Genomic DNA, 144,179 nt, shown 5'->3' with positions numbered 1-144,179 from the left:
TGCATGAAGGCCACCATTAAAACAAGAGCAATGCACCTGCCTGTGAGGCATGGCGGCCCTTGGACAGGGGACTCCAGGGCAGGCGAGGGCCAAGGCCTGTTCTCAGAAGCCACCTCGTGTTTTCCAAACAATAGGAACTGGTACTAAAAGGCAAAAACAAGCCTGAGCCCTCTCCCTTGACACCCACATCCACACTGAATGCCTCTCATTTTATTAATTGTGTATTGAAACTGATTGCAATTCCCTGGTCAAAGCAAAAACAGCAAGAAAGAGTTGTCTTTTTAAGCATTTAAATTGTTCTCTCTGCTCTCCTGGCTGTTCTAGGGCAGAAGGATGTCTCGGAGGTATTGGGGTCACCCTGGTAGTCAGGGGCAAGACCCATGAACCCATGCGGGTGGCAGGGGCGGGACTGCTCAGCAAGGCTGGAAGCAGGTGGGGCTGCCTGAGGGTGGGGCTGGAAGAGGGTGGGGCTTACTAAGAGATTCACTCTGGCTGGAAGAGGTGGGGCTGGCAGGGGGCAAAACTGAGGGCGGGGATGATCAGGGGTGGGGCTGGCAGGGGGCGGGACTGCCTGAGGGTGGGGCTTAGAAGGGCCAGAGCCAGCAGGGGGCGGGGCTTGCTGGGGGACTGGCTCTGGCTGGCAGAGGCAAGGCCGGCAGGGGGCAGGACTGAGGGCAAGGCTGGCGGTGGGGGTGGGCTGTTGGGGGTGTGGCTCTTAGGGGTGGGGCTTGCTGGGGGCGGGGCTGGCCATTGCGAGGCTGGCAGGTGGCAGGACTGTCAGGTCAGGGGACACCGGAGACAGGGCACCCTTGCATCTTGCAGGTGGGCAGAGCCCTGTGTAATTGGACATGCTGTCCCTATCCGGGCCTAAAACAGTGGTCCACGCTCTCCCATCCAGGGATAACACGTGGCAAACCTCCCACCAGCACCTCACAGGCACGCACATCCTCCTACCTCTGCACCACACCAAGCATCCCCAGTGTTCTCCATCCCCAGATTCTCTCAAGCTCATTCTGGGGCAAGTCACTGCCTGTGGGCTCCAGGGACTCGCCCCAGCTGTGAGCACCCCCCTTTCCCTCCCTGGACCGCAGCTGGAGTCCTGCTTCCCGCACACGTTGGCAAGGAAGCTGGAGTCCTGCTTCTGGCATACCTTGGCAAGGTGAAAACTCGCAGGGCGCCCTGGTGCCCTGCTCCCAGGACAGCGGACAGCCCAGGAGGACCTCCGAGCCCCTCCTCAAATGCCAAGAGCGGCCCTGTGTGCACACGTGTGTGTACACACAATCACACAACTCTCACTCCTCCCCACACTCACTCTCCCACACTCACACACTTGCACACTCACACAAATCTTACTCCCCACACTCACACACTTGCACACTCACACACTTGCACACTCACACTCACACAAATCTTACTCCCCACACTCACACACTTGCACACTCACGCACACATTCACCCACTTACTCTCCCACTCAGTGACACACACTGTGACACGCTCACACTTTCTCCCATTTTCACACCCACCCACTCACAGTGACACACACTGACACGCTCACACTTTCTCCCATTTTCACACCCACCCACTCACAGTGACACACACTGTGACACGCTCACACTTTCTCCCATTTTCACACCCACCCACTCACAGTGACACACACTGTGACACGCTCACACTTTCTCCCATTTTCACACCCACCCACTCACAGTGACACACACTGTGACACGCTCACACTTTCTCCCATTTTCACACCCACCCACTCACACTCACACCCTCTCCCGCACACTCACCCACACTCACACCCAGTGCTGCACACCAGAGCGCCGCCCTCCTCCACCCACAAGCCCAGCCACCCCAGCAGCACCTCGCGGGCGCTGTCCCTGGAGCTGGGCTCTCTGGGAAAGGGCAGGGGAAGGGCAGGCCAGGGAAAAGCTCATGAAATCCCCACCAGGTGAAAACGCTGATCCCTTTTTCTGCGCGGAGAAATCCCCGTGTAATGACCTGCGGAGCCCCTCTCCCACCACTCCCGGCGCGCTGGCCCGCCTCACTTCCATACATCACAGCTCTTCCAGCTTTCGCTGACTCCTCGTTTTTTAAGTCTTGGGAAAGCAATGCAATCTCCATAGTAATTTGGAGTTCACAGAAACTGCATTTCCGGGATTCATTTATTCCTCCGACTCACTGCTGGAGGCTAGATCATTCCTCATTTCCATGATTTCCTATCCACGCTGAGAAGCTCTTCAACTCCAGCCTGCCCACCCCGACGTGCCAGCGACCAGGAAGCACTGCTTGGAGCACCTCTTTCTCCGGGCTCCGCTCTGAGCTTCCTCAGTGGGAGCATCCCCCGATGCCCTCCTTGACTCTTGGGGCTGAGAACGGCCTCCTTCCTGGCCCCTCTCCCTCAAAAAAGGGTGGGTGAGGCCAGAACTTGGAAGACAAACAAACGTGCGAGCCTCCATAATTCTAATTCCAAATGAATAACGGTAACACTGTCCATCTCTTTGCCCTTTGCACACACACAGGCACACACACGTCACCACACCTTACCAGCACAGCAGGCAAACCAGAGGACACAGTGGTATCCACTTTCTGATGGGTCGCAACCAGGAGGGACATGGTGGCCATTGCCATCCACACACCCCTGGAGCATTCAGACCCCCGGAGCTCCGCGGACTGGTCCACTCCAGCACTGTCAGCCCTCCTGGCTGGGAAGTGGAGCAAAAGGCGCCAGCTTCTTGTCACCCTCGGTTTGATGCATCACCCTTGACGCCCTCCCTCCCTCCTCCATCAAGGGAAAAAAAGAAGGAGGAGAGCCACCCATCTAAGATTAAGTTCACTGAGGCAATCCCATCCCCTCTGGAATTCTCCAGGGACAAAGGGTAATTAGAGAGCAGTTGCTGAGCAGCTCTGGACGTTTAGGGACTGGCTTCCAGGGTTCAGGTCCTGGTGCCCCAATTTAGCTCCTCCTGGCATGCTGTCTTCTCTCAACTCTGCTCCCCCTCCTCCAAGCTGACCAATTCCATACTGGCCGGTGACAAAGCACCCCACGTATTTATGCTGCTGCCTCGCTCTCATAAATTAGATCAGTTTCCCAGATGAAGGCCCCTTGGCTCTGAAGGAGGATGCCATTTTATTTATGCTGCACTTACACACCTGCATACTGAACTCTATATTTAAATCAGAGAACAAATCAATGGTACCAAGGGGAAACAGATGGAGAAAGTCCTGTATGTCCTCTCCAGCTGCAGCACCCCAGAGCTCTCTGCTGGGTCCTCCGATGGTGACTGACCCTAGTTAAGGTCAGCATGCCACTCTACCTCACGCTGCTCCTACGTCAATTTCCCCGTCCAAAGGAAATGGAATGAGACTGACATTTAGTTTTCTGAGGGCAAAAATAATAATAATAATAATGGTTTGACTTCATTCCTTCCCACTTCTGTAAATTATATGTGTGAATTACCTAGAAGGCACTCATCTGCAGACCAGATTGAGAATCTCCCACTAACTCCTTCCCTGGTGAGGGGGAATAAGCTTCCAAGAGAAGTTTTGTTCTATGACTACACAAAACATGCATTCTTTAGGATGATTTTCTAAGCCTGTTCAGTTCACAAGGGGAGTCTGGGAGCTAGTGATTCAACGTAAGCAAATTGCATTGAAGCCCCAGGCATGGTACTAGAAGCCGTCTTAGTGGAGCAGTATATATGCTTAGTGGAGCACATTTACAAACAATGACACCAATTTATATTGCAATCTACTTCTCCTCATTGAGAGTTCTTTGGTTTAATCATGAATAAATTAGCAAGGGTGATGCCATAAAACTCAGGGGTGTAAAATCTTACATCTTGGTGCATTGCAACTTTTACCAAATAATAAATAACATCTCGACAAATTTTTAAATGCTTACTTTCTAAACAGTCTGTGCCTGGCTAAAAATGAAACAACTCAAACCAAACCAAACAAACCTTACTCTGGATAATGTGACCATACTTATAAATTTATTTTATAAGTAGCCTCTATTTTTTCCTTTTATCTCACAGCTTCATTCAAATTAAATGATTCAACTAGAACTTTCTCAGTATCTACTTCTGGGGCCATCTCGGTGCAAGGTGCTCTACAGGATAAAGAGATGGAGAAGACATCAACATTTCTTGCTTCAAGAGCTTACAAATCACTTGACTGGTTTTCCTCATAAGAAGTCAACAGTATTTCTTGCTGAAATTTAAATTATACATGTAATTTTTAGTATACATTTGTCTATGCCTGTAACAAGAAGCACTTGCGGAATTCCAAAGGAAAAGTTCACCAACGATTCCTGCTAAAACTTTCAGCATTCAATGTTGTGGCATCTCAGTGATCTCAGCAGAAATCCCAGCAGGATTTTCATGGTCCTCTGGTCCCTACTTGCGTGCATCCTCTAATGAGTCCTTCAAGTTTGGACTGAGACAAGGAGATTATATTATTTCTATTTGCTTAGTCTTTTCTTAAGGGCATTTTTTCCAGATCTGTAAGATCTAAGCAAATACCTCAATGGATCACATCTTAATTAAAAATTGTGTATCCAATTTGGGGCCTGAAGATGTGAGATGAACAGGTCTCGGTAGGAGTTCAGAAGAAGCCATTAAAAAAAATAGAAAGCTTCTCTACTTAGACAAACAGAAAAAAGGCACTGAAAATTTCTGAGGAAGACATGATTGCATGAAATGTGTTATAAAGCAATTTTTTTTACATGAAGATTTCTTTAAAGTGTGACAAATGAGTATCTATTTTCTGTTTCCAATGGGGACTGGGAAAGAAAAGGGTTTGGTTTGAATTTCATCAGAAGGGATGTAGGTCAGACATCAGAATGTGCAACCAGTGGAACCAAAGACATTTTTCTGTCTACAGCCATACCACCCTGAATGCACCCGATCTTATCAAAGACATTTTTTTCTTCCTTTCTCTCTCTGGGGGGTTTTAAAACAATGTGTGGGTGTTTGTGATTACCCAGATGCCTAGAAGTCAGAGAGGTCTACAGAGTACCCGTTAAGGTCTCTTATTCCTCCTGGCCCCAAACTGTTTCCCAATTATGGACTTGAAATGAAGAGTTTTCTTTTTCATAGTTAGATTTTTGTTCCAGAATGTCAATTTCACCTATTTCAGAGAGATACGGAAAGTTCATTTCTCCATCCATCCCAAATTGCCAAATCCCACATCTAGGAAATGTAGCTTATTTCCTAAAATGTTATTTAGTCATTTTCCTTTTTCTCTCTGTTATTCTGTTCAAATTACTCAATGTCTACTAGAGTATGGAGAGTTCATTTTTCCACTGGATTTACTCAATGCCTGTCAATATAATCTACTGAATACAAAGTAAAGAAATAATATGACAAACCCCAACTCTTTCTTTCCTTAGTCCCATCTACCAAGATAAAAAAGTAGATCATTTTCTCTCTGACCTGGAAGAATGGGAGTCTGGCTGGTCACATGATCAGCTGGGGATGCCTTGGGCCACACGGGGAGCAATGACATTAGTCCTTGACAGAATTTCTTCCTACTGTGATAGAACTGGTCCCACTATGAGTAAAGCTACAGAAGTTGTCATGCTAAAGCTGTGAGCTAGTGCTGTTGCTCTTAGGGGAGTGGTGAGTCTGGGGACCAGAAGATTGAGACACAACTTTATCCAGTCCCTCTTGATTCCTCTCCCTCCCCAGATTATTTCTGTACCCCTTCAAAGTGTCTCACCTCTCTCCCTAGCCCAATCAAAGATCTAATCCCAATCCTCAGTCAGTGGGAGGCAAAGTAGACTTGAAACGTGGACCTCCACTCTCATCGGAAAATAGAAAGACACATCACATGGGCAAATAGGTACAGTACTCAGTCAGCACTGCGAGCAGGGACCTGCCTGGATCTTAATCTCTATCTTTCCCTTGTACAGTGAATGGCAGGACCTGTGTGTTCAGCAAAGGCTGGCCGATAAATGAAGGACCATTCTAGCTTGGGGAATGAAGACACATTGGCCACTTTATCTCTAGTGCACTGAATGCGCATAGTGCAAAGGTTCTTTCCTCCTAGACACTGGAACAAATGGCAGAGATGAGACTGGAAGATGCACCACTCAAACTTCCTCGCCACAGGTCACAGCTTTGCTTTTAAGGGAAAAGTGTCGTGGAAGCCAAAAATGAGATCAGAGCACTCCACATATAAAAAGTTTTAAAAGAGCTTGAATTTTAAAAATTAAATTGAATTAAATGATGACAACCTCATGGGGGAATTCATGGAAGAAAGAACAAGTGGGGATATTTCAAATGGTATCAGTACACCGTACTGTCTGTATCTCCCTCTCCTAATTCAGCTATGTGAATGCAAAACTCAGCAGAACAGGAGTCTGTATTTCCATAGGATTCATTTTTTATGCAATAAAAATAAGAGAATTCCCCCTGAAGTTGCACCTGCTCCAAGGCAGTTTCATGCACAAATCATTCAGACTGCTTCTTAGGATACCAGAATTTGCAAGGGAAGAAACAAAGTTTGTCAAGTCTCTTTGTGCCCCCAGATGCCTTAATTTTGGGGGTTGATTTCTGGTAATATTGTCTTGTGTACATGTTTCTATGGAAGAGTTTTTCTTTAGGCCCTCCTGTGAAATGCAGAAGGAAGCATTTGCAATAAAGTTTTCTTGAACTTTTAAATTACTGCATAATTTATGAAATTCTTATATTAATATACACATTAGATAGAAATCACAGACATAAGGAGAAATAGCTCTGACCTAAGAATTGAGATAAATTGTTTCTAACCCTGGGATACCCACAAATTTGCTGTGTGAGTGATATTCAAAGACATCTAATGACTTGCCCAAAATTTCACCTGTGACACGTGTGTGCATGTGTGTGTGTGTGTTATGGACAGAATGGTTGTTAGAATAAACAGCATCTGTAAGGAGGATTCCTGGGCAAAATGGCCAAATAGGAACAGCTCCGGTCTGCAGCTCCCAGCGAGACCAATGCAGAAGGTGGGTGATTTCTGCATTTCCAACTGAGGTACACAGTCCATCTCACTGGGACTGGTTAGACAGTGGGTGCAGCCCATGGAGGGTGAGCAGAAGCAGGGTGGGGCATCACCTCACTCAGGAAGCACAAGGGGTCACGGAACACCCTCCCCTGGCCAAGGAAAGCCATGAGGGACTGTGCCATGAGGGACAATGCTATCCATCCCAATACTATGCTTTTCCCACAGTCTTCACAACCCACAGACCAGGAGATTCCCTTGGATGCCAATATCATCAGGGCCCTGGCTTTCAAGCACAAAACTGGGTGGCCATTTGGGCAGACACCAAGCTAGCTGGAGGAGTTTTTTTTATCATACCCCAGTGCTTCCTGGAACACCAGTGAGACAGAACCATTCACTCCCCTGGAAAGGAGGTGGAGGCCAGGGAGCCAAATGGTCTTGCTCAGTGGAGCCCATCTCCACAGAGCCCAAGCAGCTAAGATCTACTGGCTTAAAGTTCTCACTGCCAGCACAGCCATCTGAAGTCGACCTGGGATGCTCGAGCTTGGTGGGGGGAGGGGTGATCGTCATTACTGAGGTTTGAGTACATGGTTTTCCCCTCACAGGGTAAACAAAGCCACAGGGAAGTTCAGACTGGGCAGAGCCCATGGCAGCATGGCCAAGCCACTGTAGCCAGATTGCCTCCCTAGATTCCTTCTCCCTGGGCAGGGCATCTCTGAAAGAAAGGCAGCAGCCCCAGTCAGGGGCATATAGATAAAACTCCCATCTCCCTGAGACACAGCACCTTCGGGAAGAGGCAGCTGTGGGCGCAGCTTCAGTAGAATTAAACATTACTGCCTGCTGGCTCTGAAGAGAGCAGTGGATCTCCCAGCACAGTGCTCGAGCTCTGCTAAGGGACAGACTGCCTCCTCAAGTGGGTCCCTGACCCCCGTACCTCCTGATGGGGAGACACTTCCCAGCAGAGGTCGATAGACACCTCATACAAGAAAGCTCTGACTGGCATCCGGTGGGTGCCCCTCTGGGACCAAGCTTCCAGAAGAAGGAGCAGGCAGCAATCTTTGCTGTTCTGCAGCCTCCGCTGGTGATACCCAGGCAAACAGGGTCTGGAGTGGACCTCCGGCAAACTCCAGCAGACCTGCAGAAGAGGTGACTGACTGTTAGAAGAAAAGCTAACAAACAGAAAGGAATAGCATCGACTTAAACAAAAAGGACAACCACGCAAAAACCCCATCCGAAGGTCACCAACATCAAATACCAAAGGTAGAGAAATCCATGAGGAGGAGGAAAAACCAGCACAAAAAGGCTGAAAATTCCAAAAACCAGCACAAAAAGGCTGAAAATTCCAAAAACCAGAATTCCTCTTCTCCTCCAAAGGATCACAACTCCTCGCCAGCAAGGGTACAAAACTGGATGGAGAATGAGTTTGACAAATTGACAGTAGGCTTCAGAAGGTGGGTAATAACAAAATCCTCTGAGCTAAAGGGGCATGTTCTAACCCAATGCAAGGAAGCTAAGAACTTTGATAAAAGGTTATAGGAACTGCTAACTAGAGTAACCAGTTTAGAGAAGAACATAAATGACCTGATGGAGCTGAAAAACACAGCACGAAAACTTTGTGAAGCATATACAAGTATCAACAGTTGAATCAATCAAGCAGAAGAAGGGATATCAGAGATTGAAGATCAACTTAATGAAATAAAGAATGAAGACAAGATTAGAGAAAAAAGAATGAAAAGAAATGAACAAAGCCTCCAAGAAATATGGGACTATGTGGAAAGACCAAACCTACATTTGATTGGTGTACCTGAAAGTGACAGGAAGAATGGAACCAAGTTGGAAAACACACTTCAGGATATTATCCAGAAGAACTTCCCCAACCTAGCGAGGCGGGCCACCATTCAAATTCAGGAAATACAGAGAACACCACAAAGATAATCCTCGAGAAGGGCAACCCCAAGATACATAATCATCAGATTCACCAAGGTTGAAATGAAGGAAAAAATGTTAAGGGCAGCCAGAGAGAAAGGTCAGGTTACCTACAAAGGGAAGCCCATCAGACTAACAGTAGATCTCTCTGCAGAAACCCTACAAGCCAGAAGAGAGTGGGGGCCAATATTCAACATTCTTTAAAAAAAAAGAATTTCAACCCAGAATTTCATATCCTGCCAAACTAAGCTTTGTAAGCGAAGGAGAAATAAAATCCTTTACAGACAAGCAAATGCTGAGAGATTTTGTCACCACCAGGCCTTCCCTACAAGAGCTCCTCAAGGAAGCACTAAATATGGAAAGGGAAAACCAGTAACAGCCACTGCAAAAACATACCAAAATGTAAAGACCATCGACACTATGAAGAAACTGCATCAACTAATGGGCAAAATAACCAGCTACCATCATAATGACAGGATCAAATTCACACATGACAATATTAACCTTAAATGTAAATGCACTAAATGCCCCAATTAAAAGATACAAACTGGCAAATTGGATAAAGAGTCAAGACCCATTGGTATGCTGTATTCAGAAGACCCATCTCACATGCAAAGACACACATAGGCTTAAAATAAAGGGATGGAGGAAAATTTACCAAGCAAATGGAAAGCAAAAGAAGCAGGGCTTGCAGTAGTCTCTGATAAAACAGACTTTAAACCAATAAAAGTCAAAAAAGACAAGGAAGGGCATTACATAATGGTAAAGGGATCAATGCAACAAGAAAAGCTAACTATCCTAAATATATATGCACCCAATACAGGAGCAACCAGATTCATAAAGCAAGTTCTTAGAGAACTACAAAGAGACTTAGACTCCCACACAATAATAGTGGGATACTTCAACATCCCACTGTCAATATTAGACAGATCAAGGAGACAGAAAATTAACAAGGATATTCAGGACTTGAACTCAGCTCTGGACCAAGTGGACTTAATAGGCATCTACAGAACTGTCCACTCCGAATCAACAGAATATACATTCTTCTCAGCACTACATAGCACTTATTCTAAAATTGACCATATAATTGGAAGTAAAACACTCCTCAGCAAATGCAAAAGAACAGAGATTAAAGCGAACAGTCTCTCAGACCACAGTGCAATCAAATTAGAACTCAGGATTAAGACACTCACTCAAAACTGCACAACTACATGGAAACTGAACAACCTGCTCCTGAATGACTACTGGGTAAATAATGAAATTAAGACAGAAATAAGTAAGTTCTTTGAAACCAATGAGAACAAAGACACAATGTACCAGAATCCCGGGACAAAGCTAAAGCCATGTTCAAACGGACATTTATGGCACTAAACGCCCACATGAGAAAGCAAGAAAGGCCTAAGGTTGACACCCTAACTTCACAATCAAAAGAACCAGAGAAGAAAGAGCAAACAAATTCAAAAGCTAGCAGAAAACAATAAATAGGATCAGAGCAGAATTGAAGGCGATAGACACACAAAAAAACCTTCAAAAATCAATGAATCCAGGAGCGGTTTTTTTAAAAAGATTAACAAAATAGATAGACCACTAACCAAACTAATAAAGAAGAAAAGAGAAAAGAATCAAATAGACACAATAAAAAATGATAAAGGGGATATCAACACTGATCCCATGCAAAATACACACTACCATCAGAGAATATTATAAACACCTCTATGCAAATAAACTAGAAAATCTGGAAGAAATGGATAAATTCCTGGACACATACATTCTCCCAAGACTAAACCACGAAGAAGTCAAATCCCTGAATAGACTAATAACAAGTTCTGAAATTGAGACAGTAATTAATAGCCTACCAACCAAAAAAAAAGCCCAGGACCAGACAGATTCACAGCCAAATTCTACCAAAGGTACAAAGAGGAGCTGGTACCATTCCTTCTAAAACTATTCCAAACAATAGAAAAAGAGGGAATCCTCCCTAACTCATTTTTGAGGCCAGCATCATCCTGATACCAAAACCTGGCAGAGACACAACCAAAAAAGAAAATTTCAGGCCAATATCCCTGATGAACATTGATGCAAAAATCCTCAATAAAATACTGGCAAACTGAATACAGCAGCATATCAAAAAGCTTATCCACCATGATCAACTCGGCTTCAACCCTGGGATGTGAGGGTGGTTCAACATATGCAAATCAATAAACATAATACATCACATAAACAGAATTAGTGACAGAAACCACATGATTATCTCAATAGATGCAGAAAAGGCCTTTGATAAAATTCAACACCCCCTCATGCTAAAAACACTCAATAAACTAGGTATTGATGGGACGTATCTCAAAATAATAAGAGCTATTTATGACAAACCCACAGCCAATATCACACTGAATGGGCAAAAGCTGGAAACATTCCCTTTGAAAACTGGCACAAGACAAGGATGCCCTCTCTCACCACTCCTATTCAACATAGTATTGGGAGTTCTCACCAGGGCAATCAGGCAAGAGAAAGAAATAAAGCGCATTCAGTTAGGAAGAGAGGAAGTCAAATTATCTGTTTGCAGATGACATGATTGTATATTTAGAAAACCCCATTGCCTCAGCCCAAAAACTCCTTAAGCTGATAAGCAACTTCAGCAAAGTCTCAGGATACAAAAATCAATGTGCAAAAATCCACAAGCATTCCTATACACCAATAATAGACAAACAGAGAGCCAAATCATGAGTGAACTCCCATTCACAATTGCTACAAAGAGAATAAAATACCTAGGAATCCAACTGACAAGGGGTGTGAAGGACCTCTTCAAGGAGAACTACAAACCACTGCTCAAGGAAATAAGAGAGGACACAAACAAATGGAAAAACATTCCATGCTCATGGATAGGAAGAATCAATATTGTGAAAATGGCCATACTGCCCAAAGTAATTTATAGATTCAATGCCATCCCCATCAAGCTACCACTGACTTTCTTCACAGAATTAGAAAAAACTACTTTAAATTTCATATGGAACTGAAAAAAGAGCCCATATAGCCAAGACAATCCTAAGTAAAAAGAATAAAGCTGGAGGCATCATGCTACCTGACTTCAAACTATACTATAAGGCTACAGTAACCAAAACAGCACAGTACTGGTACCAAAACAGATATATCAACCAATGAAGCAGAACAGAGGCCTCAGAAGTAACACCGCACAACTACAACCATCTGATCTTTGACAAACCTAAGAAAAACAAGCAATAGGGAAAGGATTCCCTATTTAATAAACGGTGTTGGGAAAACTGGCTAGCCATATGCAGAAAACTGAAACTGGACCTTTTCCTTACACCTTATACAAAAATTAACTCAACATGGATTAAAGATTTAAATGTAAGACCTAAAACCATAAAAACCCTAGAAGAAAACCTAGGCAATGCCATTCACAACATAGGCATGGGCAAAGTCTTCATTACTAAAACGCCAAAAGCAATTGCAACAAAAGCCAAAATTGACAAATGGGATCTAATTAAAGAGCTTCTGCACAGCAGAAACAAAACAAAACAAAACAAAAAACAACTATCATCAGAGTGAACAGGGAGAAAATTTTTGCAATCTAGCCATCTGACAAAGGGCTAATATCCAGAATCTACAAGGAACTTAAACAAATTTACAAGAAAAAAACAACCCCATCAAAAAGTGGGCAAAGGATATGAACAGACACTTTTCAAAAGAAGACATTTATTCAGCCAACAAACATATGAAAAAAATCTCACCATCACTGGTCATTAGAGAAATACAAATCAAAACCACAATGAGATACCATCTCACGCCAGTTAGAATGGCGATCATTAAAAAGTCAGGAAACAACAGATGCTGGAGAGGATGTGGAGAAATAAGAACACTTTTACACGGTTGGTGGGAGTATAAATTAGTTCAACCATTGTGGAAGACAGTGTGGCGGTTCCTTAAGGATCTAGAATTAGAAATATCACTTGACCCAGCAATCCCATTACTGGGTATATACCCAAAGGATTATAAATCATTCCATTAAAAAGACACATGCACACATATATTTATTGTGGCACTATTCACAATAGCAAAGACTTGGAACCAACCCAAATGCCCATCAATGACAGACTGGATAAAGAAAATGTGGCACATATACACCATGGAATACCATGCAGCCATAAAAAGAATGAGTTCGTGTCCTTTTCAGGGACATAGATGAAGCTGGAAACCATCATTCTCAGCAAACAAACACAGGAACAGAAAACCAAACACCATGTGTTCTCAGTCATAGGTGGGAGTTGAACAATGAGAACAAATGGGCACAAGGAGGGGAACATCACGCACTGGGGTCTGTCGAGGGTGGGGGACAAGGGGAGGGATAGCATTAGGAGAAATACCTAATGTAGATGACAGGTTGATGGGTGCAGCAAACCACCATGGCACATGTATATCTACATAACAAACCTGTACATTCTGCACCATGTATCCCAGAACTTAAAGTATAATAAAAAAAGTAAAATCAAGACCAAAAAAAAAGAATGAGGCTGGGGCCTGGAGAAACAAAGATAAATAGCTCGGGTACTTCTCATGAGGAGCTGGTGACCTAGAGACAGATGCACATAAAGTTGTTATAATAAATGTGATATAATAGAGGGAGAAAGACCACTGAAGCCTAGTACTTTTTGTGGCAAAGGCCGCTGCTGTCAGCCACAACTGTGCACCTCCTCTTCCCTAGTGTAAATGTGCTGCTAGGTAGCAGCTTCCCAGCCTGGGACTGTACTTCCAGCGGCATCCCTTGCACACAAACGTAGTCATGATCAAATTTTGTAATAAAAGCTGATCAAAGCAAAGGTCAACTCACACACACACACACACACACACCCCTATTGGCACCTACTTAATGCAAGTGCCACCTACCATGTTAACCTTTGGGCCGTGAGGAGTCTAGGGACTCCTAGAGAGAAAAAAAAGAAAGAAAACATGAAGATTTCTGTATTTAAGGCGCTTTGGTGACATGAAAAAGAGCCAGAAGCTCCTGCAGCTTAGAAGAAGTGTGCAGAATGAAAAGTGGGGCTACCGTGCACAGCAGAGCAGAGGGTGCTATCCCCTGAGCAGGACCATGGCTCATCCCGACCCTGAGGTCCCAGGCCACAGAGCCATGTGGCAAGGCTGAGCTCTCCTGGTGGAGCATGAGGTGTGAGGGAGGGGCCCAGTGGCAGCCCCGATGTCCCTTCCATCTCTTCAGCATGCTTAGGATCATGCCTCCCCTGACTTAGAAATAAAGTCCAGCAACCAAGTCCCCATGGGCATCCTCTTGATGAATTACCCTCCATCCTTTTATGTCAGATGTTCCTTAATGCTTCATTGTGATTTCTCGGCAGCTGAGCTTTTGAAAATATTCATTTTTTTCCTTCTTCATGAAAATCATTTCTTGCCCTCCCAACCTGATTCAACATCAGATCTTTTACTTTCACTATAACACTATTTCTCAGTATGTTTCAATAGAAGTTGCAGTTCTTACTGTTTTTAGCAAAATACATTTTTCCATTATCAGTGTTTAAACGTATGAGTGCAGTTTTAGCGAAATATCTTCATAATGACTTCTGGATCCCTGGAGGGATAATAAGACTGAAACACCACAGGAAGCTTTACTTTAAACCAGGGCTGGCTCTTGATAGAGTGTTATGCAATTGATTCTTCATGTTTCTGTTGTTAGCTGGATCAGATTTCCACACTGTTGTCTGTTAGAGAAATGCGCCCAAGAAGATGTATAAAGCTGTCTCAGATGTTTCAATGTTTAAGACTAGAAAACACTGGGTTTGCTGGTTCCCTCACATTCTACACTCTCCCCTGTATCTCTGGGGATCCTGGCTTCTTTTTCTTTCAATACAGACTTCTTTTATTCCAGGTTTGCAGTACACCCTCTCCTTCACCCTTATTCCGGTTTACAGTTCACCCTCCCCTTCACCCTTTCCAGTTCATGTCCAAGCACAGCCTGAGACCTCACACACTGCAGGTAATAATAATAATAATAACAGTAGCAACAAGAACGATAGTAAATGAAATTTACTGAGCATTTTCTACATGCCGGGCACTTGTTAAAGAGCCTTTCAATTAACCACTCATTTAATTGTAATAATAACCACGTGAAATAGATATTATCGTCCCCGTCTTACACATGGAAAGACTGAGGCTAAGAGAGGTTTCATAAGTTGCCTCTGACCTCACATTGAGTAACGGCTAGAGCCATTATTTGATTTCAAGCTTTTTGACTTCAAAGTCTCTATTCAATGTCTATGCTATATTGCTTTTATCATATTTTCCTTTTTCTTGAAGGATTTGCAATTAAGATGTAAAGAAAACTATTATCTTGACTTCCAGTTCATGTTTTACCATTTTGATATTAAGCCAAATTACTTACAATAACATTCTTATTTTGACCAAGGTCTTACAGGGAAATTTTAGGTATGACTTACTCTACCAATTAAAAAAAAAAAATAGAACTCTCATTGCAGTATTTTTTTTTTAGAAAATATACCATAGTTTTCTCTCTTAGTTCAAGCTGCCTTAATTCCCTGTAGACCCTAACAAGGAGACTTGCTATGAAACTTGCAAGGCCTCTGGGTAAAATGATCCCCACTTTCCTGAAACGTAACTGTTTTGGTAAAATTTCTTTAATAGAGAGTCTAGAAAATCTTTGTAGGCTTAAGTTCCCAAGTACTCTGTGGGGCTCTGTGGCAGGGTGGGGGTGGGGTCCTATTTCTAATGATCTATCCCAAGGGCTTACACCTACGGGTGGTTTCACAGAAGACTCCTTTCATAAGCGAAATAATTTTTTTTTTGTAAAACTAAGGATTCTTGCTTTTTTTGCATTTGATATTTCTTCCACTACATTTTCTTTATTTGGCTATGCACCTGAATTCCCCAGTTCTAGCAAATTTAAGATTCCCACTACGTGCATAGATTTATGTCTCATGGGTACTCCAGTGCCTACTGTTCTGGCTGGCACATAGTAGGTATTTAGTATTTGCTAAGTAAAGAGAACATTGAATTAATTGAATTGGATTTCCTGAAACAGGATTTGAAGCCTTAGGCAAATGTGAGCCCTCGCTTGGACATGGTCGAAGAAGCCAGAGCATTAGGAAGGATTAGCTTCATTTCCAGCCAGAAAAATACTCCAGAGTGACAACTTAGTTGAGTCCTGCTGCAGGCTCGGTTCTGGTTTGCTACATGCAGGGCTGCTCTCTCTGGCTGAACTGGGCACGGAGATTATGCAGCAAAGTAAACAGCTGACAGCCTTACACCAGTGTCTCTCTGATGACAGAGCGCTTGACTTCAAGTGTCAACAAACGGACCCTGAAATGAGACTAGATGTGAAACAAAGGACAGAATGTTCAAGCACTTTGCAACCCTTAGGGCTCCATGCTGGAGTCACTGAGCCTTGGAGACAACAGGAGAGAGTCCAAAAGAAAAAGGAATTGTGGAAGATTTTCTCGTGTAAGTGAACTGGAATACTCTTGTGTTTGTATTTGACTTTTTCTGTTCCCCTCTTTTTCTTGCACATTGACACATACATTTATGATTCGGAATCAGGAAAGGGATTGTAGCCTCTGAAAGATGAAAGAGATCGTCTAACCCAAACCCTTCTTTTTGGGGGTCACAAATAAATAAGTGCATTTAAAATACTTTATTCGTTAGGAACTAAATCTCTGAAAATACGAAGCTCCATGGTCACAATTCCACATGGGAAACGAGAGAGTTGCCACTGCAGAGCAAGATGAAGCACACTTGCCAGGCATCTGCCACACACTGAATGAGCCTACTGTCTATGAGAAAGTTACTACAAAAGGTGCAAGTGGCTTACCTGAAACACCCCATCAAGGATGCAATCCTGCACTGCCTTTAATAGGCCCAACAAGCGCTTTGTGCTTTGCCTTGGACAGAAAAAGTCCATGGATTCTCATAAAGAAAGGCTTTTTTAAGATGGGTCAGGCTCCAATGTGCCCAACCCTTTGCAGATGATTGGACCTGCATAGGTAAGTCCCCCTTCTGAGCACCTTGTCTGTGGTATGTTCATGGTTGTCTGCAGGACTAACGAGGATAGCTAAGGGTTCATTGGGTAAAACTTTTAAAATTGCCAAAATGAAGCTACACTAGCCTTTCCCTAAGAACTCTTGCCTTCTAAAACCAGATGTAGATTAAGACAAGAGTTACAGCTTCTACATTAAAAATGAACAGTGCAAAATATTACAGGTACTCTTTCCTGAACACATTACACATTAAAGGTTCTGTAGTCCACACACTGTTCTGAACCACCAGCAAGAATCCTCAGAGGACTTGTGGGACCACAGCGCTCCCTCTGGAGCAATAAGAGAAGAGACTGAAACATCCTACCATTAGAGACACACACACACACACACACACACACACACACACACACACACACACACACAAGCAACGGTGAACACGTTACTCTAAGTGCCGGATTCCCCACCAGACTCCCATCCCTATTGCTTGACCCAGGACTAGAGATGGATTCATGGATTGACTTAAGCTTTGAGTTAGCTTAACATAATAGGAAAAAGAAAATGGATGAAGACTGCCCAGGAATTCCTCCCCAATCTTGCCCATGGGACCTCCACATAGTCCATTTTAGATTATGCCTACTTAGCTGCATTTTACTGAATGTTTGAAAAGAATTGCTTGATTTAGGTCGGAGCAACGGCTTAACCTTTCTAGACTTCCATCGGCTCTGAGTGTCTCATGCCACACCACAAAATTCCGCAGCAGCGTTTAATTCTGCACGTGACTAATGTCTGTTTATTTCAGAGAGGAAGAAAAACCACAGAGAGTGAGCCTTGTATAAAGAATGAATGCTTAAATAAAATACCAATAACTACAAAGCAGAAAAACATATCCATTTTATTGTACTGTTTTTTTCTTTCCACACTTTTCACTAAAAACTTTTTGTGACTTGTATTCATATGTTTTCAATTATTTATTAAAGTAAACCTACTTTCCTCTATGAACTAATTCAACCAAAACAATGCCTATTTACACAAGACCTAATTTCTAAAGGCACCATTACATCTAACCTACTTTTAGACTAAATTAAATTATTAAGACATAAAACATACTAAGTAGATTTATAGTCCTCCCTCTTTTTAAATAAATTCCTACATGTCTTCACGTGGTCTATTTTACGTGAGCTTCACAAAATCTTGGAAGATAACAGAAGTAGACTATTTTACACATGGCAATACTAATATAATACTGAGGCTCAGAGATAACAAATTACCTGATCAAATTCATACCAAAAAAAAAAAGGGTTGCAATTTACTAAGTTGCTACCATGTGCCTTGATTGGCAGTTCCCAGTATTAGTGCCTGTCCACAATTCTGACAGTTCTGAACATAGTCAGCACATGTCCACAGGCATTTCCCAAATGCCACTGAGATCAAACCCTCCTGCCCCTCAGCTCCTTAGAAGAATTGCAACCTGTCTGAAGATATTGGGAGTACTAGAGCATGCTGCCTAAATTGCTTCAGTTTGCAAATACTTCAATCTTGGTAGGCATCTCAGAGCCATCTCAGTGATGTCACATAAGACAGGTCAGAATCAGCTTAGAGGAGCTAGCCCCATGCTTCACACAAATAGGTTCACGTCAGTTTCCCAAGCGTAGCTTTCATAGAACACTGGTGCCTGGTATTTTGACTTAGTGTGTGTGAAGCAAAACAGCATCAGTGTTTTCCTAGACACTCCCCAGGTCAACCTAATGTGTGATGGAGAAACATGAACTCCAGAATGGTGGTCCCAGCCTCATGCTCTACCCAGGGCTTGCCATTTCTGACCTTCACTCCTCCTAGAGCACATCTGCCTCTGGGAGTTTCTCTCATGCACGCTTCCTTCATGAAATCAGAGACACAAGATCAGTGTGATAGTAAACCTATAGATTTCTGCTTCTAGGCATAAAGGAAGAACAGGGACTAGATTTACTCTCCTTTCTACAATGAGAACATTGGAAAAACATGTGAATGATGTGTTTTAGACTTTGGACAACAGGCAGTACAAGACAGTCATCTGTAAGAGACAGGAAACAAACAGTTGAGCTTACAAGGGCCCCAGCTCACTGCCTAGAGAAAACTTTCAGACCACAGCCTAAGAAAGGAGATTGAGATAAGACCTGGTGGCCTAATGAACTGAGGACACAAAGCCGAGAGTTCCAGGAGTTCGGTAAAGCTAGAAGTTATGGAGCAGGGTGTTGGAGAGGGGGTGTTTCACAGAAGACCTGAGCTCTGGAGACCTGCAGCAGAGTCCTATGGGACCTTTAGCTGAATACTTATCTGTAAAAATGTGAGCGTGAAATGAACAAAAATTAAATAATCACATATCAAAATTCATAGAATGCATGCAAGGAAGTGCTAAGAGGAAATTTATGGCATTTTCCATAACCCAGGAACTCTCATAACCTGCCAAAAGATATCTGCCAAATGATATCTATGAGAAACCGACAACTAACACACTGAATGGTTGAATACTGAAAACTTTTCCCCTTAGATCAAGAACCAGGCAGAGATTTAATCTCTCACACTTCTAGTCATCATTTTACTGGCAGTCCTAGCCAGTGTAATAAGGTAGGAAAAGGAAATAAAAGCAATAAAAATCAGAAATTAGTACGTAAAACTGGCTTGATTTGCAGATAAAATGAACAGCTATGTAGAAAACCCTAAGAAATGTATGGAAAAACTACAAAATCAATAAAACAGTTCAGCAAATTTGTAGGATAAAAAGTTAATTTACAAAAATAATATTTCTGTATACTAACAATTGGAAATAGTAAGTTAAAAATTCACAACACATTTTGAATAGTCTCAAAAATATAATCTAAGTGATAAACTTTAAAAAATGTGTAATACTGGTAAAAATTTAAAATACCTAAATAAAGAGATCTACATGCAAATACAATTAACATTACTAACACGCCCATTCTCACAAAATTGACGTATAGAGTTAATGCAAACTTAATATTCCAGGTGGATTTTCTGCAGAAGTCGGCAAGCTTATTCTAAAATTTATATTGAAATGTGAGTAATCTAGAAGAGCCAAAACAATTTTAAAGGGGAAGAAAATCTGAAGACTTAAACGACCTGATTTTAAGTCTTTTCAAAAGTTACAGTAATCAAGACAGTGTAATAATGTTACAAAGGTAGTCAAATAGATCAATGGAACAGAATAGAGTCCAGAAAGAGACCCATCCATCAGTAGCAAATTCATTTTCAATAAAAGTGCAAGTAAAAGCAACTCCATGGAGATAATCATCATTTCAGCATAATGTACTGAACAAACTGGACATCTACATACCAACAAAAATGATCCTTGATCTTTACTTCATACCACCTACAAAATTTAACATGAACGGCATTACAGAGCTAAATGTTCAAATTAAAACTACAAAATTTCTAGAAACAAACAAAATAAAGCTTAATGACCTTGGCTGAGACAAAACTTTCTTAAATAGAGTATGACAGTCAAAATCACAAAAGAAAAAAGTTGATAAATTAGACTTGGTGAAAATTAAAAGACTCGGCTCTTCAAAAGACACTATTAAGGCTGTTAAAGAAATGACAGCAAGCCACATTCTGGAATAAGCTATCTGCAAAACATTTATTCGACAGTATATATTTAGAGATCTTACAATTCAATAATATAAAGGCAATGTGCAATAATAAATTGGTCAAGGAGTTGCATGATCCTTTTGTCAGTGAAGTTACAGGTGGCAAATAAATACACAAAAAGATACTCATCATTTGTCACAATCTGCCAGTTTCTAATAACATTAAACATAAACTTATCATATGACCAGTAATTCTACTAAATATTTTGCTAAAAGAATAAAAATTTTCACAGAATTGCCTATGCATGAGTGTTCATAGCTTTATTCAAATTAGCTAAGAACAGAAAATAATCCAAATGTCCATCAACTGTTGAATGGATCAACACACTGAGTTATGTCCATATAACGAAATTCTTCATAATAACAAAGAATTGAACTACTGATAAGCATGCAACAACACGGATGAATCTTGAAGGTACTATACTGAGAAGGAGGCCAGACCCAAATGATATGTACTCCATGATTCCATTTATATGAAATTCTAGAAAGGGACTTAACCACATTGTTAGAAAGCAGACCACTGATTTCCAAGGGCTGGGATGGAAAGGAAGGGATTGACTGTAAAAAGATAGAGGGAAACTGTTTTTAAGGATGAAATTGTTTTGTATCATAATCGTGCTTACATGACTACACATTTTTTCAAAGCTCATTAAAATGCATTCTTAAATTAGAGAATGTAAATGAATGCATACTATATCTCAATAAAGACGATGCAAAAATGAATAGAAAAATTTAAGAAGGAGAGGGAGAGCAGTAGAATATGAACTTACTGTACAATGAAGGAAAACAATCTCAGGGGAAAGCCCAGTCACCAAGGTATCCTGACTTAGGTGACTTTCTGTCAAAGTTTTGGGGAATACGATGTAATTTAATGAGTTTATCTCTGAAATATGATGCATCTGTTAGAAGCAAAGTTCAAGTAACACTATTAAAGCTTAAAAGCAAAGAAAGTAATTTTAAAAATAAGCAATAGGATGAGAAATTTATCCCAAAAAGCTGCTCTTCTGTTAAAGCAGCTAGAACAAAACTGTCAAAATCACCCTCCTCAGAACTCTGCAAAATAACCAAAGGCTTACAAGAATCTGAGGAGTATTTATTCAAGAAAAAAAATGGCTGAATCTTAGCCAGGACAGGAGCTACACCACTTGGGAGCTATACTCACTACCTGGGAGAGATTTGTGTCATTCTAACATGGCAAGGTACCAACCTTCTCCCTCCAGTTCATCAGGTTAAACATGGAGTTACCACATGACCCAGGAATTCCACTCTTAGATATCTACCCGAGAGAAACAAAAACATGTCCACACAAAAGCAAGTACACAAATATTCATAGTAGCACTACTCATAATAGCCACAAAGTGGAAAGAACCCCAATGTCCACCATTGATCAATAGATAAATAAAATGTGGTAAATACACCTAATGGGATGGCTCGGTCATAAAAAGCAATGAAGTACTGACATGCTACCACATGAATGAACCTTAAAAACATCACACTGTGTGAAAGAAGCCAGCCATGAAAGATGACACCATGTACGATTCCACTTATATGGAATGATCGTTGTTTTTGGTTATACTACGGCGATGGCTATTGAGGAATACACAGAGGCATGAGGGTCAGGCATTGAAGTTTTAGGGAGTGTCCTAGTGGGCTTAGTAATGGAAGTGGCATTAGTTTGGTGGGTGGCAGAGTATGATGGAGTGGTGGTAGGAAATTCATAGAAACTAAAACAAGAGTGGTTTTCAGGAGCTAGGGGACAGAGTAGATGGGGAATAACTGCTAATAGGTTTGAAGTTTCTCTTTTGAGGTGATAAAAATATTCTAAGCTTAGGTCATGATATAGGTTGCATAACTCTCTGAATATACTAAAAACCAAAATATTGTATGCTTGACAGTTTGGTGGTTTCTTACGAAACTAGCACACTCTACCATAGGATCCAGCAATCATGCTCCTTACTATTTACTCAAAGGAGTTGAAAACATGTTCATACACATACACACAAAAACCTACACAGAGATAGCAGCTTTACAGCAGCTTTGTTCATACTTGCCAAAACTTGGAAGCAACAAAGACATCCTTCAGTAGGTAAATGGATGGATAAACCATGGTACATCCAGACAATGGAATATTATTCAGCACTAAAAAGAAATGAGCTAGCAATCTGTGAAAATATATGGAGGAACTTTAAATGCACATTACTAAATAAAATGAGCCAATCTGGAAAAAAAATGTCAATTTTTCACAAAAGGTCTCATATCCAGAATCTATAAGGAATTTAAAATAAACAAGCAAAAAGCAAGTAACCACATTAAAAAGTGGACAAAGAATATGAACAGACATGTCTCAAAAGAAGACATACAAGCAGCCAACAAACATATCAAAAAATGCTGAACATCACTCATCATCAGAGAAATGCAAATGAAAACCACAATGACATACCGTCTCATGCACAATGAGATACCATCTGGATGGTTTTTCTAAAAAGTCAAATAATAACAAATGCTGTCAAGGCTACAGAGCAAAGCTCACACACTGTCAGTGGGAATGTACGATAATCCCAGCCACTGTGAAGAGCAGGCTCAAAGAACTAAGAGTTGAAATACCATTTGACCCAGCAATCCCACTACTGGGTATATATCCAAAGGAAAATAAATAATTCTACCAAAAGATACATGTATGCATATGTTCCTTGCAGCACTACTCACAATAGCAAAAACATGGAATCAACCCAATGGTGAACTGGATAAAGAAAATGTGGTACATATACACCATGGAATACTACACAGCCATAAAAAAAGAATGAAATCATACCCTTTACAGAAAGGACTCACTAACTCAGCTGTTTTTCTCAGAGTCCTCTATCTATATCTTTAAATTAATTATTCCTCATCTGATTCCTGTTCCTAAACTCTAGCAACCCTAGACGTTGTTCTAGGGTTTAGTGAACTCATTAATAGTTTGTGAAAGAGAATTAAAACTATCTCGCATGCACACAGGACAAATTCCATGAAGCACCACCAACAGTGTATCACAGGCAGCTCTCATGCTCGCAACAGGAAATCAGAGAGAGAGACACTGATGTCAGGTTGGACGCGAGCTTTGTAACAGCTGAAGAACAGCCCTGTGTTCGATGAGCCAGAGAAACACTCCAGAGGTCAGCTAATGGACTAGTCACAGCAACGATGTGACAAGGAACCAACTCTCCTCTCCCCAATCACTACAAGGAAGGCTTGGTAATTCTATGGAGTTGTTGTAACTACTGCACTCCAAGCTGCTGTCCTGTCAAGCTGAAGTTAGATGCTCCTTGTTCATGCTCCACCCTCTTTTCCACAGTGACTCCTAGGAGATCCTGGAGTTCAAACTGCAAGGCCATCTCCTTCAGAGAAACTGAGAGCTAAGTCACATATCATGCTGAGCTTATCAGGGATGGGAAAATGCATTGGACCTGGAATATGAACCCAACTGCAAATCTAAATACAAGCCCAAAGCCACCAGCATCCCCAGCACAGGATGGGCAGTGTCATGCAGGCAGGATGAACCCTGACCACACTCTAACATTTCCCCTCACCTTTGACTACTGGATCTCTTTAGCATCTGCTTCTGACCTAGAGATTTTTTTTTTTTTAATATTTTGTGTTTGTTCGTTTGTTTGTGAGACAGGGTCTTGCTGTGTCACTCAGGCTGGAGTGCTGTGGCACCATCAGGGCTCAATGCAGCCTTGACCTCCACCAGCTCAGTGATCTTCCCACCTTAGCCTCCCAAGTAGCTGGGACTACAGGCAGACGACACTAAGCTCAGCTAATTTTTCTATTTTTGGTAGAGATGGGGCTTTTCCATGTTGCTCAGGCTGGACTTGAATTTGCGAGCTCAAGTGATCTGCCTGTCTCAGCCTCCCAAAGTGCTGGGATTACAGGCATGAGCCACCACCAAGCCTGGCCAAGAGATTTCTTATTTTAAGGTAAATGAGGCTTTTCATTTTGTTCCATACTTCTACTAATAGTATTTTGTTTTTACAAGTCTCACATGCTTAAAAAGCCAACACATGTATACACACGTAACAAACCTGCACATTGTGCACGTATACCGTAAAACTTAAAGTATAATAAAAAAAAAGGCTATATGCAGTAAAAAAACAAAAAAAAGAAGCCAACACAGGACAGCCTGTTGAATTATTTCCTTTTCTGGAGCTGGAGGAGAGGAAGATGCACGGGAGAAGGGGCCAAGGCGGGAGGTAAAGGGCTGGGGAGACAGCAGAGGGAAGAGGAGGGGAATGAAGACCCTTCTCTCTCTTTCACCACTGATAGCTGGTGCCTCCCCTGGAAGGGTGAGGATGCGTGTTTTCTCTTAGAAAAAGTTACTGCGTCACAAACACCAGGCCCATTTACACACATATGAACACGTGCACAAACATGAACACGCACACAAACACACAAAGCAATTGCTAACTTAGTCAGATATAGTTCAGGTCACAGCCCCATACATGTGTGTTTTTCAATCTAATCAGCTCACAACATGAAAGATTCTCCAACAACTGAGAAGCTTTCTGATGCCACCAGAGGGGTCGCTTTCATGATCCGTCTTTGATTCCACTCCGTCGCCCAGGCTAGAGTGCAGTGGTGCGATCTTGGCTCACTGCAACCTCCACCTCCCGGGTTCAAGAGATTCTCCTGCCTCAGCCTCCTGAGTAGCTGGGATTACAGACGCCCGCCACCACACCCAGCTAAGTTTTGTATTTTTAGTAGAGATGGGGTTTTGCTATGTTGGCCAGGCTGGTCTCGAACTCCTGACCTCAGGTGATCCACCCACTTCGGCCTCCCCAAGTGCTGGGATTACAGGCGTGAGCCACCGCACCAGGGCAATTTTTCTAGGGCAGCTAGTCTACACTAATGACAGTGAGTCATAGGTCCTCTCCACAATTATTAGCCAAAGGGCATGTAAACTTGTTGAGAAAGTTAACTAACACACTGCTTCAGATGAAAGAGGAATGAGAGCATTAATGAGGTAGTTCTGATTTTTTTATTTCTAAACATCGGAAAACAGACAGAGTGGAGAGTAGGATGAATAACCCCACCGGATTGGAGACCAGGAAATTTCAGTGTTGGTTGGTACTTCCATAAACTAGCGATGTGAAATAAAGCAAGTCCTTTCTCTTGCCCAGGCCTCCTTCTCGCCCTCACTTGCCATAACCTGAGGAGTTTGCATCTCATATGAAAAACAGTCCCATCAGCTTTACTGCTCCAACTTCTATGTGGCCGGGAAGTGGACTAACAGGTTTTTTCAAAAACTCTGAAAGCCTGAGTCTGAGAGGCTGGAGAAGGCTCATTTCACCTCCCCCAAGCCTATGCTCTCTCATCTATACAACGGGCACCACAGTGCCTTGTTTTCTGTTTGTAGACAAATTCAGCACAGTCTGTGGACTTGCTAGTGAGTGGGGAGGGTTCAGAGTGCAAGAGCAGGTGGCATCCTTGGACTCTTCACACCTTCTCCCTCACATTCTGTACTGATTTTTCTGACATCTCAGTACCCTGAACACCACACCCTTGCCATTTACTGTTTTTCTCCCTCTTACCCTTAGGTTATTTTACTTCAGCTTTCCATGTTTTGCTTGTCTCTCTGATAGAATGTCACCAGTGGCAGGAACTCATCTCTCCTCAGGTAATTGATCCCATTTAGAAACAATATAAAGAAGAATTTACAAACACACTTTTCCAAAGTCTTCTTTCTTATAACTTGCTATTAGTCAGAATTTAGAACTAAGAACATATCTGGGTTTTGGGAATTTTTTAACACTCTAAAAATCCTAAGAGCCTTGCTACCAAAGGCAGTTTATAAGGAGCTGGTTAGAACTGATTCCAGATAATGACCCTTCCAGACAGCAATGGTGTTGCATAATGAAGTTGCTTCTAGAAGTAGTGAAAGATAATTACATACACAAGACCACTGAAAATGTTGCAGTGTGTGCTGAGGCTGGGATTAGCTGAGACACAAGAAAGATTGCTGCCAGGACTGGGTTCCGCTTAAGAAATCTGCCCAATGACAGGCTGAAAGTAAGAAAGACTCGCAAAAGACTGGTCCTCTTAGCAGCTGAAGACAGCCCGATCCTTTGGGTCCTGCTGAAAAATGTGCCAGAATGAGCATCTTGGAATCCTGAAGTCACACGGCCTGGGACACAGAGGCCCACCTGGGGAAGCTATTTGAGACTGTGGCCGCCCCCTCAGTCATCACACCATGAACTTGCTGCAGAGGTAAGAGGAAGACCTATCGCCTGGGCTTTCTATGCTCCGTAAGCTGAGATGCTATTATTATGCTCATCCATCTCCTATCCCCAGCCCTGAGTTTCGTTGTCTCTTTCCTGGAGCAAACACTACCAGTTCTTTCAGGCCTTCCTCAAACCGCACTACTGTCCATCCTCCACGTCCTGCCTTGTCTCCTGCCTTTCCCTGGTCAGCCCAGTCTCCCTTCTGAATGGTGATTCTACACTGAGCACCCCTGCAGGTGCGGTCTATGCAGCACGGACTGGACCAGGCTCCCACCTGCCCACATCTAAGTCTTGCTTCCCTGATGATACAGCCAAAGTGTTTGTCGTCAACTTCTCTGCCTCCCACACCAGGTCATATTGGGTCTACCCTTGGCTCGGTCACAGGGCTCTTGGTCAATGTCTGCTCCATCCTGTACTTTTGCAGATGTGAACTGGGCCCAGGGGCGGTACTGAACATCCATCTGCTTCTCACGCACCTTTACAGGACCACAATCCAAAGGAATCCTGGTGGGATGGGATGAAGGGCCACATCTGTCACTTCACATAATCACTACTTCCTCCTTCTTTATATCGTCCTCTGATTCAGTAGCTATATCTGAGAGTGCACATGGGTTAAGAGTGTAGACTCTGAAATCAGACTTACTGAGTTCAAATCCCTGCTCTCCCATTTACCACTGTGTGACCTTTCCCAAGTTAACATCTTCTGTGTTTCAAATTCTTAATTCTAAAATAACAACAACGGGCTGGGCGCAGTGACTCAGGCCTGTAATCCCAGCACTTGGGGAGGCCGAGGTGGGTGGATCACCTGAGCTAAGGAGTTCAAGACCAGCCTGACCAACATGGCAAAATCTCATCTCTACTAAAAATACAAAAATTAACCAGGCATGGTGGTGGGTGCCTGTAATCCCAGCTACTCAGGAGGCTGAGGCAGGAGAATTGCTTGAACCTGGGAGGGAGAGGTTGCAGTGAGCCGAGATTGCGCCACTGCACTCCAGCCTGGGTGACAGAGCAAGACTCCATCTCAAAATAAATACATAAATAAATAACAACAATAATGCCTATTCTAACAATTATTAGTATTATAAAAATTAAATAAGGTAACACATATAAAGCACAAAATAGGCCATGTTAAGTACTCATACCCATTAATGATGACGGTGATAATGATGATGACTTCTTTATCCACGAAGATTTTATTTCTCCGTGAAGCCATCTAGACAAATATTCACTAGGACACAATAAAGAACAGCGGTCCCTAAAAACCTACTAGGACTTTCCCTCTAGGTTTACATTAATCTACCCCTTGTTTTCTTACCTCCCAGAAGATTTTCCTCCATCTTATCTACAACAACATTATGACAGAACTTGATGATGCTCTGTTAAAATTCAGAGATGCCACATTCTGGCAGTCTGAAGACTGAAGAAGGTTGGCTAGCCGAACAGAGTTTAATTTTTAAATATCAGTTTGCCCCAATGCTACACACCCACCAACTATCACTTCTGACACCTTGCATTCATTTTTCTTACCTTCCCGACCCTAGTAAGGATTGACTTTTCAGCCTTGTTTATGCACGAATCAGCATTCTCCCAAGAACAGAACCAAGAGGATATATGTATTTAGAAAGATGAAGAAATTTCTTTTAAGGTATTGGTTCACATGATCGTGGAGGCTTGGCTAGTCCAAAATTGCATGGGAGAGACCAACACGTTGGAGTCACAGGAAAGAGGTTCATCAAGTCCAAAGGCCGTCTGCTGGAGAATTCCGTCTTAACCGGGGCGGTCAGTCTTTTGCTCTATTTGGGCCTTCAACTGATTGGATGAGGCCCACCCACATGATGGAGGGTAACCTGCTTTATTTGAAGTTCACTGATGTAAATTTAATCTCTTTTCCAAAAATACTCACACAAAACACCCAGGATAATGTTTGAACAAACATCAAGGCACCATGGCCTAGCCAAGTGGACACATAAAATTAACCATCACAGTTTGATTCAATTTTCATGATGTGCCTATCTGGTAAACTTTCTCCAAAAATTACGAATATCTGTACTATATGCAGGAGCTTAGAGTCCTTCAAATGTAAAGTATGAGAATCAGCAGATAATTATGGGTAGACACACACAAAATTTAGTAGAAATTTAAATTTTAGTTCTGCAGTTTGACTATTAAGAAAGTTATTTAATACTAAACATCTTTGGTCAGAGTTTACTATTCAACAAATGTATATTTTGTCCAAAGAAACACACATAATAGTTGTGACAGTGACACTTTACAGACAAACATTATAGTCCAAAGAGACATTTTCTTGTAAGGGCTAATTGTAGATGTCAACTTGGCTGGGCGATGGCGCCCAGCTGTTTGGTCAAACACTTGTCTGGGTGTTCCAGTGAAGGCATTTTATAGAAGCGATGGAGATCTGTGATTAGCTGACATTTAAGTGAAGGAGATTTACTCTCTAGAATATGGGTAGACTTCCCCTGATTTGTAGAAGGCCTTAAGAGCAAAAACTGAGGACTTCTGGGAAGGAAGGAATGCTGTCTCAAGACTGTAACACAGAAGACCTGCCTGGATTTCCCTCCTGCCAGGCTGCCCTCCAGATTTCAGACTTGCCAGCACCATAATCAGGTGAGCAAATTCCTTGAAATAAATGTCTTTGTATGTGTGCCTGTAGATGCACACACACTCATCTATCCTGTTTCTTTGTGTGTATGTGTGTGTGTCTACATGCACACACATATACACACACATGCATCCTATTGGTTCCTTTTCTCTGGAGAATGCTGACTAATAGTATAGCCAAAAACCTCCAAGTCAGAGTTTAATCCAGGTGATCAGGTGATATTTACCATTTCCTTCCCAGCTGTATCATTTTATGGAGAGGAAAGTGGGATACTGACACATCACCGACTTGCCCAGGCCATGAAGTGAGGGCACAGATGAGGCAGGTCTGGTCCCTCTTTATCCCCTATGTCCTGGGCATGATCTTTCCCTGAACCACAGCAATCTGTGCATGAATTCCACGGAGAGCACACGGAATTTTGAGGGTTGGTGGGAAAAGAAGGAAACATCTTTTACTTAGAAAAAATTTACAGAAATGCTTGGAGATCTGTGTCATTTCCTTAGTTCCATCTCTAAATAGCTGTGTGATCTTAGGCAAATTACCCAACTTCTTTGGCTTCCGTTTCCTTATCTATAAATGGCAATGATAATACCAACCCTTATTTAATTCTTGTGGTGTTAAGGATAAAATGAAAACTAGATATGAGGACACTCTGGAAATTTAAAGGAAGATTTTTAAAAAGTGCTTTGACAAGTGGGAAAGACTACTGAATTTTTAAAAAAGATATTGGTAGTATTGATATTTATCTTCAGTGGTTTTCAAGGAATACATGGTGAACTATCTCATTTCACTGCTGCAGGCTGGAGATAAACATAGGTATTTATCTTCCTTCCTCCCACCTTCCCTCTGCCACATTATAAGATTGTAACACAGGACATAAAATTCTTCTAGGAAAGGTTTACAAAAATAATTTTCTCCTGGATTAAGATATGCTTGACTATGCAAAGATTTAGAGCTTTCTATGGTAAGCCTTTTAAAATTGTATCTGACTGACTCCTGTATTTGACAGGGCTTTGAAAGATTGTGGGTATACCAATTTTAAGCATTTGCTATAAAATGTTATAACTGAATGCTTGTTTCATCTCAAGTTCTCATAGTGAAGGATGTGATTTATTATGACCTAGAGATTTAGCTGAGACTTATAAACTATTAATAAGATAAGAATGGAATGTAGTAAAGGAATAAGTAAACGTTTCAAAAAGTCCTTTCTCTGCTGGAAGGACTCAAGATTTTCATTCAAAGGTGCTCATAAAACCTTGGTTCTCCACATTTCACCCCATGTGGGGGTGGATGCTCCATAATAAACTGTGCTCATCACAGTCTGAATTTGGAAAATGAAATTTCCCTTCTTCCTGGAATCCCTTCCAGGAAAAAAATAATAAAACACTTTCTTTAATTTGCATATACTTGATAGAATTAAAATCTGGATTTGAATCTGAGTGAGATTTACCAAGTGATGTATCAGCAGCCTATGTAGCTTTGAAACAGTTTCTTAATCTTTCTGGCCTTAGTTTAATCCTCTGTGAAATGGGAATGAAAATGTCTATTTCACAATGTGGTTGCAGGGTGCACATGAATGGCAGCTACGCTGAAATAACACAAATCGTAGAAAATTGCTTTTGATGTTGCATTAATTGAGCACATACTAAGTGTTAAAACACTATTCTCGACACAAAGGCTAACAGGAGCTGGGTCTTGTATTTAAGAGGTCTACATTCTACCACAATCCACAAAGACAAACTTCCCACAGTGACAGGATTGTTCAAAAGGTTAATCAGATGCATTCAGTAGTTTTTCTTTTTTTTTTTTTTTTTTTGAGATGGAATCTAGCTCTGTCACGGAGGCTGGAGTGCAGTGGCGCGATCTCGGCTCACTGCAACCTTCGCTTCCCGGGTTCATGCAATTCTCCTGCCTCAGCCTCCTGAGTAGCTGGGACTACAGGCATGCACCACCATGCCCAAGTAATTTTTGTATTTTTAGTAGAGACGGGATTTCGCCATGTTTACCAGGCTGGTCTTGAACTCCTAACCTTAGGTGATCCCCCTGCCTCAGCCTCCCAAAGTGCCGGGATTAGAGGCATAAGCCACCGCACCCGGTCAGTTTTTCTTGATTATCATGTTCCAAGGCAGGGAATGGGGGAAGAAAGCAAGGAAAAATTTCTTATGCTTGGTGTGGGAATGTTTAGGATAGTATCCAAAAATAAAATATAAAATAAAATAAAATAAAATAATCGCACCACGCCTGATAATTCCTTGACAGCAAGGCTGATCAGTTATTTGCACATCCAGCAGCGGCAGCACATCAGTGGCGACTGCCAGGGAGAGGGATCCAGACTGAGACAGAGTCCCTGACATCTGGGTCACTCCAATTGAGGAGGGTGACACATTAGGTGACAAAGTGGAAAAGAGTGAAGCTCAGTCCTCAGCCTCGTAGCGTTTCCTTCCCCCCATACCTGTATCTCACCAGCTCCTGCCTGACCGACTTCAGAGCACTTCTAACCCATTAGAATCTCACCTAAAACAGGAGCAGGTCAGATCTTCTCCCTCGTTCTCCCCCTTGCTTTGCATCCAGCTGCACCTGTGCTAGGGTGAGCAACTGTGCGTGCTAGCGAGTATTCCACGCTCACTCCCCCAGGTGTTTTTAACCTCCAATGTGCTGCTCAGCCCCAGGGCTCTGATTTTCACTTCTCACTTCTCTGCAGAGTAACTCTCGCCAGGGCCACCAAAGTGCAGTGCATAGACAATGGGCAACTCTGGCCTATCTTTGACCTCCAGTTTTTTTATTTCTTCCCTCTTACTTGAAACGTTCCCCTCACTGCATTCCCTTCTATTGCTTCTCAAGTCTCATGGTTTCTCTCCCTGCTGTGAGCTGTCCTAGGGAAGCCTATCTGCTCACCAAGGTGTTGGCCACTCCCTGTGCTCCATCCTGTCTTCTCTCCCTAGGGCACCGCACGCACACCTACGGGGCTTGCATTCCACGAGACATGTTGACCCCCAGCTTGATCTTCAGGTTCGACCTCTATGTTCCAGACCTAGAGAGCCAACTCTTTACTGCATCCACCACCGATACGTTCCTTGCCATTGTACATGTCCATGTCTGCATTTCCATCTTCTCTGCCCTCTGCTCCTTCTTATTTTCCTTGAATGAGGTCAGCATCCACCCAACTGGCAAAGTAAGAAATAGGACGCTTACTTTCTCACAACTCCTCTCTCTGTAAGCAATGCTACAGTCCATCTGAGTCCACCGCCTAAGGGGCTGCCAATCTTTTCCTTATTTCCACTTCAGGCATTCCTTCCCGGGCTATGGTATTACCTCTCAATACCGCTTCTTTCTCCACCCTCACTTCTCACCAGTCTCTTCTCCACCTGCAAACATATTTCTAACAAGCAAATGTGATCGTGGCAGTCCCCTGCTGAGATTTACTTCATGGCTCCCCATCACCTACAAAATCCCGGTGCACAACGTATAAGGATCTTCAAAACCAGGCTTCCAATTCCTAGTCCAGCTCTACCTCCTCTTGTCTGACACATAACATCCAATTAAGTTTCAGCGGCTCTCTTGGGCCTTGTTATTTTTCTGCATGCCGCCATCTCTGCCGGGACTCCCTTCATACCATGTCTACCTGACAAACTCCTCTTCAACCCATAAGCCTCAGTGTGTAATTTTAATTCTTAAATGCCTCCTGTCCCTTGAAACCTTTCCTACCCTGTCCCCGGGTAAACCGAGGTGCTCCTTCCAGTAGGCACCTGTTCCACCTGAGGCTGAGCCTAATGATCCCTCTGTATGCTAATTTTTATAATAAGTGCTCTTGCCCTGTCTGTCATCTCCCCACAGGATATGTTTCCTTTCATTCTTATACCAAATCAACTCAGTGCTGACTCGAGCTAGGAAAACATTAGAGATGTGTTGACTAGATTAATCCAGCTTGGCCTCTAACCCAGTTCTGGATCCCCCTAGTAGCCACTCACCCTCCAGACCCTGTTTCAACCTTTCAAGGGGCGCTAGTTTATTCACACCAGCTGGTTCCCACTAGCTTTAGATAGCAACAATTGCTACAGAGAAGTCAGCTTCCCTTTCATGCAAGGAGGAATTTTCTACCTTCTACTCACCAATGTCTCTTTGCCTCTTGTAGTTACACACAGTAAACTCGGTTCTTCCAAGTGATTAGAGGAAAATAAAGTTTATCAGGGACATATGCAGTTTGGGGTGTTACAGTCCAGAGCTTAGTTACAAAATGGTTTCATGTTTAGGTGAGTGAGAATCAGCTTGCTCAGTTTTTTTGAAGAGACACAAAACAAGTTCATGATTCCCTTTGAACGTCTACCCTACCCACCTTTTCCTTCACCTGCAAATACCTTCCCTAAGATGCATGAGGCATGAAAAAGTAGCAGAAGGATCTCGGAATCATCTTTCTCAGGCAGCCTCTGGAAGCAGTGCCAGCACCACACACCATGCAAGCCCTTGATTGAGTCATAAGAAAAGCATCTCCAAGACTGGAAAGAAATGGATTGAGCTGCAAGGAAATGAGGGCTGGGCTCTGTGAGGTCTGTTACGGAAGAAGCTTCAGGGACAATGGGCCATGGGGCCTGTGCTACCAGGCGCTACTGCCACATCTCCTTCTCAGAGTAAAGGATCCAGTGCTCTTATAGTGAATCTCTGTGGCTGCACTTAGCTGCGCTTCCAGACATCCATCAGTGTGGGCAACAGCAGGCAACGCTCACTCCACTGCAGTGCAGCTCATGCCGATGTTCCGGGCGGAGACCACCCCAGCTACCTGCAGGAGGGGTCTCACAACAACATTGTGTCCTAAACAAATGAATGATTTTGGAGCACATTCAATCGTCTATTATTGTTTTATATATATGCATTTTGCTTTTATCTTAAAAATACAGCAAAATTAACTGTGAGCTTTTAAAGAGTAGAGACCACACGTCTTTTGTTTCATGTCCTTTCCCAATTTTGCTTGAAGTAATATCAATCCTTAAATGTGAATCAGAATAACTTCAGTCATCTTTAACTGTGCCTGTTTATTTCACACCTGTTTAATATCTCATATGGGCCAGGCTTGATTACTGCTTGAAGGAAATAAAGTTCCTCCTCTTTCAAGTTAAAGCAGTTATTGTTCTCGGGAGGGTGTTTTGAAGGGCAGGTAGTCTATATTATAGAGGACAGGTAAGTGGGACCTTTGTTTAAGTTGCATTATATTTTGTTCATTTTTTAATAAGTCTACATATTTTATCTCATCTGATCCTAAAAAAAATAAAAATAAAAAACAGTGAGGAAGGTAGAGAAGAAAATCTCTCTAGGCCACATTTATCTATCTCAGTATTAACATTCCTATTTCAAAGTGTTTTTCTCGGAGCCTGGAAGCTGGTTATTGATAGGGTCAAGGCCAGAAGCCAGTGTGATTCCTGACTTCCATGGGAACTAGTGTGGGCTTGGTGGTTTTCCTGTAATATGTCTAGAATTTATGGCAAAAGTCTCCATGCATCATCATGTACCACTGACTATCATTTCCGAAGTTTAGTCTGTGCTCTCTCTCTCACCTGTACATAACAATGCTTCATTTTCCAAATAAAACCACAGGAAAGCACTCGGCTCTTCCTTTACCATCCCTGGACTATAGAAATGCCACCTGCTGGTGACAGAAAGCAATATGGCCACAGTATTGGACTTTATTTTTTAAAAGTAAATAGCAGCTTATTTGAGAAAAAATCATGGCAATTTTATGAGTTGAATTGTATCCCTTCAAATTCATATGCTGAAGTCCCAATGCCCAATACCTCAGAATACGAGCTTATTTGAAGACAAGGTCTTTCCAAAGGCAACTAGGTTACCATGAGGTCACCAGTATGGCTCTAATCCAACATGCCAGTGTCTTTATGAGAAAGGGAAATGTGGACACAGACTGGCACAGAGGCTGGTGTGATTCAGGACACACTACCATAAAGATGCTACCTTGGCATAATGAATATTATAAGCTGGAAGAATTTGAGAAGTGTCAGGTGCAGGAAGGACCGTCTGACTTCCCCGCCTCCCCAAAAGAAGGTCCTAGGACCCACCTGTGAGTGGCACCCTCCAAATGCCCCACTGGAGGGAACATCCCCATCTCCAAAGGCGGAGGCAGCCAGGAGGAGGCTGAGCACACAGACCTTGCTGCGGTTCCCACCGACCACCCTCAGCTCACTCCCTTTGTCCTGTCACGCTTCCCCATGACCTCTGTGTCCTCATCCAGCCTACTATAGAAAGCCCTCAGGCATCACTGTCTCTTCGGGTCTCCACTGTCCCTTCAGGTCTTCACTGCCTCTTCAGGTCTCCACTGCCTCTTCAGGTCTCCACTGCCTTAGGAAGGCTTCCACATCACATGGGACTTATTAAGTAAATCTGTGTAATTTTCTCTTGTTATTATTATTATTTTTTGCCAGTCTAGTTTATAGGGCCTGGCTGGAGAACTTAAGAAGATAGAGATAAATTTTATTTTTCCTCCTCTACAAAGCAGAATGCTGGGTGAACACAAAGACAACCAGCTACAAGCCGAGAAGAGAGGCCTGAGACAGACCCTCCCTCGCAGCCCTGGAATGAGCCCAGCTGATGCCCTGACTTCAGACCTACAGGCTCCAGGGCTGTGAGCCAGTAGGTTCGTGCTGTTAAAATTGCCAGGTCTAGGTCCCTGGTTACGGCAGCTCTGGGAAGGAATGCAGTAAGTGATCCTGGTTTGAAAGGCATCATCCACCAAATGGGACACTTCTACTGCTAGCAAAGTACACTGGTGGCTTTCAATGGATTCCTTTGGCTAAGAGGGAGTGCAAGAGATTTTATTTTTAAACTGCTTCTGTGAAAGGGAATCACCGCACACCCTTGTGAATCATCCCCAGTGGCCTCAGGAATATCACACCATCAGCAAAGACGGGACTGAAACTAGCTTACGGTGGCGTTAGCTGCCTTGGGCTCTAGATCCGCTCCTCTTCAGCTTGGAAATTTGCATTTTGTGTCAGGAAAAATTAAACTGCTCCATGGTCAGCTCTGTCTTCACACTTGACCAAATTGCTCCCTCTCTCTGCCTAAAATTCTCCATCTTTTTGGCATAGCCAAATCGTATTTACCGTCAATGTATCACTATTTCCAGAAAGTTCTCCCCACCTGGTGTGCCCATCCATATCAATTACTTCCTACTTATCCAAACTGCTATGGTACTTAATGCTCAACTATGTCAGAGGCGTTTGAAACAAAGTGACTCCATCTTGAATAGGGACTGGGTAAAACAAGGCTGAGACCTACTGGGCTGCATTCCCAAGAGGTTAGGTGCTCTTACTCACAGGATGAGATAGGAGGTCAGCAGAAGATACAAGTCACAAAGGTCCTGCTGATAAAATGAGATATAGTAAAGAAGCCGTCTAAAACCCATCAAAACCAAGATGTCAATGAAAGTGACCCCTCACTGCTTGCTGTACTCCAATTATAATGCATTCACATGCTGAAAGACACTCCCACCAGCGCCATGACAGTTTACAAATACGAGGCCAACATCCAGAAGTTACCCTATATGCTCTAAGATGGGGAGGAACTCTCAGTTCCATGAAATCTCTGCCCCATCCTGGAAAACTCATGAATGATCCAGCCTTGTTTAGCACATGATCCAGAAATAACTAACTCAGTTGAGCAGCCTATGCCGCTGCTCTGCCTACGGAGTAGCCATTCTTTTGTTTCTTTATTTCTCTAATCAAGTTTCACTTTACTCTATGGACTTGCCCTGAATTCTTTCTTGCATGAGGTCCAAGAACCTTCTCTTCAGGTCTGGACTGGACCCCTTTCCGGTAACAGCTATATTCTGTGTTTTCTGCTCTGAGCTACTTTTCTTGTGTCCGTGCCTCTGACGGACGAGTCTGCAGCTTTGATGAAGGTGAAAGCCTGGCTGCTCTTGGAATCCTTCCACTTCTTTTTCATGAACCCTCAGAAGGTGGCCACACAAATTCCGATGTGCTCCACTTAGGTATTTGATCAACTGATTGAAAATCAATCGAGTTCTATGTCAATAAAAACAAAGATTTTGGGAAAATTCTATACTCAATCAACACGGCATGCAGGTTGGACGAGGACAAGGACAACCCAAGGCCACAAAGCCCCTGGAAGCTGCTCGGCCCAGACCTTTCCAGATTCCTCCCTTTAATACCTGGGCTATTTCCTTCACACTTACTGATACACAAAACTGCTTCTGAGAAACATAAAATTTGGCAATTTTATCCGCATGAATAAGACCTTTACTTGTATCCTCAGAGGAGAATTACGATGAATAAGAAAAAAGTAGCAAGAGCACCTTTCTGTGCCTCCAAGCGCCTCCACCGCCAATCCTGTGCCTCTTATTCTTATAGGAGGTGCTTTCTAGAGACCCTTTCCTCTATCTTTCTAACTTCCCAAATTTCTAGTCTCACGAGTCATCCATTTTCTCTCAAAACATACCCATCCTCTTCACTCCATCTCCACTGCCTCTATGTAGTCCAAGCAGCCATTCTTCCTGCTCTGTGATACCTCAATTCACCTTCTGATCAGACTCCCAGCTTCTGGCTTCCATTAGAAATATATTAATTGGCAGCATGCTCTGTACCAAGGCATGGCTGGGAACTTTGGTAGAGGGAAAAACTAGGGAGATGGACCTGTCTTCTCACAAAAAATACAAAAAGAGAAGAAAGCAGATGCACAATCAACAAGTAAACAGAAACAAGATCATTCCAAGCCAGGCAGCATTCTAAAAGAAGACACAGAGCAGCAGTTGTTGGTGCCAGCAGGGTCAAAACTCATTTACAACATGAGTGTACGCAAGGGTGGGTGACCCTTCAGAGCCTGCCATCTGCTGGGAAGACCCTCCTGGGTCAGTTACCCTAAGCCAACACCTGTGGGAAAGAACACATCTTGGGCAGGGCAAGGCACAGCACTGCTCCCAGCAGCAGGAACAGAGAGCACAAAGAGCTTGAGACAAAAAACAGCTTGGTTTGTTCAAAGAAGAGAAAGACAGTTACTGTGTCTGCAGCCTCATCCTGAGTATCTTTCAAAAACAAGAAACTGAGGTCAGGAGTTCGAGACCAGCCTGGTTAACATGGTGAAACCCCGTCTCTACTAAAAATACAAAAATTAGCCAGGCGTGGTGGTGTGTGCCTGTAATCCCAGCTACTTGAGAGGCTGAGGTGGGAGAACTGCTTGAACATGGGAGGCAGAGGTTGCAGTGAGCCGAGATGGTGCCACTGCACTCCAGCCTGGGCAACAGAGTGAGATTCTGTCTCAAAAAAAAAAAAAAAAACACACAAAAATAAGAAACTGATGGTCCCTCCTAGTTATGGCCCCATGTGTTGTGAGGCCTCCCACCACACCCGCCTCCTCCTTGTGTGCTGTCACTACCCTCCCAGTCCACGTCACAGCAAGACTGGCCATTCCTCTGAGGAGAAGGCCACCCCTTCGAGGAAGGTGGCTGAGAAGTCACCACCGCAGTCCCCAACAGGCTCTTCTCGCTGCCCTCCCATCCCTCCTGGTGTCCTCCAGAACACCGCTGCAACATCACATGACCTGGCAAGGCCCTGCTGCCTTCCTCCTTTGTCCAACTACAGGTCCAAGCACACACCTTGGGTGAGTATATGTTCAAACAAACTGCCAAAAAAGAACTCACTCTAGTGGTGGATAACACACATGCACAAACGCACACCCATGCACACACCCATTAGTTGAGGGTGGGCCGGAGCACACACTGGTTGCCAAATACATGGCCAGACAGACCCGAGCCCTGGCTGTACTGGAACAAGCGTGCTAACGGCTCGTGCTCCAGGGCTTTACGATGCAATCTTCCTTCAATTGATAATTCGGGGGATGATTTCACACACCAGGAGCAGCAGCCTCTATTGTGTTACTTGGACCGATTTCCATGAACAGAGCAGATGCTCATTTGCCTAAGTGGGGAAACCGTGGAACAGCTATCTGAGGAGAGAGGGAAGGAGAAAGAGTGAACCCTGCAGACTCCACTGGAACTGCCTTTGTTTCAGGCCGGGGCTGGATCTCATCATTCTTTTAAATTCCTTTTTGCGGAAAGAATGTAGCAGAGCATCACTCAGACTCGGGGCATAGAGATGCTTAAATATTAAACCTACATTCTCTATTACATATTTATTAAACACTGCTAGCTTAGGGGGAGGCAAAATTGCTTTTTATAAACACTGAAGCTGGCAGACACATTTTTCTGGCAATAAGCAATGAAAAACTCTTCTCACTTCCTTGTTCATTCACACCACGGCTGGAGCTGAATGGAGCCGAGTGTGTGGCTTCCTGGGGGTGTTCGCAACTGAGATTGACACTGGAAAGGGAATGAAAACAGAGGCACGTCATTAGAAAGTAAATCACTATCTGAAGGCAGAGCGTGTCAAAGGAAATCTTGATGAAGCTTCCCAGCCCTGCCCTCCCTACTTGGGAGGAAAAACAGCTGAGCAAATGGAGAAGGACAAAAAAGAGGGCTCTACATGATTTGATAGAATTTGGACTGGAAGTCCTTTAGGGGCCCTGGTATGGGACTCAAGTACCCAATTGATCTGATGTCTGAAATTTCCAAGACAAGTCACTCTCTTGGACATATAATACATTTTGTTGATTACAAAATCAACAGATGTTTACTTCTAGAATCTGAGAGGCAAGGGAAGACCTCTTTGCCCAAAAATATCTCCCTAGCTGCCACATAGTGTCATGAGCTGGCCATTAGAGATTCATTCCTTTGGATCTTCAGACTTTTGTATTTCGTTCTCTAATTGATGAAATCATTGACTCTGGGTCCTTTTTAAACACCTTATTAATAAAACTATTTTAGGGGTATGTCGGTATTTCCTGAAAAACAAGGCTCTTACAAAATCAGAACGGTCAAAAAGGGGATGGAAAGGCAAATCTAGGGAAAGTGTAGAGGTGGTAAAATAATGCCAGAGTGTCGCTGGGGCCGGCTGACCATTTAGCGTCAAGCCAACCATGCATCAGAGAGAGGTCCTTGCTGAGAATTTGTGAAGGGCCTCCCTGAGCACGGGCATTCAACAGTCAGCACCACACTCACTGTGATTGCTGGACCGCATGTTGAAATAAGCAGGCAACAGGTAAAAGTGCTGATGAGGTGGCAGGGAAGAGCCAGAATGGTAGGCAACCACAGGCAGCCGTCTCATAACTAGGTCTCCTGAAGAGAGTGTGGGGCGGACTCATGAGCAGCCCAGGGATCCCACCTTCCTGTGCCCACTGCACAAGACACAGCCCGCTCTGTCAAGAGTGGTCACACAGACAGGCTTAGATGTACATCCGAGTAGCCTGGAGCACAGCTACCTCCTGACACTACATTTTCAGTTGGGAAAATTGATCTTAGAGGCCGGCCTCCTGCCTCCCTTCCTGCCCTCTGTCCTCCCCATCACTGACCTCCTCTCCACCTCGGGAAGCTCCTCCGTCCATTCCTAAAATATGCAGCATTCAGCAAAGGATCAAATTCCAGCCAGTGCCTCTGAGGGCCACCTGTCCACACCCCCAAGATCTCACAGGGAACCGGCATTTACGTGTTATCGAGGGTGCCATGAGGAGTCTTTCTTCCCTCTTAAGAAGGTTTTGGGCATCAACCAACAGGTGAAGTGTGCAGTTTAAATGCAAATTCTTGTAAGTTGCAAGGAGAGGAGAGGCAAAATCCAGCCCTGGGAAGGATGGCCATTGGCAGGATGCCAGGCGTGGGGTGGTGCCTGGCACACAGAAGATGCGTGATAAAAAGGCAGTGGTGAATTGAATGAGTACATAAATGTTTTATTCCTCTTTTTAATGGAAACATGCACAATGGCAGTGCTAAATTGAATAGAGGTAGGGAATAGCAATTCCTCAGGCACCATTCCACACTGGAGCAGCTCATCCAGTATTCTCTGTCCAGCATCTTTTCACAGAAGATTTAAGTTGCCATTGCAGAAATGCTTCAGAGGTGCTTGGCTTGCTACCCATTCCTTTTTTTCCCAGCCACAGGTAAAATATGCAGCTACAAGAGCCTATGGAAATCGAACTTTCCTGGGGAAGTGTGTAGGAAAGGAGAGAGAGAGAAACAGAAACAGAGAGAGGGAGAGAGGAATGCAAGAGAGATTGTTTCTTATCTAGCATGTTCTGAAAACTCCTCTGATTATCCATGCAGAAACTCCAGTGAAAAGATTGGGACTGCATTTCTTATCTTGCTGTGTACCTGATACGCCTTCAGCTCTATGGTCAATGGAGATTTAAAACCTTGTCCTTTGAATTCACGTTTCTGAAAAAGACTCAGAGCTGCAGCATGGACCCCAGAGGCCAAGAGACAGCTGAGGCTACTGTAGATAAATGCAGTCACCTCCTGTTTCCTCTTTCTTCCTCCTTTTATACCAAAGGTCACCCAAGTGATGGAGTCTGTGGGGCCCTCTCTCTCCAGCAGTGTCCTGCCAGCGACTCGTTCCATGGCTGTGGGATCCAGGCCTGGACTACTGGGATGAATTGTTAACCACCAAACCCCAGAGGGGCCCGGGAAGCTCTGCTTTATTACAGATGTCACCCAGCACCACCTCCCACCATGGACATCCATGGTCAGGGACCTGCTGAGTTCATGTGTTTGCTTTAGAGAAAATGCCACGGCTGTGTCCGTTTGTTCACATGGCATTCATGGGTCACAGGCAGCTCCAGCACCCCGAGGCTGTCTGGTGCCAACAGTGGCTGGTTTATAATGACAACACACTCCAACACGTCAAGGGCTCATTTTTTTGCTAGCCACTGCTGTGTGTTCCATGTCTACTATGCATGAACTCATTTAATCTTCATAAGAAACCCATTAAACAATGCACATTTCTCTAACCCTTCCGTTAGGGACAACACCTCACTTTAAACATTCACAGTATAAAATCAGTGTAGAACTGATTCTGTCCATGGTTAGTTTCCTGATCTATTGAAGGCAATCAGTCACTCCTGGAAAACAGACTGTGCCCTCTCCCATGTGCAGAGATGGGAACACCAATGTCTATGGAAGTTCCAGGTTTCGCTACAGGAGAGATTTCGGAGCCACAATCTGGTTGAAAGAAAAGGCCAGACACCTTGTCTTGAAGTTGCGCATATGCTTGGCGAACACACCGCTTTTATTCAGATCTTACATGAATTGGGGCTCAAAGAGTAGAGACAGGAAGATTACTCCAGGTGGCAGCTGGAGTGGTAACTAAGTCCTGCTTAGTCCCCAGGTGGGCTCTTTTCTCTAGAGGTCAAAGTCTTCACCTCTGGCATTTAACATGTGTCAACATGAATCATCAGAGTCCTACAGAGAGATGCAAGGGGAAATAGTTCCCATGGTGCAGTCACTGCAGCTGCGGTGGGTAGACCGTGGTCCCATCCCTGTTTCTGCGTGTCATGAAACATGGAGTAAATCAGCTCACCTCTCTGGGACCTTAGTTCCCCTAGCTATAAAATTAGGGCCCACCTAGTACAACCTCATAAAGACTATTTCAGTGCAAAACCACTCACAAGTAATTCTTAGTCTATTGTTGAGACAATATTGCCGCAGAGCAATGATTCACTTGACTTCAACACTTAAGTTGCGGCATGTTTTGTCCATATCAATCCCACCAAAGCCAAAACGGAGGGTTAATATATGGGAACTCCATGTCTGTGATCCTTGGCCAATACTCAAAAAGATCCTCTGGTTTGGAAAGAAGGGCTGTCATGGCTGGGTCAGCACCAGCTTTTCAGTGGACTGACAAAATGGGTGTTCCCTCTTTCCTTCTGGGTGCTTTCTGCATCCTACGTCCTGGAACTGTAAAAGCCTGTTCCCTGCAAACAGACTCAAAAGAGGGAGGAGGAAGCTAGAGGGCCACAGTGCATTGTTAGCATGATTTTACTTGTGAGAAGGAGCCATGCCATGTCTTGTCCTCGCTGGCCCACCATACAGTCAAAACACTAACCTCCCTTTACACCTTCTGCTACTTTGATGATGCTCCTTATGATCAGGCATGTTTCTCAACTTTAGCTTAGTAAGAGAAAACTTCATGTTGTATGAACTGCCATGTTATCAACTGATCTTCTAAGACCCAGCTGGTTTATCTAATCTATGTAGCTTCCATCTTGTTCCTCTTTCCAGGAGGCATGTCAGCATATTATCTTTCATAGCAAAGTGTAATAAAGTGATATGATGAAAGTCTGTGCAACTATTTGCTTTCATAGCTGTCTTTCATATGAGAGCATGGAGTTCCCTGAGAATCAGAATTTTGTCTTATTCACCTTCTTATCTTCTTAAATTCAGCACAAGACTTGACACATTCAAATAAATGCCAAGTAAATGAACGAAACCATTCAAAGAAACCAGTCTTTGGGAGGAATCCCTAACCCCAGCCTGAGTGAGGTCCTTTATTCAGACTCCTCACAGTGCCCCACACTCACCTTTGTGTCTCTGTCACAACTATAATTTAAGACTAATTTCAGTAATTGTTGGTTTAACGTCTGACTTTGTTGCTAGACTGGAAAGCTGTGCACTCTCTGAGCCCCGAGGCCATGTCTGTTTTGCTCCCAACTGTGGCACAGAGCAGGCACTTAACAAATATTTGTTGAATAAGAGATTAATTTTTGGCAGAAGAGAAATTGCACATGGCTGTGACTTAACGCTTGTACTTTATAGACTCTGTGTGGTATCTAGAACACTTTGAGCACTAAGTCAATATTAACTGATAATAATGAATTTGTGCTAAAGTATGGGACTAATAATACTATCACTAAGGTAATGGATGATCTTAATGCACCTTCTTCGAGGCATTGAAAAATGAAAATAATATGTAAAAAATTACATCATTCTACCCTTTACTATTTTTCTGATTGTAGCAAATTGCAGTGACCACCCAGGAAAAAAATGCATTTTATTTGGGGAGGTGTGTTGTATTAGAAGTACACACAAATGAATTACAACCTACTTCTGTATTGCCACTGATGTATTTGAAAAAGTACTTTTGTGTCTACAGCTTAAGAATTTTCAATGAAAGGATTTGGTCAGGCAAAATAAGCGTAACCACTCACCACACTGATGAGACTCAACCGGCCATTCCATGCACTCTGCAATCTGACAACTCAGGCAGCTTAGCAAGGCTCCCTGGCCTTAGAAACCCTTTTATGGATGTGAATTTTTCCACCATTCTTTGCTTTCCTTCTTCAAGGGATAGGTCTTGAGGAATAGGAAACTAAAATGAAGTTGCAGGGAAGGCGAGAGGAGGCCGTGTGAGAGAAGTCAGGCTAAATGGGACAGTAATGGTCTCATGGGGTTGGACGTCGATAACTTTCTACAGCAAAGCATACACTTGCATGTAATGAACCCATTAGCAACTTTGACTCACGCTGTTTTCTTTCTCAACTCATCCATTAGGCTCTTTCTAGCATCTAGTCACCTATGGGCAGAGAATCTTCATGGTTTGCTGAAAGATCTAAATGTCAACTTCTTTGCTTTGCTCTCTTTAAGACTTAGAGGTTTGGTCTCTACCCTGGAAACTCATTTTTCCTAAAAGGATTTCAATGCCTGCCCTAGACTTCTATGTGATAAATCTGACAGATTCCTTATGGACCTTTTTAGCCAACCCAATGGCAGGACTTCTATCTAAAATGGGAAGTCCCTAATCCCCAGATCTGAAAAGCTTACCTGCTCATCTGGGGCAAATGCATGAGTAGAACGAAGATGAAAGGCAGAGGAAAGAAAAGGTAATAGATCAGATTCCGGGGACAATAAAAATGCCACACTTTTCAGGTTCCACTCACTCCTTCCAACCAGGGAGGAGATCAGATTTTGCAGGGAGCTCATCATATTCTTCAGAGAGAAAGGGACTCTGAATAGGATGTAATACGCTGGAGGATGGACCTTCTTGCCCCTGTCTCAGAGGTTCTCATTACTAAGAGAGAACTAGGACAGCCCTCGTAGCACCTGTCATATTTTTTTTGAACCTATGTCATCCTCTTAGTTGAATGGGATCTGGCATGTGTAATTCCATCAGGCTTAACCAAAGGGTGCATTCTTGCTTCACCTGATGCAGTGGGCCACTCTGAGGGGCAGCTCCAGGAACTGTCCTAGGGCCATCCCTGGGCAGGAATCTCCTGGTGTGCTTTCCCCAACACCAAGCTGAACCTGATGAAAATGGGCATCAAAGGTAGCTCTGGGCTGGGCACAGTGGCTCATGCCTGTAATGCCAGCACTCTGGGAGGCCGAGGCAGATGGTCACTTGAGGTCAGGAGCTTGAGACCAGCCTGGCCAACATGGTGAAACCCCATCTCTATTAAAAATACAAAAATTAGCTAGGCATGGTGGCAGGCGCCTGTTATCCCAGCTACTTGGGAGGCTGAGGCAGGAGAATCACTTGAACCCGGGAGGGAGAGGTTGCAGTGGGCGAGATCACGCCATTGTGCTCCAGCCTGGGCAACCAAGTGAGACTCTGTCTCAAAAAAAAAAAAAAAAAAAAAAAAAAAGTAGCTCTGAAGAGGGAAGAAAACACAAAAGAACACATTGAAGAAAGGAGGTGTTCTGTAAGAACTGGACACCACAACTCCTTTGTTTTGGTGATAGTTAGGAGGGAATTGAGGCTTTTATGTAATAAATACTGTTTTGCGACAGCCATCAGCCAGCGTAATCTTACAACCCCGCCCCCTCACTTTTGGAAGGCTGGAAGCAGGAGGCCCACAGGGCTTTATAGCCTTCCTCTGGCTATCCTAAGGGTGGCCCTAGAACTTGAGACCAGACTACTTTCCCGAGTCAGGGGGTTCTCCTCATAGCCGCCCTGGTTCCCCAGCTGCTTTCCTGGGATCTGAGCCTCCCCAAGGTCCTCCATGGGACCCTAAGTCCACCAGCGACCACACCTGCCTAGTGGCCAATTGCAAGTCAGTCCATTGATCAAGATTTCTGAGTCCTGACCTTGAGTTTTTCTCTCCCGGTGGAATTCTGGTTGTGGGTGAGTCCACTCTGGCTGCCATAGCAAAGTCCCACAAACACTGTTGGCATAAACGACAGAAGCGTACCATCCCTGGCTCTGGAGGCAGTACTGAAGGGTCACGCATCACTTCCTCTCACATTTCTTTTTTTTCTTTTTTTGAGACAGAGTCTCAACTCTGTTGCCCAGGCTGGAGTGCAGTGGCACAATCTCGGCTCACTGCAAGCTCTGCCTCCTGGGTTCACGCCATTCTCTTGCCTCAGCCTCCCGAGTAGCTGGGACTACAGGCGCCCACCACCACGCCCGGCTAATTTTTTTTTGTATTTTTAGTAGAGACGGGGTTTCACTGTGTTAGCCAGGATGGTCTCGATCTCCTGACCTCGTGATCCGCCTGTCTCAGCCTCCCAAAGTGCTGGGATTACAGGCGTGAGCCACCGCGCCCAGCTATTCCTCTCACATTTCAGTGGCATTAACTCAGTCCCAGGCTCTGTCTACCTGTGGGAAGATGGGAACAACGTCTATCTATGCACTGAGAAGAGGTGGAGGCTGTGGGGTGACGAGCTCGCGGTCTCCCCAGAACAGCTGCAGGAGGTTCCCCACCCCAGCCCCATCCTGGCCGCTCCAGCCATCCTGCTGGCCTGTCTTCAGTTCCTCAGTTCCTGACAGGGATCATCTGACCTCGCAGAGAACATTTCATATACTGAGAGGTGTTTTTTTTCTGCATCACTGACCTGCTTGTCCCATCCAGATATTAATGTCGTCTCCACCGACCAGTTTATAAGCTTCTTAGGAGACAAAACTTGCATCCTATTGCACTTTGCTGTGATTACTACACATTTTCTAGGGAATATTAGAGCGCAGATGTCGGTACAGACAGAAGAGCTTTACATTCCCCCTTAAGAGAACTGCACCCAGCCCAGTGCTGGACTAAGGGCTTCACGTGACATTAGATTTCTTGGAAATAAAAGAAAATTAAATAACATTTCAGACTGCTGATTAGATCATCACATGCATGTTGATGATCATGAGCACAGCTCAGTGCCAGGCCTTTGGAGAGTGATGCAACATGTAACCCAGCCCCCAGGTCTTAGCTACAAGTGATAACTGCCCTTAGAATATCAGGGGGCACAGGTGTGGGCTGGGGAGCCCACCAAAGCCTTGTAAAACCGACTTTGACTGGAAGCTTGGAGTCAGGTGAATAGGAGAGCAGCGCATGGTGGTGGGGAAGTCTGCAGATTGGAGTCCGAGCCAGGCTGTGAGCCCAGGGGCTCCTGTGCCTCTGCAACAGAGCCTGAGTCTCCTCATTTGTAGAGGGGACCAAGGTTGCACACCTTCCAGGGCTGCTGTAAAGGATAAACAAAATGACATGTACCAAACATGATGCCACTGCTGTATGTGCCATACACTGTGCTGCCATCCACTAAGCCTGGATCATAACCGAGAGGGGCCAACGGGGCCTCGGAGGGCAGGGAGACCAGCTGAGCCAGGGGCAGGTTCCCCTCTGTGCGGCAGGTTAGGGAGAGAAGCCTGGGTGGGAGGTTAGGCTGGTGTATGTGGGATTTCAATGCTGGGATGTGCCATGCTGACATGAGAAGTTGTCTACTTTCCAGCTGAGGGCACGTGACTAACGCTAGGGTTAGAGGAGCCCGGTGTGGTGACCGGCTTCCTTCTCGGACAGGGCCCCTCATGACTCACTCCCCCTCCTACTGGGCACGTCCCTCCCCGTTCTCTGGCATGCACAGGACACTGGTCCCTCTCTGTCTGCTGACCTGCAGCTCCCCCTCACTGTCTGCCCCGCAGAGCCCAGCAAGTGAGGAGTTTGTTTGGCTATCACTGTGCCCAGAGTGAGCACTGCCGTTCAGCTTCCTCAGCACCCACTGGGATGGGCACAGCATTGTGTCAGGACATTCACCATCCCTGGGGCTGGTCCCTGAGCTCCTCCCCCGGAGCCTCCTGTCCCTGCACCTCCAGCCAGGATGGCACCCTGGGCTATGACGGACCCTCCGCTACCTCACTGTCGAAGCCTTGTTTTCATTTCCATCCAAACGTGCTGGCACCGAGCCTCCTCCTTGGCACTGGCAGTGTCGGCTCATGTGACCTGCAGACCAGGATCCATCCTGGTCACCATGGGCTGAGACTGGGCAGCTCACAGTCTCCCACTGCCCTAACTCAGCAAAGCATCTGGGCAGTGTTTTGCTTCCTCGTTTCCTGCAAGTGGGTTTTGTAGCAAAACGAGGTCTGCACTGCTGTTTCTGTGGTCCTAGAAACTCTCCTCTTCCAGATGACAGCTGTGAGTGTGTGCTCGTGTTTGTGTGTCTGTGAGTGTGTACCCACACAGGTGCAGTGATCCTTCAGATGAATATCTTGGGCATATCCCTATATTTTACAGAAATAGACACTCTAGAATTATAATAAGTTGGGAAAGAGCAGGTCAAATTTAGGGTAATGAACTTCCAGAAGTTATGCTTATATTGTATTTACATGAGTTACCCCAAAATGTGGAAGAGAACCTCAAATGCTGGCCTTAGAACCTCAACTATCTTCCTTTACACAACTGTTATTTTATTCCGCACTGTTATTTTATTATCTGGTCAAAATAAACAAGAACATCCTTGATGGAAAAAAAGGAGAAGGGGGGCTTTCACACCCCTGCAGAGTACATTCCCTCGAAGGCTACATGTGGCCACAGGGAGGCCTCCCAGCACCTGGCCGCAGCTCGCTCACCTGCCCGCTGCCTGCTGAGACACAGAAGTACCCTGTCGCCAGGTGCCACAGGGAAAAACAAAAGGTGCTTCAAATTAGATGAGGGGAGCCCCTGAATCCCCCACACTTCAGGAATGGTGTCCCTGAGAGCAGTCCTTAGAGATGATGATGGCGTCACCCTACAGCAGGGCTGTCCTCTTTCATCTGCAAAGGCCCAGAAAGTAAATAGCCTAGGCTCTGCAGGAAACACACGGTTGTCCCTCACAACTGAACTCTGCTGTTGTTGCACCAGCCACTGACAAAGCATGAACACAAACAGCATCTGTGTTCCCACGCGATCCATGATACGTGATTTATAAAAACACACTGGGGGCCTGCTCGGCCTGCAGGCTGTGGCTGGCCAATCCATGCTTTATGGGACTCTAAACAACCCAGGCTGTGGCACAGTGAAGGCTGCACAGAACACGGCTGGGTAGAGAAATCTGCCTGCTGGGAGGGAGCTAAAAGGGAAAGGGAGACAACCTGTGGTGTGTGTTTCTATGCAGGTGTGCGTGTGTGAGAGAGAGAGAATGTGGCAATGCAAAGGGCATTGCAAATATTTTAACAAAAGGTAAAGGATGGGGTGGTAGACAGAAATCATTGTCTGTATGATCTGAAAGCCTCATAGTCTTGTTTCCTCTATGCCTATTAAAGAGCCACACAGCATCTGGTGCAATGCCAGATAGTGAAGCATCCAGAGAAATTAATTATTTAAGATGGCAGAAGTGTTCGTGCTGTTGATAAAGACACAGAATATTCTTGTACTGTTTTTCCTTCTAGTTATTATAAATAAAATTATATTCTCAACACAGACAAAGGTTTACCCAAATTGGACAGAACAAAAGGGAGGCGTCCTTCCCTTCATCGGAGTGCCTGTACAATGTTTCTCTATTTTAGCCAGAGACAGCTTAGAGCTGTATGGAACATAAGGCAAATTTAATATAAATTTTCATGAAATCACACAATATTAAAGCCAAATGGAATTTTGGAGATCATTGGTCAGAAAAAAAATCTTGTTTACCGTTGAGGAAACTAACAGGTTACACAGTGTATTAGTCCATTTTCATACTGCTATGAAGAAATACTTGAGACTGGGTAACTCATAAAGAAAAAGAGGTTTTATGGACTCACAGTTTCATGTGGCTGAGGGGGCCTCAAAATCACGGCAGAAGGTGAAGGAAGAGCAAAGATACATCTTACATGGTGGCAGGCAAGAGAGCGTGTGCAGGGGAACTCCCCTTTATAAAACCATCAGATCTTGTGAGACTTATTTACTACCACAAGAATAGCATGGGAAAAATCCGCCCCCAGGATTCAAATACCTCCTACCATGTCCCTCCCACACTACGTGGGGATTATGGGAGCTACAATTCACGATGAGATTTGGGTGGGGACACAGCCAAACAATATCACGCGGGTTAAGATCATCAGCAGGTGGAAACAAAGAAAGTCATGGTAGGTCCTGGATCACAGCCAAGACTTCTGGGATCCCTGTGCAAAGTTCATTGAATTTTATGCATTCTGTATTTTCTGTGGAACAGATTATGTTCTCCCCCAGGTCTGGAGGAAGTTTAATGAACAATGCTTCTTCAATGCAATCAGATTCTCAATCTTGTTCGTTCTTGCCACATGTAAGAGGAGAGAAGACAATACAGCTCTTGTCCTTTGGCTGTTGTTACTTCTTAGCATTCGTTCAAAAAAGAAAAGGAAGCTCTGTCAATCAGAAGACATTTCCCCTTTGTGGATGCTGGTGGCTTATAGTTCATATAAACAAAATGATAGGCTGGGCACAATGGCTCACACCTGTAATCCCAGCACTTTGGGAGGCCGAGGAGTGGGTAGATCACCTGAGGTCAGGAGTTTGGGACCACCCTGGTCAACAGGGTGAAACCCCGTGTCTACTAAAAATACAAAAATTAGCCAGACGTGGTGGCACATGCCTATAATCCCAGCTACTCAGGAGGCCGAGGGAGGAGAATTGCTTGAACCCGGGAGGTGGAGGTTGCAGTGAGCCGAGATGGCACCATTGTACTCCAGCCTGGGTGACAGAGTGAGATTCTGTCAAAAAAAAAAAAAAAAAAAAAGGCACAAAATGATAAATCAAAGCCAAGTAGCAAACAATAAGATAGAAGATTTACTCTCACCTTTTACAAGTCTCACTTTCGTCATTTGTAAATGAGCAAGAGTTGTTGTGCAGCTCCGATCAGAAAACAAATGAGGAGAAGCAGTTTCCTTACAAGTTGTCTAGAAAGCAACTGTTCTGCCACGCTATAAATTAGCTGGCGCACGAAGATTGTTTCTGCACTCAGCAGATCCTCTGCTGATCAGGAGATGCAAATTAAGGCACCAAAAGCTGAAAAACAACTGGATGTGTGGCACTTTGATTTTCCACATCTATTATGGACACTTTTAAGAGGCCGTTGAAATACAATGCTTAGGCTACCAGCCATAATACAAGTTCAAGATAAACACATTAGAATTCAATTGTTGTTTGAGGAAAAGTCATTTGTAAAAGGAATTTGTGTACTCAGGGTATTGCAGAAATAAGTGCTCAAAGAAAGGGCTGTTTCTGGCAGCCTCGGAGGCCCTCCACAGAATCTGACAGAATAATGAATTTAAATAGTTTTTTTCCCATGAAATACTTTAACTAGTTTTTTTTTTTTTTTCTGTAAGGAACAATATTTTTCTTCCTAGGACATTCACCTGAAGAAAGAAAAGTTACATTTACAGCAATGAGCCTGAAATGATAGTAAAACTTGTCTCATTCACCATCGTGGTAAGACTGTCAAGCTTCCAGAAGGATGAGAGCTGCCTTAGTGCTAAGACTGTCTCTTGGCAAATGCTTTGATGAATGTTATCCTTTTTTTTTTCTTCTTAAAATGGCAAATCTTTGAAGCACCTCCACTGTGATTTGAAATGCTGAATTATACTTCCTTACAGAAAGTGGGTAACATGATCTTATAGTTCTAGCCTGACTCTTATCCACAGTGATTTTAAATGCAGAGTTTCCGGTAATTAGTCAGTGTTTTTAATTCCATGGGAAAGCTGCAAGTACACAAGTGTGACCATAATCTCCCGAGATTGCTTCTGAAAGGCCAAGAAAGACAGATACATCCCAGTGAGCGTCATTTCCTATACAGGAGTCACCTTGGGATAGAACACAGCTAATCTTAATAATGCTGCTGTTCAAAATATTTTTGGAATTCCTTTTTGAGAATTGCTTTCAGAACTGTATAAGAAAATTAGTCACATTGTTCTAAAACAAGCTGTGCCTATGAAACAGGGTTGGCACTGTTGGCTTAGTTGAGAGCCAAGCTCAAGAGATGTTTCCCCAAACCCAGTCCCCCCAGTTGCCACCACTGAATGATCCTCATTTTTTGCAGATTCCAGATATTCAAGAGACCATGTCCTTACAACATATCCCACGTCCTGAAAGCAATTCCCAAAGTCAAACTCTGCCTCCCTGAACTGTCTATTCCATGATTTTTGAGCCGATCGCATGAGAGGATTTAGTGAGAGCCAGCAGGTGAACCACTCATGTTTTATGCCTTTAAAAAGTCTTTCGGTAAGAACACAAAGTCTACTCTCTCAGAGATTTTCAAAATACAAAACATCGTTATTAACTGTAGTTGCCATGGTGTGCAGTATGTTAATTAGTTAGATGGAGCCATTACACAGTGTACGTATATTTCAAAACATCATGTTGTACATGAAAAAATACATACAATTTTGTCAATTGAAAAATATAATACAATACAATACAATAGGAGCCATATCCTGCTGAGAACATAAGAGGATGCTGGTTTCTAAGTATGGAAGTCACACCATCTTCCCTGAAGACAATGACCCACCAGTGACTACCCTGACTACATAATGAGAAAAGAAAGGTTGGATATGAATAATGCTAGTGCATCCCATTTCGTTGTAGGAAGGGGTGAAATAAAGGATTGAGCTGATAATTGGCTTTAAGAAGAAAGGCAAAGAAGAGGATGGAAATCTGTCTTCCTGTACTCTGTGTCTTGATTCAAGGCTGACTGATGACCCTAAGTGGTTGCTTCACATTGTAGCCAGCAAGAATGGCAGTGGTTTCATTCCATTAATACCCAGTTAACTCATTTGTACTTGACTAATAATTATCCAAAGATAGTTTTTCCAAACTTTTCAGAAAATTGAAGCTCTGGAGTCAGACTCACTGATGAATGAATAAAAGAGGATGCAAGGATAGGAACTTTCCTATTAATATTCCCAAATAGCCATCTGCATCATACTGTGCTCTTTAAAAATGTTCAGTGGCTTCCACGATGTCAGAATAAAACACAATCTCTTTGACTTAGAATTATGGAAAATGAACATAATTCACTTCACTACAAGTAATGCAAATGACTAATACCTTTATGAAAATTCACCCTGTCTGACAATCAAATAAATTACAATTCAAACAGTAATTTAGCAAGAAAAGCTTTTCTTTCAAGGTGGTCACGATTAAAAAATTAGTAATACAGAGAACAGACAAGTGTGCAGTACAGCACTCATTCCCACCCACTGCTGGTGGGAAAGTGCCCTGGGTCTTTCTACAAAGCCATTTGCAAATATGCTATCAATAGCTTCACAAGTCTGTACTTTCCCCAGGGCTCCTCTCTCCTCTATCTGTATTAACTCCCTTTCTCAGCTCGTCCATCTTAAGGCTGTAAACATCATCTAGTTGCTGATGACTCCTAAGAAGATAGTCCAACCTCTAGCCTGCTCTCAAACTCATTTATTCAGCTTCCCAGGACACCAAACCCAACACATGCAAGACAGAAAACTTCAACCCCAAACCTGCTTCTCCCACAGCTTTCCCAATCTCAACACAAAGCAACTGCATTCTTTCAGTTGCTCAGGCCCAGATCTTGGTCTCATCCTTGGCCCATCTTCATGTCTCATTCCTCACATCTTATCTGACCTGGAACGCTGTTTTTCATACCTGATCACCACCTCCCTAGTGTGCAGGAACATCAGCCACTTGTTGACTGAATTAGAGAAGCAGCCTCCTGAAGGGTGTCCCTGCTTCAGCCCTTGGTCACCTGTGGTCTCTTCCCAACACAGCAGACAGGGCAGTCCCATCAAACCTCAGTCAGGCCACCTCACTCCTCGACTCAAACCTTCCAGTCACGTCATCTCTCTGGAAGTAAAGCCCAAGTGTGTAGGATGCTGTAAGGCGCCAGGGTCTGGCCCTCCGTGTTCTCTCTGACCTCTCCCACCAGGATCTCCCATGTCTGTTCTGTTACCTTTCTCCGAGTTGACATGCGGGGAGACTTCCCATCCAGGGTCTCCGCACGAGTTGCTCCCTCGGCATGGACTCTTGTCCACTTGGCTATCCTGTCTCTCAACTATACCCTTCTAATCAGGTTTTGAAATATATAAGTTAAAGGCCTAGGAAAAAAATACAGCACAACATCAATGTAAGTCTGCTATGGTGCGAATGTCTGTGTCCCCCAAAATTTGTACCTTGAAATGTAATCACCAACGTGATGGTATTAAAAGGTGGGGCCTTCCAGGATGATCAGGTTGTGGAGTTGGAGATGTCATAACGGGATTGTTGCCCTGATAAAAGAGCCCAAAGGATCTTCTTTGTCTCCTGTACCATGTGAAGACATAGCAAGAAGTCACCCTCTTTGAATCAGAAAAGTGACCCTCACAGGCGCAATGGCTCCCACCTGTAATCCCAGCACTTTGGGAGGCTCAGGTGGGCAGATCACCTGAGGTTGGGAGTTTGAGACCAGCCTGGCCAACATGGTGAAACTCTGTCTCTACCAAAAAAAAAAAAAAAAAAAAAAAAAAAGAAAGAAAGAAAGAAAAGAAAAAAAATTAGTCAGGTATGGTGGTGCACGCCTGTAATCCCAGCTACTTGGGAGGCTAAGGCAGGAGAATCACTTGAACTTGGGAGGCGGAGGTTGAAGTGAGCCAAGATTGTGCCACTGAACTCCAGCCTGGGCAGCAGAGTGAAACTCCATCTCAAAAAAAAAAAAAAGAAAAAGAAAAAAAGAAAGGAAAACTGGCCCTCAGTAGACACCAAATCTATTGGCACCTTGATCTTGGACTTCCAGAACTATGAGAAATAAATTTTTGTTGTTTTCAAGCTACCCAGTCTGTGATCTCTTTTAGTTTAATTAATTGTTATTGTTAATGTTATACCTTTCAACTGGTTGTGGCAGCATCTGGGAGACAGCATAAGAGAAAGAGGGGCGGAGGGTCCCTTGAGTGATCTCCAAGTTTCAGACCTCTGAAGCCATGGTCTTCAGAAGCTATTTTTTTGGCGGTTATCATGCTTTTAAGTGTGCATTGATGTTTACTGTTTCTTATAAAGGATATTACAAAGGATACTGATGAACACCAAAGGAAGAGATGGGTAGGGCAAGGTATCCATGCCTTGTCTGGAAGCCCCACCTTCCAGGAGCCCCCATTGTTTGGCTATCCAGAAGATCTATGGCATTTTTATAGCAGCCCTGAGGGACTAAGACAAAGTCTTCCTAGGGTGGCTGGATTATACTCTTAGCACCTTGTCTATCTTCTCCATATTTTCTAACTCATCCACAATAAAAATGTATAAGAACACAATCACTTTTAAGATGACATGATGTGCTTCTTGTTCATACACTGAGTAATTTAGTTGGCCATATCTTCTGGGCATCCAACCTTCCCAGTAGATGTTACAATGGATGTAACTGAAGTAGAAGCCATGGTTTCATTTATGACACACACAATTCCATACAGTATATGTATATTGCAACAGGGATGAATTAAAGGGTATCCACCAAAATATTAAAGTTGATATATCACATTTTACAAAGTATACATGTATCATACCACCACATTGTACCCCACAGATATCTACAATTATTTTTATTTTTATGATTTATTTACTCATTGATTTTAGAGAATGGGTCTTGCTCTGTCGTCCAGGCTAGAGTGCAGTGGCACGACCATAGCTCATTGCAGGCTCGAACTCCTGCACTCAAGTGATCCTCCCACTTCAGCCTTCTGAGTAGTTAGAGCTACAGGAGTACAGCACCACGCCCAGCCAATTTGTTAATATTTTTTAGAGACACAGTCTAACTCTGTTTCCCATATTGGTCTCAAACTCCTGGCCTCAAGCAATCCTCCTGCCTTGGTCTTCCAAAGTGATTACAAGCATAAGCCACCATGCCCAGCCAATTATTACTTTTAGTAAAAAATAAAATAAAATTTAACTTAAAAAATAAATATCAGCATGACAGAATTTCAGGTAAACTTTTACTTTGGAATTTCTTACAATGAATGTGTAGGTGTGTGTATACATTTTCCACAGCAAGAATTTAAAATACATAAATGTTTTCTATAATATAAAAGAATATACTCAGAAAATATTTTGGTAACAAGTAGTATTTTTTTTTTACAAATCTGTATTTTTCTGGGGGAACCAGGAGCAGCTGTCTGTTTATTTCATGGAATGCTACATAGAGAGAAATTCTAAACAGCAAGTGATTTCTCTGATCACTGTCCATGTAACAACCAGTTTTTGTTACAAAGATACATTCTTGGGTTCTTTGCATCATAAGGAGATCAGGGAGATAAAATGTGTAGCTAACCTTTTATACTTCATTCCCCCTTCCATCAAGTAACAGTCACCTATCAACTTCCATCACACCTCTTACCTTTTGACACCTGCACCATCTAAATAAAACACACCCATCTTCCAAAAACACTCTCTACAAACCAAGTGGAGGAAAGTCCAGCCCCTTGAGAGACAAAGGCATGAGGGCTGACATCCTCTTTCCTCTAACGAATTCACAGCATCCCTGTCTCCTTGTAATATAGCAATTCTCTTAGGAGTTAGGCTTCCAAATTGTTTTCTCCTTTTTGCTTTCCTAATAGGATAGAAATGTGATTTCAAGAATTTTGTAATCACATTTCACAAATTAATGAGACAGTTTGAACTTTGATGTGATTTACTTGTATATATGTGCACAAGAGACTCAAAGATAGAAAGGTGTACATGATCAGTGACAGGTAACAGATGAGATGAGGATGGAGCAACCATGAATCAGGACTGGGAATGTCAACAACCTCAGAAGAATGACTCAGGTGCTCCATCAATTCTTGTTGAATGAACGGATCTCTGAGTTCACCTGGAGAGAGGATGTGGAACGATGCTGTGGTGAACCGTTCTCTAACGGGTGTGAGGAGTGTCCTGAGGAACTACAGGGACTGCAGGTACCTGCTGTGGTTGGCAGGAACCATCAAGAGATGCCATCACCCTCACCCTCATCATGCCGTCACAGGAGTTCCTAAGATGTAACTGGAAATATACCAGACACTCACATTGTGGAGCCAAAGTAAAAATCAAGTTACCCCTGGTGAGTGGGCACTTTACAGTTTGGAGAAACAGAGGCTCAGAAAGATCAGGGAAGCCACTTTGGGTCACACTGCCAGGCTGGACCTTCCACCATGCAGGATGATCTCCCTTCATCCAAACCTCGGGGACCCTCTACCATGTGGGATGATCTCCCTTCATCAGAACCTTGGGGACCCTCCACCATGCGTGATGATCTCCCTTTATCAGAACCTCAGGGACCTTCTACCATGCAGGATGATCTCCCTTTATCAGAACTGCAGAGACCCTCCACCATATGGGGTGGTCTCCCCTCATTAGAACCTTGGGGAGCCTCCACCACGTGGGATGGTCTCCCTTCATCAGAACCACAGGGACTCTCGACCATGCAGGATATCCCTTCATCAGAACCTTGGGGAGCCTCCACCATGCGGGATGGTCTCCCCTCATCAGAACCTCAGGGACCTTCGACCATGCAGGATGGTCTCCCTTCATCAGAACCTCAGGGACTCTCCACCATGCAGGATGGTCTCCCTTCATCACATCCTCAGGGACCCTCCACGATGTGGGATGATCTCCCTTCATCAGAACTTCAGGGACCCTCAACCATGCAGGATGATCTCTCTTCATCAGAACCTCGGGGACCCTCCACCATGCGGGATGATCTCCCTTCATCAGAACCTTGGGGACCTTCCACCATGCGGATAGTCTCCCTTCATCAGAATCTTGGGGACCTTCTACTATGCAGATGGTCTCCCTTCATCAGAACCTCAGACTTGACTCAGCAGGTCCTGGACCAGCCTTCTTAGGGAATCAGAGTATACTCTGAGCTTGTGGTTAATGGGCTCTTTCTCTCCTTACCCTGAGCCCTGCTCCACAGCTTCCATCATCCACACTTTGGGTCGATCAGCAGGCTTCTGACCTGGCCCTGGAAGACCCACAGCCCTGAAGTACAATGTCAATAACCAGACCAAGTGTAGCTAGGTAGGTGAAAATGACACCAGTGTCCTCGAGTCCAGATCTTTCTTGACTGCTGTGCAACAAGCTTACAGAAACCATGCTTCCAAACACTGATAGTCAGGACTCTGACTTCTCCATGGACCCTTGCTACCCCCTGAACCAACGGAGCACTTGGGCTGCTGCTCTAAGCCGTGTAGCCTGGCTTGTGGGCACACACAACGTCCTGCAACACCTGGGACTCAGGAACCCTCTGCTCTTTCAATCTGGCCCTCAATGACTCAGATCAACAACAAGGCAGATGGTCTGTTGCTCACTGGCATCAAAGACCAACCACCATGACCACAATTCTTCTCCTGCTTCTCAAAGCACTGATCTAAAAGCAGATCCACATGCCCAGTGCTGTGATCCAGAAAGCAGAAGGAAAGCTCTGAAAAGGGCACAGAGTTAAAAGATTGAATAAGATCTCCCAGAAGGAGGGAAGGCTGGCCACAGGGAGGAAGAGATGGTTTAATAACAACTTTCATCATCATTGTCATCATCAAACACCAATATCAATTCATTTAAATTTCCTCAAAACCCTCAATGAGGCCGGGCACAGTGGCTCATGCCTGTAATCCCAGCACTTTGGGGAGGCTGAGGCAGGCAGATCACGAGGTCAGGAGATCGAGACCATCCTGGCCAAAATGGTGAACCTCATCTCTACTAAAATACAAAAAATTAGTTGAGCATGGTGGCATGTGCCTGTAATCCCAGCTACTTGGGAGGCTGAGGTAGGAGAATTGCTTGAACTCAGGAGGTGGAGACCGCGGAGATCGAGCCATTGCACTCCAGCCTGGCGACAGAGCAAGACTCTGTCTCAAAAAAAAAAAAAAAAAAAAAAAAATCCTCAATGATACACACTACTGTTATTTTATGTTACACATATGAGGAAACTAACAGAGAGATTGCATAACGAGCTCAGGGTTACCCAGCTAGAAAATGACTGTAGACAACTATGTTCACAGATTTGAAAAGCAGTTCTTGAGTCTTGTGTGCCTGGTGATATTTAAACCATAGCATGGCCGAGTTAGTATTTATTTTCGAGTATTATCCTTTTGTATCCCATACTTGATATTTAAAGGGATCCACTGATGACTAAATGAGCATTGTGAGGGTGAGATACAAAGATGCAACCAGGGTGACTCCTTCAGATCCTCCCCGCTAAAATGAAGGAACCTTCTTTTTTTTTTTTTTTTGAGATGGAGTCTCGCTCTGTCGCCCAGGCTGGAGTGCAGTGGCACGATCTCAGCTCACTGCAAGCTCCACCTCCTGGGTTCACACCATTCTTCTGCCTCAGCCTCCCAAGTAGCTGGGACTACAAGTGCCAGCCACCATGCCTGGCTAATTTTGTGTATTTTTAGTAGAGACGAGGTTTCACCGTATTAGCCAGGATGGTCTCGATCTCCTGACCTCATGATCCACCCACCTCGTCCTCCCAAAGTGCTGGGACTACAGGCATGAGCCACCATGCCGGGACAAGATGAAGGAACCTTCTATTCATGAACACTGCCTCCTTGGACTTTTGAACTTCCTAAGAAAGGGGCAATTTAATCCGTCACTCCACGTGGTTGTCTGCAAGTTCCACTCCAAATACTTAGCAAGCAGGATAGAAAACACGTGCACATACATATACCATAATAAACCTGGCATTAGGCATTTTAATGCCATGGATGTTATGTTCACCTTGCCCTTTGCCTTAGGAAATAGGTCTTTCTAACAGGCGGTAATTTTCAACATAAAGAGATTGGGATTCTAACGATGGTCTCCTAGGTGTTCAGTGCCTGCTTAATCTCAAATCCTTCTATTCCCCTTTCCCACTAGGACACCCGCTACCTGGCTGTTTGGCTGCAGCTGGTTTCACCATTCCATCCTTGCTTTCTAGGGATTGAAGGACCAAGTATTGCACCTCCTTCTACAAATCACTCACTACATGGCCCTGGCCATTTTGAGCTGCAAACTTTGGGTTTAGTAAAAATGATAAAAGAGTCCCAACCCATTTGGAATCACTGATGTCAGGGACTGCAGGTGTCTGTGTTGCCTCCTCTGAAATGGACCAGCTTTGGATTTCCCATTTTTGATTGTTCTCCAAAGACTGGATGTCAGACACACCAGAGTGTTGGGGGCTTGCTAAGGCCTCTCCTTAAACCCGGCATGGGCTATTCAGGATAGAACCCTTTCTCTCCTGATGCAAGGTGGTATTTTTGCCATGGAAATGTTCTTTCACCATATTTCATCAAATCTAAGAGATCATTGATTGTAATATGCAACACTGGTTTATGGACCACTTTATAAAGAAAAATAACTCCCAATTAAAATATGGTATACCATTATTTGTAAGATATGCAATGATATCAGAGACATAAAAACATGTATACAATTTGTTTCTTAGACCTGGAGAAATGCAGTTAAGCTGGTGACAGGTGGCTGAGATTATTATTTTGTTTCATTTTGTTTTTAGAGACAAGGTCTCACTCTGTCACCCAGGCTGGAGTACAGTGGTGCTACCACAGCTCACTGCAGCCTTGACCTCCCAGGCTCAGGTGATCCACCTACCTTAGCCTCCCAAGCAGCTAGGAATACAAAAGCATGCCACCATGCCCAGCTAATCTGAATTTTTTTATAGAGACACGGTCTCACTGTGTTGCCCAGCCTGGTCTCAGACTCCTGGACTTAAGCAATCTGCCTGCCTCAGCCTCCCCAAGTGCTAGGATTACGGGCATCAGCCACCTCACCCAGCCAATTATTCTTTTTATTTTAAACAAAGAAAAGTACACCCACTTGGGTTTACAGTTTGTATGAGCGGGGGAAGTGTTTCCACCTTGCCATCGAGTCATCATCACTGACTCTACACACCATGTCCTTACCTCTAGACTCCCACTCAGGACCGTATCGGTTGAACCAGATCAATAGTGCCTTGGGTTGCTGGGCCTGACGTGCAAAGCCATTAGCTCTGATAGGCTTCCTGTTCCCATGCAGTAAGCAGAGAGGCAGGCCCTGGTGAGACTTCGCTTTGCAGCACTCTCCAAAATGCACAGCTGGGTGTGTCAGCTTGGCCAGAGCCTGCTCCTCAGACCCAGCTATCTTTCTCGCCTTGCAGATACTTTCAAGTTTGCTTGAATCAAAATTTAGACTTGGGGGTTGAGAAGAAACAGGGGAAGGTAAGACACCCTACTAAGTCTGGAGACCTAAGTGATGTGTCCTAATCCAGCATTTTATTTAAAGGGCCGTTATGTACCTGTTCAGCTACTGATAAAGTAGCACACTTTAATTCTCACTCTGCTATTACTCACTGTGTGCAGAGCTTGCTGGAGATGAAAACAGTCAGGTATATTTAGGCTGTGAACAATGTGTTCCCTCTTTACAATGGCACTGTGGCTGGCCTTGGGCAGACACTTCACACACTTTACTGGATCAAACGGTGTCAGCCTTGGCCTTGATTGATTTCTCTACCCTCATTTTCTTTTACTCAAAAATGTTATGAGTTATGTACTTTACGCATTTTAATTCCACTGAATTGGATGTATTTTGTAAGCAGCATTTAATCATTTTTGGAACAATGTGACAAGATAACATCATTTTAAATAAATATAAACTGGAGATCCTAGTACTTAAGGTGTCTGTTATCAGTCAGGCTGGGCTGAGTTATGCTGTGATAACAATCAATTCCAGAACCCTAGAGGCCTGAGGAACAGAGGTTTTCTCCTGGCTCTTGCCGAGCATCCACCAAGGGTACCCTGCTCTGTGTCTTCTTCCCTCTGGGATCCAGGCTGACAGCACAGCCTCTACCTAAAATACATGCTGATCTAACAGCAGAAAAAGAGAGACACAGCCACAAGTGGCTCCTAACACTCGTCGCTTTCTCCTACATATCATTGGCCAGGGAAAGTCATGTGGCCAGATCTTCTCGCTATAGAGCAAGGAATTCAATAATTGTGAAAGATAAATACAACCTCCCACAGGCCTTCAGGATCGTGTGGGTAGATGCCCTTATTTAAGCCTCCCGAGACTTAGTATTTTAATCTATGAAGTGACTTATTTGGTGCATCATGATAGTGAAATTGGTGACACATTTGTATTAATATTAATAACGTATAAGAAAGGGCCAGGCACAGTGGCTCACGCCTGTAATCCCAGCACTTTGGGAAGCTGAGGCGGGCAGATCACGAGGTCAGGAGTTCAAGACCAGCCTGGCCAACATGGTGAAACCCTGTCTCTGCTAAAAATACAAAAATTAGCCAGGCATGGTGGCACACGCCTGTAATCCCAGCTACTCAGGAGGCTAAGGTAGGAGAATAGCTTGAACCTGGGAGGCAGAGGTTGCAGTGAGCCGAGATCCCACCACTGCACTCCAGCCTGGGACAGAGCGAGACTCCATCTCAAAAAAAAAAAAAAAAAAGAAAAGAAAAGAAAAAGAAAGGTTGACTACCTACACTGGAAGTAAGTGAAGGGTCCACCAGCTGGGAGTTCTGGAACCCATTCTGGAACAGTACCTCCAGAACAGGAGGTGCTATTCAGAGAACACACATCCTTCCGTCCTCTCCTCTCTTTTCTTTCCTCTTCTTCTCTCCCTTTCTCGCTGCTTTCCGGCCTCTTGTCTTTCCCTCTTTCTTCCTTTTAGATCAGTTCTATTAATGACTGCAACATGACAGGATTGTTCCCACATGGCATTGCAAAAGATTCTTTAGCACTTTGGATAGCAAGCCAGTAGCTTGTCGGTTCTCTCAGCCAATTCGGGGAAGACCCGGACATAGGAAAGAACTTTGCTTCAAGGGAAGTTATAAAAACAAAAACAGAAACTATTAACTCAGTGGCATGTCTACAGGTGCTCACCCCCTCTTGACTTTCAGGGAAGCTAATTACCAGCGATCTAAAACGGCCTGTTGGCTAGATCCTGCCTGGCATGGAACAGTATTCTGTCAACAGCAGCAAGTATGTGGATTTCATGTTCTTTGCATCACCTCACTTGATTTCCAGAAGGTACATTTGAATCATTACTACTGCAGGACATTTTGGCATCAGGCAGAAGTAAAAATAAATCAATAAGCTCATGTTACCTCCAGGTACTATTACTATTAGTGATGTTACTTCCTGGACAGGTGTGTCTAGAGCCTGAAAAGTCAATCCATTCTCCAGCCAACTTTATAATAATCTCAGTGAACAAGCAACTCATATTTGTAATAAATACAATTACAACCACACCACTCCTATTTGATTTCCCCGATCTAAAATACATTAAACAATAGCTCATAAATCAGACTGAATAATTTCACTGAGAAATTCATGAAATAGAGGCTGAAGCTTTCATTTTTTAAAAGTATTTGACACAACATTACATGCATGTTGTTCTCTGTGCTTATAAAACAGATCAGTTGGGGGTAATTCTTATTTCCCCCTGACTCATGGCCTCTGCAATTCATCCACCTGAGTTTGTATTTCCTGGATTAACGTGGACTTTTTCTTGTCCTCTGCAAATTACCATTTCTGCTTTGCTACACGAGGAAGTCCTCATTTTTTTTCATCAAAGTAGACAACCATTCAACTTAGGCAGAGGTAGAGTTTGGTGTAGCAGTGAATATGTGCGAACTGGTGTTTAAGGACTCACATGCATGAGGCCAGGAATGAGCCTGGGTTCCTCGTGGAGCCAGCTTTCCTTCAGGCCCTCTGGTCTTCTCCCCAGCCAGGCATTCTGACAATGAACGTATCAGTGCCCCAGGAGGCTGCATGAGATTTTGCTAGGGGAAAAGCATAACCCAATCTTCCGCTGGTGCAAGGATGACATAGAGTCAAATCACCTAGCACCTGGATGACACCGAGTGTCCTCAGGTAGCAAATTCTCCATCTACTGGGCTCACTGCTTTCTCACCAATTACAAACAGTTCAAGAATAAGGCCAGGGAAATCCCACTGTGGTTTAGAACCCATTCTCAAGCCATGCATTCTGGCAACTGTTCTGAAATGGGGAACAGCATGAGGAACAGACATTCTTACTCCACTGTACCGAGGCACACAGGATAGTTCTGATTTTATTACTCAAAATTTCTTTCTTTTTTTTTGAGACAGAGTCTTACTCTGTCACCCAGGCTGGAGTGCAGTGGCACGATCTCACCTCACTGCAACCTCTGCCTCCCAGGTTCAAGCAATTCTCATGCCTCAGCCTCCCAAGTAGCTGGGATTACAGGCATGCACCACCATGCCCAGCTAATTTTTGTATTTTTAGTAGAGATGAGGTTTCACCATGTTGGCCAGATTGATCTTGAACTCCTGGCCTCAAGTGATCTGCCCGCCTGGGCCTCTCAAAGTGCTAGGATTACAGGCATGAGCCACCACACCCGGCTGTAATTTCTAAGGAAAGACAATGACCTGTAGTGGTCTGCTTGGCTACACAGAGATGACATCACCAGTAGAGAGAGAGAGAGTGTGTGTGTGTGTGTGTGTGTGTGTTTTAATTACCTCTTCATTTTGCCTTGGCAGAAACAGTCAAACTGACTAACATAGTCAATCATTTTAAAATAACAAAAGATATCCAACTGAAAAAGGTCTATAAACACACAATTTCTGCAGCTAATAAGGAATGGATAAGAAATCTTCAACGTGCAATTTTAAATTATATTTCACTCTATTTTAAGTGCCAGTTTCCACAGCAGTCAAAGTATCCTAGGGTCATGTTGTAGAAACCAATAAGACGCCATCATTTATGACTCGCTTATTTCCAGAAAATGGTATCTGACCCAACAGCTTTGGGAATCAATGTGCCATGCGGTAGTTAAAGTATCAGTTCAGCTCATGAGGTCTGTGTGGGTCACATATAGCATGTCCTTATTTGTTTAAAACTAACAATCACTGTATCAGACATACATTCTACATCCTCCAGGATGACAGAAAACATCCTAAATAATCAAATAAACCAATTATAAGCAAATCTGTAATTTTCTGAATTGTGTAGCTAAGGATATTAACACTGAGGAGATCAAACCTTTCTAGAAAAGTCTCTGAAACATTTTCTTTTATTTTCCCATCAATGGAAAGATAAAAGTAATGTATACTTTTGCTAGGACTTCAGTCTGATGCAATTTGAAATAATGGAAATAGGAAATGTCAAAACAAAAATACCTTTTAAAAACAGGTACCCATCAACCCTTCACATGTCACACTAGAATAACCACATATAATCCACAAAATTTGAATCTTTGAGAAGGTGCTGTAAACGTTTGTTTTTAAAGAAGGTCCTTCATTTCTGTCTTTCCAGAGCCTTCGGACCACTCTCAATTACTGAAAGGGAATCTTAGTGTCTGTAAGAGAGAGAAATGTGGCAGCAACTTCCTGAGAGCCTCCACGCCTTCCCAAGTTCATAAACCCTCAGTGGCCAGGGAGGAGGGAACAGCGGGAGGAGGTAAACTGCCACCAGCATGGGCCAGACCCAATCTGCTTCATGGAAGATATCCAGGTTTTAACACTGCCAAGGTCATCTGCATTTCTTGCTATCTGTACAGTCCCATGCTGGATCAATTTAAATGCTGGAAAAATGTAGCAAAGAGGACATTTTTTCTCCAAGCAGGCCTTTGCTCCCAGAATATATTCCCACAAGCCAAATGCGATAGGCAATGTGTCCTAATCCCCATGGACTGAGGGGCAGGAAGTGCTCATCTTTGGGGAAACCTGCATTGCTTGGCCCTGTCTGGTTCATCACACTGTAGGCCCTATAAGAACTTGCTACTTAAAGTACGGCTCATAGATGCAGCCTCCGCATCTCTCTGGAGTTTGTTAGAAATGCAGAATCCCAGGCCCCACCCCAGACCCACTGAATGGAATCTGCATTTTCACAAGATTTTCAGATGATCCATATGAGCGCGCGAGTGTGAAAAGCAAAGCTCTGGGACACACTCGCTCAGTTGTGACAACACTAGTCAGCAATGCTCTATTCACAAATTGCTTTTAGACACAACGATCATGTTGGAACAAGCCATTGAGGTAAGTAATAGATACAAATAAGAATAGAAAACTCACCAGAAATTCTTCTTTAAAACGCACACACACACAGTAATAAAATTTATAAAATAAACAGCAAGGAAATATATTAATTCCTGTTTATAGGTTTGAATGTAAGAGCCAGTGTGACCCAAATGTTTCCTAGTCCTTAAGGATATGTAAAAATAAAAAAGAAGGCCGGGTGCGGTGGCTCATGCTTGTAATCCCAGTACTTTGGGAGGTCGAGGCGGGCAGATCATGAGGTCAGGAGTTTGAGACCAGCCTAGCCAACACAGTGAAACCCCGTTTCTACTGAAAATACAAAAATTAGCTGGGCATGATGGTGGGCAACTGTAATCCCAGCTACTCGGGAGGCTGAGGCAGGAGAATTGCTTGAACCTGGGAGGCGGAGGTTGCAGTGAGCCGAGATCGTGCCACTGCACTCCAGCCTGGGTGACAGAGATAGACTTCGAAGAGGGGAGGGGAGGAGAGAGGAGGGGAGGGGAGGGGAGGAGAGGGGAGGAGAGGGAAGGGGAGGGGAGGAGAGAGGAGGGGAGAGGAGGGAAGGGGAGATAGGGGAAGAAAATGTGACTGACTGTTCAGGCCCCACTTTCTCCAAGAACATGTTATTTAAAAATCAGAGGGCCAGGCGCAGTGGCTCACACCTGTAATCCCAGCACTTTGAGAGGCCGAGGCGGGAGGATCAAGAGGTCAGGAGATCGAGACCATCCTGGCTAACATGGTAAAACCCCATCTCTACTAAAAATACAAAAAAAAAATTAGCCAGGTGCAGTGGCGGGCTCCTGTAGTCCCAGCTATGCGGGTGGCTGAGGCAGGAGAATGGCATGAACCGGGGAGGCAGAGCTTGCAGTGAGCCGAGATCATGCCACTGCACTCCAGCCTGGGCGACAGAGCGAGCGAGACTCTGTCTCAAAATAAATAAATAAATAAATAAATAAATAAAAATCAGAGGAGCTATTTATCTTAGTGTGTCCACTACTGGCCCAGGTTGGGTTTACTAATTTTGCTTCCTCAGATTCTGAAGTATTAATCCTTTAAGACATGTCTAAACATATTATTTATTTTGCCTGTAGCTTGAAATGCTGATTCATTGTCTCTCCACCAAAAATACAAAGAGTAGCATCGGAACCTTTCACACCCATGCAGCATGGGATCAGCAAGTCACAGGAGCAGGAGATGACTTTCTGTACCCCTGGTGCCATTCTAGCAACCGGCATCTCTGCCCCCAGTGGTAGGGGCCACTGCCAACCTTGGTTTGTTTTCACTTCACATGGGAGTGACTGTCCTCAAAGGCCTCCAGAGCTATCTCGTCTCTTTAATTCTGATCCTGATTCTCTCTGTTTCTACCAATTTCACTTTGGTGTTAGAAAGAAGCAAACTATTCTTAAAAAGATGATCTTGCCAAAACTATGGTCATTCAAACGAGAGTAGGACATGGCCCTAGGAAACCTCGTTCCACTTCATGAGCTTATTTGCATGTGGATCTTCTTGGAGTGGCAAGTTGCACCATGATCCAGAGGTGATGAGTGGGAGACAGCTTGGCATGGGGGTCGGAGCTGGGGACTGGGGGTGTCATCACTAGGTTCTTAGATATCCTTTAGGATGCCAGAAAATGGGTCACAAACTTGGTTTCTCTGATCTGCTACACAGTAGAGTCACTTTGGACAAGTTTATAGAATGTTTAGAAGGTTCTTTGTTGGGGGGGATGGATTTCTGCATATGGAACTGAAATCATAGGGCCCCAACTCAAGTTTTAAGCCTGATGTTCTGTGCTTTCCCCTTGACACTCACTTATAAGAAAGAATTCACTTCCTCCAAGAGAAATCACATGTACAGCAGAAAAGATTCTACTGCTGAACAGTTAAATCCCTTTAAGTAAAGCTTAAAAAGGGCATTAGCAATTTTAGCTAGACAATAACAAAATAGTTTGAAATTTTAAATAATAAATAAAAGCAAGAGTTCAGACGCAGTTATGGATGAGGCTGGGAGAGATGGGAGAGGCGAGCCCCACAGCATAGACAAAAACCATCTAACACTAGTTTAATATTCGTACACTGTTTTATACTTGACCATGCATGGTCAGAGAGCTTTCTCGGGTGATGCACTCTGGGCCCTGTGGAATAAAGAACAAAGGTAGTCTCAATTTCTCCAAACATTGATGTCTTTATCTGTAAAGAAGAGGAATCAGTTATTTTTCCAAGAAGTTCCACATTCAAAATAAGCTCAAGAAATGAGACGAAGTTTCCTTTCCAAGTGCAGTGAATGTTATAAAATTAGATTGTGGTGATGGTAGCACAACTCTGTAAATATGCTAAAATTTATTGAATTGTACTCCTAAATACGCTATGCAAACAACAACTCAATAAAGCTATTCCCTCAAAGATAGGGCTGTTGTCAGAAGAAAGCACTTTTGCAACTTAAAAGGGCTCCTCCTGAAGACAAAATTCTTATAAACATATAGCTCCAGGGAAGGTATGGAGAACTGGGGAATTCCTGGACTTAGGATCTGACTTAGCCAAATGTATTAGTCTGTTCTCACGTTACTGAAAAAGACATATTCAAGACTGGGGTAATTATACAGAAAAAGAGGTTTTATGAACTCACAGTTCCACATGGCTGGGGAGGGCTCACAATCACAGCAGAAGGCAAAAGGCACGTCTTCCATGGTGGCAGGGAAGACAGAACTTGTGCAGGGAAACTCCCCCTTATAAAATCATCAGACCTTGTGGGACTTATTCAGTATGACAAGAACAGCATGGGAAAGACCCACCCCCATGATCCCATGATTCAATTACCTCCTGCCAGGTCCCTCCCATGACACGTGGGAATTATGGGAGCTACAATTCAAGATGAGATTTGGGTGGGGATACAGCCAAATCATATCACCAAATAAGTCAGTTTTCAGTGAATAGTAAGTGCAAGTATTCTCTCTGGCTATTCAGACAATAGGAGAAGCAACCAGTTTCTTGGCACTCATAAGAAAGTCCATATTTCTACTATATAATTTTCAAATGTTAATATTTTGGTATTGCATTGCAAATGAGAACCATCCAGCACCAGCCAAGCCCTCTTCCCATCCTTACTCAGATGGAGACGTATATGGAACATCATCATGTTCTAGAGTTCTGGAGCACATCTAGTAACACAGTTATGCCAAGGGCTCCTTTGCAAGACTTTAACATGTTTCTAAGGTCTGAAAAAGCAAAGTTTAACAATGGTCCCCAAAACTGGATTCAGTAGTCTTTTACCTTGCCAAAAGAATGCTAAAGGGAGATGTGATGATTTCCTCAAATACTGAATATTTATCAGGGGAAAAAAGGTAAGACAGACTTAGTGCTGGTCCAAACTACAGCTCTAGAACCAAGTCCCAGGGAGGTAGAAATTAAGGTCAGTCATCATATTTTTATCCAATTTTTAGACTTTATGATACTTAAATGCAGCTTACAGAAACATGAAGAAACAATGAATCTCTGTTGTAAGAGTGATTTATAAGCTAGCTCAAACCAAATAATTGATATGTTGGCCGGGTGCGGTGGCTTACGCCTGTAATCCCAGCACTTTGGGAGGTCATGGTGGGTGATGACTTGAGGTCAGGAGTTTGAGACCTGCTGGCCAACATGGTGATACCCCGTCTCTACTAAAAGTACAAAAATCAGCTGGGCATGGTGGTGCTTGCCTGTAATCCCGGCTACTTAGGAGGCTGAGGCATGAGAATTGCTTGAACCTGGGAGGCGGAGATTGCAGTGAGTTGAGATCGTGCCACCGCACTCCAGTCTGTGCGACAGAGTGAGACTCCATCTCAAAACTAAAATAAATAAAATGTATCACAACTCCTAAACACAGTCCTAAGCATAAAAACCTTTACACACAGTTACTACTGGAGAAGAGACCTCCATCCTTGGTTACCAGCTAACATAATAGGGTTTTCAATAGACACCATGTTCAAAAGCTAGACTGAAGAGGTTTACACTCATCTTTTTTGGGGCTATTTCAGAGGTTTACTATTTTTATTAAGTTAGAATGGCTGCAAAGGGGCTGATTAGAGTGTTAATGAGGAGGCCAAAGAGATTACCTGCTGTGTGGGGCTCTAACAGCTCAGCTATTCCTCCCTGCAAAATATAGGTGTGTGTGTCTGTGTGCGTGTATGATTCGAAAACTTTAATTTTCTCCCCCTTAAGAAAAATTAGAGTGCAACTCCTTAGAGAATACTGAATTTGAGAAATTTCAATATGAGGAAGATTGCCCCTATTTTAATCCTCATCTTTTCCTCTTTCAAGTTCACCCTATTATTCTCAACAACCCACTTCTCTACCTCCATTGCTTTCCTCTTACAAATAGCTCTGTAGGAAATGCTGCAATTTTTAGTATCTCTAAATCCTTCTAAGCACCAAATTCAAAGAGCTATTTTGGCAGCTGAAATGTAATAGGAAAGAGAATTTGGATCCAGGCTGGGGAGGATTCAGCTTTTTGCAGAGGAGTCCTTCAACTAAAGTGCAACTCCAGCTGCATCTCTTTCATGAAGCTCTCCCTCCCTGGGTTCTCTCTGACCTCCCCTCTCAGCTGATGTCAGGCCACCTCCTCTGCATCCTTCGCAACGGTTCCTGTTCATTTTATTTGAGTGTGTATATGTTTCAATGTTTCAGTAATTTCATCCAATAAAGCTCCTTAAAAACTCATTTGGAGACAAAATCTTTTCTTCCCTGAACTTCTTCAGTGGCAAAAATTACAGGAACTGATATGAAGCCATTGGTAAATTTATTGATTCTACTTAGTGTACATATTTTTTTTTTTTGCAGAAATTACAATAGGTTTGTGGGATGATGCCTCAGACACCACTGGGGGTGTTACCTAATACATAATAAAGACAATTTGTGTTAGCTTCTTGAATTCTGAAAAGCTCTGAATTCCTAATTTAACCCGAAGTTTTCAGATAAGTACTTCGGGACTTAAACCAGCATAGGCTATACAGCATCTGATTTGGATTATCACCTTACTAAGATTTTAATGGACAGCCATTGCACCAACTATATTAAACTGGTGCCTCCTGCAAAAAGAAAAAGATGTAGCAGGAAAATTATTTAAAAATAGGTGTCAAAACCTAACAGCATTGTAACTGAATTGGTGACAGTAATGTAACACTATATGTATCTCTGTCCTCTCTGTCCTCCTATATTCTCTGCATGCAGAAGCAGTTTCTGTAGACCTCGATTTATTAATCTGCATGTGATAACATTGCCACTGTGAGTCACACTGACACAGTGGTTACCAAATTACCAATCCGTACTATCTTTGCCTTGCAATCACTTTCCATTGCAAACTGAGAGAGGAAGGGAGTGGGGAGCCAAAAGTTTTTTATGTCTTCAATCATATTCTGAACAACTCCTGCCCCACATTAATTCATTCATCTAAATTTGGGAGAGCACCTATTAGGGATACAAAAAGTGAACAAGACAAGACAAGATCCCTGAGAGTGAAGCCTACACCCTAGTTGTGGAGATAGATAATAGTCACACCAACCAGTAAACATTCACTACGATCTCAAGGAAAGGAAAGGGTGTGGACAGTGAGTGACTGAGCAGGGATCATGATACTGGGGAAGGGGCACAGAGTGTGGTCAATGATTTGAGCATGAAGGTCTACAGGAAGAGCACTCTGCAAAGAGCAAGCCAACACCTGGGTGAAGACAGTTCCAGGGAAGGATAAGCAGGTGCAAAGGAGCTGGGACTCAATAAGGCTCAATGTGACCCTGGGACCCCAGCAAGGCCAGGGGTCAGGCTGGAGGCCTCTACATCAGCCAGCCAGTGTCTCAGTAAGAAATATGGTTTTATCCTAGCAGAATGCAGAGCTAGTGAGGAAGTAATCCGACCTGTGTCTAAAACGATCACTCTGGACTCATGATTTGTCTCTGAGGACACATGAGCTGTCTCTGATCCAAAGTGGAAGCAGGGAAGCCAAGTAAGGGTCCACTTGCAGTCCAGGTAGGAGAGGATGATGGCACTGACTGAACTGGGACCCCTGAGGGAGGGCAGACGTGGTCAGATGTGAGGCATCTGAAACCCAAGCTGCTTGTTGATGCAGGGATTGGCTGTGAGCTATGAAGTAAGAACGAAACCAAAGGTCGCTGCAAGCTTCAGAGCCTGAATATTAGGATGAACAACAGTTCTGTGTACCAAGGTCAGGAAACCCTGGGAGAAAGGGGTGGAAGAGGTAAATCCGGTTCTGTTTTGGCTCTGCTGGTGTTTATGACCCATTAGGCATGTGAGAGGTGAAGTCTGGGGGAAATTTGGTGTAAAAGCCTGAAGCTCAGAGGCTGAGATGCAAATCTGGAAGTCTTCAGAACATAGATTCTGCTTAAAGCTATGAAGATGAATGAGGCCATCTAGGAAAAGGCAGAAGAATGATGTTTGAGCCCTGGGCTGGAGAGGCAGCCAGGACAAAGGAAATAAGCAGCCCCTGAGATGGAGAGAAGGGTGACCTGGAAGCTAAGTAAAGAAAGTGGTCAAAATTAGCTGGGTGTCGGCTTGTGCCTATGGTCCCAGCTACTCAGGGGTCTGAGGCAGAAGAAGTGCTGGAACCCAGGAGGCAGAGGTTGCAGTGAGCCGAGATTGCACCACTGCACTCCAGCCTGTGTGACAGAGCGAGACTCCGTCTCCAAAAAAAAAAAAAAAAAGAAAGAAAGCAAGAAAGTGGTTAAAAAAAAGTGCTGCCAGGCCCTGGAAGGGTGAAAATGGCCTCCTTCCACTCTTGGAAGTTCCTTGGCTGGGCTACAAATTAAATTGACTTAAGACAGATTAACAAGAGAAAAAGTATACACGTGTATTACATTCACGGAGCATCACATGAAAGAAAAATGAATACTTGAAACCCAGAGACATCCAGAAGCTTATATACCCTCTCCATAGGAGAGAGAGGGTGGATGTAGGCAACTTAGGGGAGAGTAAATGATTTCTGGGGTGAGTGAATGGTCCCTTAGCAGGACAGAAGACAGCCTGAGACAAAACCTGTCTGGGTGCAGTGTCAGCTCCAATAATCCTCTCCTGTGATATCAGCCAGCAGTCCCTGGTTGATGAGGTTCTAGGGAGGGGATTCACGACAATTGTGTCCCCTCTGGAGGATCCGTCTTGTAGGTAAGAGGTACTCACAAAGCTCCTCTCAGAATTTGCTGTTCCCCAAGTGACTGGAGAAGTTTGAAGTCCAAAGCGGTCTATTTTGGGGTGTCATTTCCTGAGCTCCTTCAGAGACTTAAGTGGGAACTGACCACTGAATATGGTGGGAAGGAGGTCATCTGCGATGTGGACAGGTAATTCTTCCATGCAGTGGTAAGAACCAAAGTCAGATGGGAGATTTTTAAGAGGAAATGAGGAGGAGTTAAAAATAGCAGCATTATACTATTGAGTTATTCAAGGGAAAGACTGGTAGCTGGAGGGGTACAGGGCACATCAGGGAAGTTGTCTTGTGAGTTTTTAAGTTTTTTTAAGATAGATAAATGTAAAAGCATGTTTGTCCTCAATAAAAACAACCCAGTAGCAGAAACACCAACTGCTCCAAGTGCTCTGGAATGGAAGGGCATGGCTCTGCTCTACAACAATGCCCAGCCCCTGCTCTGCTGAACAACTGTGTCCTACTGGTGCTAACCTGGGGGTAATTTTCCGCACGAGCTGTTAGATGTTGCTTCACACCTATCTTCCTGCCCAGAGGTAGAACCTCAGCATGCCCATTCAAGACCCAAGATCATCCAAGATCTGTAAGTAAATCTTTCAGGGACAAAAATAAAGAATTAAAATAACAATACCATAGAAGGAATGTATTTCTTGACACTATTTACCAACGCATGTATAACCCTTTTAAAGTAAATTTAGGGCTGAGCACAGTGGCTCATGCCTGTAATCCCAGCACTTTGGAAGGCCAAGGCAGGCATATCATGAGGTTAGGAGTTCAAGACCAGCCTGGCCAATATAGTGAAACCCCATCTCTACTAAAAATACAAAAATTAGCCGGGCACAGTGGCACGTGCCTGTAGTCCCAGGTACTCAGGAGGCTGAGGCAGGAGAATCTCTTGAATCTGGGAGGCAGAGGTTGCAGTGAGCTGAGATTGCACCACTGACTCCAGCCTGGGTGACAGAGCAAGACTCTGTCTCAAAAAAGTAAAAAAATAAAAATAAATTCAATACGTGACCATTCATATTTTCATTCACAAAAAAATTGAATGAGTTAACTACTCATTTTATGACAGTGTTCATAAGGAATCTTATAATGAAATCCTTGAAGATGGAAGGTTTTTAGTTCATTTGAAATATATTGAATTAATACAGAAAAATACATGCCACATTTTCAGTAAAGAGCTACATAAAATGAGGTAATCTCTCTTATCAGATTGTGTGCCTGTAGAAATCATTTAATTACTGTTCTTTTTATACTTCCAATAGGTATTTTTTGGTACTCTACTATCTGCATTTTTCTATCCATGTCTACAAGTGAGTAGTATTAAAATAACCAGACACTGAATCTGTCACTGTTTTCAGGATTTTGTTCCTATCCAGCTGTGGTCTGAATTTTTCCATTTAAAAGGACCATAACTATACTTTTTTGACCAAGTCTGTTGTTTCATCCTCTGTGGAATGAACACGTTTCTTAGCCCTTCACAGCATCCATTACCAGAAACAATGAGAGATTAGAAACTTCCAAACTTCTTTATAATTCTAATTCCCAACAGGCACATTGAATCCATTCTACAGTACCTTGCACAAGTGGTGATCCGCGGAAGCTATAAAGAACTCAGTGTTTTGAATTTTGCTGACTCACAATCAGCTAAAAAAGAATTGTATCAGTGTATCAATTCTTGTTGTCTTCTTTCAATTAAGCAAAAAAAAAAACAAACAAACTTCCAGCCTCTAAATTTCAATCCAGGGATCTGGGTCTCTCAAATTCATAGAAAACAAATCTGTGTCTATTTCCATAAAAGCCCTCCAGATATCTAAAAACACTTACCACACTTCCAACCCACGTCTCTGCTTTCCTAGTGTATCAGTCAGCGTTCCCAGGAGAAACAGAAGGAATAGGATGTACACATACGTATATAGAAAGATTTATACTAAGGAATGAGCTCATGTGATTATAGGAGCTGGCAAGTCCAAAATCTGGACAGACCAGCAGGATGGAAACCCAGAGAAAAGCCAATGCTGCAGTTCAAGTCCACAGGCCATTTGCTGCAGAATTCCCTGTTATTCTGGGGAGGTCAGCCTCTTGTTCTGTTCAGACCTCCAACTGATTGGACAAGGCCCACGGCACTAGGGAAGGCAGTCTGCTTTACTCAAAGTCCACTGATTTAAATGTTCATCTCATCCAAAACACCCTCATGGAAATATCCAGAATGATGTCTCACAACATACCTGGGCACTGCAGCCCAGCCAAGTGGACACATAAAATTAGCTAACACACCTAGATTAGATAATATCATTGATTCAAATTCCCTTTACCAATACAACTTCTAATCTTCTGTGATCCTGATTCCTCTCTTCTGGATGAATGCCAGTTTGTCTGTCCCTCTTTATATTTGGCATCCAAAACTGAACAATCCAGCTGTGATTTGATCCACACAAAGCCATCAGAATGCTTAGCTCTTGGCCAACAAACACAGGAAAAAATGCTCATCATCACTCATCATCAGAGAAGTGCAAATTAAAGCCACAATGAGATACCATCTTACAGCACTCAGAAAGCTATTATTTGAAAGTCAAAAAAACAACAGATGTTGGCAAGGATGCAGAGAAAAGGGAATGGTTATATACTATTGGTAGAAATGTAAATTAATACAACCTCTATGGGAAACAGTATGGAAATTTCTCAAAGAACTAAAAATGGAACTACACTTTGATCTACCAATAACACTACTGGATATCTATCCAAAGGAAAATAAGTAATTTTATCAAAAAGACATCTGACTTACATGTTTATTGCAGCACTATTCACAACAGTAAAGTCATGGAAGCAATCTAAGTGTCCATTAATGGATGACTGGATTTTTAAAATGTGGTACATATACACAATGGAATACTACTCAGCCATATGAAAGAATGAAAACTTGTCTTTTCCAGAAGGGGTAGAAATGGAGGCCATTATCCTTAGTGAAATTGCTCGAAAACAAAAAGTTAAAAACTGGGGTTGGTAGCAATGGCTCAAGCCTGTAATCCTAGCACCCTAGCAGCCTGAAGTGGGTGGATTGCTTGAGTCTGGGAGTTTGAGACCAGCTTGGGCAACATGGAGAAACCCTGTCTCTACAAAAAAATACAAAAATTAACTAGACATGGTAAGATGTGCCTGTGGTCCCAGCTACTCAGGAGGCTGAGGTGGGAGGATCACCTGAGCCTGGGAGGCGGAGGCTGCAGCGAGCCAAGATCATGCAACTGCACCCCAGCCTGGGAGGCAGAGTGAGACCCTAACTCAGAAATTAAAAAGTTAAAAGCCACACATCCTCACTTATAACTGGGAGTTAAACAATGGATACACAGCAACATATAGAGTGCAATAATAGACACTGTAGACTCCAAAGATTGGAGGGTGGGAGGGGTGTGGGGTGTAACATACTACCCAGTGGGTACAATGTACACTCTATGAGTGATGAGCACACAAAAAACCCAGACTTCACCACCACACACTATATCCACATAACACAACTGCACTTGTACCCCTAAATCCACAAGAATAAACTAATTAAAATAAAAAAAGAATGCTTAGCTCTTAAGTACTAGCTTTGTCTTAGCTAGTGGTATTTGCCATTAATTTAACAGAAACCTACAATATATCTCTTCTACCTTGAAACAGATTTCTTCATAAAAGCTGAGTTCAAAGGCCCTTTAGTGCTCTTAAAATATATTTCACTTATAAAGAAAAATACCTGTGTAACACTTCTGTTTGTCTCCTTGGTTTATTTTGTTCCAACTTTTATGTATTAGAAGTCCTTCCATCCAAGCTTCTCTGTTGCTGTTCTTCCTATCGCTTAGCTATTATTAGCTCTAATTTCTTTGGTGTTTGCTCCCAGGATCAAATCGCAATTCAGTCTCCACTTTTCAAAGCGGATGCTGCTCATGTGTTGGTCCTCCCCATCGCTCCCACGGACTTCCTTGTTCCCAGCATCTCAAAAGCACATCCTTACACCTAGTCAAGGGAGTCCTCTGCCTTTTCTCAGTGAAGTATCTTCTATTCCTCAGCCTTCACAAGTTATAGACACCCAGGTTTCATTTCACATTTTGTTTAATTTTTTTCTCTTTTTAAACACCTCACTGTAGTAGCAAATTGCCAATACATACTCATTTTATCCCCTTTAAGAAATACTTTTAATTATGATTTTTTTATTCTGCCTTGGATTGACAATGTGAGAGAACCATCTTTCTCACCCATTGTATCTTTCACAGAGTCATTTGCTTCAAAACACCTTGTAGAAACATCCAAACCTAGACCACAATGCTTATGTTAATATAATAATAATCTCAATCTGCTTTTGCTGAGGCCCAGAAAATAATAACCCAAAATGAAGGCCTCAGAAGCAAACATTTCTCCCCACTCCCCCTCCTGCTCTTCTGTTTCTGGCCCCTCATTTTCTCCCAAGGCTGGCCAGAGAAACTAGGATCCTCTTTCCCAACATAATCATAGGAACCAGATCCTCTGTTCCCAAAAGCCAGCCATGAAACCTAAAACTACTACTCCAACTTTCCCCGCCTTTCTGTGTAAAAACTGACCATAATGAAATTACCTGACCTGCCTTGTTCGACTGTGGGTCATAAGACTCCCCATTACAGAGAGGGTGCTGCCCCATGCCCAGAAGGAAGGAATTCTGCAGAGAGGCTAAGAAGAATCTAGATGGGCAGATCTTACTGGGCTTTCCCCCTCAGTGTATTGGCATTAGATCAGACCCTTTGTGCCCGATCCTATTTCCACACAGCTGTCCATAGTTTGTTGAACCTAAGCATAAAAATGGACAGATTCCTGTCTATCTTTGGGTCTTCATTCTGAAAGCTCCTGTGTAAAACTGTGATTAAACAAATTTGTAAGCCTTTTCTCCTGTTCACCTGTCTTTCATCAGTTGATTTTCAGTGAACCTTCAGAAGGCAAAGGAGAAGCTTTCCCTTGGCCCCGACAATGTTTTTGCAGAATGCATCAGACTTGTAATTAAATAATTAGCTATGTAGTCACTGTCTATTTCTGCCACTAGAATGGAAGCCCCAAGAAGGAAGGCGAGGACTATATTTTATTCACTGAGGTATCTCAGTGCCTGCATATGAGATGCTCAATCAATAGTGAGAATTTAGAAGTAAGGAGTAAGGAGGGTCCCATTACTCCTTCAATCATTCAAGAAATGATTAGGGTAAGTGAGATTCAAAGTGCTCACTGTTACCACTATACCCTTTCTGCCCTCCCCCTTGAGCCTTTTAATAAAGTCATTAGAGTTGGAGGAATTCAGGTTTACCCTCTCCAGTTGTCCTGGTCCACACTGATGAGGGTGCTGAGAACAAGGAAAACGCCCCAAGTGTAAAAAATTGAAAGATGATGGAGGAGAATCAAAAAATAACTGGCCAGGTGCAGTGGCTCATGCCTGTAATCCCAGCATTTTGGGAGGCTGAGGCGGGCATACCACTTGAGCTCAGGAGTTCGAGACCAGCCTGGCCAACACAGTGAAACCTCGTCTTTACTAAGAATACAAAAATTAGCCAGGCATAGTGGTGCCTGCCTGTAATCCCAGCTACTTGGGAGGCTGAGGCAGGAGAATTGCTTGAGCTTGGGAGGCGGAAGCTGTGGTGAGTCAAGATCATGCCACTGCCCTCCAGCTTAGGCAACACAGCGAGACTCCATCTCAACAACAACAACAACAAAAACCTCATCTTAGATCGCTAGTTAGCAAAATACTTTCCCACCTGCTCCTTTGCATAGGCAACAGAGACACAGGAAACTCTCTGCTTGTCACACATAGGATGATTGACAGTTTTAGAGAACTACCAAAAGTCCCTCAAGCCTCAGTCCTCTCCCTGCTTCTGTAGGAGACGGGGCCCAGTTGCTGACTTCCTGGGATACAGAAAGAGAACAAAGTACTGAACACAATAGCAACACAACCCTTAATCATGGAACCTAAATTCAACAACTGAAAAGACAAAAGATGAGGTGCTTTCCAGCACTTCCAGCACAGAAGAGAAAATAAAAAGCAAAGTCACAAGTAGAGACCGGAGAATGGAAACATTGGATAAGCTTCCAAATGCTCTTAATGTGACCTCAGTCAATAGGGCATTAGTAAGATTTTATTGAATAAGATTTTTTTATATGTTGAAGAGTATCCTTGTTGTCTAGCAAGCCCAATGCTTAATTTCTTCTCTTAAGATGACACAGTGACACACATCTAAGTGGGATACTAATTTTCTACCTACTACCTAGGTGTCCCTGGGCAGGTTTTTCATTGAACTTCTTAGAGTCTCATTTGAAAACTAAAGATATTAGTACCTTCATCCAGGGTTGTCGGAGGGCTTTGTGAGATGCAGCAGGCAGAATGCTGATCTCATTGCTAAGCAGGGAATAAACAACTCTTGGAAGAAAGGCTTCTGAGTGGCAGGCTTTTCGGGCCTGACCACCCCTACTGCCGCTCCTTAGCCATGCCTCCATCCCACATCCTGCAGAACCCAAATGCTCCTAGTCCTGAATATGAAAGCCACTGCTCCAAGTATATGGCTGAGTTTTTTTCTTGCTCTTAAATTCTTGGAAGAGGGAATGGTTCCATCAAGCACCGGTGTCCTTGGCAGTCTCCTGATCCTCAATTTTGGCTAAATTGTGTCAACATCTCAAGCACTCAGCATCTGCAAGCCTGGGACAGGCTCCAGTCCCTCTTACTGGGTATCTGTAGCTTTGCTGGCTATTGTAGCAGTTACTTATTTGAATGCTCTGGCTTTTAAGGACTAATACAAACCAGAAATAAGACACTTACGTCTTCCTGTTGAAAATCAGGAGGAAAGTGTTTTCTTCTCATTTTTCTTAGAGCTTTACCTTAGAAAACTTGTAATTATAAGCACTATTTTTTTTTTTTGACGGGGTTTCACTCTTGTTACCCAGGCTGGAGTGCAATGGCACAAGCTCTGCTCACTGCAACCTCCCCCTCCCAGGTTCAAGCGATTCTCCTGCCTCAGCCTCCCAAATAGCTGGGATTACAAGCACCTGCCACCACACCCAGCTAATTTTTTGTATTTTTAGTAGAGAGGGGGTTTCACCATGTTGGCCAGGCTGGTCTCAAACTCCTGACCTCAGGTGATCCACCCGCCTCAGCCTCCCAAAGTGCTGGGATTACAGGTCTGAGCCACCACACCCAGCCTATAAGCACTTTTTCATCTCTTGGAAGTGCATCTTTGTGAAGACTAGATAGGGAGGGCTTTTGTTAGCTTTATGACCCAGGGATCTTGTTCCCAAAGATCTGGAACCATCTTTTTAAAATGCAAACATCAAGGGAGACAGAACCCCTGTCTCCCAGTTTCTGGAGCCTAACATCAGTGGACACTTTGCTCTAATATGCAAAACTACCTTCTATCATGAAGATATGAGAGGCTTTCCCCCCGCTAAATAAAGCCAGTAAGCAGCTAGTAAAGTTAGGATGAACTATGTTTGACAAATGATGCTGTCAAATCCTCTTACTTAAGGGTGAGCTACTGTTTATCTTGAAAACATGTATTTAATGGGTTGCATCTGCCTGGCTATATAAGAGAATTCTGTCCTTGTAATCTTTTAGCATCTTGCCTGTGATGTGCATCATCATTCTGGTTTACTGCTTATTCAAATAAGAAAAGTGTTCTCTTTCTCTACTACCTTTGTGGAGAGGATTTCTAGGTTGGAAGATTTTGTTTTCAATTATATTTCCCCAATAGGCTTTACTATAAAGATTCCACAAGGGAATTTCCAGTAGGTGCACAAAGGACATTTTTGCTACAACTAAACCTTAGTGTAAGTTCAACATGCCTCCCCTCATTTGCATTTAATATTAAGGAGCTCAAGGAAGAAAGGAGGAAAGAAATGCATGTTGAAGTAGTCAGAAAACTTCTAGAATAAGATGCACTTGTGACAAGACCATGTAACAACCTGAATTCACCTAAATAAAGCTGTCTGTAAAGAGTCAGCATCTTCACTCTTCATATTTCTGCTTTGCAGAATTCCCTAGGTCAGCAAAGAAACAACGAGGATCTGTCTTCTGTCATTCCACCTGAGAGTATAACCCTATTGAACAGCAATGCCATTCCTGTGCTAACTGAAGTTAGTCCTGGTGGAAGCTGACATCACCGTCATCAAGAGAAAGTTTCTTCATTATCATTAGTTGACCTATCAATCTAACACCCCTTTCTCCTTACCTTCCTCTGTGTTGCTTTATGAAGGTCAATTTCCTCTTCTAACCAAACTGCAGTGATTATCTGAGATTCTGTACCTACCCGTTATGGTGGTCTAGGAAAAGAGGGTTTCGACCTTTATCCGCAGAAGACTCTATATTGCACTACACTGACTTTTCAGCTCTTCTTCATCTCTTAAACTTGGCACTGAATCTATTTTCAAGGAACTAATTTCCATGAACAAAATTCCACTTCCCATACATTTGCAGGGTGGTCCTAAAACATTTCTAAGCATTTTGAATATTTTGGATCACACAGAAGCTTCAGGAATGCATTAACTGTCATTAGCATTGTTAATGTACTAGGGAATTTTAAAATTTGCATAAGAGCATTTTAGCATTATCTCCTTTATATATATATTGAAGAAGAAGAAGAAAAGCCTTTGTGGTTGGCTTTTGAATTGGGAATTTTATCTGCAGTAATTAACATTTCCTAGATGTCTATAAAAAATGAACCACTGTAAGTAATCATAGCCAAAAATAAACTTTAAAAAGTATGAAAATACCCAATTCTTTCTTAATAACAAAACTCTAAAATGAAAGACTTCTCTTTGACCCAGTTCTACCCATGGAAACGCTCTACAGTGAATCCAATTTAAAATGGAAAGGTTACAGTAAGAAAGTAAAATTATTTTGGGGCCACAGCTTGTAGACCTCTTTGCCACCATAAAGCGTGCTACGGATAAGGCTGAAAATAAAAAATAAGACATGGCACTTTCAGCTTTTGGGGGCTGCTATAGTTTGGATGTTTATCCACCCCCCAAACCTCATGTTCAAATTTGATCCCCAAGGTTGGAGGTGGAGGTGGAGTCTAACAAGAGGTATTTGGGTCATGGAGGCAGACACCTCATGAATGGCTTGGTGTCAGCCTCGAGGTAATGAGTTAGTCATCCCGTTATTCATTCCCTGGGCAACTGATTGTTAAAAAGAGCTTGGCACCTCCTTCCTCTCTCTCGTTCCCTCTATGGCCATGTGATTTCTACACACTGGTTCCCCTCCACCTTCTGCCACGAGTGGAAACAGCTTGAGGACTTCACCAGAAGCAGATGCTGGTGCCTGTGCTTCTTGTACAGCTTGCAGAACTGTGAGCAAAATAAACCTCTTTTCCTTAAAGATTACCCAGCCTCAGGTATGCCTTTATAGCAACACATACCAAGGAGTGGGGCATTGCTACAAAGATACCTGAAAATCTGAGAGCAGCTTTAGGGCAGAGGTTGAAAAAGTTTGGAGGGCTCAGAAAAAAAAAATCAGAAAGATGGGAGAAAGTACTGAGCCAAGATGGGATGGAAATTTTAAAAACAAAAATGAAACCACTGGCACTTCACCACAAAGAGTTTGCGAATGGGTACATTTAGAACTAAATTTTAATGCAGATCAGAATCACCCACCCTCTGAGCTTCTGATTCAGTAGGTCTGGGTGGGCTCAAGATTTTGTTCTTCTAAAGCTCCCAGCTGATGCTGATAATGCAGGTCCAGTGTCACATCATGTTGGGAACCACTCTCTAGAATACATTAATATTTCAGAGTAGAGATGACTCTGGTTTATCTTCAGAAATCAAACTGACAGTCAACATCAAGTTAATTCCATCAGAGGTTTTATTTTCGTGATTAGATAATAGCCTTCAACTCTTAATGAGAAAGAAGCAAAGTTCAGCTTCCTAAGCGTTAATACACATGTGAGTACACACCTGCACCTGCCTGTGCAAACACATTCACACTCACCTACACACTCACATGGAGTCAGTGGGTGCTGATAATTCCAGCGCCCTCAATTTTAATTAATGCTTGAGCACTTTGAGCACAACACATTTCTCAGAAGCTAAGCAGCAGGGAGAGATCAAATTACATTAAACTGTTGTGTTTTGCAAGCAGCTATTTGCAAGGTCCTTGGAGAACTTTAATGATATTCAAAGTCCAAGACTAAGATATATCAGTTTTTCAAGTAAGTCTACATATAAAAACAGCATTTACCACCATTCCGGCCAAGTTAACGAGAAGAAAACACATTGCAGGAAAAAATCAAACAAATGGCAAAAGGTGGATGAGAGAGATGATCCATTGCATTCCTCTGTCAGCTATCTCCCCAGCTCTCTTTAGTGCCAATGAATGATTTCCTTCAGCCTGAGATTATGGCTGGATGGTATGATTAGAGGCGACCAAACTGTCCTGGGAGCTGGGCTCAGCTTCCTCATGTTTCCCAATATAAAGACAAGGGTAGGCATTTCACAAACCCAGGTAAGAATATGCATTTGGCTTAAGGTAATCGGAGGAGGAGGAGGAGGAGGAGGAGGAGAAGGAGGACGAGGAGGAGGAGGAGGAGGAGGAGGAGGAGGAGGAGAAGGAGAACGAGGAGGAGGAGAAGGAGGACGAGGAGGAGGAGAAGGAGGACGAGGAGGAGGAGGAGGAGGAGGAGGACGAGGAGGACGAGGAGGAGGAGAAGGAGGACGATGAGCAGGAGAAGGAGGACGAGGAGGAGGAGAAGGAAGAAGAGGAGGAGGATAAATAAGAGGAGGAGGAGAGAGAGAAGAGGAGGTGGGGAGGAATACCAGCAGCAGCTACAGGAGGGCATTTGTTTTCATTCACCCTTGATTTGTGTGTGGCTGTAATTCCAAACACTAATGGAAGCCGAATGCCTTTGTCTCTCGCCTTTCCCTTCTTGAATAATGGTGAGTTATTTCATAAAGCCAACTATTCAGAATGCAAGGAACTACTTATTAGAGTGAAAGATACCTGAATAAAAGTTATATACAAACAGCAAAGCACAGAAAACATGCTCACACTTTTAGAGGTGACCATGCAAACTTAGATGGTGGTAAGTCAGGTGAGACCTGAGATTCCAGTAGAAATAAGGCTGGTTTTCATCACTTGTGTGTTTCTCGTAGCCCCTGTTTACCAATTAACACTGCTTATTGTGGAAGGCCTCTGATACTGCAACTGAAGACGGCCATTTTCTTCCCATGTCCAGTGACTAGCATTTCCCAAAGGCTCTATATGAATATCTTTCCACCTGTTTCAACATTCTCGTTTTCATTTTCTTGTTGATACATAATAATTATACATATTTATGAGGTACATGTGATATTTTGATGTATGTTTACTTAGGATATTCATCACCTCAAACACTGATCATTTCTTTACGTTGGGAACATTTCAAATCTTCTCTTCTAATTATTATTATCTTTTTACAGACAAGATCTCACTCTGTCACCCAGGCTAGAGTGCCATGGCACCATCACAGCTCACTTTAGCCTTGAACTCCTGTCCTCAAGCAATCCTTGCACCTAAGCCTCCCAAGTAGCTGGGACTACAGGTGGATGCCACCAAGCATGGCATATTTTCTTCTTAATTTTTTTTAGAGATGGGGTCTTGTTGTGTTGCCCAGGCTGGTCTTAAACTCCTAGACTCAAGTAATCCTCCCACCTCGGCCTCCCAAAGTGCTGAGATTACAGGTGTGAGCCACTGTACCCAGACTCTTTTTGCTATTTTGAAATATACAATAAATTATTAGTAATTGCAGTCACCTTACTGTGCTATTGAACATGAGAACTTATTCCTTCTCTCTAACTGCAAGTTTGTACCCACTAACCAGCCTCTTGATGGTTCCTTCTCTCCTCTGATGCTCTTGGCCTCACATCCTCCAGGTATTTGCCTTGGTATTATCTTTCTTTTACTGCTCCTTACTCACAGAGCTTTTGGAGACAATCTACTTTTTCGGTCCAGACTGCTGTTTTCTATCAGTTCACTAATGGCTGAAAAACAAGTAGCATTTATTGGTGAGGATGTGGAGAAAGGGGAACACTTGTGCACTGTTGGTGGGAATTAGATTAGTACAGCCACTGTGGAAAATAGTATGAAGACTCTCAAATCAACAAAAATAAATAGGAAGAAATTTGTGGAAGCTAAGAAACGGATAATGATGGCAATGATTGAATAAAAAATATGGTGTCTTGTTGTTAAATTCACAGTTACTCTGATCAAACTTTCATATATAAGTTGAAAGAAATAGAGACATTTTCCCTAGAAAAGAGACTATGAAGGGGTCACATGGCAACTGTTGGAATTTACTTGAAAGGTTGTCATGTGAAGTAGAGATAAGACAATTTTTTTAGTTAAAAGGCTTCAAGCTAAAACTATAGGTGAAAGTTCAATGGAGGTATGTATATGTATCTTCCGAACATAAGAAATACCATTTTAACAAATAGAACTTGTCAACAATGGCACAAGTTTCCAGTCCTTGGATGTGTTCCAGCAGAGGCTAGAAATCCTATGAGGATAGAGCAGAAGACATACTGTCCCACTTGATCTCTTATTTTTCTCCCCCATCTTCCAGGCACTATGTTTCTTTCCAGTTGCAATTGGAAAGAAGAGAATTTCTGAAAGAATACATTGTGGTGTGCAAAGAACCTGGGCTGGAAATGGGTCAGCACCTGAGCTCCTCCTCAAATAACCAGCCCCACTATATACTCTCTCAAAATCTTAGCTCTTTCAACCATAAAAAAAGAACTAATATCTGTCTTTCCAACACAATGGGTTGTTCTAACATAATAACATAGCACAGACAAAATTATTTTGGAAGCTGTGTAAGTTCTCTACAACTGTAAGTTATCAATATAATTAGGTTTGAAATGAAAGGGTGGAGATCTTAAAAAAATAGATGCACAAGTTACAGAGTCATAGGAAGAAAAATAGCAAAACAGAACTCTCTTATAAAAAGTTTGCTCAGGATATGATTTGGTCTGATAAATGCAATTTTCTGGAAAACTACCATTTAACAAGATAATCTTTGATTTTCTATTATAAATAAGCATATTTATTTATGTATTACTTTTTAAAGAAACGGGGTCTTGCTCTGCCACCCAGGCTGAAGTGCATTGGCACAATCTTGGGCCACTGCAGCCTCAATCTCATGGGCTCAAATGATCCTCCTGCCTCAGCCTCCTGAGTAGCTAGGATGACAGCCACATAATATAATATCAACTTCTGGATAACTATTTTTAAAAATTTTTTGTAGAGATGGGGTCTATGTTGCACAGGCTGGTATCAAATTCCTGGCCTCAAGTGATCCTCCCACCTCAGCCTCCCAAAGTGCTGAGATTAGAGGTGTGAGCCACTGTGCCCAGCCCGTTAAAGACAAATTTTTAATGCGTTAATTCATTTTTACCTTATCATAGAAAATGTAGTCCACAATCAAAATAATTTTTATAAGAATGAAAAAAAATTTGGCCTTTAGGCTTGAAAATTATTAATTCTCACTTCCCAAAAATATAGGAGAAGGTATAGAATATTAAGCTGAATGTATAATGAAGTCAGAACATACCCTAGAAGTACCATTTTTTAGATTAATGTAATGAAATGTATGAGACTGTTAGTCCAGTTTGCTCAAGTTTGTAGTTGAGTTTCTGTCAGTGGAGGTTTTACTACAAGTTGTTTATATAGAACCAATACCATAAAATGAGAATTATTTAAAATAAAATTATGTGTGGCTTAATAGGGGCATTAGTCCAGTAGGAGAGGGAAAAAGAGAAGAAAATCCCACTTTTCAAATACCAATATCAGCGAAGAAAATGTGATCAGCCTTAGACCTCTCGTAGCGAGACCCAGTGCAGTCCCATCCCATCCAGCTGGTGCCTTGCAAAACAGGCCTTGTGGCCAGCCTGGCTAGTCAGCAATTCACTTTTATTTTCACAGATGAGTACCACCACACTGGAAACCAGAACATCCTTGGCACTCCTGTTTTATTACAGTGTGGTTATTTTTTTAATACCCAAGAAAGCCAAGCAGTCAAAGTGATTGCACCCACAGGAGCTCTTATCCAACAGATCTTCAGCTATGCTGGACAATGGTGCCAGTATTTTACATCTGAGATGTATGAACATCGTGTGTGTGTGTGTGTGTGCACGCATGCACATGCATGTATACAGTGTGCCCCACACACACATATACAGTCTTCCTGGGTCATCAAGGCTGGTGCATGAATGCTCTAGATTTTGTGCTTATTGGACTATACACTGATGCCATCTATTTGTTTTCCCCGTATACCGTGGCATGCTTGCTGAGACAAGGCTGGCGAGCTGAGAGATGCCACATAAGTCAATGCAGAAGAAATTATGATGCCAACAAAATATTTGTTCTGGCATGGAAGGTGACTTCTAAAGCATGTCCTAAGATCGATGTTGAGGAGACAGTAATGAGGCTACCCTTAACTGGGAGAGGGAGTCGAAAGGGACTTCAAGAATAACCAATCTATTCAAATTTCCTTATTCGACACATGAAGAAATAGCAGACCAGGGAGCTGCCTGCAGAGGCCCCTCAGAGGCCATTGCAAATCCCAGAACTTCTCCTGCTGGTCGAGGGCAGCCTTTAGCTTTCTTCTATCACCCTCCTTGTTTCTACTTGCCCTATGGGGTTTGTAATAACTTTTCGGGGGGACCTCAGACACATAATAGAGTATCTTGCAGTCAAAAAGATTAACTTTTTCTGGGCATGAAGAAAAAGGAAAGGAGGACAATTGAATTTCTTTAAAGATTCTTGTTTTTCCCCAAATTCAGTCTATAACTGAGGTTAGAAAACTTAAATTAAAAACACAGCATGTTTCCTCATCTTTTCCCTGGTGACTATTTACTTTTCTCTCTCATGCATGTTTCACTTCATCTTTCTCCTTATTCTGTGTTCTCTCCCCATCTTTCCATATATTTGGCAGCCTCCACAACCCATGGAACCAGACTTGATTGCATATTTTCCAAGAAGTTTCCTTATAAATGTTATAATTATTTCCGTAGGCTTTGATGGAAATATTTATTTAAAAAATTTGCCTCTGATCCACTGGTTCTGAATCTTTGGTGCACAACAAAAGCACTATTAAACATATTAGTGCACAGACTGCATTTTGGAGCAATGGAATCCGAACCCCCTGGGTATCTCTAGTCCAGGGGTGGGTACTGGGGAAGAGATAGGGGCAGGAGGAACCAGTGGCTCCAGGCAATGTTGAGAACCTCTACCCCTAACCAAACATTCCCAACTCCACAACACCCATAGATGACTGGGGTTTTCAAAATATTCCAGCTGATTCTACTGTTCAGCCATTGCCAAGAGCCACTGTCCAAGATGGGTTTTTGAAACTTCTACTTCCTGAATGGAACCCTTTCTCCCATCATCCCAGGAAGCCACAATGGTAAAGGGGGAATTCTGGTTGGTTCTGCCTGTCTGTCTATTCTGAGCTTACTATGTTCAAGGGACCTAGAAGATCTGAGGCACGCTCTTGAGTTCTAAAATGTGGTCTTGCTATCAAATAAAATTGGCTCCCACAATCAAAAGAGGTCATGGAATTATTCTACGTTGCTGAATTTATTTTAGTTTAATAAACAGAAAATTTAAAAATGATCTAGACTAAATGTATTTACCTCTGCAAAAGCTGATTATACAAATTGGGTCATTCTTGTCATACCCAATAAAATCCTTGTGGTCCTTGGAAACCAAGGGTCACAGGGCAGTCCCCAAGAAGTTTAGTCTTTAGTCTTTACTCCATTTTCATTAAGCAACTCAATGTCTGAGTTGAGGGGCCAGGGAAAAAGTACTGGAGACACATAGCACCTGCTCCAAGAATTAAATTTCCCACAAGCTCAGCTGCTGAAACAGCCTGCTGTAGCTCTAAGACCAGTTTTACCTAATAGCTGCTGAAACAACCTGCAGTGACTCTAAGACTAGTTTTACCTACCACAGTCAACTCACCAATCAGAGCTTGCCAGCTCTCAAAAGCTTCTCCAGGGCCAGTGAGTTTTCTTTCAAAACAATAAGTAACATTTCCTTTCCTAATAAAATCCACAATCTCGTCTTTGTTCTTCAGACATACTGAAGACCACTGGTCTGTGTATGCCTCAGATTGCAATTCTTGCTTCCCAAGTAAAACATTTTAAGTTGAGAGATCGCTCTCTATATTTTATTTGACTTCTACGCCTCCTCAAATAAGGAAGATTGATGCATTAGCTGTTTACAATCTAAACTGAGCATAAGTTTCCATTTGTAGCTGAAAGTGGAAAATACTCTATGCAGGGAATTCTCTCTCCTGTTACCTGATGTATTAGAACTTGAAGGAGTTCTTAAAATAAACGTTCAACTAAAATCATAAGCCTTTCTCACAAATGCACAGCCTATGCTAAGCAGTCCCAAGCAAGGAACAAATAACCATTCATTTAACAAATTCATCCACTCAAATGCTTCCTGTGCAAAGCCCTTGTCCATGGGGATGAATGAATACTAGATGTTCATATTTCAATAGGCACCACACCTCTTGGTAATAGCACAGAGGGTTCAAAGTCCAAATGATAATCAAGTTAGCAGTACTGTGATTACTGACCAGGACAGGTTACAGAAAAGGAGATGATGACTGTGCAACAGGAAAGAGCCAATTTAGTACATTTATATGTCCAAAAACTCAAGACCCAGTGGATATATAAACTAAAGAACTAAAAAGAGCTCTGTCAAAAAAACAGGACAGCCCTCTTCACTACAGTTTTATTGAAGAAATTTTATAAAACATCCTGTGCTGATCACCTCTGGCTTTGGGATCTTCTTTCTGGAAATCTGCATTTTTTTTAATGGGCCATGAACATGTTTGAAGTATTCCCAGTCCTATAAATCCTGCAAGGAGGATTATGAAATGGACCCATGCCTAGCCACTGTTTCCTGCACAGATGGGATTAATCAATATTTCAAGAAAAGTCTAGTTATAAGGGTGATGATTTTATGAAGGGATGTTGAACAACTAGCAAGTAGAGAAATACCAACCTAAGTATCACACCACTGGGACACACGGTGACAACTCTCAGAAAACTGTGACCTTAGAATTTTTGGAACCCATTTTGAGAAGGCAAATTGCCTCAAAATCTATGCTACAATGCTCCCATTTAGAACCAGCACCAAGCATTTTGTTACCAAGTGACCAATCTGATACCAATTACCCTCAGACAGAGGAAAAATATTGCATTACTAAAAGCTACACTCCTAAAAATGCTGTTCCCAACAGGCTTCAATAATAGAAGATTTGTCAGGGACAGGTGGCTCACAGCACTTTGGGGGGCCTAGGCGGGCAGATCACCTGCCGTCAGGAGTTTGAGACCAGCCTGACCAACGTGGCAAAACCTCGTTTCTACTAAAAATACAAAAATTAACTGGGTGTGGTGTCACATGCCTGTAATCCTAGCTACTTGGGAGGCTGAGGTAAGAGGATTGCTTGAACCTGGGAGGTGGAGGCTGCAGTGAGCTGAGACTGTGCCACAGCATTCCAGCCTGGGAGACAGAGTGAGACTCCATCTCAGAAAAAAAAAAAGAAAGAAAGAAAAATAAATAATAGAAGCTTTGTGTCCCACACGAGCTCTCACGACTTATCTAAAAACCTCAACGATCCTCTGCTCACCTGGGCTAATTACAAGTACAGCATCATCACTGGAATACCACTCTGCTTTATGTAACTGAATCAGCAAAATGCTCAAATGCCCGAAAGAGAACTCTTACTGTGGAAAAGTTCACATTCAGATGTTTTGTCCAACGTAGAAAAGAGAAGATAATAGTTCTGAAACGATCCTAGGCTCGTCATGCCATAGATACATCAACCAGCGACCAAAGGCCTAAAACCAGTGTCAGTGAGCACAAGGAAGAACTCCAGCTTTCCCTATACAGGGAACTCAAGACAGCCACTTTCCTTTAAAACCAACAATAATCAACAGTGGGATTCCCAAGTATCAACGTGGCTTGCAGACCTCTGATGCTTTGTGTCCTAGGTCTGAACCTCCTCTGATACTACTCTAGTCACCAAGGGCCTGCACAGCCCTCACTTACCCACCACATACTGGTGGAGCCACCAATGCACACACCAAGGAAGGGTGAGATGCCAAGGGTCACAGGACGGTCCCCAAGATGTTTAGTCTTTAATCTCTACTCCATCTTCATTAAGCAACTCAATGTCTGAAAAAAGCTCATATGGACAGAGTAGGGGAATTCAGCATGAAGCAACACCCTTCTGATGATAACATTTCCAATTAACCTCAGAACCTATTGCAAGAGTATATACCTCTGTTAAACAAGTAGAATATCAACCAAATAGCAATAAAGAAAGATTAGGTTGAAAAAGTGCACATCAGCATCACTTGGAACTCTCAAATGTAGATTTTATGGAAAAAATAACAGCTATTTTTTAAAAAATAATTTTTGTTCCGAGCAAGTAAAAAATATTTATCTCTTAGTATATTAAATTACAGATTGAATATGGCATGGTTAGTCTGTGAATTCTCACAGTATTATAAGTTTATGAAATAGACTCTTCTCAAGAATTAAAATAGAAGTTCTAGGGGCCAGGCGCGGTGTCTCACGCCTATAATCCCAGCACTTTGGGAGGCCGAGGAGGGCGGATCATGAGGTCAGGAGATCGAGACTATCCTGGCTAACACGGTGAAACCCCGTCTCTACGAAAAATACAAAAAAATTGGCCGGGCGTGGTGGTGGGTGCCTGTAGTCCCAGCTACTCGGGAGGCTGAGGCAGGAGAATGGCGTGAACCTGGGAGGCGGAGCTTGCAGTGAGCCGAGATAGTGCCACTGCACTCCAGCCTGGGTGACAGAGCGAGACTCCATCTCAAAAAAAAAAAAAAAAAAAAAAAATTAAAATAGAATAGAAGTTCTAAACTGGCCAGGCGTGGTGGCTCACACCTGTAATCCCAGCACTTTGGGAGACCAAGACAGGCAGATTACCTGAGGTCAGGGTTTCAAGACCAGCCTGGCCAACATGATGAAACCCCATCTCTACTAAAAATGCAAAAAAAAAAAAAAAAGCCAGGCACGGTGGTGCACGCTTGTAGTCCCCAGCTACTCAGGAGGCTGAGGCAGGAGAATGGCTTGAACCCAGTAGGAGGAGGTTCCAGTGAACTGAGATTGTGCTACAGCACTGCACTCCAGCCTGGGTGACAGAGTGAGACTCTGTCTCCGAAAAAAAAAAAACAACAACAACAAAAAAAAGTTCTAAACTGAATTCCACCTGTGGTATTTCTTTTACCCATTTACTAAAACAAAACAAGATCAGATAGTATGCTGGTGCATCTGCCTTCTCTTAATCCTCTAGCTGTACTCAGAAATAAATTCCTAAAGCAATATGTGAGGAATAAAACATTTTTTAAAGATTTCATAAGAACATACTTTCAACTAAGCAATGTGGCATGGCAAGGACGAGCCGGGAGGCTATTGTCACCATTCTTGTAGGACTCCTGGTGAAACAACAGGCTGCAGGTCCAGAACAATCATACAATGTGGATGTCAGCGAGCAGGGGCTGGATTAGAAAGCAATTTACAGGCACCGCTGAACTGGATTTGACATTTCCGTGACCATTTGGGCAGTGCAAAGTGTCTTTCTCTTTTTTAAATATCAAACCTCAAATGCGAGTCCAGACAGCTCAGAGATCTTTGAGTCCCCTGAACTGAGATCTGGTCTCTGTGTGTATGTGGATTCACTGTTACTGCAAAGTATAAAACATTCTGCCACTTTTTGTAGCTGTCAGATGTGTGGCAGCTCAGCTGTCAGTAATAGGAGTAAATCATTCAGTCCTCATCTTGAATGTAAAATATCACCTGAATTTCAATCAAGTTGTGAGTGCAAAGATTTTGCCAGTCATCTAATCCAAGAGAGGCTGTGATTAGCAAGAGTCTTCCAAAGCAACTTGAGAGATTAGGCATGGGTAAGTCCTAAATGATCACTCAACTGAAGCCACGTGGATCTCCTTGGAACATGAAAATTCAAATAAGTTACACAGCAGGCTGTGGAGCCATAATTACCAATTTAAGAATTGATAAGAACATTCAAAGTTTGAGTAAGTGTGCATCTCATTGTTTTCTTGGGCCAGCAGATAACTCTGAAAATATGGGTTGCTGTAGAATTTCTCTAGGCTCAGTTCACCTTGCTCCAATGACACTTGTTAACATTAGACACAGGGAAAGGGATGCAATGAGTATCACATGGAATATCCTTATTCAGAGCAGAAGTGAGAAATGTAATTAGCAATCCTTTCATTCTTTATTTTCTGAAGTAAAACGCAGAGAGGGGTTACAGGGAGGGCAAAGACCATAAAGTTTCTAATAAAGACGTAATATGAAGATTTGGCTCTTTCACGCCATGCAAGTTATAAGTAGAAACTTATTTGGTGGTTGATTGATGTAATGAGTCAATAATGTTGCCTTATCAGTATAATTAACCTCAATCCTTAACTTCAGCCTCAGCCCTAAATATACAGGTTTCCCTAGTACATGATGGTATCACGTAAGTTAGGAATGATGGATGTGGGTGGGCATTTAATTAAAAAGCATTACTCCATACACGTTTCTATCCTGTTTATGCAAGAAATTATGCTGAACAACACAATGGCTAAAAAAAAAAAAAAGAGTGGGAAAAATGAGGGAAGCAGATGCATTTTCGTAAACAAGCAATTAGGTCAGTCAGAGAACCCACGGACCTAGGACTGAGAACGGCCCCTAGATGGGGGCTTGTCATCTCGGGAGTGGGGAGGGTCCTGAAGAGTAAGCCCCTCTATGCGGCGATTACTTTCCTGCGAGGTGTCTTGAACCCAGAGGCTCACACCTCCGTCCAGAGTCAAGTTCTGAACCCATGGCGCTCCTCTCTGCCAGGCAACAGGTGTCTGCCGTGGGTGTGGTTAAGCCAGCTGGGTATTTGTTCAATTAATGTAAAATTTTTCACTTATTGCCTGTTTTGCTTAAAGCGAGATCTCAAAATGCACCACTGCCTGGGTTCCCGCAAAGGTGCCTCTCCACCCCCACCACTTGGACCCAACCCACTTCTGTAAACAACTCTGGACCTTGCCCCTGAAATAATCTCTTCAATTCTTACGGAACCCTCAAAAGTAGCATCTGCAAATCTGCAGAACCTTCGAAAGTAGCAAGGCAATCCCCATCTCCTTGTTTGTCCGTCGCCAAAAAAAAAAAAAAAAAAAAAAAGTGCCAGCCAGCAACTTAAAACAAGGGACCGTCAGAGGATTCTTCTCAGACCATGACCTAATGGGTTAAAATAAACACACGCAGGCACACAAACAATTTCAACAGAACAAGATGGCAACCCTCTCGTCCTAGCCAGAGACTCCAGCGCCCTGACCCTTCGGCCCCGTGCCCCGGACTAACGTGAGCCCGAGAGCAGGCGCGCCCAGGCCGCGCGGGTCAGCGGGGAGCGGCGAGGCGGGTGGGCTCGCTGGGGAGGCGGATCGCCGGGTCCTCCAGTTACAAAGTTATCCGTGCAGAGCTGCCCCTGGCCAGCTGCCCAGAGCCTTCCGCGGACCAGCCGCGTTTCCAGGCACGCGGCCCTCCCGGGGGGCGAAGTGCCCCTGACCTCCTCCGGCACAGTCAAGCTTTTGGGGGAGTCAGCGTCCCCAACCCAGGGAGCAGGGTCCCGCCCGGCGGCGGCGGCTGGAACGGAGCGGAGCGACTGGCGCCTGCCCCGAGAGCACCGAAGGCTCCGCAAACCCAACAGGTCTCGAGCTCCAGGGACTCGCAGCACCGAGGCCGGCGCGGGCGCCAGGGCCCAGTGGCCCTTCTCTGGCCGAAGTGACCACCTCTCTCCGCGTTTCCCCAGAAGAGCCCTGGCGGTCTGCTTGGGGGCTCGGACCGACCCGCGGCCAGCGAGGGCTCCCCGCAGCCCCTTCCTCCCCTCCCGCGCCCCATCCCGCGCCCAAAACACAAAGCCACATGCCCGAAGGAGACGGGCCGCGGAGCAGCAAAGTTGCAATTTGCAAAGAAATGCCTGCTCCTGCGCATCCCGGCGCCGCTGGGTGGGCTCAGGTGGGAAGTAGGGGAAGCACCGCCGCGCGCGGGCACGGGGTCGCTGTCCTTCCAGGGAGGTTCGGGGCTGAGGAGGACAGACCTCCCCCAGCATCGCTCCTCACGGTGGGCACCCCCGACCCAGCGCGCGCCGTGTCCGTGGCACTCACCATCACGTTCCCCTGCATCTTAGCGGTCTTGATCATGGCCTTCTCCTTCATTTTGCCCCAAGTCCGAACCCGACTTCTGGTCCAGGGAAGAGAAACTTAATCCATTGTCCTGGTGAGGATTAAAGTAGATTGGACTGGCCGAAGACTGGATAGAAACGGGTTTTTGAAGAAAAAAAAAATCTTCCAGGTCTTCAGTTTTCTCACCTCCGCTCACCCCTGCCCGTGTCTTTACCCAGCGGATCCCAATAGCAATCAACTCTTTTCGGCCGCTACCAATGAAGAAAGAAAGAAAGAAAGAAAAAAAGCCTGGATGGAGGGTGGGTGTTGCTTTAAACAAAAAGCCAGGAGCCAGGGAGAGAGGAAAAGGCTGCGAGCCCAGCTAGCGAGGGCGAGAGGCAGCTCTGACTGCGCGCGTGTCCACCGAGCTCGGCGCCAGCACACTGCGAGCAACAGCGCGGCGGCACGCACTGGGGGCGCACTCGGGGACGCCGGCGGCTCGGCCCCGGCTCCGGGGGCTCCTCCAGCAGGCGGTGCGGGGTGCAGCGGTCGCCGCTCTGGTCCCTAAGGGCGGGGACCCGGCCGGGCGGCGACGCCAGGGGCGGCGTGTGTGTGTCTGTGTGTGTGTGTGTGTGTGTAGGTGTGTGTGTGCGCGCGCGCCGGGTTTTCTCTCTGAACTCAGCTGGACTGGGAAGCCTCGAGCTGCATCAAGGTTAAGCGAGCGCAAACTGTTTGGGTAACGAGGGCAGCTCCTCCCCAGACACCCCTCCTCGGGTAGACGCCCACTCCGCGCTGGACTGGGTGCGCGCGCGGCGCACTCACGCTCGGCTTCCACAAACAAGCACTACGATGATTGCCGCGGGTGGAGCCGCCGCCCGCAGCCGGGTGTTAACTATTGATCGGCTGCGCCCGCGAGAGAAGGGAGAGGCCGGGAAGAGCCAGACGCGGCTGTGCACGTCGCCCGCAAGTCTGGCGAGGGAGCGGAGGGGAAGTGGGGGTAGGCTGGGGATGGCAGCTTATAAATAATGTTGTAACAGGTTACTATGGGACACACGTCGCGTCTCCATGGTTGCACTCCGGGTTGGCCTCTGCATCCGCCGCCGCGGCAATTCCAGGGCGCAGAGGACTTTGCCGTGAATGGCAGCGCCCGGCTCCCAGCGCGGGTGGCAGGGCGGCTCTCCCCGCCGCACACCTGGCTTCCCGGGCTCCACTTCCCTCTGGGCCTCCGCCCCAGCCGCGTCCCTCAGCGGCTTTGTTTCTTTGGCTCGCTCTTGTCTGCCTGCAGGGATCTGACCCCAAAGACCTCCCACAGCCCAGTCTGGCGCCCAGGGCTCTCCCTAGGCCTGGAACCCCAGCACTGGCCGGGGCCAAATCCCAGCGCCGATTTCTCTAACCTCCACCCCAAGAGGCGGGTTGACCAGTGACCGCGACCTGGGTTCCCGTCTCCACCTGCTACCCCTGGGCGCTGTTCCCATCAATCATCCATTCACAACCGCGGTTTGCTCCCTGGACCACACACGGATGCGCGCGCAGAGGTTGGTCAAATTCATATGCAGACCCACCCAGGCCACTTCAAAAACCAGATTCAGAGCTGATAGACACATCAGGCTGTGTGTGTGTGTGTGTGTGTGTGTGTGTGTAAGAGCGTGCCAGCGCCTGAGGGGAGGGGCATGGCGGGAGCCAGAGTCTAGGAGGGGTTTGGGAAGCTTTTCCATTATTTACATTCATAAAAAAAATATCCGTTTGTAAAAAAGAATAAGAGGTCACTTTCGAGCTCATAAAGAAGTAGATGATTCTAAGTAATTGCAACAGTAATTACATGTAAGTTATCCACAATGCCCACATGCAAACATGAATGATACATTATGTATTAATATATGTATATTATATGCAAAAATATTAGAACCTGTGCACAAGCAATTGGTTACAAGTGAAAACTAATGATGTGGGCTTGAGAGAGGTAAGTGGAAAATAGGTAAACCAAAGCAAAATGCTTGAAAAGTCACTTTTAAAGTAATGTGGATCAGGCTTTGCTAGAAAGTGGTAGGTACACTTTAGGTTTTAGAAGCACTCTTCTCTTTTGGGATTTGTCTTACTGTCTTCTGGCTGCGATAACAAAATAGTGTAAAATGCGTGGGTTATAAACAACAGGAATTTATTTCTCACAGTTCTGGAGGCTGGAAGTCCAAGACCAAGGTGCCAGCAGACGCTTTGTGTGGTGAGAATCTGATTTCTGGTTCACAGATGGCGCCTTCTCAGTGAGCATCACATGGTGTGAGGAAAGGCACCTCTCTGGGGTCCCTTTTATCAGGGTGATGGCTCCTCCCTCATCACCTCATCACCTCCCAAAGTCCTCAGCCCCTAACACCATCACCCTGGGGTTAGGTTTCACATATGAATTCTGGAAAAGGGAGAGACAAAAATTCAGACAACAGCAGGCTGCTCAATCACAACTTTTCTCAAGAAGGGAACACTTAGAGTACAGGTCACTTACACTGTTGAATGTCAGGATAAACCCAGTTGAGTGCGGACAGAAAATATCACCAATCTAAATCCGATTGTAAGCAGGGTTAATATGGTTCTTTTTCTTCTTCCTTTGAAGTGGCATTTGTTCATCTAGAATTTTCCTCCCTCTCTTTCCCACCAAGCATGGGCCTCCAAACTGCTCCCCACAACCTGCCTTTTCCCATCCCATCACCACATGATGGAGAGAGGAAAAATCAAGAAGACAAACATATATATATGTATTTTTGTTTCGAGACGGAGTCTCGCTTTGTCACCAGGCTGGAGTGCAGTGGCGTGATCTCAGCTCACTGCAACCTCCGCCTCCCGGGTTCAAGTGATTCTCCTGCCTCAGCCTCCCGAGTAGCTGGGACTACAGACGCGTGCCACCACGCCCGGCTAATTTTTGTATTTTTAATAGAGACGGGGTTTCACCATATTGGTCACGCTGGTCTCAAACTCCTGACCTCAGGTGACCTGCCCACCTCGGCCTCCCCAAAGTGCTGGAATTACAGGCCTAAGCCACCATGCCTGGCCAACAAACATATTTTTTAAACTTCTATTTTTATAGTTTCCTTCAAATTATCCCTGGAAATCGGAAGTGAAGTCATATGGATTAAACCTTTATGTTAAGAAACAACCGCAATAAACATATGTGTGCATGTGTCTTTATAGCAGCATGATTTATATTCCTTTGGGTATATACCCAGTAATGGGATGGCTGGGTCAAATGGTATTTCTAGTTCTAGATCCCTGAGAAATCGCCACACTGTCTTCCACAATGGTTGAACTAGTTTACAGTCCCACAACCCAAATGCCCAACATGATAGACTGGATTAAGAAAGTGTGGCACATATACACCATGGAATACTATGCAGCCATAAAAAATGATGAGTTCATGTCCTTTGTAGGGACATGGATGAAGCTGGAAACCATCATTCTCAGCAAACTATCGCAAGGACAAAAAACCAAACAACACATGTTTTCACTCATAGGTGGGAATTGAACAATGAGAACACATGGACACAGGAAGGGGAACATCACACACCCGGGCCTGTTGTGCGGTGGGGGGAGGGGGGAGGGATAGCATTAGGAGATATACCTAATGTAAATGACGAGTTAATGGGTGCAGCACACCAGCATGGCACATGTATACATATGTAACTAACCTGCACGTTGTGCACATGTACCCTAGAACTTAAAGTTTATATATAAATAAAAAATAAAAATTCCCCCCCCAAAAAGAAACAAATAACCCTATTAGCAGGCACATTTTCTCCTAACACTTAACCGACAGCGTCCAGTCCTGCTACTTGTCAGAGGCGCTGTGTTTTGCTCCTCCTGCCCAGCTTGTGACCCAGAGCCCTGCGGAAAGGATAGGGCTGAAAAGCAGGCATAGGGGGAAACACTGCACAGAATAAAACAGCAAAGCAATCCTGAATATTCAGGTAATGCCTTCATTCTTTGCAACTTGTCTACCTTGAGCCCCTGTCATATGGAATACTGGAGAGGAAAAGAATGAGGCTAAGAGGTCTATGTAAGAAAGACAGGGCCAGGTGCGGTGGCTCACGCCTGTAATCCCAGCAGTTTGGGAGGCCGAGGCGGGTGGATCACCTGAGGTCAGGAGTTCAAGACCAGCCTGGCCAACATGGTGAAATTCCGTCTCTACTAAAATTACAAAAATTAGCTGGGCATGGTGGTGGACACCTGTAATCCAAGCTACTCAGGAGGCTGAGGCAGGAGAATCGCTTGAATCTGGGAGGCGGAGGTTGCGGTGAGCCGAGATTGTGCCATTGCACTCCGGCCTGGACAACAAGAGCAAAACTCTGTCTCAAAAAAAAAAAAAGAAGAAGGAAAGCAAGTGTAAGGAAAAAGTGCTTAACATAAGATGGTTCTCAATTTCTATATTAATTATGGGTATTTAAATTTCTGAGACAATTCAATTCGGAACCGTTTGAAGACAGCATTACCATCAGAAGCTCATTCCCCATGCCATCCTCAAAATGACTTTTTCTTGTGCTATTGCATTCACAAACAGGGATGCGAAGGTGGTCCTATATTCATCAACAGTTTCACAAACAGGGATGCGAAGGTGGTCCTATATTCATCAACAGTTTCACAAACAGGGATGCGAAGGTGGTCCTATATTTATCAACAGTTTCACAAACAGATGCGAAGGTGGTCCTATATTTATCAACAGTTTCACAAACAGGGATGCGAAGGTGGTCCTATATTTATCAACAGTTTCACAAACAGATGCGAAGGTGGTCCTATATTTATCAACAGTTTCACAAACAGGGATGCGAAGGTTGTCCTGTATTTATCAACAGTTTCACAAACAAGGATGCGAAGGTGGTCTTATATTTATCAACAGTTTTGGCTCTTCTGTGTCTAGGTTTTGCATTTGTATTTCCTGTTTTTGTTTGTTTGTTTTTTCACCCAGATCACAGGAATAGCATGTTTATCTTATGATTCTCACCGCACTGTTTCTGTTAGGTTTGGTCACGTAGAATCTGCCCTGTTTCATAGCGCCTAAGCCCCATGGAGTCTTCCGTGTTTCACACCACCTAAATCCCATAGAAGCTGTGATGTTTCACAGCACCTAAGCCTCATAGAAACATAGTGCCATGTTTTTCAGCACCTAAGCACCATAGAATCTGCCGTGTTTGGGAGCACCTAAGTCCCATAGGATCTGCCATGTTTCACAGCACCTATCCCATTTACCTTTGCCTAGTGTTGACTCCTGGCATCTGTTGAATTCTGGCAGGCTCGGTCCACACCTACCACAATGCAGCCATTGGTGGTGTCGATCCTTTTGCTCCATCCTCAATTTATGTACTGCTGGCATTAGCAACTGCTTTAAGTGGCTTTAAGTTGAGACTTTTGGCAAAATGTTCAGTTTCACATTTGACATCAGAAAATATTTACAACACAGGAACAGATTCCTCATGTCACCTTATCAGTGTTATTTTCTTGTTACTTATTACTAGAAGTTTAACTGCATTAATACCTTTACCTAGAGGAACTCCAATATAAGGCAACTCAACCTGTAAAATTCCCAATTTGTGAAAGCGACAGTCAGCGTGACATAAGAAAAGAAACTAAAACTATTCTTTTACACAGATTAGTTCATTACTGATGTTCTTTAAGATGTGAGCTGTCCTATTTCACTGAAGACATTATTCATTTCACATAATTTAATTTACCCATAAATTTTCAGGAAGATATCTACTAGAAAATGTATGAGATGGATCAGCATTTATTTTACAAATCACACAGGTATGATAATAATCATTTGGAGAAAGCATATAACCAATGTTTTTACCTTCTCTCAATCATTCAGAAATTAGACAAATTAACTTAACATATGTTGAGAGACTAATGATATGCCAAGCTTGATGACATGTGATAGATTTTATTATAGAAAACAGTCCCTGTCCTTGAGGATTTCACGGTGTCTGGTGGGTGATACGCAAATTAACAATATGGACAACAACAAAAATAATTGTACAAATATGATACAGGAATACAGATGGCAGGGCTCCTGGGGTCTTTAGGCAAATATGAAAGAAAGCTAAAGCAAGTGACGACAGCTGAAATACATTTTATAGGAGCAATACAAATTTAGCCATTAGGACCTGGAGCCAGGGAAAATGAATGCCTGCAGAGGGATGGCCTGAGTAGTTCAGTACACTATCTCCTGGAAGCAGAGCTGGGTGATGGAAATGAGGGTGGAAGGACATGTGGAGACCAGCAGTGAGAGCCATGTGAGCCGTGTCCTACAAAAACGGGAATGTCACAGCCAAGACCCCCAGGTAGACATTGATACAGCATGATCCATACTTTAAAATCAAATCCACCCTCCAAAGCAAGGAGACAGGGACAGGCAAGGCAGCTAGGAATCTCCTGCACTAATTTTGGGTTGGAGTAATAAGGATATCATTTGGGTAGGTAGTAAGGATTAGAGAAGAGCCATTTATAGATCATCCATGCAAAACTATTAAGTCCAGTATCAACCCTCCTCACAGATGACCCATTCCCCCACTGACCCTTTGCAACCAAGAGATGGAAACGGAATTTAATCTCACCTCAGTGCTAATGTTGTATTACAAGGGCCATGTTGGCCATTAAATCAATCATCTTATAGCTAGAATTGCACATCTAACAACTTATCAGACATATTTACTTATTGGCATGGCTGCCTCCACATCCCAACTTGAAGGCATATGGCTGTACGTTCTTCTTTGTGTCCTCCTACTTTCACACTGTGACTGATGAGTAGTAGGTTGTTTAATTCATGTTTCTTGAACAAATGAAGCAATAAATGAGAGGATATTTATGCTGCTGCCTCTTCCACTATACTTTCAACCAAGAATTGACATATTAAATTTTAAAATAAATATCTTCTTTAAACCTAGGCACATTGGCCTATTAATGAAGCATATGTCCAAGAAATTCCAAGTGTATATGCAAACAAACCTCCAAAATTAATTAAAAGACTGTTATCTTTGGCAATGTTTCACTTTGCCAGAGTAGACTAAGAGTCAAAGAAATGATTTATGTTCATCTCTATCTCGCACTTGCTCAATTTAACAGGAACCTCTCAGGAATGAGATAATTCAGACTAAATTCATTACAACCCGTTGGTCTTCTATTTCAGGTAATAGACTGTATTTCAGGTTCATCTCAGGTATGAACCAAAATACACAGGTATCCAGCTCAGTGTCTCTTTTCTCCCCGCATACTTGTCTCTGAGCATTAACAAATGTGTTAGGCTACAGATCCAATTTATAAGAGGAGGAACAGGGGATGGAACCTGGATGTCATATCCACAGCCATGTCGCATGTCACATGTCAGTGTAGGCCAATGCCACAACTATTTTAACTCTTCAGTTTCCTACTCTAACAAATTGAATAAGGCCTCTTGACTCAAGCAGTATTTTGTTGGTATTAAATACTATCTTAAGGAAGTGTAAGAAGTATGAAACAGTTGTTGGGCTCTTTTATACATGAGAATATCTTTATACAGAAACTTTGTAACTAAGCAAAGTATTGGAAAATATAAGCAGTTAAGTGTATGTGATTCCTAGTGTCTTTGAGCAGTGTGCAATTACTTTACATAGCTATTTTACAGAATCAGTGAAGCACAGTATATATTTTAGAGTTCTTGTAGAGTCTTTTATAGAAAAGCAAAGGTCAAATACTTATAAACTGAAAGCAATAGACTTACTAAACACATTTAAACAAAGGGAGGGATTTTAGTTTGCTTATGATAAAACTTATATGTAACAAATGCTCATATCACAGATGGCATAAAATTATAATATTCGAACATCAGCAGTTCAAGAAAAGTAGTTTTGTGACACATTCGTAAATGAACCTTGTTAATTTTCCTATAAGGTTGCACAATTGTTGATAAATAAGTCAAAAATCTGTGTATATTTATTTCAAAAGAAAGAAAAATTTAGAAGGCCATAGCTTTTTAAAATTTAATTATTATGTGTCTACCAACATAGCGGGGACTTTTGGGCCCACCTCTATAGAATATGTATAAAACTCTTCCTCCAATGAGGTAATAAATAAAACTATATCAACTAGGAAATTCCTATTAAAACAATTAACTCATGAAATAGTGTTATTAAACTAGAATACAAAAAGGACTTCACTATTAAATATAGGAATTCATTGTTTACCACGAGTTATAGAAAAGAGAAACACATGGTTAAATGACTTTTTAAGAGATATTTTGGATCAGGCACAGTGACTCATGGCTGTAATCCCAGCACTTTGAGGGCCGACGCAGGTGGTTCACCTGAGGTCAGGAGTTCAAGACCAGCCTGACCAATGTGGTGAAACCCTGTCTCTACTTAAAATACAAAAATTAGCCAGCTGTGGTGGCGTGCGCCTGCAGTCCCAGCTACTCGGGAGGCTGAGACAGGAGAATTGCTTGAACCTAGGAGGCAGAGGTTGCAGTGAGCTGAGATGGCACTGCTGCACTCCAGCCTGGGCGGCACAGCGAGACTCCATCTCAAAATAAATAAATAAATAAATAAATAAATAAATAGAAAGATATTTTGGAGTTAGAAAAGCTTGGGCTCATATTTTAAGCATAGCTCCCTCTCCCTCTACCCCCAACATCCACACAATTATACATTCCTGCAGCTTCCCTACCACCAACACTCAGACCCAGGTAACCAGCACTTCTCTTTGCTGGACAATTGCTATTAATTCTTTCTTCATCCACTCACATCTACTTTTTTCCCTTCTCCAGTGCATTCATCTAGAAATATCTGAAGTGCAAATCTCATCACATCACCACACTCTCCACAGCTAAACCCCTTCTCTGGTGTTCATTGCTGTTAGGGAAGTATCCAAGTTTCAGGACCTTGGAGAGGTGCCGCCATCACTTATTTTTCCAGCTTCATTTTTTTCTTTTTCTGTTGTCTTTTCTTTCTCCTTTCCTCCTTCCTTTTTTCCCATCTCCCCTCCTCCTCTCTTTATCTTTATTTCTTCACCTCTGTACTCCATTCACATGGCTTTATTCAATCTTTGTACACACTTAATTCCTGCACAGAGATTTTTTCATGCTATTTTCTTTACGTTAAATACTCTCCTCTTCCTTCTGTCTTTTAATGTAAAAACAAACCAAAACATCTTGTTGAAGTACGACATTTAGAGAGAAGTGCCTAAGTCATAAGTCTACAACTTAATAACTTATCTCAAAGTGCATACATCCATGTAATCACAACCAGATGAAGACATACAAGATAAGTGGTGTCTCAAAAGATTTCTGGGTGCATTCTTCTGGTTACAATCCCATTTCTCCCCTGAGAAAATCACTATCCTGACTTCTAACACTAGTTAGTCCGGGAGAGTTCTGAACTCCATATAAATGGAATCAATGTGAATGGCTTCTTTCACTCCGTCTCCCTTGGGAGACTCGGAGATATTGTATGTAGCTGTAGTCAGCTTCCATCACTGCATGTTATTCCATGGTATGAACATTTCATAATCAATCCATGCTATTGTTGAGTCAATTTGGATTTTTTTTTGCTTTGTTAGGCACTAGCATGAATAATGATGTTATGACCATTCTCATTATAGTCTTGATTTACACATGTAAGAATTTCTGAAGGCTATATATCTAGAAATTTGATAGATTTATTAGAATGTGTATGTTTAGCCTTAGTAGATTTATTAGAATGTGTATATTCAGCTTTTTGTAACCTTACTGATAAACAGAGGCTACACAAAATTACTCCCAAACAAGTAGGATGTGAGTGAGTGACCTGTTGCTTCACATTCTTCTTAACATTTGATATTGTCAGGTTATATTTTGTTTTATTTCACTTTTGAGTTATATTTTGTTTTATTTCACTTTTGAGTAACATTTCTGATGAGAATACATGGGTATCTTGCATTGCCTCAAAAACTAATGACAGTGAAAAGGAAAGCTTTTATGTGTTTCTTAGTAATTTGGATATTTTCTTTCGTGAAGTGCCTGTTAATGTTTTTGCCCATTTGTCATTTGTAGTGTCCAGGATTTTTAATATCTTTATTTATTTGTCAAACCTTTTAATATATCCAGGATATGAGTTCTTTGTCAGTTAATAAGCATTGCAAATACTTCTTCTTTTTGGCTTCCATTAAAATGATGTTCTTTTTCATTTGGAATAGGGTAATACTTGATTTTTAAAAATTCAATCTTCCCTGGTGTTTACCTATTTAATTATTTGCTTGAAAAACAACTTTTAGCTTTTTGAGTTGTGTCATGCACTTTTTATCAATTTAATTAATAAGATTGGTCATATGTACTATTTTTTCCTACTTTCTTTATGCAATCATGCATGACATAACAACATTTCAGTCAACATATGACAGACCACATATACCACAGTAGTCCCAGATGAAGCCGAAAAATTCCTGTTCCTGGTGACATCATCATTGTCCTAACACCGTAGCACAATGCAGTTCTCATGAGTTTTTGGTGATACTGGTGTAAACAAACCTATTGCACTGCCACTTGTTTAAAAGTATAGCAGTACAATAATGTACAGTACATAATGTTTGATAATAATAAACACAAAATTGTGTTTGTCTTAATTTTTAGCAAAAAGTTTAAAAAGTAGAAAATGAAATAAGAAATTTGAAAATAGACAAAAGCATATAGAATAAGAATATAAAGAAAATATCTGTATAATTGTATTATTTGTGTCTTAAGCTAAGTGTGATTGCAAAAGAATCAAATAATTTTTAAAAAACTCAAAATGTTACAAAGTAAAAAAGTTACAGTAGGCTAATGTTAACGTATTAGTGAAAAAAGAAAAGGGTTTTGTTTTTGTTTTTGTTTTTCTTTTTACAAATTTAGTATAGCCTAAGTGTAAAGTGTTGGGAAAGTCTACGGTAGTGTACAGTAATGCCCTAGATCTTCACATTCACTCACCACTCACTCCCAGACTCACTCAGAGCAACTCTAAGTTATAGAAGCTCCATTTATGTTAAGTTCTTTGTACAGATGTAACATTATTTATTTCTTATGCCATAATTTTACTTTACCTTTTCTATGTTTCGATATACAACTATTTACCATGGCATATCTAAACATAGAAAAAGTACAGTAAAATTAGGTATTCAGTCCAGCAACATGCTGTACAAGTTTGTAGTATAGGAGCTTTGCCATATAGGCTAAGTGTGTAGGAGGCTGTACCCTCTATATTCATGTAAGTACACTCTTTGGTGTTTACACAATGACTAACATCACTGAATGTTGGGTTCATAAAGTATCCTGTCATTAAGCAATGTATGACTGTGTGTTATTTGCTGTTCTATTGGGTAAATTATTGAGACGTTAGGTTATAAAATTGGCACTTTTAATTTCCTTTGTAATTTTTATTTTTGGCCAATGAGTTGTTTAGAAGTAATTTACAAATATTTAAGGATGTTTGAGTTATATTTTTAATATTAACTTTTAGCTTAATCTCACTATAGTTAGAGAAAAAATACTCAGAATTTCAATCCCTATACTTGGTGACACTGTGTGTGTGTGTGTGATTTGTTTTCAAACATACGGTCAATTTGGGCAATGCATATACATATTGGATAGAATATGATGTATATTCTGAAATGGCAGATGTAGTATTTCTGTATTTTTCAACTAGATCAAGTTAGCTCATTGTGATTTTCAAATCTACTACATCCTTATTGATTTTTTTTTCTTGGATGTTCTTTCAGTTTCTCAGAGAGGTATGGTAAAATCTAAGATGGTAGATTTTTCTATTTTCCTTCTTAATTCTGTTAATTTTTGCTTTATATATTTTGAAGCTATATTATTAGGTGCATACCAGTCTACGATTATAAATTCTTGTCAGATAGACCCTTTAATCCTAATGCAATGACACTATTTATGTTTAGAAATGTGTCATTTCTTGCCTTTCAGAATCATTTGCAAAATCATATATGCCAATTTTATTTTGCCTACTGCTTGCATGTATTCAACTTACTCTCTTTTTTTCAGGGTTTTTTTTTTTGGTCTCATATTTTAGGCAGCTTTTTTTGTGGGCTGCCTGTCTTTATTTGCTAATTCAGCCTGACAATTTTGCCTTTTAATCTGAGTATTCAATCCATTTGCATTAATGCAATCACCAACACATTGGCATTCCAATCAATCTTACTAGTTCTGTTTGTCCCATTTTTCCTCTTTTGGTTTAATTACGTTTATTGATAAATCTTCTTCAAATTAGCCTGTTATTAAACAATTATTATTATTCTTTCAATGTTTACCCCATAAATTCAAAATATATTCTTAATTAGAATCTTATATTGATAATCATATTAAATTAGTTGATAGTTGCATTAATTAATATATCTACAATTCTTCAGGTAATAAGGAACTTTGAGTAATCAAATATTATTTAACAAAGTCCTGTCTTTTGTGCTATTATTTGTCAAGATTTATATAGGTATTTTTTCTAATCATTGTTTTGTACAATCAATATTCCCTTGGACATAGCCACACATTTATCTTTTCCATTCTTCTCAAGTCATCTATTTTCATCTGTGATTATGTTTTTTTGCATGAAGAATTCTCTCAGTCATTCCTTTACTGGAAGTTTGACAAATTTCCTAGGTTTTTGTTTTTCAAAAATGTCCTTATATTTTTCCTTTGTTTTGAAGGAGAACTTTAGAGCGTATGGAGTTCTATTTTGGCATTTATTTTAATTCTGCACTTGACAATGTTATGCCTCCATCTTCTGACTTGCACTCTTATACAGTCATTATTAGTATTTCTATTTCCCCTTAAAGATAACATATGTTTTGTCTCTGCCTGCTTTTTAGACTTCCTCGTCTTCAGTTTTCAGAAATTTTATTATGATATCCTTAGGTACATTTTGTCTGTTTGTTGTAATCTATCTGAAGTTCATAGAGCGGCTAATATCTGTTGGATTTTTCCGTTACTTTTGAAATTATCTCATTTATAATAGTTCCCTTTCTATTCTCTCTGTCTTCTCCTTCTGCAACTTTAATTACACCTACACTAGAGGTTTCCAACATCTATTGTGCATGTTACACTGTTTTCTACATTTTTCTACTTGTAACCAGATATTGAATTTTTTTGTTTGCTCCCTTTTCTTCTCTTCAGCTGTGTTAATTGGTTGTTAAATTCATCCATTGAGTTCTTAATTTCATATCTTATTTTGTTTCCATTCTAATGTGCCCATTTGATTTTAAATGGTTTCCACTTCATGGTATAATTCTACATTTTGGGCCAGGCACAGTGGCTCACACCTGTAATCCCAGCACTCTGGGAGGCCTAGGCGGGTGGATAACTTGAGATCAGCAGTTTGAGACAAGCCTGGCCAACACAGTGAAATGCTGTCTTTACTAAAAATACAAAAATTAGCTAGGCATAGTAGCACACACCTGTAATCCCAGCTACTCGGGAGGCTGAGGCAGGAGAATCGCTTGAACCTGGGAGGTGGAGGTTGCAGTGAACTGAGATCCTGCCACTGCACTCCAGCCTGGGCCACAGAGCAAGACTCCCTCTCAAAAATAAATAAATAAATAATAATAACTCTATATTTTATGATTTAGTTTTACAAACATGCTAAAGTCCATATCTAATAACTTCTTTCTGGTTCTTCTGTTATTCTGGGGTGTGTGTGTGTGTGTGTGTGTGTGTGTGTGTGTGTGTGTGTGCGCGCTTGCGTGTTGCTGTTGCTCTTTGTTCAGTTATTTTGATCTTTCTTGGTAATTTTTGGCTCAATGCTTCATATTTCCAATACTAGGTGTGAAGATAATTTGAAGCTCTAGATGCTTTGTCTTCCTCCAGAGTGGATTCACTTTTGCTTCTGGCAGGCAGTTAGGAAGACGAAAAATAGTCTTAATTTAGACAAGGGTTAACATCTTTACAGTCTGGGCTTTCGTCCTGAGGAAAAATCCATCTCTAATTCTTTTTTTCTAGTGTGTAGTCTTTGGGGATTCCAATTCAAACTCTAGTGTGTTTCTCAGGACTTCTACTTTTAGACCCCGAGTCTATAGAAATCCACAACCTGTCAGCTGCCTTGTGCAAATGAGTGAATACCACTCCTATATTTCTCTACCTCTCTGTTCTTCCATCTTTTGGACATGAGGACACAAGTCCTCACTTCCTCGGCAGCTCTGCAGTGCCTTTGACCTTTTTTGGATGGTCTTGATGGCGGATTTGTTCTGTAACCGCAGTCTTCCATTTCTGAAGGCAGTGCTCCCCATCACTGGTCCCTGCTTTACCAAGTTAATGCCTGTTCATCCATTCATCTGTTCACAAGGAAGGCCCTCCAGACTTTCCTGTCGAGAATAAACCATCTTTTAAAAGCTCTCACAATTCTGTGTAATTCTATTTTGTATTATTTGCCAAAGTTGCAAAGTTATGTTTATTTATGGAATGGTTAGAATTTTTTAAAAATCTCTGCAACTAGATTTTAGGCATTATAACGGTAGGAATATTGTCTATTCTCATTCATTTTAAATTAGGTAGGCCTCAAATATAGTTTTAAATGGAGGAATATATTGTTTAAATGCCAGAGATATCGCTATGATTTGGTTTGTTTGGCCCCTCCAAATCTCATGTTGCAATTTGATCTCCAGTGTTGGAGGTGGGGCTTAATGGGAGGTGTTTGTGTCATGAGGGCAGATCCCTGGTGAAAAGACTGATGCCCTCCTTGGTGGGGGGCAGTGAGTGAGTTCTCACACATGATTCCCATGGCAGCCAGTTGTTAAAAAGAGCCTGGCACCTCCCCCTCTGTTTTGTGTTCTTCCTCACCATGTGATTGCCACACACCAGCTTCCCTCCACCTTTCACCATGAGTGGAAGTAGCCTGAGGCCTCACCAGAAGCAGATGCTAGCTCCATGCTACTTGTACAGCCTGGGCACTGTGAGCCCAATAAACCTCTTTTCCTTATAAATTGCCCAGCTTCAGGTATTTCTTTGTAGCAGTGCAAAATGGACTAAAGACAGCCATCTAGCTGTAGAGTCTGATAAGGTACAATAAAAGTTCAATTGTAGTTGGTTACTCTATACATAGGTATATGGAAATCTGTTCAAAATAGCATTTAAAGACCTACACTTTCTCTACAAATAGAGAGACAGTATAGGTATAATTGTTAAGGACCAGAGCTTTGGTACTGGATTATTTACTGCTGAATCATGGCTCTGCCACTTAGTGCTGTGAGGCCCCCATGCCTCAGTTTCCCCATCTAAGATGATAATGATAATAATTATAGCACCTTGTGGCTCATCATGCTGTATAAATGAGTAAATGTAAAATACTAATATACATGGATTAATTTATGAAAAACAGGGCGTGGCTAATAGTAAGTATTCAGTATATGTTATCTATCATTTTAAAATTATAAATATATATAAATGTGAAAATTGCTACATCAATGAAAATTCATCTGGCAACCAGTGGCATATTTAATAAAAATTACACATTTAATACTTGTCCTGATAATTTAACAGTATTTAAATGAGCCAGTTCTTACTGCCATGGCCCACAGTATTATTTATTATGCTATGAGGCTTATTCTATTACATACTTGTTTGATTAATTAGAGCAGAGCACCTTCCATAGCAGTATGTACAAGATATAAGTGCACCTGTGAAGTACCTGGATGCTTATGAAAATACAGATTACCAGGCCATACCCTGATCCAGCAGGTCTAGTTTCAGGCCTATGAATTTGCATTCTGTACATGCACCCAGCTGATGCTAATACAAATGGTTCTTGAAGACACTTGGGAAAAAAACTGCTCTTTTAAGGCAAAACATTACAGACGGAATGATTGTGGATCCATTAAAAAGAGAATGAAGGGCAAGTGCGAGAAATAAAACAGCATGAGTTTTGAAGGCTGGAAGAATATTAGTACTGTTAATGTGGATATTTGCAAGAGAAATTCAGAAAGCGTAAAAATTGTGAGGATGATTTTGTCGCCCTGCAGTCCATATTCACAGTGGTCTTTGCTGCAGGGATGAAATTCTTGTTCCTGATGAAGTCACAGTGATGAAAATGTACAAACAGTAGCAAAAAGAAGGTTCATACTGAACCATGGAATAATGACTCTCTAAACTGTCTAAAATACACTCTTTTTGGGGTGGAGCCAAGATGGCCGAATAGGAACAGCTCCAGTTCACAGCTCCCAGCGTGAGCGACACAGAAGATGGGTGATTTCTGCATTTCCAATTGAGGTACCAGATTCATCTCACTGGGGAGTGCTGGACAGTGGGTGCAGCGCACCGTGTGTGAGCTGAAGCAGGGCGAGGCATCGCCTCACCTGGGAAGTGCAAGGGGTCAGGGAATTCCCTCTCCTAGTCAAAGAAAGGGGTGACAGATGGCACCTGGAAAATCGGGTCACTCCCACCCTAATACTGCGCTTTTCCAACGGGCTTAACAAACCACACACCAGGAGATTATATCCCGCACCTGGCATGGAGGGTCCTATGCCCACGGAGCCTCGCTCATTGCTAGCACAGCAGTCTGAGATCAAACTGCAAGGCAGCAGTGAGGCTGGGGGAGGGGCGCCCGCCATTGCCAAGGCTTGAGTAGGTAAACAAAGCAGCCTGGAAGCTCGAACTGCGTGGACCCCACCAGAGCTCAAGGAGGCCTGCCTGCCTCTGTAGGCTCCACCTCTGGGGGCGGGGCACAGACAAACAAAAGACAGCAGTAACCTCTGCAGACTTAAATGTCCCCGTCTGACAGCTTTGAAGAGAGTAGTGGTTCTTCCAGCACACAGCTTGGGATCTGAGAATGGGCAGACTGCCTCCTCACATGGGTTCCTGGCCCCCCGAGTAGCCTAACTGGGAGGCACCCCCCAGTAGGGGCAGACTGACACCTCACATGGCTGGGTACTCCTCTGAGACAAAACTTCCAGAGGAACGATCAGGCAGCAGCATTTGCGGTTCACCAATATCCTCTGTTCTGCAGCCACCACTGCTGATACCCAGGCAAACAGGGTCTGGAGTGGACCTCCAGCAAACTCCACCAGACCTGCAGCTGAGGGTCCTGACTGTTAGAAGGAAAACTAACAAACAGAAAGGACATCCACACCAAAAACCCATCTGTACATCACCATCATCAAAGACCAAAGTTAGATAAAACCACAAAGATGGGCAAAAAACAGAGCATAAAAACCGGAAACTCTAAAAATCAGAGCACCTCTCGTCCTCCAAAGGAACGCAGCTCCTCACCAGCTATGGAACAAAGTTGGACAGAGAATGACTTTGATGAGTTGAGAGAAGAAGGCTTCAGAAGATCAAACTACTCCGAGCTAAAGGAGGAAGTTCGAATCAATGGCAAAGAAATTAAAAACCTTGAAAAAAAATTAGATGAATGGCTAACTAGAATAACCAATGCAGAGAAGTTCTTAAAGGACCTGATGGAGCTGAAAACCACAGCACGAGAACTACGTGACAATGCACAAGCCTCAGTAGCTGATTTGATCAACTGGAAGAAAGGGTATCAGCGATGGAAGATGAAATGAATGAAATGAAGCGAGAAGAGAAGTTTAGAGAAAAAACAATAAAAAGAAATGAACAAAGCCTCCAAGAAATATGGGACTATGTGAAAAGACCAAATCTATGTCTGATTGGTGTACCTGAAAGTGACGGGGAGAATGGAACCAAGTTGGAAAACACTCTGCGGGATATTATCCAGGAGAACTTCCCCAATCTAGCAAGGCAGGACAACATTCAGATTCAGGAAATACAGAGGACACCACAAAGATACTCCTCGAGAAGAGCAACTACAAGACACATAATTGTCGGATTCACCAAAGTTGAAATGAAGGAAAAAATGTTAACGGCAGCCAGAGAGAAAGGTCAGGTTACCCACAAAGGGAAGCCCATCAGACTAACAGCTGATCTCTTGGCAGAAACTCTACAAGCCAGAAGAGAGTGGGGGCCAATATTCAACATTCTTAAAGAAAAGAATTTTCAACCCAGAATTTCATATCCAGCCAAACTAAGCTTCATAAGTGAAGGAGAAATAAAATACTTTACAGACAAGCAAATGCTGAGAGAGTTTGTCACCACCAGGCCTGCCCTAAAAGAGCTCCTGAAGGAAGCACTAAACATGGAAAGGAACAACCGGTACCAGCCACTGCAAAAACATGCCAAATTGTAAAGACCATCAAGGCTAGGAAGAAACTGCATCAACTAATGAGCAAAATAACCAGCTAACATCATAATGACAGGATCAAATTCACACATAACAATATTAACCTTCAATGTAAATGGGCTAAATGCTCCAATTAAAAGACACAGACTGGCAAATTGAATAAAGAGTCAAGACCCATCAGTGTGCTGTATTCAGGAAACCCATCTCATGTGCAGAGACACACATAGGCTCAAAATAAAGGGTTGGAGGAAGATCTACCAAGCAAATGGAAAACAAAAAAAGGTAGGGGTTGCAATCCTAGTCTCTGATAAAACAGACTTTAAACCAACAAAGATCAAAAGAGACAAAGAAGGCCATTACATAATGGTAAAAGGATCAATTCAACAAGAAGAGCTAACTATCCTAAATATATATGCACCCAATACAGGAGCACCCACATTCATAAAGCAAGTCCTTAGTGACCTACATAGAGACTTAGACTCCCACACAATAATAATGGGAGACTTTAACACCCCACTGTTAACATTAGACAGATCAATGAGACAGAAAGTTAACAAGGATATCCAGGAATTGAACTCAGCTCTGCACCAAGTGGACCTAATAGACATCTACAGAACTCTCCACCCCAAATCAACAGAATATACATTCTTTTCAGCGCCACACAACACCTATTCCAAAATTGACCACATAGTTGGAAGTAAAGCACTCCTCAGCAAATGTAAAAGAACAGAAATTATAACAAACTGTCTCTCAGACCACAGTGCAATCAAACTAGAACTCAGGATTAAGAAACTCACTCAAAACCACTCAACTACATGGAAACTGAACAACCTGCTCCTGAATGACTACTGGGTACATAACAAAATGAAGGCAGAAATAAAGATGTTCTTTGAAACCAACGAGAACAAAGACACAACATACCAGAATCTCTGGGACGCATTCAAAGCAGTGTGTAGAGGGAAATTTATAGCATTAAATGCCCACAAGAGAAAGCAGGAAAGATCTAAAATTGACACCCTAACATCACAATTAAAAGAACTAGACAAGCAAGAGCAAACACATTCAAAAGCTAGCACAGGGCAAGAAATAACTAAGATCAGAGCAGAACTGAAGGAAATAGAGACACAAAAAACCCTTCAAAAAATCAATGAATCCAGGAGCTGGTTTTTTGAAAGGATCAACAAAATTGATAGACCGCTAGCAAGACTAATAAAGAACAAAAGAGAGAAGAATCAAATAGACGCAATAAAAAATGACAAAGGGGATATCACCACCAATCCCACAGAAATACAAACTACCATCAGAGAATACTATAAACACCTCTATGCAAATAAACTAGAAAATCTAGAAGAAATGGAAAAATTCCTCGACACATACACCCTCCCAAGACTAAACCAGGAAGAAGTTGAATCTCTGAATAGACCAATAACAGGCTCTGAAATTGAGGCAATAATTAATAGCTTACCAACCAAAAAAAGTCCAGGACCAGATGGATTCACAGCCGAATTCTACCAGAGGTACAAGGAGGAGCTGGTACCATTCCTTCTGAAACTATTCCAATCAATAGAAAAAGAGGGAATCCTCCCTAACTCATTTTATGAGGCCAGCATCATCCTGATAGCAAAGCCGGGCAGAGACACAACAAAAAAAGAGAATTTTTGACCAATATCCTTGATGAACATTGATGCAAAATCCTCAATAAAACACTGGCAAACCGAATCCAGCAGCACATCAAAAAGCTTATCCACCTATGATCAAGTGGGCTTCATCCCTGGGATGCAAGGCTGGTTCAACATACGCAAATCAATAAATGTAATCCAGCATATAAACAGAACCAAAGACAAAAACCACATGATTATCTCAATAGATGCAGAAAAGACCCTTGACAAAAATCAACAACCTTCATGCCAAATACTCTCAATAAATTAGGTATTGATGGGACATATCTCAAAATAATAAGAGCTATCTACGACAAACCCATAGCCAATATCATAGTGAATGGACAAAAACTGGAAGCATTCCCTTTGAAAACTGGCACAAGAGAGGGATGCCCTGTCTCACCACTCCTATTCAACATAGTGTTGGAAGTTCTGGCCAAGGCAATCAGGCAGGAGAAGGAAACAAAGGGTATTCAATTAGGAAAAGAGGAAGTCAAATTGTCCCTGTTTGCAGATGACATGATTGTATATCTAGAAAACCCCATTGTCTCAGCCCAAAATCTCCTTAAGCTGATAAGCAACGTCAGCAAAGTCTCAGGATACAAAATCAATGTGCAAAAATCACAAGCATTCTTATACACCAATAACAGACAGGGAGCCAAATCATGAGTGAACTCCCATTCACAATTGCTTCAAAGAGAATAAAATACCTAGGAATCCAATTTACAAGGGATGTGAAGGACCTCTTCAAGGAGAACTACAAACCACTGCTCAATGAAGTAAAAGAGGATACAAACAAATGGAAGAACATTCCATGCTCATGGGTAGGAAGAATCAATATCGTGAAAATGGCCATACTGCCCAAGGTAATTTATAGATTCAATGCCATCCCCATCAAGCTACCAATGACTTTCTTCACAGAATTGGAAAAAACTACTTTAATGTTCATATGGAACCGAAAAAGAGCCCGCATCGCCAAGTCAATACTGAGCCAAAAGAACAAAGCTGGAGGCATCACGCTACCTGACTTCAAACTATACTACAAGGCTACAGTAACCAAAACAGCATGGTACTGGTACCAAAACAGAGATATAGATCAATGGAACAGAACAAAGCCCACAGAAAGAATGCTGCATATCTACAACTATCTGATCTTTGACAAACTTGACAAAAACAAGAAGTGGGGAAAGGATTCCCTATTTAATAAATGGTGCTGGGAAAACTGGCTAGCCATATGTAGAAAGCTGAAACTGGATTCCTTCCTTACACTTTATACAAAAATTAATTCAAGATGGATTAAAGACTTAAAGGTTAGACCTAAAACCATAAAAACCCTAGAAGAAAACCTAGACAATACCATTCAGGACATAAGCATGGGCAAGGACTTCATGTCTGAAACACCAAAAGCAATGGCAACAAAAGCCAAAATTGACAAATGGGATCTAATTAAACTAAAGAGCTTCTGCACAGCAAAAGAAACTACCATCAGAGTGAACAGGCAACCTACAGAATGGGAGAAAATTTTTGCAATCTACTCATCTGACAAAGGGCTAATATCCAGAATCTACAATGAACTCAAACAAATTTACAAGAAAAAAACAAACAACCCCATCAAAAAGTGGGCAAAGGATACGAACAGACACTTCTCAAAAGAAGACATTTATGCAGCCAAAAAACACATGAAAAAATGCTCATCATCACTGGCCATCAGAGAAATGCAAATCAAAACCACAATGAGATACCATCTCACACCAGTTGGAATGGCGATCATTAAAAAGTCAGGAAACAACAGATGCTGGAGAGGATGTGGAGAAATAGGAACACTTTTATGGGACTGTAAACTAGTTCAACCATTGTGGAAGTCAGTGTGGCGATTCCTCGGGGATCTAGAACTAGAAATACCATTTGACCCAGCCATCCCATTACTGGGTATATACCCAAAGGATTATAAATCATGCTGCTATAAAGACACATGCACACGTATGTTTATTGCGGCACTATTCACGATAGCAAAGACTTGGAACCAACCCAAATATCCAACAAGGATAGACTGGATTAAGAAAATGTGGCACATATGCACCACGGAATACTATGCAGTCATACAAAATGATGAGTTCATGTCCTTTGTAGGGACATGGATGAAGCTGGAAACCATCATTCTCAGCAAACTATCACAAGGACAAAAAACCAAACACCACATGTTCTCACTCATGGGTGGGAATTGAACAATGAGAACACATGGACACAGGAAGTGGAATATCACACATGGGGGACTGTTGTGGGGTGGGGGGAGTGGGGAAGGGATAGCATTAGGAGATATACCTAATGCTAAATGACGAGTTAATGGGTGCAGCACACCAACATGGCACATGTATACATATGTAACAAACCTGCACGTTGTGCACATGTACCCTAAAACTTAAAGTATAATAATAATAAAATTTAAAAACTACACTATTTTTGAATAGAAGTCTTATTGACCACTTTATATATTGACAAAGAAGTAAAAGTTAAATAAGAGGTACTTGTGATATATTTTTATATGTAATTTAATTATGGCCAAATTTTATTCATTAAAATGTCATTTGGACTGTAGCTGAAACCCCAAGCTGTAGTTATGAGGTAATGATATTACAAAAAGGGGAAAGAAACCAGAGCCCCTTTTATTCACATTCTGAAAGCCAAGATTATGGTCTCCTGCCAAGGTTATCAATTAACCTACCATCTTCATTAAAATCTAAAAAATAAATCCCAAACCTAACAATATCAACAAAAAATATCTGTGGCTGTTGTTTTGAATGAGTAACCTTATTTTTCTGTAGACTCCATCTTATTCTCTAACATTTTGCCAGAAAATACTGCTATCGCTGTTGTCTCTGCCATTTTCCTACACAAAAAATGTTTTTCTTTATTCTTTCAGTCCTGTATATATAATATAATAGATGTGTGTGTGTGTAAAATACATTTACTACATGTAAGATGCTGGTAAATTGCTTTTTCATAGTTGATTCATATTAATCAGTTTGCTTTACCTTCACATCACCCCTGTCAAATGCTGGAGACAAGTTATCTTCTACTGCTGATGAGTTTCAGAGGCTGAAAGGTCTTACACACAGTTTGGGGACAAGGCTGGGGACACACAGATCTCCTGTCTTCTCCCTGGGCTCTTTTCACTGATCCTGAGATTTAAATGGACAGAAAGGAGCAAAAACCTGAATAACTGTCGATAAACTGCCATCCACCTCAGTAATCAAGAAGAGTAAAGCCTGTATGTTTAGAGTTGGAAGCCTCATCATGTATCTGTGGCTGAAGCCTACATAACACATACATTATATTTTCCCCGTTAAAAGTTCCCCAAGCACGTGTGTATGTGTGTGTGTGTGTGTGTGTGTGTGATTATTTTTTTTTGAGACGGAGTCTTGCTCTGTTGCCCAGGCTGGAGTGTAGTGGTGCGATCTTGGCTCACTGCAACTTCTGCCTCCTGGGTTCAAGCAATTCTCCCTGCCTCAGCTTCCCGAGTAGCTGGGATTACAGGTGCCCGCCACCACGCCCAGCTAATTTTTTGTACTTTTAGTAGAGACGGGGTTTTGCCATGTTGGCCAGTCCGGTCTTGAACTCATGACCTCAGGTGATCTGCCTGCCTCGGCCTCTCAAAGTGCTGGGATTAGAAGCGTAAGCCACCGCCCCCGGCCCCAAGCATATATTTTTTAAAATGTAAGTTTGACTCTTGTTTTTCTACAAGGGAGTATCAACTCAAAGCCACAGTGAGTTGCCATTTCACAACCACTAAAATTGCTATAATAAAAAAGTCAGATAATAACAAGTGATGCAAAGGATGTGGAGAAATTCAAACCCATACATTACTGGTGGGACTGTTAAAATGGTACAGTTGTTGTGAAAAACAGTCTGGCAGTTCCTCAAAATGTTAGACACAGAGTTACCATTTGACTCAGCAGCTTTAATCCTGAGTATATACCCAAGAGAAATGAAAACACATGCCCAGAGAAGCACTTGCACACCCACAAATGTTTAGAGCAGCATTATTTACAATAGGCAAAAAGGGTAAGTAGCCCAAATGACCATTGACTAATGAATGGATAAACAAAATGTGGTACATCCATACAGTGGAAGATTATTCAGCCACTAAAGGGAATAAAGTACTGATACATGCCACAATGTGGATGAACTTTGAAAACATTTCATCCTAAATGAAAGAAGCCAGTCATGAAAGACCACATAGTTCATGATTCCTTTTATACGAAACGTGCAGAATAGGGAAATGAAAATCTACAGACAGGAAGCAGCAGCTGCTTGGTCTGGGGAGTAGGAGGAAGGGGTGTGGGCAGTGACTGCTAATATGCATAAGGTTTCTTCCTGGAGTGACAAAAATGTTCTAAAATTAAATTCAGTCGATGGGTCTACAATTCTGTAAGCATACTAAAAAATCATTGACTTTCACATTGTATTTATTTTTTCATTTAAATTTCTTTAGAGATGGGAGTCTTATCCAATTGCTCAGGCTGGATGATTATACATTTTGAATGAGTGAAATTTATGCTATGAAAACTATACCTCAGCAAAGCTGTTAAAAAAAAGACTGAGGGGAAAAAAGGAAAAATCTAGAGAGATTTTGCACTTGGAAGGTTTGTTGTTGTTGTTGTTGTTGTTTACTATACTTTAAGTTCTGGTATACATGTTCACAACAGCAAAGACTTGGAACCAACCCCAATGCCCATCAATGATAGACTGGATAAAGAAAATGTGGTACATATATACCATGGAATACTATGCAGCCATAAAAAAGGATGAGTTTGTGTCCTTTGCAGGGACATGGGTAAAGCTGGAAACCATCATTGTCAGTATTTAGAAGGTTTTTATGTTTTGCTATGCTTTGATGAAATCCAAATTGGAAATAAAAGGCAATACATGATGGGTAGAGTTATATAATAAAGGAAACATGAAAAACTATGTCAAAAGATCGGTTAGCAAGTATACATTTATATGTTTTAAGTAGAAATAAAATGTTTAAGATAGGATATTATTCAACCAATATATTTTAAGATATATGCATCTTCTTATATATTATTTTTTCTATAAGCTGTCTGCTCATAATATTTATCTATTTTTCCCTGTTGGTCTATTTCTTTTCTCACATATTGATTTGCATGATTGTTTTTGCATTAAGGAAATTGACCCTTGATGACGTTTGCTTTTAATAGTATTATATGTTAGCAATTTGTTTAGTTCTAAATTACTGAATGCATAATTTTTATAAATATATTTCAAATATTTCAATGTATTAAAATGGACTTTTATTGAGATAATGGAGAAACCTAAAATATTTTAAAAAATACTGTGAGGCCACCAAATCTAGTTTGTTCTTTTCTTGGCAAGCACAAGCACAGCCTGAGTTTGTATCTTTAATTACATTTAGAAGGAAAAAATAATCTGCCTACTAGGAGAAAAATGTTTACGCATTATTTAGGTATGATGCCTGAGACAAAATAAAACAAAACAAAAACTAGAAAACCAAACCCAGAGTTTAGGTGAGAGTTGGCTGAGGCTGTTCAGTAACATCAGCCTGCTCTGGGTGATGTGAAGGCGACAGTTAATAATTAACTGCAGTAGGTGTTTTTCAAAGTGAGAGGCGAATAACCCTAAAATGTGGAGCTGAGATGTCGGAGTGGAACCTGCCATCAGACCTGACTTTGCTGCTAACAGGCCAGTCCATGGCGGTGGCCAGATGATTACAGCCATTTGCAATCCCTGACCTTTGGTAGCATAGTAGGATTTATTAATGGGAACAGAGGCTCTTTTTCGCTTTCTTTTCTTGTATTTTAAAAGTCTCATTTCCTCTTTTCCAGCTGTATTTGTTATAACTACATCCTGGTTTTAAAATAACTTTTGTGCCTCCTCGTCATTCTTTTCCCCTGTTTTTCTGAAGTCCAAATGGAGCCACATGTTGCCTCTGGGAGCCTGGAGTCAGGCCCCATAGGCTCAGGCTCTCATCTTCCACATGTAAATTCTCAAGGACGGTTTGCTGTTTTTGTCCTTAGGACTTTCATATTCTCTGCCATTGCAACAAAAATTTGGGAGTATCAGTTAATTGACAGCTGCAATCATTAGAGCCATCATCAGAGATGTTTACCTGCATAGCAACATTCTCAGCTTTTTCCCCCTAAAGAATTGCTACCACCAAATTACCTTTTGGGTTACTCCATCTGTCTACATTGAGGAGCTCAATAAATAAAATAGTCCTAGGAAATCAGATGAATGCTCTCGTGGAGCGTGGTTTTCCTTCCGTTGCCACAGTGTCTCATTAATGAGTAAACATCTCTTTATCTCGGTGCTGGGAAGAAATCTGCATCACCTGACTAGGTGGTTTTTTTCATCTTCTAGATAATAAACATAGGGTAGCCAATTGCATTTCCCTCATATCTTTCTAAAAATTGTACCATTGAATATGATAAGAAAGGGAGGATGCATAGCTCAGTGTAGAGGCCTTCAGGACATGGACATTACTTTCAAACCCAATTCCTGGCTTCTTTGTTCCCCCACTCCTATTTACCCTTCATCATAACTTCCTTTCTTATCACATTTGATGGTACAATTTTTGGAAACATTTGGATCTTTTGGATATGCTACATGCATTAGAAAATAACGGTATGTCTGAATAAAGAATTGCCATTCATTTATATTAAGTCATTGGCCAAATACGTCTTATTTGGAGAGTATAGCTATGCAGAAAGTTTTCATTTTGAGGCTGAAAGCTGTGTTATCTTAATTTTCAATGTTTTTACAGCAGAGACTCTATTTTCATGCATATAAATTATGTTTGTTTTATGATAACTATTATTAACAATATTAAACCCATTGCCTTAAATTTATATTAAAGTCCTGTCTTCTAATATACAAAATTAATTAACCTAAAAGTTTCTAATTGCCTAAATAAGATTTACAAAAAGCATTATCTGTGATAACTGACTGGGAATATTTAGCAAATGGTAAAATAGCTGAAGAGACCATAATTTCTTTGCCCGATATGGAGAAGGGTAATAAAAATGCAGTTTCACAACACCTGCTACTTTACTAAGCATCTCAGTAACGCTTTAAAAAATTAACATATTCGTAGGCACAGAGGATTAATTTGTCTCTCCTCTGCTTTGTTTATGTACTAGGTGTGTATTTGTGTGTCTCTATGACAAAGGTTAAAATATAAGCTATTTTAGTTGGTGAGAACAGAAAGGGATGAGGTAAAGTATGCTATAAATAGTTTTGAAGTCATGGAAACAATTATATGGGTGTGATTTAAAGGACAACAGGAAGTACCCACGGCAGGAGGCAGGAAGCACACTCACACTGGGAAGTGAAGGAAAGTTTAATACAGGGACTTTTTTTTTTTTGAAGGCATGGGCAAGATTTAGGGAAACCACCCAAGGATAGTGCAGTACCTGGGGCTTGTAATTGGGAAGGCATTCCCTCTTCTAGGCTTGAGGAAGATGCAGAAGGAGAGCAGGCCCTGCAACCCGGGAAGGGTGACTGAATGGCAAGGCTGCCTGGTGGAAGCTCCAGCTTCAGTTCAGGGAATGGGTGGGCAGGGAGGTTGGGTGCAAATGCTCTGGCCTCACTTGCCTTCTATCCTGCAACTCCTGCCAGTGCTTCCCACTGGCCAAACACAGTCAAACACCAAAGGGCAATGGAGTTTCTGCCAGTCAGCCTCCTGGGGCACTGAGCAGGGTGGTGAGGCACCAGAAGGGTAAAATGAGGGGCCTTGTACCCCCTGCAGCCCCAACATGGTGGAGATTCCCCTAGGTGTCAAAGTACTTGAAGTTTAAATCTTGGCAAGTCATTCCTTTAGAATGAAATAGTGGTGTACTTTTAAATGTCGAAATGTGCTGGAATAGAAGGTGCAGGCTTTGGCTGTTCTGGAATAATAATAATAACTATATAATGAAAATGATAATAATAACAGTAACATTTATTGAGTGATAGCTATGTTATAGACGTTGCCCTGAATCCTTTCTACACATTAATTAAGTGAACCTTAGTGATATGGTTTGGCTCTGTGTTCCCACCCAAATCTCACCATGAGTTGTAATTATCTCCATGTCTCAAGGGCGGGACCAGGTGGAGGTAATTGAACCACGGGGGTGGTTTTCCTCATGCTGTTCTCATGATATTGAGTGAGTTCTCATGAGATCTGATGGTTTTATAAGCATCTGGCATTTCCCCTGCCTGCACTCATTCTCTCTCCTGCCACCCTGTGAAGAGGTGCCTTCTGCCATGATCGTAAGTTTCCTGAGGCCTCTCCAGCCATGCAGAACTGTGAGTCAATTAAACCTCTTTGCTTTATAAATTACCCAGTCTGGGTATTTCTTCATAGCGGCGTGGGAACGGAATAATACACTTAGCCACAGCCCCATCCAGTGGGTACCATCATGTCTCCATGCAACAGGCAGTAAACAGGATGATGCCCACACTAGTTGCTCTGGCAAAGCCAGAACTCAAATGCCACTTGGTTGTCTTAGAGGTTCTGTCCTGTCCAGCTCAGAACACTGATTTCAGCTCTCACGTTTCACTCAAGGTTTTTTCTGCACAACGTGGTCTAGACAGCCACGTCTCATGGAACACTTGGTTCTTCACCACCCTCGTTGGCATGTGATAACTGGCCTTATGTTGTCCTCTTTGTATGCCAGCCTCCTGACTCCAGCTTGAGAGAAAGTTAGAATGTGTGTCTTGAGTTTTAGTTGCATGTGTCGCTCAGCCAAGCCCGTATCCTTTCTTGAAATGAGCGTGCCTCTTCTGCAATGCATGGTGCAATGCAGCCCTCTCCATCTTATCCAGCCCTGCCTCAGGGTCCTGGCCTATCACCAGACGGGCCCCAGGCCTTTTACCAATAGATCCCAACACCCTTATTGCACAGGGGAAGGTTTTGTTCATCATTGCTGTTGAACAGTTTTTTACTTTCTGATGTATTCTATGAGCTTATTCTCATTTCATGGGCCACATTCTCAATTTAAAGACCCAGCCTAATAGGGACATGCTGAAGACATATGCTCTATAGCCACAGAATACATTTATAGAGTTATGGATTTCTGAATGGCAAGGCAGTCATGGGGGTATAAATATCACTTTACTGCATCACCACACACCACAATAAACTATCACAACACAGCGTGATGCTGCTTTAATTGTAGCAGATAATGATAATTATATACTGCCTCCATTACCTCCACCATATTAAGCCATGTTCTTTCTCCCTTACATTCAGTAGCTCCTATATATGGAAAAGGAAATAAAAATCTCATCTTCATTAAACATCTCTGTTTAAAGCTGAAGGGGAAAAAAAAGGTCTGTGAAGCAGCATGTGGGGAGTTTTTACTGTGGATGAGAGCAGTGGATTTAATTGCTCACACAGCAAGCTGAAAACATACTTGTGAATCAGCTTTCACAGGAAGCCACTGGTTCTTGGAAATGCCCAACACATGAGGTGCACAAGCATTCACAGCCTCGTGTGTGATCTAGGGAATGCAGAGTGGGAGGACAGCATCATCACTGGGCTGAGAATCCGAGAAGACATAGGAAGGAGGAAAGTCAAGAACAAGAGTCCTGTCTTGAGCCAGGTCCAGATATTTCCCTGGAGAAACAAGTGTTTACACTGTTACTAGCATCTCTGTTTTTACCTGACACACTGAAAACTGATCCCTTCACCCTGCCCCAGCAGAACCAATCCCCTGGGTGACTGAATCAGGGAATAAGAAACTTGTTTCTGGTAGATACAGTCATCTGTGCCATGCCTTCCTCAAAAATTAGTTATGGTTACTACACATCTACAATTAATGAGCCCACTCTAACTCAACTGAGCCTCTTTCAAATGACTACAAAGAAAACTCTCTTGCCATTTTGAAGAAAGAAGGGGAAAGAGAAACAAGAAAAAGCAAAAAACTCATAACAAATTCTGGTAAGAGAATGCTTCCTCAACTGTCCTTAGAAGACATATGTTAATGACTAATTAGAATGAAATGTAACAAGTACATCAGTATGTAAATGGTGCTTGCAAAAAGATCACATCATCACAAATTTAGAGCTAGAGGAAACTGAAGTCAACTGAGAACTCCACTTATAACATTTTTATACAATTGATTTCTTCAACCTGTTCTTCATTTATGGAAAGGACAACCTAACCCTGATCATATCCAAATGATCACAAAACCCAAGTATGTGGTGGTGTTCTTAAAGAGGTTTAAGCACTATGCAGATCGAATCTAAATTCTATCAGGAAAACCAAACATTACTAAAATATTCATAGCCTTATCTTCATAAAAAAGCTCTGTAGATATGTGTTTATATTCTAAGCATGATACTTAGTCTAGATATAATATGTATTTTGCATCTGCTTTAGTTTAACTGATATCTCAATTCTGCATGAACAGTGGCAGCTGGCATCAAATGACAAAAAACATCATCCCAAATAACTTAACATTCAAAGTATATCCCCAAACCTTCTCTGGTAAAAGAATCATGGCTTTGTTCCTAAGTCACATGCCAGAAAGCTGTAAGCAGTGTCTGGGCAGAGAGGACATTTTTCAAGTGGTAGAAATAGCTTCTTTCTGACAGAATTTTAGATTTCGTGTTGTGCTTAGCACTTTAAATGTTGACCATAGCAACTAGCACCAGCAATTTTATATACACATGCTGAGAGAGAGAGAGAGAGAGAGAGAGAGAGAGAAAACCTCTGAGTTCTAAAGACACATATTAATAAGTATAGATTAGGGTTATAGACAATATTTATTTTCTAAATAACTATTAAAAATTGTGTTTAACTATTTTGCAAAGATAAATGCTTAAAAATTTTAGATAAAATCTTTAGTCCAGATTGTGACCTAAAAATGTGGCCTTGTGAAGATACAAATTATTTCCACTTGTAAATGTTTCTTTGTAATAGAAAAAAGGAATTAATTTGGAGCATTTTATCTTCATATTGATGATCATTTTCATCAATATTTTCTATACTTGCAAAGTAAACAGAGACAATGAATTAGAGGTGATAGGAAATCCAACATTATTCAGATGTTTTAAAAAAGTAACGTTCTGGCATTTTCAGTGAAAAAAATTTCAACTCCACAAATCACCCTGACTTGTCTTAGGCTAAGTATCTGGTTCAGAGTTCATTCTATGTATGAGAGATTGATCTTCTTAAGGAGCCAATAATCCCCACATTGCTCACTATTTTAGATTAAGATACAGAAGCCCTTGGTGATCCTGAAAATGTGATTTGGATGATTACATGTTATGCCATTATGAGTCATTAGCACTTTACCCTAAATTAATTATCTGGTAAGTTAGCAAACAGATCCCTTGAGAATGGGATATGGGGCAAGTGTGTTTATAGAGGGGCTCAGGGGTAAGTAAACTCACAGTAAACTGCCCCATAGGGCAGGACCAGACATGAAATCCCACAGTAAAGAATTCCTCTTAACTCATGATTATGATTAGGACTAAGCTATTCTCTTGATTGTAGCCAATACCCCAGATGTGTACTAAATATTTTTTGTACATAATATTATGAATTAAATGAAAGTAAATAGGATGTCAATGAAAATGCAGAGGAAGAACCTCTGAACATTTTCTCCTCTTAAAAGTCATGGAAAAACTGACAAAAATTGTGAAAATCAACTTTTCAGAAACATGGAATTTAACTGAAGCCTCATACAAATCTGGAGAACATTTACTCCAGGAAAACGGCCAAATTTTGGTACGACCAGTGACCTTGTAGTGTTTTAACTTTTCCTGTTCCCATCCTCAACCCTACCCCTAGCTCTTAGGTAGGCTTTGTAACCAGTTGTCTGCAAACCTGGTGAAAACCAGCAACCTAGCTGCCACTGGAGTAGTAAGAACAGGGTAAGGTACCTTCAGTGAGGTGCCTCATTTCCAGAGAATTCTCATGATCTGACCTGCCTGATAGTTCTCTGAAAGGGCCCACTCACAAGGCTGTGTTTACATGACGTGATTTGGTGCTTGCCCAGTGCAGAAAGCCTTTGACTTGGGGGACGTTGTTGGAAGTATTGAAGCAATTGTTTAACTTCTGAGTCACCTATGGCACTACATAATAGTTGGGAGAAATACTAGACTAACCAAAAAGCTTAAAAGGTAAGACTGGGAAATGCAGTTTCCATAAGAATGTTGAAAATTTACCACATTTTTTTTTAATCTAGAAGGCCAAGTACATATGCAGAGATGTAGGTATGGTAAAGAATGACTGAAGACTGTAAGCTCTCACCTCTGTCTGACCTTGAGGCACTTCCTAAGCAGGAAGGGAGGGCTAAGGCAGAGTTGTCTGGTTGAGTGTTGAGGTGTGCCCAAACACACACATAAGTACACTGGTAGATTTAGGAGCCCTATTGTTCCAGATCAATAAGACTAGAAATCTCTGTCTAATCATCAGCTGATCACTAAGCTAACCAAAGCCTTCACGACCACATGTGAAAGAGAATAGAGAATTTTCAGAATTAATGCACAAAGTTGCTAAACAAAGAACAACAACAACAGCAAACAGTAAAAAGTAGGGGGGAATCTGACTTCCAAAGTTGACGCAGTGGATTATTTTAAATGTCCAAGTTTCAAGGGAAAAAAAAGGAGACATGCAAATAAATAAAAATGGAAAAAAAATCCCAGCTCCCTTGTTTGTATAAGTTAATGAGTTGATCCTAAAATCCAAATGAAAAAGCAAGGAACTTAATAGACAAAATAATATTGAAAAAGGATAACTGTTTTTTTAAGTTAGCAAACAATGTTTTCTTGTTAAGTTGAATTTGAATGCATGATTCTGCCATGTCCACTGAGACCCATAGATCAAGGAGTTCCTTTCCTGAGCAGCACTTTCACTCTATCTATCAGCACTGTCTCACGGCATACTTCCAAGCTGTGATGGGATGGCCTTCCATCCAGGCCTGGTACAAGTCACAGAGGTATTTCCTTAATAGAAGCTTCCATTAGTTATATCATAAAAGACTACCACACTCCTTACATCAGCAAAAACTCTGGTTGACAGCAATGTTTCTTGGCAAAGATAGCCCAGGTTTCTAGTTCAAGGGAGTAAACTGAACATATTATAGCTACCCATCCTGCCTCAAGCCCCAGAAATGACATAACAGACATAAATAAATACAGTTTAACACTGGAAAATCCAAGGGAGAATTCTTGGTAGAACAGACATTACTAGTAGCTTCTGAAACAGAAGTGAATGAGATCAGGTTGAAGATACAATGATATCAAATGTGCACAGGCAGAACAGCTATAAACCTGGGAGCAAGCCTGAAATGCTTCACTTCCTGATGAGACAGACAGAGAAGAGGGGTCAAGGGTAAATTGAAAGATGTTAGTGAGGACATTATAGCCATGCATTTGATTCCTCTGTGATTCCTCTTTTCCTTTTGTGCCCAGGCTGAAACAACAGAGCTGTATCTCTTTTAAGTAAAATTAGCCTGGGTGTTATGCAGAGAGATGGGGCATTGCGTACAAATGGCTGGGGTTGACCAGGAGATAGAGGGGTGCCCACATGCTGAAAATTAGTTCTTGATACTCCTCACTTCATAGCTTGTCCATCCTATTCCTTAATTTTACTGAAAATGGCCTAAAATAGTATTTATCAACCACAGTCGAGATGCATTTTGGTGTCTGAAAATCAAAAAAGTACTTAACTCATGTGTGAAAAAAGTGCAATGCAATTGAACAGAATAGAAAATACCAGAGTTCATTTCACAAGAGGATTAATATCAACTTTCACAAGAGGATAAATAAATGTTTGGTAAGTAAACTATTTTTTTCATAAATAAGCACAGACATATACATGTGTTTGTCATGGCTCACAATGTGTACTGTATGTCCTTCGTGTGCATCTGATATGGTTTGGAACTGTGTCCCTGCCAAAATCTCTTGTTGAATTGTGATCCCCAGTGTTGAAGGTGGGGCCTGGTGGGAGTTGATTGAATCATGAGGGTAGTTTCTCATGAATGGTTTAACACCATTCCCCCTTGGTACTGTCCTCCTGATAGTGAGTGAGTTGTCATGAGATCTGGTGGTTTAAAAGCGTGTGGCAGCTCCCACTTTCTTCCTCCTGCTCCGGCCATGTGAGATGCCTGCTCCCCCTTTGCCTTCCACCATGATTGTAAGTTCCCTGAGGCCTCCCCAGAAGCCAAGCAGATGCCAGCACCACACATCCTATAGAACTCGGGGACAATTAAACCTCTTTTCTTTATAAATTACCCAGTCTCAGGTATTTCTTTAGAGCAATGCAACAGTCTAGTACAGCATCATTGCCAGAAGAGAGAATGAACCACTCCAGCACATCTCACTGCTCCTCCCAGCCAGGCTGTGCTGACATGGAGCCTAACAGAAAACGCTGCTGCAAGCATTACCGAGATTCGCCTAGCACCGAAAGGGAGAAGGCATCATGAAATAAACTCCAAAGGCTGAATAACACACAATCAAAGAACAAAGCAGAGTGTAAGGACAAGTAGCATCACAGAGAGATGGGAGGGAGAATAATAGATGTAAAAAATCAAATAGAAATCATGCAGAGTAAAGATTTTATTGAGAGAAAACCTTAGTGTATCAGCCAAATACCATTTGATATACCTAAAATGTAAATTACAGAGCAATGAAATTACCCTTTGGAATTCTTCAAGAACTTAGTCAAACAATGAAAAAGTTCAGAAAGCATGAAAAACATAGAAGCTAGATCTGGGATTTGTGATATTAGTACTGTATGAAAGAATATCTAGAAAAAGGGAATGAAGATGGAGGAGAATATTCAAAGAATAACCAAAGAAACTTCCCTAGATCTTGGAGAATAAATCTACTTATATTGAAATTATTCTCTATAAATGGATAGGACACCAAGATATAAGTAATATAAAACAAAAACTTAAAATATCAAATTGTCAAATTTCGGAAAGCCAAAGATAAAAAGAAAATGCTTGAAAGTTATAAAAGTGAAAAATATCTGATTACGTACAAAGGAACAAAAATCAGTTTGGCATATGGAGTAGGTTAGACATAATGTTTCAGACAAAAGGTGAAGGGAGTAATATTTCAAAAATTCAGAAAGAAAAAATAATCTTGAATCAAGAATTCTATACCTAATCAGGGTACCATCCAGGAGTGAGAGCAAGACAGTAACATTTTGAAATGTACAAAGTAAACCCATGAGAAAAGGAGTGGGTTTAATGAAAAGTCAGCAAGTAATTTAGTAAAATGTAGTTTTAAGGCAAATAATTGCTGATTGTTTAGTTTACATTTTTAAAATTCTCAACTTAGAATTCCAAATATCAAATAATCAAAGGGCAAATGGCAAAAGTGGGAGTGGGTGAGAAAGAAACTCCACGCTTGCTAAGATTATATGGTTTATTCAAGGGAAGAATATATAATCTGATCAGCACTAGACATTGTTGGGAAAATATAGGTGTAAATAGAAATGTTAACACGTAAATAACCTTCAAACCATTAAAAAATGTGACAGGAAAAAAATGATATCAGTCCTAAAAAGGATATAAGAAATGTGGTAGATGGACTTGAAGGTGGCCCCAGGATTCTTACCTCCGGGGACTTACGCACTTGTGTGATACCTTCTGATGTGATTTAGCTGTGTCTCCACCCGAATCTCACCTTGAATTGTAATAATCCCCATGTGTCAAGGGCTGGGCCAGGTGGAGATAACCAAATCATGGAGGCAGTTTCCCCCATGCTGTTCTTGTGATAGTGAATAAGTCTCACTATATCTGATGGTTTTATCATAAATGGGAGTTCCCCTACAGAAGCTCTTGCCTGCTGCCATGTAAGACATGACTTTGCTCCCCATTCACCATCTGCCATGATTGTGAGGACTCCCCAGCCATGTGGAACTGTGAGTCAATGAAACCTCTTTCCTTTATAAATTACACAATCTAGGGTATGTCTTTATTAGCAGCATGAGAACAGACTAATATACCTTCCCCTTGAGAATGAATAGGACCTATGGTTTCCTTCTAACCAATAGAATATGGAAGATGCTGCAGATGTATGTATGCTTGCATTACGTGAAATTGTAGCATTAGTCTTGGCAGTAGACTTGCTCCCTTGCTGGCTTTGCAGAAGCAAGCTACCATGTTGTGTAATGTCATACAGAGAGCCCATATGGGAAAGAACATGACTCCCAGACAATAAGAGATGGAGCCCCTCAGCCCAACAAACCACCAGGAAGTGAATGCCACCATTAGCCATAGGAGTGTGGAAGCAGATCCCTCCCCAGCCAGGCCTAAGATAAGGCCACAGTCCTGGCTGGCATCTTGATTGCAGCCTTGTGAGGCCCTGAAGCAGCAAATCCACCTAAGCTGTGTCTGGACTCCTGACCACAGAAACTGAGAAAACTAATGTGTGTTGTTGTAAGGCAAGTTTGGCAATATTGTTATACAGCAACAGGCAATAATATAAAAGTGAAAAATGAGTAACTGGAAAGCCTGAGAAGGAGGCACAAAATAATGGAGCAAGAATATGATGCAAAATATTAATATTCTCAATAATTATGAATGGGTCCAAATTTATCTATTAAATGACAGAGGTATTCTTTGCACAGAATACAAATTAATTGATTTTTTTTAACTCAATAAAAAGACACTTAAAATGATATAGGAGGGATGAAAATGTTTGTAAAGAAAATACTAAGAAAATGTTAACAAAAAGAAGATAGGTTTGCCAAAATGTATATGAAACAAAGTGGAATACAAGTAAATAGCAATGTAATGCACAAGGAAGGATACTGCATGTTGGTGACATAAGAATTCTTAAAGAACATTTTAAAAAGTCAAAATTTGTATGTACTTAAAAACCCAGCCTTGAAACACATGAAACAAAAGCTGGTAGGAAAACTTCCATTTCCAGAAAAATTGCTAAATAGACTTTTGGAATAACTTAGTTTTTAAGGCATTTCAAAAAAAAAAAGATGGATAAAATATTAACCAGTTCTTCTTTCTTAAATAGGTGGCTTAATGGGAGTTAAGATGGGAGAATTACCTAGGGTTTTATGGGGCATCAGGAAATGAGACAAATCCTGGTTCCAAGCAATAAGGGGGGCTGGTTGGAAGATAAGAGCCCTAGTCAGAACCCAGCAAGGATGACATCTTCAGCAGGTGAAGCAGGAAAGCACCTCTGCAGAGGGAGTTGTGGGTATAATTGTCTGCCTCAGTCTTAATAAGCTACAGAGTATTCAGAAAAAAGAAAACATGTATATCTCTGATAATTATTTCTAACCACCTCTGGGTTTAGGGTCTTCATTTGTACTGACTGCGTGGCCTGTAAAACATCAAGTCAAACATTAATGCAAGGCAATCCAATTTTGGATACGTCCCCCATATTCCAGTAGAAGAAAATACGTTTTTCTCTGTAGGCAAGCACTTTAAGGTCTATGCTTAATGAATTCCTACAGATTAATTTCCCTAGGGGTAGGGATCTTACAATAAAAATATCTCAAATAAACATAAAGACATAAACCATCATAAAGTTAAAAAAAACCCTTTTATGTATTAGACCTAAGATATGGAAAACAATAGGATTATTGAATAAAATGGCTGTTTAATGTATTTAAAGAGAAAAGAAATAATGGAAAGGATGACAATAGAACAAGAGACTATCAAAACTCATGAGCCAAATCAGTAGTAACCCAGTAGAATGCATAGAAATAAAAAGATAAAAAGCAAAAGCAAAAATTAAACGTTAAAGGATTGATATAACAACATATAAAACACAGCTCAAGAGAGATTTTGTGAACTATAATAATGATTTGAATCGTTCTGGGTTTCATAATGATAAAGTAGCCTATATCAAACTAACCTTCTAATCTCTGGGAAATGTTTTAAAAAGAAAACTATTTGACAGTTGTAGAGAATTTCTAAAAGTATGGTTAAGCTGAACCCTTGAAAAGACAGAAATGCACTAAGTTAGACCCATATTTATACAGATTCCCCCTAACAGTGTTCTGTAGGAGATTGGTGAGGGTGGTGGGAAAAATTACAGATACAGAATGCAGACCTTCTCAGAAGGCCAGGGGTTTGCATAACTTCAGAAGAAAATTATGGCAAAAGGCAGCTGAATTATCTAAGAGCAGATAACAAGGAAGTGTAAGGGAATTGATCCAGATAAGTTAGTTTACTTAGGCCTTAGAACTTGGTCTTTAATCATCCACATGCAGGACTGCTCTCTCGGGGAGCACGGGGAGCAGGGTGAAGGCTGGGGTGGGGGTAGGGGTTGGGGGATTGGTGGGGGGGCAACCATGTTAATTACCCACAAGTGTGTTGACTCAAAGCCTTTGTTATTAAATCTGTACTAAATAAATGCCCGCAGCGCTAGCTTGTCAGGGCCTCAGCTGCTGTGACTCTTTATGGCATCCTTGATGTCTGAGTGGCCCGGTCCCCTATCCGCCCGGCCAGGCAAAAAACCTGTGCCTGCATACATTTTTTCATCCATTGCTCGGCCAGGGTCTGTGGGTTGGGCCTGGCAAGGTTCCCAGTACACGTGAGGCAGGCAGCTACTGAGAAAGTAGAAAACCACAGGCCTCTTGGCTTTAGGTAACAGAGAAGAGAGTGTGATACTGCCAACGTGGCTGTGAATTGAGATGGGAAATCCCAGAAATGGGAGGGGACAAAAGTCTGCATATGAAGTCCCCATAAATATTTAGTTGAACTGTGAACTGCAGATGCATGCAAAAAACACCAAATAGCCCTATAGAAGGCAATAGTTAGATGGATGAAAAAAACTGGACATAGATTTCAGTTGCTGCCCATCAGAGGAAGACAATTTAGATTTTAACTCCATTCAAATTAAAGGGGCTTAGTAAATGCTTTGGAGTGTCTGCTAAAATTCTATAAGGTCCATGCTTACAACCTGCCCCAATAAAGTACAAAACCAAATCTCCATAAATTCAAGGTGATCAGCCCTGAATGTAACTGTTAACTAAAACAAAAATGAATAATCTGCAAAAGATAACTAAATCCACTCTCTTTTCAGAATGCATCATCCCCAAAGTATAGCATACAATACAAAAATACTATATATGCAAAGAAATGTAAAATATTATGCATAGTCAAGAGAACAAACATCAATAGAAACCGATACTGAGATCATCAACATGTTGGAATTAGCAGACAAAGAATCAAACACCACTGTTATAAATATGGTCAAAGATGTAAAAGGGAAAATAGCTATAAGTGAGTGAAGAGAGGGATAATCCTAGCAGAGAAATATACAGTATAAAAATGAACTAGGCTGCTCTGCCTATGGAGTAGCCATTCTTTCATTCCTTTGCTTTCTTAATAAACTTGCTTTCACTTAAAAAAAAAAAATAAAAACAAACTAATGGAAATTCTAACATTAGAAGCTATCTGAATTTTTTTTAAAATCACAGATATTCTTAACATCAGTTGGAGATGGCTAAATCAATAGTCTATAGACTTGAAGATAAAGCAACAAGTCAAATTGTCACATCTGAAAAATAGAGAGGAAAAAATATTTTAAAAAAAGAACCAGCCAGGCACGGTGGCTCATGCGTGTAACCCCAGCACTTTGGGAGGCCGAGGCGGGCGGATCACGAGGTTAGCCATCCTGGCTAACATGGTGAAACCCCATCTCTACTAAAAAAAATACAAAGAAATTAGCCAGGCATGGTGGCGGGTGCCTGTAGTCCAGCTACTTGGGAGGCTGAGGCAGGAGAATGGTGTGAACCCAGGAGGCGAAGCTTGCAGTAAGTGGAGATTGTGCCACTGCACTCCAGCCTGGGCAACACAGCGAGACTCTGTCTCAAAAAAAAAAAAAAAAAAAGAACCGAGCCACTTTGAGCTCTAGAACAGTGTCAAGTGTAAAACACATATGTAATTGGAATTGCAGAAGAAGAATAGAGATTGGATGAGGCAGAAAAAAAATGACATACATGAAATTTCACCAAGATAGAATGTATGCCGGGCCATAAAATAAGTTTAAATACATTTCCCAGAAAGGACACATAAAGAAGGAAATACAAAAAAAATTGATAAGTTGAATTCATCAATGTAAAAAACCTTTGTTCATCAAAAACACCATTAAGAGAAAGAAGAAGAAAGAGCAGACTGGGAGAACACATTGCATATATCTGACAAAGGACTTGTACCCAGAATACATAAATAATTTCTACAAATCAATAGCCAAAAGATAAATCAACCAATAAGGAAATGGTAAAGAACTTGAACAGACACTTCTGGGAATAATTAATTTGAAAAGCCAGTAGTACAGGAGAAAAAGAAGCTGCTTGACATTATAAGTTATCAGAGAAAATAATTAAAACTCATTAGAATGGCTAAAATTAAAATGGACAACACCAAATGTTGACAAGGATGTGGGGCACCTGACACTCTCCTATATTGCTGTGCTAGTGGGGAAAAGTACAAAGAAAACTAATTTGGAAAGACGTTAGGTAGTATGTCATAAAGTTAAACATACACTAAGTTATGAGCAAGGTTTCTACTTTTATGTATTTATCAGAGAGAAAACAGTAAATCATCAGATGAAATTATTTAATCAAAATAATTAAATAATCCAAAATACTGAAAGTATAATTAAATCAAGGTGCATTCAAACCTGGGCATTACAGGAATATATTTAGGGCAAAGAGAGGGGTGAATATGATTAGAGTTAAATTAGTCTAAAGTCATGGTTAATTTGAAAAAGAAATTGATTAAATTTTAACTTATTACATTAAATACGCATATCAAAATGCCTATCGTAACCACAAGAGAACAGAAATAGAATATTTCACTCTTATACTAGTGGAGAAAAGAAAGAAAATGGTTTGGTTTATAAAGTAAGGCAAAAGAAGAAACACTTAGCCTAGTATGACAGATAAATGAAAAGCACAAAAATAGAAGAATTCCAACATACCAGTAATTAGTCATGATTAAATATAAACTTAAAAGATTGAAATTATCAGACAAAATGTAAAAAAAGATCTAGGTTTATGCTGTTTAAGAAAGGCATATCTAAAATATAAGAGAAAAATTGAAGATATGGAATAAAAATTATAGGATAAACTGATCAAGAATGTAGCAGTATATTAATGTCAGACAAAAGAGTTATTGTAGCAGCATATTAATGTCAGATAAAAGAGTTATTAAGACAATAAGCTTTATTTATGAAACAGAGGGCTTCAATATATGGTAACATGAATTCAGTTCTTTAAACCTAATAATCTAGCTTAAAATATGTTGACCAAAATATTAATGAAAAAACTACTATAATTATTAAACATTAGGTTATAGCTAAAGTAAAAGTGAGGTTGACCTATAAGCATTCTTAATATAAGATTTCCAATGTAGTACATTTTAATAAAAACAACAAGTTGTAAAATAAAATCATTCACGATACATTGTCTATTACATTGATGATCATTCCCCAAACAGAATCCATCTGTTAAAGCCAATTCTTCTTAAAGTTTTCCTTCTAAATTATGTTTCTTCTGGTGAATGTCCTACTTTTTAATTCAAAAATGAAAGTTAAATACCTCCTTATATTGCTCCTGGTGCCTGGATGGACAAATATTTCACAGCAACATTGAAGGATGCATAAATTCATCTACATGGGTGACAAATACTTAAACATTTTTGTTTACTTCTACCACACTCAAGAGCCTATACTTTTATTTAGAGTTCAGTTGTTTATATAACTTGATAGTAAGTCACATCAAATAATTTGTGCCCATTCCAATTCAAAACATTATATTTAAAAAGTGCATTAATTACCAACTAGAGATTATAGAAAGTCTATCATAACAGTCTTCCAACATCTGAAGTGCAAATGATGTCCCACAGGACGAATCTGGCCCACCATTTGTTTTGTACGACCCATGAACTAAGAATGCTTTTTACATCTTTAAATTGTTGAAAAAATATCAGAAGAAGAAAAGGCTTTTTCTGACACGTTAAAATCATCCACGGTTCTAATTGTAATGTACAAAAATCAAGGTTGATTAGAACAGAACTGCACTGCTTCATTTGGTGTCACCCAGAGTTTTGTATCTCTGAGGGGTTATCTAATCTCAACTCCATTCAATTGGTAAAATCTTTGGGAGGATCCACTATCGTTAATTTTGTTCTGTGTATAATTTGTGCTATTGGTTTATTGTTCATGTGTAAAATTGGAAAAAATATTCTTCAATCCAATCAGGATCAGAGCCAAGCTATGATCGCTATGGTTCATTCAAATCAGAGAAAAGGGGGAGATGTAGGGAGACCCCCCAGAAACTATTGCTATGGAATAAAAGATGAAATGCTCCTGATTATTGTAAATACAAAATTGCATGCAGGATTGTGTAAGACAATGCGAGGTTGGGCTGCCAGAATGAGCCAACAGCATGTGATGTGCTTTCCCCTGCAGAGAGCCTATGAACAGACGTGCAGTCAGGGAGGTTTCACATCACCAAGATTCCTATCCCAGAAAAGCAGATGTTCATAGCCCTGGGAATGGAATGCGACCCTTGTGGAGAGCCTATAAACGGACGCATGGGGGGCACCTGTCCATATGGATAAGATAGGGCTATAAACGCCCTCATCTTGCCACGGCTCTTCTAGGCCTCTTTAGGGTTAAGGCATACTCCCTTCTGAGAATTTCTGGTCTAACTGGTTGTCTAGCTTCACATCCTGTTTCTATTGATTGTTAGTAACCAGCTTTTGCTGCAACTGTTCCTGCTGATTAATATCTTGCTAATCATAGGTTATGGAAAGACTGTGTTTCTGTTTTAAGGCTCTGTTAGAAATTGCCAGCGCACACACTATATTGTAAATTCTTATCTCTGCATACTGTACTTCTGCATACAGATGTTATGTTAAAGAATTACTTCATCCCCATGTGACCACCTCACCTCATAATCAAATGACCCTAAATCCCTCACTAACCTACCCCCGCCCTCACTAACCTACCCCTGCCCTCACTAAACTTAATAATAAATGCTGGTATATCCAGTGCATTGGTGGCATCACAGGACCAGAAGGTGGTCCTGGACCCAGTTTTCACTATCTTGTGTGTGTCTATTATTTCTCAACCTGCCGATCCACCTGGGAACAAAGAGAGAGCCCCATTGCATTGAGGGCTGCTGGCCAGATCCCTCAATAGCAACGGCAGAGTTCAGTAGTTGTGGGAGAGGCTGGGACCACAAAGCCTGAAACACTTACAGAAACAGTTTGTTGGCTTTTAGTATAGAGAAGTAAGAAGTGTGTGTGTGTGTGTGAGAGCATGCGTGTATGTCTGTATGCACTTGTGTGTATGCGCATGTGTATGTGCGTGTGTGTATGCACTTGTGTGTGTATGCACTCGTGTATGTGCATGTGTGTATGCACTCTGTGTACATGCATGTGTGTATGTGTATGTGCATATGTGTGCGTGCACACACACATGCACACATGCACAGGTGGGTGAGTGGGGGCATCGATTTTCTTCCAACAAAAAATACTTTCTATCAAAATCTTGGAAATACTCAAACAAGTGGTATCGATGAAAAGTTTTTAGAGGAGATTTGAATATTATCAGAACACCTCATGTGTTCTAAAATTACTTCCAATACTTAGATGTATTTCTGAGCTTAAATTTATCTCGGAATCATAACTTCATCTATAAATAATAATGTATTATATAAGTGAATTTCCAATCAATCAGTGAAGAAATCATTACTTCAAAAGGTTTTGTGATAATTTACTAATCATTTGAAAAAAAATTAAGGTCTGTCTCATCCTTCCTACCACTGTAAAGTAAAACCCAGATGGTTTGAAGATTTAAATGTAAAAACTGAAGTCATAAAATGATTATGAGATAATTAAGATAAACATTTACATAACTTTACAGTAGACAGACAGTTTTAAACATGATTAAACAGGCAGAAGCCATAAAGGAAAAGATTGAATGCAAAATAGAAAAATAAAAAAACCCTGTATCTCACACACAAAAAAGAAAAACCTATAAGGCAAATGAGAATATTAACTACAGGAATATTGAATTATAACAGTTGATATATTAATTATTGATTAATTATTGTAGTCAAAATGATTTGCAAATAAAAAATGGTAAATTACAAAGAAGAAATACAACTAAACAATATATAATGAAACTAAATTAAAAATGCTATTTAAACAAATAATGAGTTATTTCTCAAAGCAATGCCAACCTGTTTAGTAGCATTTCTGAATAATGCTTCTTGGACTGCACACTTGCATAACCTTTCTGGAGGGCAAATTTGCAGTACTGATCAGAAGACTTACATATGTATGTTTGATTTTCATTTATAGGAACCACATGTTTATGCAATAAGTTCTTGCTTTTATCTATGTACATTTTCACAATAACTCCTTCCATCTTAGTATCATTTCTTCTTCTTTGCCACTGGATCATCAATGAAATGTCAAGAGAAACCTGGGCACACATTAAATTAGAGAATCATATAGAAGAATTTAGTTAGAAATGAAGAATGACACAGTTATTTTGTGTTAGGAAATTTCTTAAGCAAGACGAATATATCGCATAGAAAGAAACAACACTACGTCAACTGACTGCTAGTCTTCTTTTCTTGGAGTGTGTTAGATCAGCACAGCTCATCAGTTATTGCTACTCATTTCAGCACTCTTTCCAATTTTCCTCAGCCTACTTTCTTAACGATCTTTTCTTCACAGTAAATGCTTAGAACACTTCTTTTTTTCAGCTGACTCTAGTTGCTTTAAGATTTATGCATTTGTGTGGAATATATAAGTGAAATGTGAAAAGATTTTAAAATATTGGCAAAACCAATTTGGTCTGAGTAGTTCTTGCAAACTCGTTTGACTCAAATCATCCTATTGTTTCACAAGATACAAGTCTTCCTGGTAATGCTGAGATACCCTTTAATTTGTGTTTAGAGAATTTAATTCAATGCCTCATTCAGCACAAGAAAAATGAGTTCGAGCAGCCTGAACTTGGCGTTTGGAAGGGGATGAAAAAGCAGAGTGGGCAGTCAACAAGACGAAATCTTGGATCTTGAAGAAGAGCACTCCAATTATCCAGATCATTTGTCACATGTGAGGTGAGACTTTCCTTGTAAAACTTCCTGGAGGTTACTTGCATAATTTACTGATAAGTGATATTCTGACTTTCAAAACGATAATGCATCTTTGTGTATAAGCAGTGAGATATGAAGTGTTTGAAGCCTGGGAATTCATTTCTCCAAAATATTTTACACCATGTTTAAGTAATCCCCATCATCACATAATATCCATTAAGGTAAAATGAGTGGTGTTGGTGACTCAATGACTGGTTTGGTTGGGGTTTTATTTCATTATCACAGGGCATCTTCTGTGACTCTTGCCTGAGATTCAAACCGCAGCCCGCTGACAGGTGCTGGGGTTGGGGCTCTTCTGCTATTTCTAGATCTTGCTGGTTTTTCTTCACAGGAAGGAGCTTTTAATTGGTTATTTCACTGGGGCTCATTTCACAAATGAATTGGACACAGAGTTGACTGCTCCTCAGGTGTGCCTTTCACTTTGTTTCTCAGGCTCAGCTCAGATGAGAAACCCTCATTTGAACTTCTTTTTATATTAAGTAAGGACTGAGGTGGAAGGAAACATCATTATTGCTAGAGGCAAATGTTACCCACACCCTGATTCCTTTGATGAACAATTTACTGAGTCCTAGGCAGAAATGTCTGCTGTCTTTTTCCATGAATTATTTGGGTATAGATATTCAAATTCTTACAGTAATCCCCTAAGTGCAGAACTCTATCCAGATGGTTTTCCAACAGGTCATTTCAGCTTCAGATAGTCTCTTTGCATCTCAAAGTCTTACATTTGCAGTTCTGATTGTTTATTTCCAAGTCACTTTTCTACATGAAAAAGTGGAGCTAAAACTTTGATTTAGTGAATAAGTATTAATGATTATGTTTGAGGCACTGGTTAAAGCATCCAGAGCAGATTTTTTTTTTTTTAATTCTTTATCCTGCTCTCAGAAAATTCCTATTTAACACCAGAATTCATACAAGTACCAAAATCAAATTACAGGGTAACATGTGTGAGTTGCTTTTAGAAAAGAGTAAGAATTTTTACTAGATAATTACATTTTAATTCAGTTCTATAGTTTCTATTATAAACCTAAAATTATATAAAAATTCCTTTCTACATATCCATTCTTTCTTGGACTGAGATTTGCTGTACAGTATGTTTTTTTCTCTGATATTTTAATGCAATTAGTAATTGAAAGTAGGGAAATTACTGAAATCATGTTTGCAACAAGTTTAGTGAAGCACACTGAAATGGAATATTATTCAAAATTTTAGAAGAGATCTTCATAAAAACTTGCGTCTGTGTAAATGTTGCCCCTTACACAAAATTGCAAATTTCTACAATCAATAAAACTGTCTATCTCTCATAAGGACTCCAGGACACAGTGACTATGTAGAGCTCTCATTGTTGGACAAAGCCAAAATCACACATCTCCAGCATTTGGGAACAAGCATCTTCACTTTGTCAGTGTAGAATTCTTCTATGTATTTTGGATAAAGACCCATGGTTCTCCAAATGTGGACCCCAAGACCAGTAGCAACAACCTCACTTGGGGATCAGAAACACATTTTTGGATCCTAGAATCAGACCTAGACTTTCTGAATCAGAAATACTGGGGCGGTTCCCAGCAAGCTGTTTTCCAGTGAGTCCTCCAAGTGACTGTGATGCAAAGGACAGGTTGAGAACCGCTGGATCCAGCAGCATGCGATGATTTAGGTTCCTCCATGAAATTAACTTGAAAGAGTCTATTGATGTCTACTGTGAAAATGTGTGTTTTTCTACCCCAGAGGGTCAGGTGTTGGAGAGAAATCTGTCTATGCAGCTGTGACTTCAGAAAGGAGCCTGCCCAATGGGACTTCTCCCTACTGTCGTGGCTGTCTGAGGTTGGACTAGTTGGCCTGGAAGAGGACTCTAAGCCTAAGTGTGCACACGTGTGCCTTCTGGTTAGCGTTCAGTCTCCATTAGCTGAACAGAACATTCTGCATTCCTCACCATTTCATTGCAAAACCTCTGGCAAGTAATTGTGCTCTCAAGGTCTCAGCAAAGAAGTAATGTGTGCAATCTCAAAGGGACCACTAAGGATGAAATGCCTTGGCTTCACATCCTGTCAGATTTTAACCTGCCAAATTAAAAGATGACAATTGTCAAATTAATGACTATTTGTTTTTTCCAGTCAATGATACCAGAGTAAGAATTCAGATTTTTTTCTCATAGTTTGTCGTTTCCAATGGGGGAAAACAGAAGAGTAATATCAGACAGCGAGACACATGCCACAGCTCACATTAGTGTAGAGCAGTAGTTGCCAGTGTGGTCCTCCGAGCAGCAGCAGCAGCAGCATCTGGAAACTTTTTAGAAGTGCAAACTCTCAGGTTCTACCCCAGATCTACTGAATCAGGAACTTTGGAGGTGGGTCCAGCAATCAGTTTCAACAATGTTTAGAAACTGACTCCAATGGCACATTTGAGAAGCACTGGTGTTGAGTACTGAATGTCATTCACGTGCCAGGAATGCTCCTAATTTTTCAATTTTAAGTGAGAAAGAATTTCATTTATAAGCTCAAACAATCAGAGCAATAATGTTCCTTTATTTTAGTTTAAGCTAAAGCAAATGTCATCTGCTAGAAAAATCAGCTACAGGCAAAATGTGATTTCCAGTACTTTGACCTAGCCATTAACTGTTTTCTTGTTATAGTTTCAGAAAACGTTTCTCATTTCTTACACCAAGACATTGAGATGGAATGAGGTGACATAAAATACTTACTATAAGCTATTTCACTCTTAACTTGGTTTCTGTTATTTTTCTTTCTTTTTTTTTTTTTTTTTTTTTGTGAGACAGAGTCTCGCTGTCACCCAGGCTGGAGTGCAGTGGCGCGATCTCGGCTCACTGCAGGCTCCGCCCCCCAGGGTTCATGTCATTCCCCTGCCTCAGCCTCCCGTGTAGCTGGGATTACAGGCACCCGCCACCTCGCCCGGCTAATTTTTATACTTTTAATACAGACGGGGTTTCACCATGTTGGCCAGGATGGTCTCGATCTCTTGACCTTGTGATCCACCCGCCTCGGCCTCCCGAAGTGCTGGGATTACAGGCGTGAGCCACCGCGCCCAGCCAGGGCATTGCTATTTGATGTTACCAGCGACCCTCTATACATTCAATAAGATAGTAGGAAAATCGGTCTGTACTAGCATTGAAAAGTATATATTCTGAGTAGAAAAGGGATTTTTAATTAACAGGTTTCCTGGAAAGGTAGCATGGCACAAAGATGAGTGTGAGTATTGGAAAAACCTGAGTCTGAATCCAGTGTCTAATATTGATTAGCTAAGTGAATTTGCTTAAGGTATTTAAGTTGTCTGGGCTTCTATTTCTTTAACTAAAGCTTGAGGCAAGAACATCTGCCTTGCAGAATTGTAGCAATGCTAAATTAGTTAGTTATCATAACACATGTGACCCATTGTTGAGGGCCAAACATTGGCAG

The sequence above is a fragment of the Pongo pygmaeus genome, chromosome 6 (assembly GCF_028885625.2).
Source record: "Pongo pygmaeus isolate AG05252 chromosome 6, NHGRI_mPonPyg2-v2.0_pri, whole genome shotgun sequence".
Lineage (NCBI taxonomy): Eukaryota > Metazoa > Chordata > Mammalia > Primates > Hominidae > Pongo > Pongo pygmaeus.
The sequence above is the reverse complement of the archived record's forward strand: the minus strand, read 5'-3'. Positions refer to the sequence as shown.